We start from the raw sequence: 144,179 nt of genomic DNA, 5'->3' as shown, positions 1-144,179 counted from the left end.
GCCACATTTGTAACTGTATGTACAAAAGCAAAAAAAAATTATAGAGATTTTAATGTGAAATTATTAGTAAGACTGAACATTTAAAGAAACATTGAAGAAATATTTAGTTTCTTGAATATGATTTTTAAATACAATGGGTTTGATGCCTTAGACATTAAACATATAAACAAATGTCAAAGTTAAGTAAAACTGCTTAGGGCAATATAAAAATCAAGGAGTCCATAAGCAAATATAAAAATGTTAGCAATAATTTCATAAGTAAAAATAATACAGTACCTCAATTCCAAAATAATTATTTTCCTTATATCAGTAAGTAACTTACAACTTTATTGCACTTTCTACCAATCTTAGGCATGTTATTTAATAAACGTAAAGTCTTCTTGATTTTCTCTGGAATACACTATTGCAAGGAAATTCAGATGTCTTCTATTCCAGTGTTTATTTAACATATGAATCCTCTCTACAACCTCAAAAGTGGTTATGAAATCTCTACCTGGACATTTTCAATTTTTTTCTAACTGAGCCTAGAAAAACAGTTATTACTCCTTAACTAAAATTTATATACATCAACCACATACTACATTCTAGATATATCCACAAGATTGACATCACATTCAGAAGCCTTTAAATTATGAAACCCACTTAATCCCTTCATGTTTTCGAACACTGACAAATGATTAGCCTGTCACCAATGTTTGGTATGTATGCTATTCTCCACAGTTCTTACAAAGTCATCAGCAACAGTCTAGTGACCTCACTTGAAAGATCTCCATATCCTAGGCTGTGAACTAGATGGCAGTCTCTAATTACTTTACCAAACCTTAGCTTCTACTTCACTTAACCAATACTTTGTTCTTTCTTGCTGATCTCAGCAGAAAAGAGAGAAAGAAAACGAATGCTTTGCTTTATCTCCACCATCCATTTATATTTTTTGTCAGTCCTAAAGCCTTTGTACCTCTTGCTCTGAATACAGATTTATAATTTTATGAGTTTGTCCTAAGTATTTTTGATGGATGTGTTTTTATTTTGGACTTTAGCCTTCCTAACATTATGCTTACAGGTCTGTAAAATCCTTCTACATACATCCTTGATTATAGTCTCTCATTCTCTCTCTCCCTTTCCCTCTCTTTTTCTTTTTGTCTTTTCTTGATGTCCTTTGTAAACATAAGCACTTTGGCCAGCTATATGTACAAGTCCTGTCAGACTTACTTTCAGCTAATTTCAGAAGCTATGTATAATAATTTAATCAGAAATTTAGTCAATTACCACAATGATATGAACAAGAAATCAACAACAAGAGGAAATCTGGAAAATCTACAAGTACGTGAAAACTAAATAACACACTTCTGAACAACCAATGAGTCAAAGAAGAAATCAAAAGGAAAATAAAAAATTACCTCAAAACAAATGGAAATACAACTTTAACTTATGGGATGCAAAAAAGTAGTTCTGAGAGGAAAATTTATACCAATAAGTGTATACATTAAGATATTAAGATCTCAGATAAACAACATAATTTACACCTCCAGACACTACAGGAGTAAATTAGAAACTAAAAAGAGAAGAACAAGTTAAGTCCAGAGTTAGCCAAAAAATAATAATAATAAAGATCAGAAATAAATGAAGAAATAATAAAAAGCAGATATAAATGAAATACAGACCAGTAAGACAACAGAATCAATAAAACTAAAATTTTTGTTTTAAAAAGATAAACAAAATTGATAAACTTCTAGCTAGACTAAATAAGAAAAAAAGATGCAAATAAATAAAATTAGCAACAAAAGAGGAGACATTACAATCGATACTACAGAAACACATAGGATCATAAAGGACTACTATGAACAATTATATGCCAACAAATTAGGTAATTGAGAGAAATTAATACATTTTAAAAACCACACAACCAACCAAGACTGAATCAGGAAGAAACAGAAAATCTGAACAGAGTAATAAAGAGTAAAGTGATTTAATCATTAATCAAAACCTCTCAAAACAGAAAACCCCAGGACCAGATAGCTTCTTTGGAGAATTCTACCAAGCATTTAATGAAGAATTCTAACAATCCTTCTCAACTCTTCCAAAAACGTGAAGAGGAGGGAACACTCCCAAACTCATTCTGCAGGGCCAGTATTACCCTGATACCTAAGCCAGATAAAGACAGTCCAAGAAAAGAAAACTATAGGCCAATATCCCTGATGAATATAGACGTAAAAATTCCCAGAAAAATATTAGCAAACTTAAAAGCTTCTGCACAGCAAAAGAAACGATTAACAAAGTGAAAAGACAACCTACAGAATGGGAGAAAATTTCTGCAAACCATGTATTAGATAAGGGCTTAATATCTAAAATATATAAAGAACTCATACAACTCAATAACAAAAAAAAATCTGATTAAAAAATGGGCAAAGGACCTGAACAGACATTTTTCCAAAGATGATATATGAAAGAGCAACAGGTATATGAAAAGATGCTTGACATCACTATTCATTAGAGAAATGCAAATCAAAACCACAATGAGATATCATCTCACACCTGTTAGAATGACTATCATCAAGAAGACAAGAGATAAGTGTTGGTGAAGATGTGGAGAAAAGGGAACCCTTGTACACTATTGGAGATAATGTAAATTGGTTCAACAGCTATGGAAAACTATATGAAGTTTCCTCAAAAAACTAAAGATAGAAATACCAGATGATCCAACAATTCCACTTCTGGGTATATACCCAAAGGAAATAAGAACACTCTCATGTTTATTGAAGCATTATTCACAATAGTCAAGATATAGGAACAACCTCAGTGTCCATTTATGGATGGATGAATGGATAAAGAAGTTTCACTCACACACACACACACACACACACACACACACATAAAATTCAGCCATGAAAAAGAAGGACATTTTGCCATTTGCCACAGCATGGATGGACTTTCAGCACAGTATGCTGACTGAGATAAGCCAGACAGAGAATGACAAGTACTGTATGATCTTACCCACATGTAGAATCTAAAAAAGCCAAACTCGTAAAAAACAGAAAGTAAAATGGTGGTTACCAGGGGATGGGAAATGGGTATAGGATAGATGGTGTAAAGAGTACAAACTTGCAATGGGTAGTAAATAAGTCCTAGATATCTATGCACAGTACAGTGAACAAACAAAACAATATTGTATTATAATCATCAAACTTGCTAAAAGACTAGAACTTAATTATTCCAACCACTAAAGTGAAAAGATAACTATGTAACAGTGATAGAGATGCTAATTATTGCTACAATGGCAATAATAGATTACATAAATGTATCAAAATAACATGCTGTATACCTTACATTTACACGATATTACATGTCAAATGTATTTCAATAAAAATAAATTGATGGGAAAATATTAGTCAATCCAGCTGAAACAAACTGCTTTATGTATTGTATTAAATAAATCCCAAGTGAAGAAATAAATAAAAAGCCACAAGAATGGGGTATGGGTTAACAATTATGAAACTGTTTTACATACACATTGGCTACAAAAAATTAAATAAATGGATACTAGATCTACTGTCAAAGAAGGAAGTTATAGAAAAGCATGAATAGAAGGAAGAATGAACTCTTTAGTACTGGATTAGATTTGGAGGTATCACTACGAATTTTCATTTAGCTTAATATATAGATAGATAGATGGATAGATAGATAGACAATAGATGGATAGATCAGAAACAAGCACAGATATGTTTTTATACACAGGTTTGTTGACATACACATACTACAAATCTCTATCCGCTGAGAGAGCCTAGAAGCAATGACACTTGATAGTAATGAGCATACACAGAACCCAGATTTAGTTTCTAAATAGCATGTTTCAGTAAAAGTGTTCAAAGTTTCTCGGATAAATGGTTGATTCTAGAACAAGGGTAGGGAAATACAAAATAAACTTGAAGCATCCTGTAGTACTAGAAAGCAAAGAGCACAAAAAAAATAAAAGGATGGGGGCTTGTGAAAGAGGAACAAAAGTGACCCTAAAAGAGTTCCCAATGGCCAAATCTGCTATAAGTTTATCAATAAAATAAATAATAGTAGTATTGAATTATAGATAGATAGATAGATAGGCATCTTCCTTATGGAAGAGTTCCAAAAAATATGCAGATATTTTCCCCCTGTAGGAGTTGGAGATTAATTCTCCTGCACCCTGAGTGTGGGCTAAACTGAATGACTTGTTTTCCAAGTGTGAAAAATGGAGGGGTTATGAAAAGGGAGAATTAGTAACTTTATGCTACTGGTGAAACCTGGGAAATACTACCTTACCCAAGTGATCAAGATTAAATAATCTCATGTGGCTATCATGTACCCCTCATGTCAGGTAATATGAAAGTCACTTCACCTCTAATAATTCATAACCCCAGTTAATGATGAGAAAAATATGAGACAAACTCAAATTGGGAAACATTCTACAAAATGCCTTGCCAGTATTCCTCAAACTGTCAAGCTCATAACAAACAAGCAAAGACAGAAAAACCATCACAGACCATAGAAGACTAAGAAGACATGACAATTAAATGCAGTGTGGTATCCTGCATTGCATGCTAAAACAGAAAAATGGTGTTAATTGGAAAACTGGTGAAATCTGAATTGTCTACAGTTTAGTTAATAGTAATTTAACAGTGTTTATTTCCTAATTTTGACAAATGTACCACAGTAATGTAAGATAACATCAAGAGAAGCTAAATCTAGGTATCTAGGTGAGGGGGTACACTTGCAACTTTTCTAAAAAACCTAAAATCTTTCCAAAGTAAATTTTATATATATATATATATATATATATATATATATGCTACAAGTATTTGACTATAATGTGTATTTTACCCTGAAACCACTTTTTGGAGTACTTTATATACAGTTTCAATGTTTAGGGGCAATTAGAGACATAATGGGAATACAATTTACCTGTACAGTATAGATTAGCACTGTGCAGTAAGACACTGTGATGCTGAAAATGTTCTATGTCTGTGCTGTCCAGTATAGAAACCAACAAACTACACCTGACTATTGAGCACTTGTATTGTAACTAATGAGACTGAGAAACTGAAGTTAACTTAATTAATATTTAATATTCACATGTGACTTGTGGCTACTATATTGGACAACACAGTTCTAGATAATCCACCAGAGAGCATGTTCCCTCAAAACCAGGGAACCACCATCATAATTAATTTTATGTTTTTAATAGAGCTGCCTAAATACATTATATTAAGCAAATAAATACTTTAAGAAATAGAAATAGAATCACTTTACTACACACAAATGGAAAGATAATTATAGTTGTTAGCCAATAGTCATTTAAAATTTAAGTGGTATTAACACAGAGAAGTGTATTTGATCTATAGATACATTATAATTTTCTTTCTTGAATCCTAAGTGGTTGATATTTCCTTTTTTTGTGTTTCTAGATGAAGGATGTTGTTTTGAACTGGCTTATCTTACGTTCTCTGTTTTCTTGAGACACAACCTGATGTAACCTGATGGAATGTGACATGCTTGTCACTTTTTGTTAAAAGTGACTATAAATGGGGAAGTATCAGGTAACTAGAATATTTTCCCATTAGTGGTTCTTGGCAGGTTATAGTCTAACAGCACAGCCCTACATGAAAAAAAATATATTAGCATTAAAAAGCAGCTGATGCCTAAGCAAAAAATAGTTAAAACATTAAATTCTATGTTCTCAAGAGTCTATCTTGTTTCTCCATGTTTGGTTTGAAAGGTTCAATAAATTATTTCTAAAGCAAATGGTCAGAATATATACATGGTATGAGATGAGGAATAGGTAGGGGGAACAGATGAACTAAACACCAGTATTCCTTTTTTGTGGAAAGCTTATTTAGTGAAATGGGAGAGAAATTGTGCAGATAGTGCATGGTATATGACGAGAATTGTTTCTTATTAGAATGCTCTTCTGACTTGTCCAGGAGGCATTATACTTTAAGCCATGTTCCTAGTGATGCAGAAAATTTCTACTTATAATGCCATATGAATTCCACCTTCCACTATTATGAAAATGAGGAGTAACGGAAAGATACTCCATTTCTTTCTGTCACTCTCAAAAATATTAAGTTAATAATATGAAAAAGTATTTATCTAAATGCCTGTCTTTTTTTAATGTCAACGCAAGGAAAGAAATAGCCCAATACAATTTGATTTAATTTATACATGGTGGAAAAAAGATAACATATGGCTGAAAGAATATATTTTAGCTAGTAAGAGTAAAACTAGAAATCATTTCTAGGAGGCCAAATATTCTAGATTTACCTTTAACTGTCACAGATAAAAAGGATTAATTAATGAAGACTGCACTCAGTAGATAAAGGGCTTCATTGGTACTCTGTTAATTTTCTTGAAAGAAAAAGACAGCCCAGCTTGAATTTTCTCTTTAGCTTGAAATGTATTCCAGCTCTTTCTTCTTAATATGAGGAGAAAAAGAAAAAGCAGAATATAAAAGCTAAAATTTAATAATAAATATTACATCAGTAGCATCCTTCAAAATGTTGCTTTTAAAGGGGGGGGGAGGGAGGGAGGGAGGGAAAGGAAGAAAGAAAAAGAAACTGTGACATACAATGACCCTAACCGTATGCAAGTTTCAAGCATCTTAGAGAAGTGAAAGCTGAATCACTAAGCAATAGAAGATAGCTTGTTTCACTAGCAACCTGATATGCAGAATTAGGAAGAAGAGACAACTTTCTTCCTTTCACTGATGCTCTAGCTTGCTATATAACTGATGAATGGAGCTCAGTTAAGCAATTTTTAAAACTTTGCTAACTAGCTTAATCAATGGAGGAATGTCATAGGTAAGATACCATTTTAAAAAAAAAAGGAATAATTGAAGAAAGGTAATTTTGTTAGGAAAATGAAAAAAATACAATAACTGCTATTTAAGTGCCAACTACATTCTGGGTGCTATACTAAGCAATGTACCCCATAATAGAGCTGAATGAAATAAATTCAGAAATGTGAATTAACTTCTAAAGTCACATAGGTGGTATCCTCCTCCAAGACTATTTGAAATCAAGACTCAAGCACTTTTTTCTCTACTACCATGGCTCTTTTTCCATCAACTTGACTGATGTTCCATTTCACGGTGGATATAATCTAAACAATTTCTCATTAAAAAACTGACTGTATTCTCCTAGAGGCAATTCCAAACATATGTGGAATACTAATCCATGGATTAGTCTTAAGTATCACAATTCAAATTTTTCAATCATGAGAGTTGGCTGTACTTGCTTTTTCCAATTTCTTCACTCTCATTCTCTGGTCCCACTCCAATCAGTACTCATCTTTCCCCACTCTACTAAAACTTTGCTAAATTCTGAGGTTAATTTTCAATCATATCTTAATTTACCTGTTAATAGTAACTGAGAGTTAATTCTCTCTTTCATGAAAGAGTGCCATTGTGGCTCTTTCTCGGTCTTTGCTTGTTTTTTCTCATCTCACTTTAAATGTTAGCTTAACTCAGAGCTCATTCTTTGGTCTTTTTTCTTCTCCATTCACACCATTTGTAATCACATCTCATTTATATCATATATTTGAGAATTACATCCAAATTTATAACTCCAGTCAGGGTCTCTCTTCTGACCATCAGAGTCATAGATGCAAATCATCATGTAGATGTCTAATAAGTACCTCACATAGGTACCTTACTGTATCCAAAAATAAACTCCTGATCTACCCCCCAAAACTTGCTCTTCTCAAAGTCCTGCATCCACACAGTCTCCACTATCTCAGGAAATGGCAACCGTCTTGAGTCGCTCCACAAACCTCAGGGTTCTCCTTGACTTCTTTCTTATTTTCAGGTAAGACATCTAGTCTTATCTAAGACAGCAGATTCTCCTTCAAATAATATCTAGAATACAACCACATCTCCCCACCTCCACTACTACTATCATCAATTCTCTATTGAGTAATATTGCAATAATAACTGGTCTCTCTGCTTCAGCCTTTGCTCCACACCTCATGTATATTCCATTCTCATGGCAGAGTAATCCTTCTAATATGTAAGTCAGATTCTTGTCACATCTCTGCTCAAAATTTTCCAGTGGCTTTCCAATTCCAAAACTGAAAATCCTTATGATGGCTTACAAGCACTTACACATTTGAGCACCCCAGTCCTCTTTGGTCTCATCTAATATTTTTTCCTTTATCCATCCACTTCAGACAGAACTCCTTTCTGTTCCTTGAGCACAGCAAGAATCCTCCTTGTCCCATGCTATTCCCTTTGCCTGGAATGACCTTCCCCCAGATATGGCTTTTTTCATCACTACCTTAAAACTCCTCACAAATGTCACTTTACCCATAAAATCTTTCTTAATAACAATTTTAAAACAGTATCCAACATTCTCTATCCCCCTACTCTGCTGTATTTTTCTTTATAGCATTATTATCATAGCACTTATATATATATATCATATATATGTATGTATATTTACTGCCTGTTTCCTCTAATAAAATATAAGTTCCTTAAGGGCAGAAACTTATGGATCTTTTATTAGCCACTCTACTCCCAGTTCCTCCATAAAATCTTCATCATAGTGGGAGCTCAATAATATAATTGCTATGTGAGTAACATACAGCCACTTGATTGGATTTTGTTTATCTAAGATATTACACATCTCCTGCAGTCTCTTCAGCCAAGTTTCATATTTAAATTTCTAATTCAGAATCTACAATGCAATGATCATGTTTGTCTGTGGTACTTAAGTTTCAAGGAAGACAGCAAACATTTGTTTTCTTCCACTATACAAAATTCACTGTGCTAGATATTCTGGAGTAAAAATGTAATAAAAACATATCCTTGCTCTCAAAGAGCTTGTTTTTTAATTAAAATACAGTCCTAGCATCACATACCTTATAGATAAATGTAAGGAAAGACATGTAGGAATTCTATTACTAGCATCTCTCCAGAGCATGGGTGGAGAAGCTAGTCATCTATAGCACATGCTAGCCTTAATATTGACATTATATAGGTGTGTATCCAGGAATACATGTCTACAATGTAATGACTGAAAGCTGTAATCACAACTTCAAAGACTATTAAGTACATGACACAAAATATGTATGAGGTATAAAACAGTAAATGTTAAATTGCATGAGGTGCAATTTAGCATAATAATTACAAAATTATATTTCTTTTAAAGTGCACTGAAAACCAAATCAAATATAAGAAGAAAACCACACAAAGGCAAAATATACAGCATGGCCCAGGGACAAAAAATTTGTGACTTCTGATCTAAAGGAACTGTTGAATACTTAAGGTTTTCTTCTTTGTTGTTAACCATCATTTGTATTGAAGGAGTGATAGTTGACTAATGGTTTATAAGTGATCCAGGGAAAAAATGTGGGCAAGGACCAAAAGCATGTTAATGTTTATCTACTTCTACCATGGGGAAGAAGCAGCTGTGATTCTAGACAAGCAAGTCTAGTTTTTAAGGAAGAAATATTGCTATTGTGGAGCAGTATAATTTATACAGTTGCTTTACTTTAAGATTTTTTTAAAAAGGAGAAGAAAGAGGAGAAAGAGGATGGACCAGAGGGCAAGGGGAGATAAAGACAAAGAAGAGAAAAAAGATGAAGACAAAGAAGAAGAAAATGAGGAGGAAGAAGAGGAAAAAGGAGAAGGAAAAGAAGGAGAAGAAGAAGAGTGGAAGAGGAAGAAGAAAGGGAAGACCTCAATAAATTTTCAATCTCTTTGTTCTCAAACTCTAATCAACACATATGGCAATAAATTGGCTTGTCACTTGCAAGCATTAATGGCATTAATTAGTGTTCCTTTTAATCATTTTTATTCATTAATTCATTCAACAAATATTTTTGAGCACTTGCTGCATGCAAGACATTTTGCCCAACTCTGGGACATCTGGAGAAAACTACATACTCAGTTCCTGCCTTAATGTAGCAACAGTGGAGTAAACATTCTCCTTAGGAAGGTATGCCTAATCCTCAATGCTAAATGATAACCAGCTTTTTTGAACCAAGAATCTCTTTTCCAATGAAAATAAACTGACACCTGATTTTTCAAGCACCAGCTGCCTGTAAAGTTATTTGGTGTTAATCAGTTATGTGCAGATTACTTCTAGATAAAAAGATTTTTTTTTAAGTTGTATTTCTAGAACAACAGCTAAACAAATCTGTTGAGAAAATCTGGATTGTGATAGTTTTACCCACACATTGTCATCCTTTGGGGCTTGACCAGAGCAGTCTTAATTTCCCTTTGTTCTATCTTCCTCTCAAATGCTATGTATGATATATATTTTTTTAAAAAGTACTATGAACACAAATAGAAGAGTGCATCTGAACCGGACTATCATTTGACAGGAAGAGGGTCAACATCCTTCCCGGCTAGAAAATAGCATGAAAAAATACACTGCCAGACATGGACAAGATGCTGGTAAGGGTCTGAAGTGACATAATATAGACAGTGTATGGAAGCTTATGATTGGATGGTAGGCTTGAGTCTATAACCTGCAGGACTTTGAATGCCATTTAAGAGAATTAGATAGATAGTAGTCAGCTGATTAAAGGTTTTTTCAATGGAGAGTGGCAATACTGAGCAGAGTGCATTGGATAAGCAAGAGATTAAACACAGGACAGCTGATAAAAACAGCAGGCTAATTCTCTGAAAGTCATTTTGTTAAAGACAATTTTCTGGCAGAAAGGAATATAGTTTGCCAAACAACTGATTCACTGAAAGACCAATTCGTAAGATGACCAAGTCACCAAATTGTTTTCCCACGTTTCCCCCCAAAACTGGATTTTATTGATTACTTATAAAATGTACAATAATTTTTTTGTTTTTGTTTGTTTGTTTTTCTTTTTTTGCGGTATGCGGGCCTCTTGCTGCTGTGGCCTCTCCCGTTGTGGAGCACAGGCTCCGGACACGCGGGCTCAGCGGCCATGGCTCACGGGGCCCAGCCGCTCTGCGTCATGTGGAATCTTCCCGGACCGGGGCACGAACCCGTGTCCCCTGCATCGGCAGGCGGACTTCTCAACCACTGCGCCACCAGGGAAGCCCTGTACAATAATTTTTGTTGCACTGGAAGGTTTCAACAGGCTTTACAAACATTTTTCCCTCAGAGATTTGGTTTTGCTATAGTCATTTTGCCCTCTGTGTTGTCCCAGCTATGGTATCAGGAATAGCAGACATTAAGTTAATTCGTTTTTCCATAGTTACTATTATTTTATTTTATTTTTTAGTTACTATTATTTTAAACAATAAAATGGGTCGATCTCTCCAGACATTTTTAATTCATATACTATCTTTCCCCTTTTTCTTAATATACCAATTTTTAGATGGATCAATCAAATGAATTATTCATATTTTTCATATTTCAGGAATCCTGTACATTATACCATCAGTATTATACACATAAACTAATAGAATTGTTCTTTAAATGAAATTTAATAGCTGTTTCACTTCCTCTATGTTTATAGACTTATAGAGGGCATGTATTTATGTATATATGTTTATTTTTGCATATCCCTGTTAACTTTCTCATTTGTCAAAATTCTTTACCCTTGGGGCTTATATACTCCAAGGTAGAAACATATTTCATATAAGGACTCACTTTCGTCCTAAAGACATACATAGGCTGAGAATGAAGGTATAGAAAAAGATATTTCAAGCAAATGTTCTCAAAAAAAAAAAATTAGAGTTAGCTATACTTAAATCAGACAAAATGGTTTTTAAACTAAAAATGGTAACAAGAGACAAAGAAGTCATTATATAATGATAAAGGGATCAATCTATCAAGAAGACATAAAAATAATGTACCCAATGTACCCACTGGAGCAAAAAGTAAAGAGCTACAAGGAAAAATAAACAGCAATATAGTAACAGTTGGGGACATTAATACTCTATCAAAACAACAGATAGCTGATGCAGAGAATCAAAAAGGAAAGAGTGGATTTGACAAAACTATAGACCAAATGGACCTAACAGATATGGAATACTCTGACAACAGCAGAATACACATTTTTCTCAAGCATGCATGGAATGTTTTCTAGGATAGACAATATTTTATTGTCTATCCCAGTCACAAAAAAAAGTCTTAAAATATTCAGAGTTTGAAATCATACCAAGTATCTTATTTGACCACAGTGATATAAAACTAGATACCAATAACAGGAGGAAAATCAGAAATTCACAAATACATGGAAATTAAACAACATTCTCCTGAACAGCCAATGAATCAAAGAAGAAATTAAGGGGACTATAGAATAGTATTTTGAGAAAAACAAAAATGGAAACACAACATTACCCAAACTTATGGAATGCAGCAAAAGCAGTTCAAAGAGAAAATTTCTTAACAATAAATGCCTATATTAGTAACAAGAAAGATCTCAAAGAAAAAACCTCACTACATGACATAGGGAGCTAGAAGAAGAAGAATAAAATGAGGCCAAAGTTAGCAGGAGGAAGGAAATAATAAAGATTAGAAAAGAAACAAATGACATAGAGAACCAGAAAACAATAGAAAAGATTAACTAAGCCAACAATTGATTCTTTGAAATATAAACAAAATAGACAAGCATTTAGCTAGCCTAACAAAGGTAAAAGGAGAGAGAAACCAAATCTACAAAATTATGAATGAAAAAAAGATATTACAACTAAAGCCACTGAAATACAAAGGATCATGAGAGCTACTATGAACAATGATATGCCAACAAACTGGACAACCGAGAAGAAACAGAAAAATTCTTAGAAACATACGACCTACCAAGACTGAATCAGGAAAAAATAAAAATCTGAAAAGACCAATTACTAGTAAGGAGACTGAAGCAGTAATCAAGTATCTCCCAGGACTAGACAGCCTCACTGCTGAATTTTATCAAACATTTAAAGAAGAATTAACACCAGTTCTTCTCAAACACTTCTAAAAAAATTGAAGAGGAAAGAACACTACACATGCATTTTACAAGGCCAGAATTACCCTAATATTAAAGCCAGCAAAGAACACTACAAGGAAATAAAACTACAGGCAAATATCCCTGATAAATATAGAGGCAAAAATGCTAAATAAAATACTAGCAAACTGAATTCAGCACCACATTAAAATGATCATCCCATGATCAAGTGAGATTTATCCCCGGAATGCAAGGATGGTTCAACATATACAAATTAATCAACATGATATATCATGTGAATAGATGTGGGATTCATTCCAGGGATGCAAGGATGGTATAACATCTGTAAATCAATCAATCTGATACACCACATTAACAAACTGAAGGATAAAAAGCATATGATTATCTCAATAGATGCACAAAAAGCATTTGACAAAATTCAACATCCATTCATGAAAAAAACTTTCAACAAAGTGAGTATAGAAGAAACATATTTCTATAAAATAATTGCCATATATGACAAGCTTACAACTAACATCATATTCAAAAAGCTGTAAGCTTTCCTCTAAGATCAGAAAAAAGACAGGGAAGCCCAATCTCACCACTCTTATTCTACATCACATTGGAAGTCCTAGCCAGAACATTTAGGCAATGAAAAGAAATAAAATGTATCCAGATCAGAAATGAAGAAGGAAAACTATATTTTCAGATGACATGATCTTATATATAGAAAACCCTAACCCAAAAGACTCCACCAAAAAACAGTTAGAAATAATAAATGAATTCAGTAAAGTTGCAGGATATAAAATCAATATGCAAAAATCTATTGCATTTCTATACACTAATAACACATTATCAGAAGGAAAAACTAATAGAACAATACCATTTCCAAATACATCAAAAAGAACAAAATATCTTGGAATAAATTTAAGCAAGGATGTGAAAGACCTGCCCACTGAACAATATAAGATGTTGATGAAAGAAATTGAAGAAAAAACAAATATATGGAAAGACATTCCACACTCATTAACTGGGAGATTGAATATCGTTAAAATGCCCATACTACTCAAAGCTATCTACAGATTCAGTGCAATCCCTATCAAAATTCCAACGGCATTTTTCACAGAAATGGAAGAAAAATCCTAAAATTTGTATGAACCACAAAAGACCATGAATAACCAAAACAATCTTGATAAAGAAAACAAAGCTGAGGCATCATGTTCCCTGATTTCAAACTAATTCAAAACAGTACAACATTAGCATAAAAACAGAACATAGATCAACAGAAAATAATAGAGAGCCCAGATATAAACCCATGCATATATGAGTAATTAATTTATAACACAGGAGCCAAGAATATACAGTGAGGAAAGAACAGTCTCTTCAATAAATGACATTGGGAAAACTGGACAGCACCATGCAAAAGAATGAAACTGGACCACTATCCTACACCATATGGAGAAATTAATTCAGAATAAGATTTGAATGATAGACCTTAAACCATAAAACTCATAAAACATAGGCAGTAAGCTCCTTGACATCAGTCTTTGTAAAGATTTTTTAGATCTGACACCAAAAGCAAAGACAATAAAAGAAAACTTTAAAAAGCAGACTACATCAAATTAAAAAGCTTCTGCATAGCAAAGGAAACCATCAACAAAATAAAAGGCAACCTACTGAATGGAAGAAAATATTTTCAAATCATATATCTGATAAGGGGATAATATATCCAGAATTTATAAAAAACTCATATAACTCAATAGCAATAAAACCAAATGTTCAATTAAAAACCAGCACAGGATTGAATAGATATTTTTCCAAAGAAGATATACAAATAGCTAACAGGTACATGAAAGGCACTCAATATCACTAATTATCAAGAAAATGCAAATCATAACCACATGAGATATCAACTCACACATGTTACAATGGCTTTCATCAGGAAGACAGAAAACAAGTGTTGGCGAGGATGTGAAGAAAAGGGAACACTTGTGCATGGTTGATGGGAATGTAAATTGGTATAGCCACTATTAAAAACAATATGGAGGTTCCTCAAAAAACTGAAAATAGAACTACCACATGATCCAGCAATTCCACCTTTGAGTATTTATCCAAAGGAAACAAAAACACTAATTCAAAAAGACATATGCACACCACATTCATTGCAGCGTATTTCTCAATAGCCAAGATATGAAAACAACCTAAGTGTTCATCAATGGATGAATGGATAAAGAAACATGGTATATTTATACAACAAAATATTATTAAGCCATAAAAAATAATGAAATCTTGCCATTTGTGACAACATGAATGGACCCTTAGGGCATTATTCCAAGTGAAATGAGGCAGAGAAAGACAAATACTGTGTGATCACAATTATATGTGGAATTGGAAAGGAAAGGAAACAAAAAATCAACTCACAGAAAAAGAGACCAGTTTTGTCTTTATCTGAGGCATGTGGTAGGGGGAGGAGGAATTGGATGAAGGTGGTCAAAAGGTACAAAATTCCAGTTATAAGGTAAATAAGTACTAGGGATGTAATGTACAACATAATGGCTATTGTTAACACTGCTGTATGATATATATGAAAGTTTTTGAGAGTAGATCCTAAGAATTCTCATCAAAAAGGAAAAAAATCTCTTTTTTTTCCTTAAAAAAGAAGTGATCAGTGTTTGAATTTAAGAATATTCTTAAAGTTGACTTTCATTTAATTGAAATCACATAAATTAAAAAGAAACTCCAACATAAGGGCACTGGATTGAAAATATGATGGAAGTGAAAAAACCCACTCCATTATTTATCAATTATTTATTATTCAAGATACATGTTGCATCTGAAATTTAAAATACTAATATTTCTTGTTCCAAAACTAAATGCTCATAATTGCTGAAGCAGCCCATGAAACAAAAAGTAATATAAACTTTTTTATAGATTAATATAAAAAATTTGGTTAATTATAAATTGTAGAATTGGTCATTATGTAAGTTCTCAACTTAAAAGGCTTTTTAAATATTACATAGAAAACACAATGGGCTCTTGAATTATGTTCAAAGCAATCAGAATGGGTACTAGACAGCCTATTAACAGGACCTGGCGTATTGGCTGGAGACAATGGAAGAATAGTTAGTTTTTGCTCCTAGGTGACTAAGAAGTCAAAGTTACTTTTATCAGAGGTTGAAACAAGAAAAAAAAAAGTATGTTTTGTCAGGGAAGATAATGAGGAATTAAGGGCCTGTGGATTATGATATATTGGAATGGTATGGTGAAAATAAAACATCAAACAATGAAAAATCTGGGTCCTAGAGCTCAAGATAAAAATCATTAGAATAATTGGAAAAAAAGAATGTACTTAACCAATATTTATTAAACACTTACAAGGCATCAAGTTCTAAGGCAGGCATTTTAAACATGTATACTGATTTACTCTCAATGACAACTTTGTGGAATGATTATTGCTATCTTCAATTTATCAATTAGTAAACTGAGACCAAAAAAATACAAGCAAGTTGCTACTGTTATAAAAGTAATTTTTATAGGTTGTATATTGTTCCCGACTCCTTTCCAGTAGAAGGATTATATATACCTGCCCCTTGCCAAAGGATTATATATACCTGCCCCTTGCCATAAGATTTGCTGTGCCTCCCTGAGGAAGGAATATGCTTCTGCAGATCATGAACATTATGCTTGTTTATATGACTTGCTCTAGACATATACATAAGCTATATTCAATTAGAAACTTCAAGACCAATCACATGAATTTATTGTTGTCCTTTTCCTTTTTCCAGGAGATAGGGTTTTCTCCTTCAGACTGGATCCAGTATAAATAAAGCATGTGAACAGAGTAGAATACATATGATATAAAATATAAGAAAGGAAATAAAATTTTTGTGTTGTAAACAACTACTAAGTCTCAGGGGTTGTTTTTTATGCAGCATAACCTAGTGAAAGACAACTAATATAGTGGTAAAACATGGAGTTCACATTCAAACTAAGTTCTAACTGGCTTTAAATCCCATATACAATCTATTACATTACTCTGTCTCTCAAGATGTGATACGTAAAGCCATTAGTGGATGATGTAATTCAGAATTGAGTGTAAACGTTCAAGGAAAATCTTAGGAAAAATATTCTAGGATAAGACACTGGTTTACATTTTAACAAGCCCTCTAGGCAATTCTTTCGCAAAGTAAAACTTAAAAACAGCTTATCTATGGAGTCTATATTGAGCTTCATTACATCGAATACCTGAAATTTTATGAAAAAGCTGCTCATTGTGTACATTTTTCCAGGATTAGTTTACCTAATTTTTAAAGGCTAGAAGTATTCTGTGACTCAGAATACTTAACAAATTTAAGGAATGAGTGAATATGAAAAGGATTCAGCAGAGAAACCTACCCTTGACAACTTTGGCAGCAAAGTAGTAAAGGAAATGGGTAGTATGATAGTTTCAGAAAGAAGCCTGTTTGAGGGAATATTTTTTAGGATAGATGAGAATTGATCATTTGGGAAGGGAAAGAATTAATGGATGGGAACATTCAAAAGCAGAATGGAGAAAACTGAAGTAGCAAACTACCTGCAGCTATGAGATGAAGAGGACAGTTGGAAGTTTTAATTTTGTATAATATAATAGAATAGAGGAATATTTTTCTCTAAAAGGAGAGAACAAGTAAAGATGGAGAGAAACCCTGAGATAGAATGGTTTCCACCTCCTTAATTAAGCAGAGTAATATCAACTACTCTTTTAGGAATGAGAGGGCTTGAGCACTGTGGGATGAGTTTAGGAAAGAAGCAAAGTGTTGGGGGGAAAAGTTGGGATCAGCAAAAGGTGAAAATAAAATAAATGGACCTTCAATGCTGTGAATTTAGAATAAATAATATGAATTTGAACAAAAATTATTTTCAATAATAAAAGTTTAATTTTTATTTCAGTGTTTCTCTGCTGTAGTCACATAATTCAAATGACTAGAGTATTAAAAAATTACATATACGGATGCAATTCCTGAAGTAACAATTTAGAGCATATTTAATAGGATACTAACTATGCTGAGATACAAAAGACCTGTATTTAAATCTCAAATTTATTATCAAGTTTGTTAGGTAAATTTAGGCAAATCAGTTTATCTTAATTTGCCTCAGTTTTCTCATTGGCCAGATGAAGATAATACTATTTGTCTCAAGTAACCTATAGGGTAACTTTGTGAAAAAATAAAATAAGAGGAATGTATCTTCTGAAATTAAAAGATAAATGAATTCAATACAAATTCATTGGTAGCTGTGAGAAGTAACAGAAAACAGGGTATTAATATAACACAGCAAATCTTCCTCCACTACCAACCGAACAGAAGCTTTTTTGAATCTAGACACGACTCTTTAAGTTAAAACAAATCTGTAGTTTAACTTCCATTTCCAGCAATATGGTAGACAGCATAATTTTAAATGCCCTTACTTCATTTACCAAAATACTATATAAAATATGAAAAAACTCATCATTTCTGGTAAAATAGTTTCCAACTGGCTGCACTCAAAGAATCATTTAAAGTTTTTAAAGTATATTTTATATACTTATATAATTTGCCTCATTAAAGAGGAAAAGAATATCATTTAAGTGCAAAAATAAGAAAAACCTACAAAACTGACAGAAAAACAAACAAGACTTTGCATTCACTATCATTAGGTTTATCCATCCAACCAAGAAAATAACCATTCCAGAATCTTAGAAACAATAAAAAGAAAAGTTAGCTATATAATTGTATTATTCTAAAATGAGAGAAAGTATGTCTATAGTAATTATTTTTTTAAATATTTGGCCAAAATTGCCCACAAAAACATTACAATTTATATCCTTTGTATTCACTCTCAATGTACTGAAAATTATAGACTTCCACTTGATTTAACTCTTGAAAATGTTTTGTGTTCCTTTGGCTTTCTAAAAATTCTATAATTCACATAATACCCAATTTTTTGTTATTCACAGAAGTCTAAATGAAAAATAATATAGTATTCAAAGATAACTGAATATATGTATATGATGAAAAACTACAAATATTTAGTAAAAATGTTATTACTTTTACATAGTGAAGTGCCTTATTCTGATACAGTGGTCAGAGACAACCTCCTTAAACATCTGCCCCTCCTCAATTAAAAACTATACCTAGGCAATATCTGCTCATAAACTTTGTTGCCTGTATGTCTCCAATCTTCCATGCTCCATATCCATGTAGCACTCTTCAAGGGACAAGCCCCATAGACTGTAGCACATCATGGAGCAGGCAATTGTGCTACACTAGGTACTTCCTAGAGCCCAGAGAAGAACTGGGATGTAAATATGGGACTCCAGTAATTACCAAACCCAGGAAAATATTTTTAGCAAAAGAAGATGACGGAGCTCAATTTTAAATTGAAGAGAATATTTTTGATGAATTTTAAGACAAAATTAACATTTTTTAAATGTGGTAAACACAGACATTGCCATTTCATATTTAGTCTTCCCTGTAATAATTATTGATTAATGATAGTACTGAAAATCAATATCTTTTTTCAAAATTTGAATGTAAGGTCAGGAAATAGTAGTTGACATGAGTTCTCACCACCATTGTTTCCTGGTTGAGTGACTTTGAGTTGTAAAATATTTCTCAGATCTAAAAATCAGCTGGCCAAGGTAGATAAAATTTATATTCCTTACAATTTTAAAATTCTATCAATTTAAATTTAAGCTATTAAATGACTATATTTTATAAACTAAAACTAATATCTATGATATTATCCTACTTTTGCCTTTTGTTATTGAAATTAATTCAATACAGTCCTATGCATACAATGACTATCCATTTATATACCCTAAAGCAAATCTCTGAATATCTATATTGCACCCAGACTGACAATCCATTCCATTTGATCATTTATTCTATGAAATATAGAAGGCAAATCTACTACCACGGCAATGAGTGATTTTACCTAGTTTTTGCCAATACTTTACAAAATGCTGAATTATTTTGCTAATCATCCAGAATATAATATGGTGTTCTACACATGCTAGATAAGGATAATTTCATTCATTTGTGGGCTTTCCATTTAGGAATAATCTAAAATTTAAAGTGCAACAGGAAATTGACAAATACTCTCCAAACCCCATCACAAATGAATTGATACTAGATTTAAATTTTATGATCAGAAGCTGCTCTGGCCAATAAGTTCATCAAAATGAATAGGGAATGACTAAAATGTCACCATTTTGTTTTCTTCTTTCCGATGGATAGTCAAATTCTTTCACCGCAACATCATTTTTTTTCTCACTGTCATTTATGGTCTACTTACATGAAAATTTCTACTTGAAGTCCTTGCTAATTAACTTCTGTGTCTTTTCTTTACTTCCCTAACACATCATTTGAAACCTTGTTTGTGCACCCACTTCACTATGTTTTGCAATATAGTGTGTTTTTACACATAGATGTCTTCTAATATACTGCAAGTTTCATAAGAGCATGATATACTTGAATATCCTAATGCAGAGGTCAGAAAACCAAGTCCCACAAAGTCAAGTTCATCCAGCTGCCTATTTCTGTAAATAATGTTTTACTACACAGCTATGTCCATCTTTTTAATATATTATCTATGACTGCTTTCACAGTCATGTGAAAATTTCACGTAGAGATGAGTAATTGCTGTAGATATAAGTCCTACTAAGTCAAAAATATTTATAGTATGGACCTCTACCAAAAAAGTTACCCACTCCTGCCTTAAAGATCCTACCACAGTGCCTTGTATGGAATAGGAGTCCAATCGATAGTTACTGAAAGGAAAGAAACAACGACAGCAGAAGAATGCTCAAGGAGGAAATAAAGATTGATAAGAAAAGGAATATGAAGACATAGATTAGAGAAGGTATTTTCAAGGAAAAGTAAGACAATGTAAGTGCAAGTTTCTATAACAGTATTAGTTATATGATACAGATCAAAGAAATGTTTACTTTTAAGAATAACAACAGAAAAAGACTTTGTGAGTCTGATAGCACCCAGATCCAGATGAGCAGTTCCCATTACATGGTCAGTTTATATTGGTGCATAGTCATGTGCTCCATCTTTACCAAGTCTCAGTAGCATGATATGACCTAGATTTCAAGTGTAGATTTCTGTGCTGCAGATGGCAAGGACTTAGGTAAATCTGCAGATTTCCTGAGTTCTCTCACTGTCACCTCTTTCTTCTCCATGTACTTCCTTCCTTTCCTGTATCATACCCTGAAAATTCTAACCAATAGAACTCCTCAAATTCATAAATCTGTTTTCTCATCTCAGGGGCACCACTGGATTCTGTTTGAATTCCTCTGTGTGGCTTGATAGCTTGTTTTTTTATTGCTGAATAATATTCCAATGTATGGCCACAGTTGGTCGAATCACCTACTGAAAGATATCTTGGTAACTTTGAAGTTTTGGCAATTATGAATAACACTGTGAAAAAATATTCATGTGCAGGTTTTCAGGTGGACATAAATTTTCAATTCATTAGGGTAAAAACCAAGATATTCAATTGTTCAACCATGTAGTAAGTGTATAACTTTGTAAGAAACTGCAAAACTGTCTTCTAAAGAGGCTGTGTACCATTTTGCATTCCTACTGGCAATAAATGAGAATTCCTGTTGTTCCACATCCTCTTCAGCATTTAGCATTATCAGGATTTTGGATTTTAGCCATTCTAATGGGTATGTAGTGATATCTCATTTTAGTTTAATTTACAATTGCCTAACGACATATGATGGTGAGCATTTTTTAAAGTTCTATTTACCATCTGTATATCTTCTCTGGTGAGGTTTCTGTTTAGATCTTTGTGTGTTTTTTAATTGAGTTGCTTGTTTCCTTATTGTTGAGTTTTAAGAGTTCTTTGTGTATTTTTATACTGGTCCTTTATCAGATGTATCAGATGAATATATCATCTCCCAGTCTGTAATTTATTTTCTCATTCCTTTATCAGATGTGTTGTACAAGGATTTTCTACCAACCTGTGGCTTGTCTTCTCATTCCCTTAGCTACGTCTTTCAAAGAGCAGAAATTTTTCATTTGAATGAGGTCCAACTAATCAATTTTTTCTTTCATGGATTGTGCTTTTGGTGTTGTATCTAAAATGTCATCGCCAATCTCCAGGTCATCTACATTTACTCCTATGTTATCTTCTATAATTTTTTTTCAATTTTGTGCTTTGCATTTAGATCTATGTTCTGTTTTGAGTTAATTTTTGTGAAAGGTATAAGGTCTGTACCTAGATTAATTCCTTTATATATGGATGTCCAGTTGTACCTGCATCATTTATTTAAAAATTATCCCTTCTCCATTAAATTTCCTTTCCTCCTTCATCAAAAGTGAGTTGAATATATTTATATGGTTACATTTCTGGGCTCTATTCTGTTCCATTGATCTCTTTTTCTATTCTTTTGCCAATACCACCCTATCTTGATTACTGTAGATTTATAGGCCATGTTGAAGTGAGGTAGTATTAGTCCTCTGACTTTCTCTTTGTTCCTCTCTTCCAATATTGTGTTAGCTATTCCGGGCCTTTCACTTTTTCACATAGACCTTAGAATCAGTACGTTCATATCCACAAAATGACTTGCTGGGATTTTTTTTGGATTGCCTTGAACTACAGATCAAGTTGGAAGAACTGACATCTTAACAATATTGAATTTTCTTATCTATGAACACAGAATATCTCTTCATTTATTTATATCCTATTTGTAGTTTTTTCATATAGACTTTGTACATATTTTGTTAAATTTGTACCTAAGTCTGTCTTTCTTTCTTTTTTTTTTTTTTTTTTTTTTGGTGCTAATGTGAATGGCATTGTGTTTTTAATTTCAAACGCCAACTATTTGTTGCTGGTATACAAGAAAGCATTAATTTTTGTATACTAACCTTGTATTCTGCAACCTTGATATAATTACTTACTAATCCTAGGAGGTTTTTTTATTGATTCTTTGGGATTTCCTACATAGACAACCAAGCCATCCATAAACAAAGTCAGTTTTATTTCTTATTTTCTAATCTGTATACCTTTTATTTCTTTTCCCTGTCTTATTGTATTAGCGAGGACTTCTGATACAATATTAAGTAGGAGTGATAAGAAGGAATACCCTTGCCTTGTTCCTGATCTTTGAAGGGAAACATCTCATTTATCACCATTAAGTATGATTTATAAATGCAATTTTTAACTTGGTATCTGTAAAAGTCATGCTTTCTCAATTCTCAACTTGTTTATGTGACAAACATAATGTTTGCTCCTTTTTTCATTAAATAATTAGAAATTTATCACATTACTTTTAAAGAATCATTTATTTCATTTTTTATTTGTATTTTGCAATTTAATTAATTCTTCTTTGTTACCACCAATTGGATAACTTACAGTACTAATGGACCTCCAGTGTATTTATTTGTTTATTATTTTTGCAGGGGCAGAGGAAATATGGGGAAGATATTAAACATTGGAACAGAAGAGAAAGACCACATATACACCCACACATATACAGAAAATGGACTTTTAAAAATATAGATATTTTATTAAGATACTTTTTGAGCACTTTAAGGTTCTGAGTAAAATTAAGAAGAAGGTACAGGGTCTTTCTCTTCTGTTCCAATGATCCAACTGTTTGTTGCTATGCCAATACAACACTGTTTTGATTATTTCAACATTATAATTTGTTGAAATCTGGTAGAGTTAGTGCTCAATTTTTCTTTTCATCTTCAGAGTTGATTGAATATTTCAGGTCTTTGTATTTCCATATGAATTTTAGAAACAACTTGTCAATTTTTATAAAAAGAACCCTGGGATTTTTATTGTGATTCCATTGAATCTATAGATCAAATTGGGGAGAACAGACTTCTTAACTACATTGTTTCTTATGAATAATGTATATATCTTCATTTATTTAGCTCTTCTTTCAGCATTATTTTCTACTTTTCATTGTAAAGATCTTTACATCTTTTGTCAGAATTATCCCTAAGTATTTTATATTTTTGAAATAACATTGTTTTCTTTCTTTTTTATTGATGTATAATTGACATAGAACATTATATTAGTTTCATGTGTAAAATATGATTCAATATTTGTATACACTGCAAAATGATCACCAAAATAAGTCTTGGTAACATCCATCACCATACATAGTTACATCATATATAAATTTTTTTCTTGTGATGAAGACGTTTAACATCTACTCTCTTAGCAACTTTCAAATGTGTAATACTGTAAATATTATTAACTACAGCCACTGCTGTACATTACATCCCCATATTTATTTTATAAATGAAATTTTGTACATTTTGGTCCCTTTCACCCTTTCACGCATCCAGCAGCTCCTGCTGGCAACCACCAATCTCTTCTCTGTATCTATAACTTTGGGGTTTGTTTATTGTCTTTCGTTTTTTTAGATTCCACATATAAGTGAGTTCGTATGGTATTTGTATTTCTCTGACTTATTTCACTTAACACAATGCCTTCAAGGTCCACCCATGTTGTCACAAATGGCAAAATTTCCTTCTTTTTTAATGGCTGTATAGTATTCTATTATATATATATTTACATCGTCTTTATCCATTCATCCATTGTTGGACACTTAGGTTATTGCTAAGGGCTATTATAAGTGCTGTAATGAACACTTTCTATTATTAATTTTGGGAGGAAACTCCATACTGTTTTCCATAATGGCTCTGCCATTTCACATTCCTACCAACAGTATACTAAGGTCTCCTTATCTCCACATTCTCACCAATACTTGTTATTTCTTGTCTTTTTGATAATAGCCATTCTAACAGTATGAGTTAATATCTCATTATGGTTTTGTTTTGGATTTCCCTGATGATTACTGATGTTGGACATCTTTTCATGTAACTGTTGGCCATCTGTATGCCTCCTTTGGAAAAATGTATATTCAAAAATCTTATGTCCATTTTTAAATTGGATTGCTTCTTTATTTGCTATTGAGACATATGAGTCCTTTACATATTTTGTATATTAACCCCTTATCAGATATAGTATTTGCAAATATTTTCTCTCATTTAGTAGTTTGCCTTTTAATTTTTGATGGATTTGTTTGCTGAGCAGAAGCTTTTAATTTTGATATAGTCTCATTTATTCTTTGCTTTTGAAGTCAGATGCCAAAAAATCATCATGAAGACTGATGTCAAGGAGCTTACCAGGTATGTTTTCTTCTAGGTGTTTTATGGTTTTGGATCTTCCATTCAAGTCTTTAATCCATTTTCAGTTAATTTTTGTGTATGATGTAAGATAGTAGTCTAGTTTCATCCTTTTACATGTGGCTGTCCAGTTTCCCCAACACCATTTATTGAAGAAAGTATCCTTTCCCTGTTATATATTCTTGACTCCTTTATCATAAATTAATTAACCATATATGAGCAATGTTATTTCTGGGCTCTCTATTCTGTTCCATTGATCTATGTGTCTGTTTTTACGTCAATACCATACTGTTATGAATACTGTAGTTTTCTAACATATTTATTTTTAAATAAAGGCAAGCCAAATATTATATTCATCATCAATGTCATGGTCCAACATTTTTACAGGGTTCAAGCATATGTGTTTCCCCTGAACCTACCTGCACTGCTTTTGGTTTAGAGCAGATTTGCAAATTGACTCTTTGTATGTTCCTTATATTTTAGATATACAGTTATGCTTGATGTTTCCTGCATATACGTTGCAACCTAGATTCAAGGGTGAGTACAGATTTTCCCCATGTTGTCTTTTGGTGATTTCATTGGCCACCTGGAAGGGATAGAATTAAATTTCAAGAACTAAGCTGCCCCCTCTCTTGCAAGGTTTTGCTTGCACTTAAGACATGAGTGTCATGTGGAAGTACAGTAGCAAACATGATATGCAGAGAGATAATTATACTTCCTTTCCAGACACAGATTCTGTTCATTCTTCTAGATACATATAATAATAATAATAATGAAAATAATAATAATACTTATTAGCTTTTGGAATAAGTTACATATAAGATTCATATCTAGGAATAGGCAAGGTATTATATATTAATCAAAATTTATTTGCTAAGAAAAAAAGACAAATAGACTATCTTCACTTTGCAAATCATCTGTCCTTTTCATATGAATGTTAAGGCAGCAGTCTATAAAATGTTAATAATTCTATAGAAATCACTATATCTGAATACCTCCTAATCCTCCATAAGGCAACATTAGAAAACCTGTTTTTCAGAGATATGACCAAAATCTATGTATTTGGGGCTTATGAAAAAGAGGACATAGTCACAAAAATTACTTAAAGAGCGAAATCAAATTTAGTTAAGAAGGGAAATGCATCCTAGTAGAAGAAAAAGTATTTATAAGTTAAGAGCTTTGGGATATTTTAATGGCCAAAATAAACTCCAACACATTCACTATGTTATAGATTCTGTGAAGTCCCAGACATATACAGAAGAATCCAAAATTAAGTTAAAATGAGCAATAATTAATATGACACAAAATAAATTCTCAATGGCCATTAAAACTTCAAATATGATATCCAAACTATTTTTACTTGTATAAAGCAAATTTTAAATGTCCCAGACTTTACAGATTAAATTGTGAAAATTAGTGCTCTCTCCATATGTTTTGCCACATGATGACTGGATACTATGAAACTATGGTTTAAATTACAGCTTTAAAGCCTTTTTTTACAATCTTGTTTATAAAGCAATTTTATGGCAACATATTTGTTTCTTTTCAACACATTTTTTGGCACCTCCAGTGAAACTATAAGGTAAAATTTTCCCAGAATGAAAATAGTTTATCTTTCAAAGGCATACCTGGACCTTTTGAAAATGTAATTATAGTCCAGCTAAATGCTTCAGGCAAGTTGCTTAATCTTTTCATTTTCAAGAAAATATATGTGTGTGTGTGTGTGTGTGTGTGTGTAAAATTCCTCTGTGAGAATCAAACTGTATGTAGGTATGACAACTATCTAATCAGACTCCATGTGTTCAGGATGATTGCATTTGTTGTATATTATAGATTGATGCAGTACTGAAGAGAAGTACACCAGGGAAAAGGAACAGCACAATAGATTGGATTCATGGTTTCTGGCAGGAGAAATATAAATGGGCTTGAGTATATTCTGAATGAACACTAAACCCTGTTTTATAATGAAAATGAAAATATTGCAAAGTCTTTTTCTAGCACAAGATATGAAAGGCTATTTGGGATTTTAAGCAAACCTGTGATGTTGTTGCTAAAGTAAGTAGTAAGTTCTTAAGGACTGGCAATCGATAGCTGCAAAGCAGTTGAAAACTTACATATGGCAAACATGTATTACAAGATCGATTTTTATAGCAAAAATCTATATATCAAGCAGGTTTGTTGGAAGCAAATGATAAAATGAATATAGCTGGAGAAAGGTAGTACTCAAGATGGTGCTATAAGCTGAGGTGACATAAATTATAAAAGACAACTGAGGTGCAAGGCAGTGGAAGGATAATCAATTTTTCTGATGGTGTACAGTGACACACCTGTTGTCTCTTTAATACACTGTCAAATAAGCAATGGATATTTGTTAGTGAATTTTTTGAACCAGTAGCAGTATTGCAAGAATCATCAGTAATTGCCTTTGCAAAATATTTCAAGTATGGAAACCTAAAAAGCAGGACAATTATTTCTTCTATTATAATTAATCATTAATACAAATGCACAAGTACAAGATTTTTTCTGAGTCTTTTGCACAAGTACAAGATTTTTTCTGAGTCTCTTATGATGTCTTTAATTCCCAGATAAGGGTGAATGAATAATTTTCCAACTTAATTCTATAAACAGAATGCTCTTCATTTTATAATTGGAACAAACCCAAAATTGATATTTATAAGGTATCAATGTTTATTTAGCATCTTTAAAAATTATCATCTTGCTCTTGAATAGGAAACCTCCAGTAATAATATTTAAGTTTATAATAATATATTCTAGAAAGTCATAAAATTGTGGGCTCTTTCCTATCTTTAAATAAATAATGACAAATATATCATTCATAGTCAAAGAAACAAGCATACCAATTTCAGAGCAAAGTGGGGTTTTTTGGATTTAACTTTTTTTTTTACATCTTTATTGGAGTATAATTGCTTTACAATAGTGTGTTAGTTTCTGCTTTATAACAAAGTGAATCAGTTATACATATACATATGTTCCCATATCTCTTCCCTCTTGCGTCTCCCTCTCTCCCACCCTCCCTATCCCACCCCTCTAGGTGGTCACAAAGCACCGAGCTGATCTCCCTGAGCTATGCGGCTGCTTCCCACTAGCTATCTATTTTACGTTTGGTAGTGTATATATGTCCATGCCACTCTCTCACTTTGTCACAGCTTACCCTTCCCCCTCCCTATATCCTCAAGTCCATTCTCTAGTAGGTCTGTGTCTTTACTCCTGTCTTACCCCTAGGTTCCTCATGACATTTTTTTTTCTTAAATTCCATATATATGTGTTAGCATATGGTATTTGTCTTTCTCTTTCTGACTTACTTCACTCTGTATGACAGACTCTAGGTCCATCCACCTCATTACAAATAGCTCAATTTCGTTTCTTTTTATGGCTGAGTAACATTCCATTGTGCATATGTGCCACATCTTCTTTATCCATTCATCCGATGATGGACACTCAGGTTGTTTCAATCTCTGGGCTATTGTAAATAGAGCTGCAATGAACATTTTGGTACATGACTCTTTTTGAATTAGGGTTTTCTCAGGGTATATGCCCAGTAGTGGGATTGTTGGGTCATATGGTAGTTCTATTTGTAGTTTTTTAAGGAACCTCCATACTGTTCTCTATAGTGGCTGTATCAATTCACATTCCCACCAGCAGTGCAACAGTGTTCCCTTTTCTCCACACCCTCTCCAGCATTTATTGTTTCTAGATTTTTTGATGATGGCCATTCTGACTGGTGTGGGATGATATCTCACTGTAGTTTTGATTTGCATTTCTCTAATGATTAATAGTGTTGAGCATTCTTTCATGTGTTTGTTGGCAGTCTGTATATCTTCTTTGGAGAAATGTCTATTTAGGTCTTCTGCCCATTTTTGGACTGGGTTGTTTGTTTTTTTGTTATTGAGCTGCATGAGCTGCTTATAAATTTTGGAGTTTAATTCTTTGTCAGTTGCTTCATTTGCAAATATTTTCTCCCATTCTGAGGGTTGTCTTTTGGTCTTGTTTATGGTTTCCTTTGCTGTACCAAAGCTTTGAAGTTTCATTAGGTCCCACTTCTTTATTTTTGTTTTTATTTCCATTTCTCTAGGAGGTGGGTCAAAAAGGATCTTGCTGTGATTTATATCATAGAGTGTTCTGCCTATGTTTTCCTCTAAGAGTTTGATAGTTTCTGGCCTTACATTTAGGTCTTTAATCCATTTTGAGCTTATTTTTGTGTATGGTGTTAGGGAGTGATCTAATCTCATACTTTTACATGTACCTGTCCAGTTTTCCCAGCACCACTTATTGAAGAGGCTGTCCTTTCTCCACTGTACATTCCTGCCTCCTTTATCAAAGGTAAGGTGACCATATGTGCATGGGTTTATCTCTGGGCTTTCTATCCTGTTCCACTGATCTATCTTTCTGTTTTTGTGACAGTACCACACTGTCTTGATTACTGTAGCTTTGTAGTATAGTCTGAAGTCAGGAAGCCTGATTCCTCCAGCTCTATTTTTCGTTCTCAAGATTCCTTTGGCTATTTGGGGTCTTTTGTGTTTCCATACAAATTGTGAAATTTTTTGTTCTAGTTCTGTGAAAAATGCCAGTGGTAGTCTGATAGGGATTGCAATGAATCTGTAGATTGCTTTGGGTAGTAGAGTCATTTTCACAATGTTGATTCTTCCAATCCAAGAACATGGTATATCTCTCCCTCTATTTGTATCATCTTTAATTTCTTTCATCAGTGTCTTATAATTTTCTGCATACAGGTCTTTTGTCTCCTTAGGTAGGTTAATTCCTAGATATTTTATTCTTTTTGTTGCAGTGGTAAATGGGAGTGTTTTCTTGATTTCACTTTCAGATTTTTCATCATTAGTGTATAGGAATGCCAGAAATTTCTGTGCATTAATTTTGTACCCTCCACTTTACCAAATTCATTGATTAGCTCTAGTACTTTTCTGGTAGCATCTTTAGGATTCTCTATGTATAGTATCATGTCATCTGCAAACAGTGACAGCTTTACGTCTTCTTGTCCGATTTGGAATTAACATTTTAAAAGTGGAAATTAAAGTATTCAACAATTGAGAAATGTAAATGCAATTGCACCATTAAATCCCCATTGTCTTTCAAGCTAGCAATCTACATTCTATATGGAATGACTATTTTTTATTACAAAGTTCCCAAGCTCTCCAACTTGTCAGTAAGTCAATATTATAAGAATGTTCTTTACCATCTTCTGTCTAAAACTGTTAAATCATTAAGACTTTTTTCAACATGTTTATGTCTTGCAATTTACAGGTAGAATTTTATGGTAAGCTTTTGCTACCACTGTCACTCCCCAGCACTCAAAAGCATACACTGGATTTTGGGTAAGTTACTCAAGTCAGTAAAAATATATATTTAAATTATGAGGTATTTGTAGAAATTTAAATTTATTTACAAAAGGCAACTATTCTTAGATGGTAATTCTCACTATAGGAATTATATAAAATTATTTCTCCAAAGTTAATTAATTTTATTAATTATATAAAATTAATTCTCCAGTGGAAAATTAACCAAGACAACTATTTCCATAGTTAATGGAAATGAACTATTTCCATAAATAATACATGAATTTTGAGGAGAATAATCCTGTTGTAATTTATTTTTTTATTTATTTTTGTGGTGCGCGGGCCTCTCACTGTTGTGGCCTCTCCCGTTGAGGAGCACAGGCTCCGGATGCCCAGGCTCAGTGGCCATGGCTCACGGGCCCAGCCGCTCCGCAGCATGTGGGATCTTCCCGGACCAGGGCACGAACCCGTGTCCCCTGCATTGGAAGGTGGACTCTCAACCACTGCGCCACCAGGGAAGCTCCTGTTATAATTTTTTTTAAGTCTCCAATTCAATTGATACTTATTTTTCACTTGTTGAAGGATAATATTGTTTCTTGAGAAATCTTTTGGAGGTATTCAAGTTCACATATTCTGACAAATCGCTATGAGCTACAGTTCATGATGAACTGAAATATGATAAGTTTTCCAAGTACAGAAACCAGGATTTTTTGTTTTAATCAAACATAGCTTATTAGACTTCATAAATGTGAATAACGCTAGAAAAAAATAATCAATACTTTGTCTTAGTTCAAAATATTTGAAATTAATTTAAATATGCCACAGAATTAAAGAAAATGCAAAATGGATTGTTTGAGTTAATATATTTAAAAATTGCTGAATTCTTTCATATTTATTACACGTGCTGTCATTAGTCCTAGCACTCAAGCATCACAGAAGGAAGTAAATTGAAGATGTTATTATTACATTGAAAGTGTGTTGACTTCTGTCAGTTCATTACTTCTTTGCTAAGTACTGTTACTAGGTTCCATCTGGTGTATTCACCATTCCAACTTAAAATCTGCAGAAAGATTCCAGCTAAGGATGAGAAATAAAGTGAACTGGTATTCGCTTTACTTCACTTTAAGCATGATGGTCATTAGAAGAAATTCCTAATTATCAGTTTTCTTAGGCTGCAAAATAGATTGCATATTGCAGAAGTCCTAATTTTTTCTTGAGTTAAAAAAAAAAGTATACATTTTTAAGCTAAAATTCATGGTAACATAATGAGCACACTGTTATAGCATATTTTCAAACAATGGTTTTATGGCCATCTGCACTGGGTTGAATGTTTTTCACTATCTAAAAATTTAAAGAAACTTCAAGACAGACTCAAGAATTGTAATGAAAGAGTCATCCCTGACTCTTAACAATGCTGGGAGAAAACACATGAAAGGAATTGCCTAAAATACAAAGGATTATGAAAATACAAAATTTTCAAATGAATGAATTTTTAGTTGGTATTCATAACAAACACTAATTTTTACATGTTATGTATCAATTGCCTAAATGCATAAATAGCATATTGCTACATATTTAAGATTTTGTACTACTAAAGCAAAGCAAGCATATGAATTTTAGTTACTTGATGCTGTACTCAGTGAACCCTATGTCCTGAATAAGCAGCTGGTGTACAATAAATTGTATACAAAAAAAAGAAATAAGAGAAAAGTCAACCATAGATGGTTAAATTCGAGACACACAATTCTCTATTCCCCTAGGTAGAATGAAGCACCATCTTCCACTAGGTGATATAGTGCAACAAACATCTTACCTACAAGACATCTGTTTTCCAGCTGACAATGGGCCAAAACAACACTTCAGACTTGGGGAAAAAAATGTTTTCCTCTCAGAGCAGCACTGACATAAATCCTAATGACCTGATGCTTTTAACTACCCCTTTTTAACAACATCTTGTACAATTCTCCAGCAGGGTCTTGAAATGAGGTGAGAGTAAAATGCCACCCACAGCACTTAAATCAGACTTGGGGCCTAATAACGGTTTTTTCTCAACGACTCTTTTTCTACTTTGTCTTCCTAATTATTGTCATCAGTATGCACTTTTTTTCCTTGAGAGAAAATATTGACCTTTTTGGAGTGAAATATTGAAATGGTGAATTTGTTTTATTGATGATTCTGCAGTGGCTAACATTCACAGAACTAAAGGTTGCAGAACTTTGTTGATGGGACCAAAAAATTAGGAGCAAATTAAACAGAGAAGTAAAACAGGACTTCCTAATTAATTTGTAGATTTTTGTTTAATCTTCCCTGCATGATAAGCTAGGTGTGTAAAATAAATCTTTATATCTGGCACTGATTAAAGTTCCAAGTTAGCAATTGAAGGTAATAACAACTCTTTACTCATACACATTAAATGGGTTTTTAGAAACTTCTGAACCTAAAAGAGAGTTGTTAATTTTTGCAAGCATGAGCAAACTTTTAACAGTGCAGCTTCCACCTCAGCTTCTACCTGAGCCTGATTAATGAGCAAGCATTAGGAATGAAATGTGATAAGGTACATATTAAAGGAGATTTAGAAGCCCTATTAACCTTCTAGTCTTGCAGCCTATATATGTCAATTTATTTATGTAATTTTCTTTAACACTAGCATTGTTATGAGGGTCTTGCATTTACAAAATTATTCTGACATAATTCACATAATAAATGCTGATCCTAACCTCTTTCTTATAAAAGAGCTCTCTCAAAACCCTCATCTTGCCCCAGCTTCTGGGTATTGTGAAGAGTTCTCAGATTTTAACTGAAGCAGAATTGTGGTAGTAACTTAAGATTCTTGATCTTAACTACCTCAAGGTTTACTCAGGCTTGGTTTAACCAATTTTCTTCAGACTCCAGAATCAAATTCATTGTATATTTAGATCTTAAAAGTTAGAACCATAAGATGCAAAGATTCTCTTTATTGCATAGCTCACTAGCTCAATCTACCAAGGGAGGAAGATGTGAAGTGGGAAATATTAAATGTCCCACATGATGCAGAATGGAACTGATACAAAAGGGAAGCAAGTAGATAATTCCATGTAAAAGTAAACATTTATCCTAGCAAAGTCATAGGGAAGACAGAAGGTTAGCACCCAGTACCTCTATCTATAAAGATATGAAGGCACACCTTTGTGTTCCTTCAGTAGCAAAATAATCCTTGCAAATGGCCTAGAAGTTTTGTATACCTGTTTTGTACAGCTCACCCCCTACAGGTTTTTTTGCAACATTTTTTGTTTTTGTTTGTTTGGGTTTTTTTTTTTATAAAAGTACCTAGGGGATCCTCTCTAATTACAGGAAGGTACTTTTTTCCTTCAACACTGTAATCTGACCTGTGACAAATGTGTACTATACACTATGTAAATGGCTAACAAATCAATTGCAAACCAACTGAATGGACAAATCTCAGTGCTGTTGCTGAAATCTCTTCAGAATAGTCATTGTGACCTCAAAGTTAGTTTCAAAATTTGAAAGCATCAATCAAAACTGAAGATGAAACACTAATGAATGTTGAATTCTCATGCTTTAGGTGTACTTCCTTTTCAGATTTTTTGATTCTCTGCTATTTTTCCTGTACTGTTTTATTTAAATTTCCTACACACTAACTTTGTGCGATTGAAATAAAGTTGCAGTGTATATTTTTAAAAAGTACGTGGAGCATCTTGGTTCTTTCCAATGGAGAAAGGGCACCTTTCTCAAGAGAATCGGAATACCATCCCACCACCACTGTCTCTCTGCCTCTATACATCTAGAGATGGTCATCCTCTCTTAATGTCAGTTTTCTTATCTAGAGAGACTAGTACTTAAATTTCTACAGGACCATGAAAAGGATGGTATGTTTTTAAAAACTGCTTGCTAGAGAAATTCCTAAAACTTACCATAACCTAAGATCTGCTGTATCAGAATCTCTGGGAGATTAGGCTAAAAATCCCTAGTAGCATTATTAAGAATCCATACAACATCAGAGATCAAACTTAGAAGGAATACCAGGCAAGCGTTTAAGAATAAATCCCAAAGATGGTGGCATAGGAAGTCCTGGAGCTCATTTCCTCGCATGGACACAATGAATCTACACCTACATATAAAGCAATTCCTCTTGAAGATGACCCAATGGCTGACAGAACAATAGAAGGACCACGTAGAACTGGGTATAAAAGATTGAGATGGTATCCATGGGAAACCCCTGATATGGTGAACTTCAGTAAGGAGGAATACTGCTGAGGAGCCCAAATGGAGGTTTGCCCACCCTGGGACACAGTGAAAAAAACAGCAGTGTAAAGAGTATCTAAAATATACAGAAAGAAAATTTATTTACTAGCCTTAGAGCTTCCACCAAATGTGCAGGGCACTGTTGGAGCCCTCTCCAGGTTCTAAGGTGCTGCTGAGCACAATTGTTTGAGTCCCCACCAGCACTCCCCCAAGCTTGCACCTATTCCAGCTCCAGCCACCCACCAAGGAATTTTCAGACCAGTAACTGGCCAGGGCCTACTCCAACCCCATCCACCCTGCCAAGGTGGCCTCAGGCACAATGCCCCCTAGGGTCAGCCCCTGGCCCACAACTTCTTCAGCTCCAGCTGGCCTGCCTAAGTAATCTACACAGGGGATGCTCCCACACAAGACCACTCCTTCAAGACCAGGAGATGTAACTGTTTTACCTAATCCATAGAAATAATGTGTGTACTCCTATGTCCACTGCAGCACTATTTACCATAGCCAAGATATGGAAAAAACCTAAGTGCCAATCAGTAGATGAATAGATAAAGAAGATGTGATATATATGTAATGGAATATTATTCAGCCATTAGAAAGAAAGAACTCTTGCTGTTTGTAGCAACATGGATGGAACTGGATAGGATTATGATAAGTGATATAAGTCAGAAGAGAAAAACAAATACCATATAATTTCACTTATATGTGGAATCTAAAAAACAAAACAAACAAGTGAAACAAAACAGAAACATACTCATAGATACAGAGAACAAACCAGTGGTTGCTAGAGGGAAGAGGGCTGGGGGATGGACAAAATAGGTAAAGGAGATTAAGAGGTACAAAATTACAACAACAAAATAGATAAATCATGAGGATGTAATGTACACAGAGGGAATATAGTCAATAATATTGTACAACTTTGTATGATAACAGATGGTAATTGGTCCTATTGTGGTGGTCATTTCATAATGTGTAAAAATATTGAATCACTGTGTTATACACCTGAAACTAATATAATATTGTATGTTAATTATAACCCAATAAAAAATAAATAAATACCACTGATCAGTCAAAAATGAGGGGACTAGATAATATAAGTTATGATTAAAATGTAAAACTTTATAGTATATCCTCTCAAGTTAATCATAAAATCACAAAATGTGATCACAACCCCGCCTACTGCATTCTTTACTTTTATTATCCTTCACCAACTTAGATTTCATGTTATTTCATTTCAAAAAGTTTTGCCATTAGTATCTACTGCCTCAGTTCCTTTGTCTCTTTATCACATTCATCTGAAAAACTCACCCTAAATGCGTCTAGTTGACCACCTTCTCTAAATCGACATTGAAGTAGCTAATCATTGCTAAAAAATGTCACATAACAAACATTGCTAAATTCTTCATCAGCAAACCCAAATGGACTACCAGAATGGCCCAACAATCACCTAATGACACAAGGATCCCTGCTACCTCTCCTACACCTGCTCAATCTTCTATATTTAACATATCAACAGCAATGTATTTACTTCTATCATATCTCTTAAAAGCTAACTTTTCATCTTCTCCACCATCACCACTCTAGGCCAACTGCAATCATCACTCATCAGCAACTACCTACTGTCTATCTATATGCCCTTTTGTACATCTAATCCATTTTCCACACTGGAGCCAAAGTTATCTACGTGAAATGCAAGTTTAATTCTCCCCCCTCCACTCTTCCTCTCTCTCACCATGACCACCACTACCACCACCGTTTAAATTTTTTCCTTAGCTTCCCATACTCTTACGATTAAGGTGAGACTCAATTTTGTGATTTACAAGGACCTGTATATTTTGGTTCTTACCCATTTCTCTATATGAAATTTGCCTCCATAAGACATTTACATATAGGTGTTCCTTCTACATGAAATGTTCTTTCCTCTCTTTTCTTAGTCAACTCCAGTTCATTCATCAGAAACCAACTCAATTATATCATGACCGAAATTTTATATTTTATTGTGTAATTCTTTGATGAAAATCTATCCCACTGCAAAGATCGTAAGTTATATCGTTAAATAATAATATACATATAAAAAAAGAAAAATATCCTAAAAGAAGATTTAGTTGTCTGTACAATAAAAGGAATGAGGGATATATTCTTAACCAAAACAGAAAACAGAAGTTATTTTTCTATGTAGATCTCTTACAATAGATAAAATTCAAGTTGGGACAGCAAAAGACAGTGTAAGCAAAGCAAAAGATAGGCAGCTGTTTTTGGAGACAAATGTTTATAATACAGAGAGCTCATTGAAAAGATTAAGGTCTATAATATAAAAAATGTTCATACAAATTACCAAAATAGGACCAAAGAAATAAATAAAACACCCACAATAGATAAGTGGGTAAACGATACAATGAGGCAAAACAGAAGAGCAAATTCAAGTGGCCAAAAACCAAAGAAAAAGACGAGATGTCTGAATATCTCATTAATCAGAAAAAAATAAATTAAGTAGCAACAAGAAACATCTGCACATATTAGCCTGACTAAAATGTTAAAAAGTGTTAGGATATATTGTGTGGAATATGGAGAGTGCATACTCCCATACTATTGAAGAAAATATGAATTGTTATTATTTCTATCAAAAGCAGTCTGACAAAATCTAGTAAAATTAAAAATTGCAAGACCCTTTGACCCAGCAAATTCATTCTTGTGAATGTATTCCATACTAATAAATTATTTAAAATTAGGGTAAGTAAGAACAATAATGCAGCTTTTTCAAGTGGGAAAAACAACTGGGTATAAAGTAAATGTTAACCATTTAGAAGTGGTTGAATAAATTACTTTATATCCAGACCATGAAATATTTTGTAGCCATTGAAAGAATGAATTATAACTAGACTAATTGATTTAGAGAACACTCCATGAGATACTACTGAGAAAAAAGAACATAATTCAGAAACTGTCTGAAATATCCCATTTTTGTAGAACAATGACACAAATCTTCTACATGCATATAGATGCATGGGGAAAAATAATTATATGCACATAATATGTTTTTAACATGAGTTTCTAGGATTGGGGATGTGGATGGAGAATACGGTGACATCAAACTAAAAAGAAAACTAAAATATAAAATTACATTAAAGTAATTACATTAAAATTACATTAAAAATAAGTCAATAAATATACCTTTATAAGAACAGTATATATTTTCATTACATATGTGGTTAAAAACTAATAACATCAAACAAAAAAGATGGAATGCATAATTGAAAATATGATCTTTACTGTCCTGTCAAGTTGTACCTTACCTCTGAATGCAAAGGCCATACTGCCTGTGGTTTATCTCCCTATCTGGAAGATCAGAGACCATTTTTTAGTCATTTTTCCTCAAAGCACTTTAAGTAGTCTTTTATACATAAATCTCTTTTCCTGAATCTATTTTAATCAGATTCACTCAGTAATATTTATTGAATGAAAAATCAATAGGCACAGTTTTAGGCTTTGAAAAAATAAAAATAAATAGAGATATATTAGAGTAAAATAATAAATACAAATGAATATTGAATAATAGGCAATGGAAAATCCAGAGAAAATCAAATAAAACCAAATGTAAGAAAAAATTAAAACAATGATCTTAGAAAAGATGATAGGTATGGAAAACATGATTGAAGAAGTTATTAGTATACAGAAGAAACAAAACAAATAGAAGAGATAAAGTATTCTAAAATAAAAGGGAAGAAAACTTTCCTGAAACAAAGACTCAAATCTGTCAATTGAAAGTTTTTCCCAACAACTGCCATGTTGTTGGGGAAAATATTGCTCAAAATAATCAGTACCAAGCTCTAGCCCAGTGAAGATCCAGAAGAAGTATTTAAGGCCAGAAGACAGGAATCAATGTCTACATATTCTGAGGATGAGCATATAATTTAAAAATGTAATACAAATCCAAGTAATGTTGCAATTATAAAACCAGCAGAAAGATAGCCTCAAACACATAAGAATGCATGAATATGACCCTTCATAAAACAAAAATAAACAATAACAACAAAAACATTTGCTTGGGGGGAGCTTCGAGATGGCAGAAGAGTAAGATGCGGAGATCACCTTCCTCCCCACAGATACATCAGAAATACATCTACATGTGGAACTGCTCCTATAGAACACCTACTGAACGCTGGCAGAAGACCTCAGACCTCCCAAAAGGCAAGAAACTCCCCCACACACCTGGGTAGGGGAAAAGAAAACCAGAGACAAAGAATAGGGACCGGACCTGCACCAGTGGGAGGGAGCTGTGAAAGAGGAAAGGTTTCCACACACTAGAAGCCCCTTTGCGGGCGGAGACTGCGGTGGCAGAGGGGGGAGCTTCGGAGCCATGGAGGAGAGCACAGCCACAGGGGTGCGGAGGGCAAAGCGGAGAGATTCCCGCACAGAGGATCGGTGCCGACCGGCACTCACCAGCCCGAGAGGCTTGTCTGCTCACCCGCCGGGTTGGGCGGGGCTGGGAGCTGAGGCTCATGCTTCGGAGGTTGGATCCCAGGGAGAGGACTGGGGTTGGCTGCGTGAACACAGCCCGAAGGGGGCTAGTGTGCCACGGCTAGCCGGGAGGGAGTCCGGGAAAAAGTCTGGAGCTGGCGAAGAGGCAAAAGACTTTTCCTTGCCTCTTTCTTTCCTGGTGCACGAGGAGAGGGGATTAAGAGCGCTGCTTAAAGGAGCTCCAGAGACAGGCGGGAGCCGCGGCTATCAGCGCAGACCCCAGAGACGGGCATGAGACTAAGCAGCTAAAGCTGCTGCTGCCGCCACCAAGAAGCCTATGAGCAAACACAGGTCACTATCCACACTGCCCCTCGCGGGAACCTGTGCAGCCCGCCAATGCCAGGGTCCCGTGAGCCAGGGACAACTTCTCCGGGAGAATGCACGGCACAACTCAGGCTGGTGAAACATCACACCAGCTTCTGCAGCCGCAGGCTCGCCTCCGTACCCCTCCCTCCCCCCCAGCCTGAGTGAGCCAGAGCCCCCGAATCAGCTGCTCCTTTAACCACATCCTGGCTGAGCAAAGAACAGATGCCCTCAGGCGACCAACATGCAGAGACAGGGCCAAATCCAAAGCTGAACCCCAGGAGCTGTGCGAACAAAGAAGAGAAAGGAAAATCTCTCCTAGCAGCCTCAGGAGCAGCGGATTAAATCGCCACAATCAACTTGATGTACCCTGCATCTGTGGAATACCTGAATAGACAATGAATCATCCCAAGAAGGAGGTGGACTTTGGGAGCAAAGATATATTTTTTCCACCTTTTTCTCTTTTTGTGAATGTGTATGTGTATGCTTCTGTGTGTGATTTTGTCTGTATAGCTTTGCTTTCACCATTAGTCCTAGGCTTCTATCCATTCGTTTTTGTTAGTTTTTTTTTTTTACTTTTTAAAATTTTTTTCTTAATAAATATTTTTTATCTTAATAACTTTATTTTATTTTACTTTATTTTATTTTATTTTATCCTCTCTCCCTCTCGCTCTCTCTCTCTCTTGCTCTCTCTCTCTCTCTCTCTCTCTCGCTCTCTCTCTCTCCTTCATTCTTTTTTTCTTTCTTATTTTTTCTCCCTTTTATCTGAGCCGTGTGGATGAAAGGCTCTTGGTGCTCCAGCCAGGAGTCAGTGCTGTGCCTCTGACATGGGAGAGCCAACTTCAGGACACTGGTCCACAAGAGACCTCCCAGCTCCATGTAATATCAAACAGCGAAAATCTCCCAGATCTCCATTTCAATGCCAAGACCCAGCTTCACTCAACGACCAGCAAGCTACAGTGCTGGACACCCTATGCCAAACAACTAGCAAGACAGGAACGCAGCCCCATCCATTAGCAGAGAGGCTACCTAATATCATAATAAGGCCACAGACACCCCAAAACACACCACCAGACATGGACCTGCCCACCAGAAAGACAAGATCCAGCCTCATCCACCAGAACACAGGCACTAGTCCCCTCCACCAGGAAGCCTACACAACCCACTGAACCAACTTTAGCCAATGGGGACAGACACCAAAAACAATGGGAACTATGAACCTGCAGCCTGCAAAAAGGAGACCCCAAACACAGTAAGATAAGCAAAATGAGAAGACAGAAAAACACACAGCAGATGAAGGAGCAAGGTAAAAACCCACCAGACCTAATAAATGAAGAGGAAATAGGCAGTCTATCTGAAAAAGAATTCAGAATAATGATAGTAAAGATGATACAAAATCTTGGAAATAGAATAGAGAAACTACAAGAAACGTTTAACAAGGACCTAGAAGAACTAAAGGGCAAACAAACAATGATGAACAACACAATAAATGAAATTAAAAATTCTCTAGAAGGGATCAATAGCAGAATAACTGAGGCAGAAGAACGGATAAGTGACCTGGAAGATAAAATAATGGAAACAACTACTGCAGAGCAGAATAAAGAAAAAAGAATGAAAAGAACTGAGGACAGTCTCAGAGACCTCCGGGACAACATTAAATGCACCAACATTCGAATTATAGGGGTCCCAGAAGAAGAAGAGAAAAAGAAAGGGACTGAGAAAATATTTGAAGAGATTACAGTTGGAAACTTCCCTAATATGCGAATGGAAATAGTCAATCAAGTCCAGGAAGCACAGAGAGTCCCATACAGGAAAACTCCAAGGAGAAACACACCAAGACACATATTAATCACACTATCAAAAATTAAATACAAAGAAAACATATTAAAAGCAGCAAGGGAAAAACAACAAATAACACACAAGGGAATCCCCATAAGGTTAACAGCTGATCTCTCAGCAGAAACTCTACAAGCCAGAAGGGAGTGGCCGGACATATTTAAAGTGATAAAGGAGAAACGCCTACAACCAAGATTACTCTACCCAGCAAGGATCTCATTCAGATTTGATGGAGAAATTAAAAGCTTTACAGAAAAGCAAAAGCTGAGAGTTCAGCACCACCTAACCAGCTTTACAACAAATGCTAAAGGAACTTCTCTAGGCAGGAAACATAAAAGAAGGAAAAGACCTACAATAACAAATCCAAAACAATTTAGAAAATGGGAATAGGAACATACATATCGATAATTACCTTAAATGTAAAAGGATTAAGTGCTCCCAACCAAAGACACAGACTCACTGAATGGATACAAAAACAAGACCAGTATATATGCTGTCTACAAGAGACGCACTTCAGACCTAGGGACACATACAGACTGAAAATGAGGGGATAGAAAAAGATATTCCATGCAAATGGAAACCAAAAGAAAGCTGGAGTACCAATTCTCATATCAGACAAAATAGACTTTAAAATAAAGACTATTACAAGAGACAAAGAAGGAAACCACATAATGACCAAGTGATCAATCCAAGAAGAAGATATAACAATTGTAAATATTTATGCACCCAACACAGGAGCACCTCAATACATAAGGCAAATACTAACAGCCATAAAAGAGGAAATCGACAGTAACACAATCATAGTAGGGGACTTTAACACTCCACTTTCACCAACGGACAGATCATCCAAAATGAAAATAAATAAGGAAACACAAGCTTTAAATGATACATTAAACAAGATGGACTTCATTGATATTTATAGGACATTCCATCCAAAAACAATGAAATACACATTCTTCTCAAGTACTCATGGAACATTCTCCAGGATATATCATATCTTGGGTCACAATTCAAGCCTTGGTAAATTTAAGAAAATTGAAATTGTATCAAGTATCTTTTCTGACCACAATGCTATGAGACTAGATATCAATTACAGGAAAAGATCTGTTAAAAATACAAACACATAGAGGCTAAACAATACACTACTTAATAACCAAGTGATCACTGAAGAAATCAAAGAGGAAATCAAAAAATACCTAGAAATAAATGACAATGGAGACACGACGACCCAAAACCTATGGGATGCAGCAAAAGCAGTTCTAAGAGGGAAGTTTATAGCAATACAATCCTACCTTAAGAAACAGGAAACATCTCGAATAAACAAGCTAACCTTGCACCTAAAGCAATTAGATAAAGAAGAACAAAAAACCCCCAAAGTTAGCAGAAGGAAAGAAATCATAAAGATCAAATCAGAAATAAAGGAAAAAGAAATGAAGGAAATGATAGCAAAGATCAATAAAACTAAAAGCTGGTTCTTTGAGAAGATAAACAAAATTGATAAACCATTAGCCAGACTCATCAAGAAAAAAAAGGAGAAGACCCAAATCAATAGAATTAGAAATGAAAACGGAGAAGTAACAACTGAGACTGCAGAAATACAAAGGATCATGAGAGATTACTACAAGCAACTCTATGCCAATAAAATGGACAACCTGGAAGAAATGGACAAATTCTTAGAAATGCACAACCTGCAAAGACTGGACCAGGAAGAAATAGAAAATATGAACAGACTAATCACAAGCACTGAAATGGAAACTGTGATTAAAAATCTTCCAACAAACAAAAGCCCAGGACCAGATGGCTTCCCAGGCGAAATCTATCAAACATTTAGAGAAGAGCTAACAGCTATCCTTCTCAAACTCTTCCAAAATATAGCAGAGGGAGGAACACTCCCAAACTCATTCTACGAGGCCACCATCACCCTGACACCAAAACCAGACAAAGATGTCACAAAGAAAACTACAGGCCAATATCACTGATGAACATAGATGCAAAAATCCTCAACAAAATACTAGCAAACAGTATCCAACAGCACATTAAAAGCATCATACACCATGATCAAGTGGGGTTTATTCCAGGAATGCAAGGATTCTTCAATATATGCAAATCAATCAATGTGATATACTATATTAACAAACTGAAAGAGAAAAACCATATGATCATCTCAATCAATGCAGAGAAAGCTTTCGAAAAAATTCAACACCCATTTATGATAAAAACTCTGCAGAAAGTAGGCATAGAGGGAACTTTCCTCAACATAATAAAGGCCATATATGACAAACCCACAGCCAACATCATCCTCAATGGTGAAAAACTGAAAACATTTCCACTAAGATCAGGAACAAGACAAGGTTGCCCACTCTCACCACTCTTATTCAACATAGTTTTGGAAGTTTTAGCTATAGCAATCAGAGAAGAAAAGGAAATAAAAGGAATCCAAATCGGAAAAGAAGAAGTAAAGTTGTCACTGTTTGCAGATTACATGATGCTATACATAGAGAATCCTAAAGATGCTACCAGAAAACTACTAGAGGTAATCAATGAATTTGGTAAAGTAGCAGGATACAAAACCTCTGGCATTCCTATACACTAATGATGAAAAATCCAAAAGTGAAATTAAGAAAACACTCCCATTTACCACTGCAACAAAAAGAATAAAATAGCTAGGAATAAACGTACCTAAGGAGAAAAAAGACCTGTATGCAGAAAATTATAAGACACTGATGAAAGAAATTAAAGATGATACAAATAGAGGGAGAGATATACCATGTTCTTGGATTGGAAGAATCAACATTGTGAAAATGACTCTACTACCCAAAGCAATCTACAGATTCAATGCAATCCCTATCAAACTGCCACTGGCATTTTTCACAGAACTAGAACAAAAATTTTCACAACTTGTATGGAAACACAAAACACCCTGAATAGCCAAAACAATATTGAGAAGAAAAACGGAGCTGGAGGAATCAGGCTCCTTGACTTCAGACTATACTACAAAGTTACAGTAATCAAGACAGTGTGGTACTGGCACAAAAACAGAAAGATAGATCAATGGAACAGGATAGAAAGACCGGAGATAAACCCTTGCAAATATGGTCACCTTATCTTTGATAAAGGAGGCAGGAATGTACAGTGGAGAAAGGACAGCCTCTTCAATAAGTGGTGCTGGGAAAACTGGACAGGTACATGTAAAAGTACGAGATTAGATCACTCCCTAACACCATACACAAAAATAAGCTCAAAATGGATTAAAGACCTAAATGTAAGGCCAGAAACTATCAAACTCTTAGAGGAAAACATAGGCAGGACACTCTATGACATAAATCACAGCAAGATCCTTTTTGACCCACCTCCTAGAGAAATGGAAATAAAAACAAAAATAAACAAACGGGACCTAATGAAACTTCAAAGCTTTTGCACAGCAAAGGAAACCATAAACAAGACCAAAAGACAACCCTCAGAATGGGAGAAAATATTTGCAAAAGAAGCAACTGATAATGGATTAATTTCCAAAATTTACAAGCAGCTCATGCAGCTCAATAACAAAAATACAAACAACCCAATCCAAAAATGGGCAGAAGACCTATATAGACATTTCTCCAAAAAAGATATACAGATTGCCAACAAACACATGAAAGAATGCTCAACATCATTAATCATTAGAGAAATGCAAATCAAAACTACAATGAGATATCATCTCACACCAGTCAGAATGGCCATCGTCAAAAAATCTACAAACAATAAATGCTGGAGAGGGTGTGGAGAAAAGGGAACACTCTTGCACTGCTGGTGGGAATGTGAATTGGTATAGCCACCATGGAGAACAGTATGGAGGTTCCTTAGAAAACTACAAATAGAACTACCATATGACCCATGAATCCCACTACTGGGCATAAACCCTGAGAAAACCATAATTCAAAAAGAGTCATGTACCACAATGTTCATTCCAGCTCTGTTTACAGTAGCCAGGACATGGAAGCAACCTAAGTGTCCATTGACAGTTGAATGGATAAAGAAGATGTGGCACATATATACAATGGAATATTACTCAGCCATAAAAGGAAACGAAATTGAGTTATTTGTGGTGAGGTGGATGGACCTAGCGTCTGTCATACAGAGTGAAGTAAGTCAGAAAGAGAAAAACAAATACCATATGCTAACACATATATATGGAATCTAAGAAAAAAGAAAGTCATGAAGAACCTAGGGGCAAGACGTGAATAAAGACACAGGCCTACTAGAGAATGGACTTGAGGATATAGGGAGGGGGAAGGGTAAGCTGTGACAAAGTGAGAGAGTGGCATGGACATATATATATATACATATATATAGATATATATGTATGTATGTATATGGGATATGGGAACATATGTATAACTGATTCACTTTGTTATAAAGCAGAAACTAACACACCATTGTAAAGCAATTATACTCTAATAAAGATGTTTAGAAAAAAAAATTTGCTTGAAATCTAGTTGAGCAAAAAAAAAAAAAATCAATATACAGAAGCAGGAATGGAGAAACTATGGCTAAAGGATTGGAGACACCAATTAAATCAGTTTAAAAATGATTTATGTCTATGGTCAAATGAGGTGAAATCAACTGTGATAAATATGGTTTCACAGCCAAGGACAAGAAGTAGAGAAACTTTTAAAGGAGACTCTTGCAGAAGTTACAAAAATTTCAGGGAAACTTCTTGTTTGTACCTGCTCTTGGTTATCAAACTCATGGAAAGAGCTAAATGTTACTCCAGTGGAAATAATACTAATGAACCACTCTGAATTGAATGAATTAAGTAGTTTTAACGTCCAAGCTCTAGAAGCTAATTATAAGAGTGCAGTGATAAAGTAGGAAGCAGTGATAGCATCTTATTTTTCCTCTTCTCCCTACCTTGTTCCCAAGGTAAGACACAATAATGTTTGAATGTCTGCTGCTCTCATGGTTGGCTCTGGCCAAAAATAAATGTGAGGGTATTTACTATTCTTTGGACAGTTCCAAGTTCTCAATATTCCTATTTTGCTGGGTAATGCCAAAAAGTAGAGTCAAATGACACAAAATAAAAGAGTAGAACTGTATTTAGAGATGGCTATCAATTTTTGAAGAGGAATAAAGGAGCATGCATACTGTATATCCAGAAAATATCTTTTTAAAAATGTATAATAAACTGGCAGCAAAAATTATTTCAGAAAAAGAAACTTATGGATTAAAGAGATGAGAGAAGATTGTTTTCACTGTATATAGTTTTATGTTTTTAATAGTTTACTATGTACATATATTAACTATTTAAATAAATTAATAACTTTTAAATAATCTGAAAAAGCAACAGACACCCCAACATACTCCTTTATGTAAAACTTGTGAAAAATTGTCACAGATCATAAGAGACTAAGACATAACATCTAAATGTAATTTGGTATCCTGAATTAGATCCTGAAACAAACAAAAGACACTAATGGATAAACTAGTGAAATTCAAATAAAGTCTGGAGTTTAGTTTGGAAAAAAAAAAAGGAATTACAATGTACTATTTCTCTCTGACTGCAAAGTTGATTTACACATGATTGGTGGTATCACTGATTTTGTTTGGAAGAATACACAGCTTAAAGTAAAAGATAAAAGTTTAAGAAGAAATGATCTCAAAGATACTGCTAAAGATCTGAGCTCATTCACCTTCAGCTCCAATAGGTGGGGCTCGAAACTCATTACCCCCATCCTTCCAACATGAAAAATGCTGAACAAACTGAAAATCAATAACTTTTCTTAGAACCGTCAGAGAATCAAGGTCACGGGGTAAACTGCCACCCTGAAATCTAGAGAGACAGGTGAATACAGAAAATCAGCCAAGACATCCTGAACTACAGCAGAAGCTACTAGAGCCATAAACTTGTAGGAACACTTAAACAGTAATTTTGACAAATTTCTGGAGGCTGAGTGTGGATTACCTTGAAAGTAAGAAATTCCTGTGACCCAGCCTAGGAGAACCCTTACATTTTCATGGATTTTATCTCCAGGAACCCCACTAGATTTTCATAGTAAAGAACCAAGAAAAATCCTTCTGTTTCTAGTAAGAGAAGAGGAAATATAACCATTTATGCCCAGAGTATCCTCCATAACAAAGAGCTACACTGCGGGGGGAAAGGACTTTACAAGAGTTTTATCTTCCTGGAAGAAAAGCAGTTAGCAAAATATAGCCTTCTTGTCTCACTTAGAAGGAGAAAAAAAAGGTTAAGAAACACTTTTGACAGTCAGAGCCCAGGCAGAAATAGAGGAGGAGATTAAAAATAAAGAACAAGTGTAACAAGTATAAAACAGTTACAGACATGGTAAATATTAATACTGTATTAGTATTCAGTTTAAATGTGAATTGTTTAAATACACCAATTGAAAGACAGGAACTTTCAGATTGGATTAAAAAACAAGACCCAACTATATGTTGTTTATAAGAAACCCACTTTTAATATAAATCCATAGATGCATTAAAAATAAAGTGATGGAGAAAAATATACCATGCTAACACTAATTAAAAGGAAAGTGAAGTAGCAATATCAATTATAGACAAAGGAGACTACAGAAAAAGAAAATTATCAGGATAAAGAGGGCCATTATGTAATGATAAAGGGGTCAATTCCCCAAAATTACATTACAATCTTTAACATATATGCACCTAACAAGAGAATATCAAAATACGTGAGGCAAAACTGATAGAAGTCAAGGAGAAATAGACAAATCCACTATTAGAGTTTTCAGCATCCCTCTTTCCATAATTGATAGATCCAGCAGGCAGAAAACCAGTAATTATGTAGTTAAACTGAACAACACCATTAATCAACTGGATCTAGTTGATGTTTCTGGAATACTTCATCCAACAATAGCAGAATGCACATTCTTCTCAAGCTCACTTGGAACATTCACAAGATAGACCATATTAACGTCCCTAAAACATACTTTAACAATTTAAAAGAATATAAATCATACGTATCTTATTACACCACAGTGGAATTAAACTAGAAATCAATAACTGAGAGATAGCTAGAAAACACCAAAATATTTGGAAAATAAACAATACACTTCTAAATAATACAGGGTCAATGAATTCTTGAGAGAACTATTTAAATATTTCAAGATAAATGAAAATATAGTTTATCAAAATTTGTGGGATGCAGGAAAAAGAGTATTTAGAAGGAAATTGATAGCAATGAATGCATATAATAGAAAAGTAAACAATCCAAAATCAATAACTAAGCTTCCACCTTAGGAAACTAGAGATAGAAGAGCAATTTAAGCAAGGAAAAGAAAAGAAATAATAAAAATTAGAGCAGAAATAAATAAAATTGAAAATAGGACATCAAAAGAGAAATCAATGAAACCAAAAGCTGGTGCTTTGAAAGGATCAATAAAATTGATAAATCTATAGCCAGGCTAAAAAAATTTCTTTTGAAAAGTAAGAAAAAAAAAAAGAGAAAAGGCACAAATTACTAATATCAGACATGAAAGAGAGGCCATCACTACTGATCACATGGACTCTTGTTAAGAGGATAATAAAGGAATATTATGAACAACTCTATGCCAATAAATTTGATAACAGATGAAACTGACTAATTCTATGAAAGACAAAAACTACCAAAATTCACACAAAAAGAAATAGATAACCTGAAGAGGCATATAACTATTATGGAAATTAATTCAACAATAAATAAGCTTTCAAAAAAGAAAGCAACTGAAACATACAATTCACTACTGAATTCTACATTTATGGAAGAAATAGTGTCAATTCTCTACAATCTCTTCTAGAAAAAAGAAGAAAAGGAACACTTCCTGACTCATTCTGAAGCCAATATTACCCTAATACCTAATCCAGATAAAGACATTACAAGGAAGGAAAAATATAGATCAGTATTTCTTATAAACATAGATGCAAAAATCCTCAACAAAATACTAGCAAACTGAATCCAATAATGTATAAAAATAATTAAACACCACAACTAGGTGGAATTTTTTCCAGGTAAGCAAGGCTGATTAGACATTTGAAAATCAATGTAATTCATCACATCAAAAGGTTAAAGAATAAGAATCATATTATCATATTAATTGATACAGAAAAGAATTTGACAAAAATCCAATACCCATTGATGACAAAAACTATCAGGAAACTTGGAAGAGAAGGAGATTCTTCAACTTTGTAAAGAATATCTACAAAAAACTTATGGCTAACATCATATTTAATTGTGAGAAACTAGATGCTACCCTCCTAAAATCAAGAACAAAGCACATGTTTCCTCTCACCACTCCTATTAAACTTTGTGCTAGAAATCCTAGCTAATGCAATAATAAAAGACAAGAAAAGGTAAGTGGATTGGGAAGAAAACTAAAGCTGTCTTTGTTCACAGATAACATGACTGTCTACATAGAAAATCTCAAAGAATCAAAAAAAAATTACAGAATTAATAAATGAGTATGGCAAGTTCACAAGATACAGGTTAATACAGAAACGTCATTTGCTTTTCCATATGCCAGCAATAAACAACTGGAATTTGAAATTAAAAAGAGAATACCACATTAGCATCAAAAAAAGAGAAAACTTAAGTATAAACCTAATGAAATATGTACAAGATCTATGTATGGCTCTGAAGAAAAAATCAAAGATCTAAATAAATAAAGAGAAATTCTGTGTTCATGGATTAAAAGACTCAATGTTTTTGATGTCGACAAGCTGATTGTAAAGTTTCTATGGAAATGAAACCATGAAAAGCTTCTGCACAGCAAAGGAAACCATCAACAATATTAAGAGGCAACATACTGAATGGGAGAAAATATTTGCAAATCATGTATCTGATATGGGGTTAATAGCCAAAATATATAAAGAATTCATACAACTCAGTTGCAAAAAACAAGAAACAAATGTTCAATTTAAAAACGGGCACAAGATCTGAAAAGACATTTTTCCAAAGAAGCCATACAGATGGTCAACAGATACATGAAAAGATGCTTGATGTCATTAATCATTAGGAAAATGCAAATCAAAACTGCAATGATATATCAACTCATACCAGTTAGAATAGCTATCATCAAAAAGACAAGAAACAAGAAGTGCTGGTGAGTATGTGGAGAAAAGGAAACCCTTATGCACTTTGGTGGGAATGTAAATTGGTGCAGCCACTATGGAAAACAGTATGGAGGTTCCTTAAAATATTAGAAATAGATACATATAGAATAGCTAAACAACAAGGTCCTCCTGTATAGCACAGGGAACTATATTCAATATCCTGAGATTAAAACATAATGGAGAAGAATATTAAAAATATATATATATACACACATATATGTATACAGATATATATAACTGAATCACTTTGCTGTACAGCAGAAATTAACACAACATTGTAAATCAACTATACTTCAATAAAAACATTAAAAATAAATTAATTAATAAAAATTAAAAGTAGAACTACCATATGAAACAGGAATTCCACTTCTGGGTATTTACCCAAAAGTACAAAAACACTAACTCAAAAAGATATATGTACCCCCATGTCCATTGCAGCATTATTTACAATAGCCAAGATATGGAAACAACATAACTGTCCACTGATAGATAAATAGATAAAGAAATTATGGTATATATTCACAACAAAATATTATTCATCCATAAAAAAGAATGAAACCTTGCCATTTGTGACGACATGGCTGAACCTCAAAAGCATTATGCTAAGTCAAGTAAGTCAGACAGAGAAAGATAAATACCATAGGATTTCTCTTATATCTGGAATCTAAATATGCACGCACACACACACACACATACACATATTAATACACAGACCTTAAACTTTTCAAAAAATACTAACTTAAAGGGAGCATAAGCAAAAATGTAAAATGCAAAAGCATAAACTTCTAGTAGATAACACGTGAGAAAATCTACTGACTTTGTTTGGCAATGACTTTTAAAATATAAAACCAAAAGCACATTTCATGAAAAAAATTGGTACGTTGACGTTCTAAAATTGAAAACTGTTCTAAGAAAGACATTGTTGAGGGAATGAAAAGACAAGGCACAAACCAAGAGAAAATGTGGCAAAACACATTTGATAAAAGACTAGCAACCAAAATATGCAAAGACCTTCTAAAATAACAAGAAAATGGACATCCCAATTAGAAAATGGACAAAAAATCTGAGCAGACACCTCAGCAAAGAATATACACAGCTGTTAAATAAGCATATGAAAAGATGCTCAACACTTTTTGTCATTTGGTAATCACAAATTAAAACAATGAGATACCACTGAACACCTATTAAAATGGCTGAAATTTAAAAATCTGGCAATGCCAAATGCTGGAGAGGATGCAGAGAAACAGAAACTTATTCATTACTGGAGGAAATGCAGAATAGTCCACTCTGGAGAACCATTTGGCAGTTACTCACAAAGCTAAATATAGTCTTACCATATAATTCATCAGTCACACTCCTAGGTAATTACCTAATTGAGCTGCAAATTTATGTCAACAACAACAACAAAACACTTGAACAAGAATGTTTACAGCAGCTTTATTCATAATTGCCAAAAACTGGAAACAACCAAGATGTCCTTGAATAGGTCAATGTATCCACAAATTGTGTATATCTATGTAAGTGAATTATTCAGTGATATAAAGAATGAACTATCAACCCACAAAAAGACATGGAGAAAAATGCATACTGTTTACACTGCTAAGTGAAAGAAGCCAGTGTGAAAAAGCTACATACTTTATGATTCCAATTACATGGGATTTTGGCAAAACTACAGATATAGAGAAAAGATAAGGGGTACCAGGAATTTTGGGGTTGGGGGAGGGATGAACAGGTGAGGTACAAGGCATTTTTTACAGCAATGAAAATATTGTGTATGATACTGTAATGCTAGGTATATGACATTATGCATTTATCAAAAACTATAAAATTTTACAACACAATGTGTGAACCTTGATGTACACAAATTGAAAAATATATCATTTAGACGGTCACGGGATCCCAAGAAAGAATGTGCACTGTGATAAGTGAATCTAACTATAACAAATGTATAAAACAACCGTACTGAAGAGTGTGGCGGGAAAGGGGCTGACCTAATCAACTTGAGATACAAATGGAGTCTATAAGACTAAAGGCAAAAGGAACTGCACATAAGTCCTATACTTTAATCAATAAAATTGTTTCCTACATGGGTATAAGTTAATAATTCTTATACTGCTATACATGTATACTAGAACTGAACAGTTAAGTATGTAAACGTATGGCAGATGGTGGGATCTATGCATCTCACAGTGGAGTAGAAATTTATAGATGAGCAAGGGGTGAGGACTAGAATGATCCATGTGGTAATGGATTAGAACTGGAGATAGCAGTAGATCTTATGTTTGGATTAGAACTGGAGATAGCAGTAGATCTTATGTTTGGATTAGAACTGGAGATAGCAGTAGATCTTATGTTTGGATTAGAACTGGAGATAGCAGTAGATCTTATGTTTACCTTAATATAAATGCAGATGGTTACATACAGAAATACCTATAGACTTTTGTATATACATGGGTCAATATACACACATATATTTCTCTGCTCTGTTACCCAAAAGGGCCTGAAAGAAACAACACCCTACTAGCAAAAAGCACACCTAGCACACAGATCTTGGTTTCCAATACCATTCTCCATAAAAGAATTCAGGGTTTTTGGAGAAATGGCTGATTTTAAGGCTTTGCAGGGAATGCATAAGATGAGCCTGGAGCATCTTTCAATGCCAGAAGTTAAGGAAGTGCTTTAATAAATGCAAACACACACTGATGGGAGTATGTCAAAGGGGCACAGGAACTAATTGAAAGAACTTCCAATGGCCTAAAGTGGAACAATTTGAGCAAAATAATGAAAGTAGTATTGGGTTAAAATCTAAAGTATAAGACAGATATCCATTAACCTATACTAATATAAATAACTGATAGGATGAATTAATAAATGGGGGAATACAGACAAATCTCCCAGGCAAAGGAATTCCAAATAAATTATGCAGATACTCCACCCTACTGGAAGGGAAGTATGAGTTCCCACTCTAAAAGTGTGCTGTGCATAGTGACTCTCAAAGAAAATTCCGAAGAGTACAGTATAGGAGTGACTTTATACTGGAGAAACCTAACAAACTCTCTTCAGCCAAGTGATCAAGGTCAACATCAACAGTCATAGATCATGTTGATAGTAGGCACTCTTGATACGATGTGACGAAAATGGCACTTTATTTCTGTGATCTTCCTTCTAAAAGCCCATAACCCCAGTCTAGTAATGAGAGAAACATCAGAAAAACTCCAATAGAACAACATCCTACAATATATCTGACTAGTACTAGTGGGAAGCAGCAGCACAGCACAGGGCGATCAGCTCAGTGCTTTGCGACGACCTACAGGGGTGGGATAGGGAGGGTGGGAGGGAGGCTCAAGAGGGAGAGGATATGGGAATATATGTATGCATATGGCTGATTCACTTTGATGTACAACAGAAACTAACACAGTATTGTGAAGCTATTATACTCCAATAAAGATGTATTAAAAAATAATAAAATAATAAATTATCAAGGTCATCAGAAACAAAAAACCAGAAAGGTCTGAGAAACTTATGGCCAAGAAGAGCCGAAAGAGCCATGACAATCAAATGTAATGCGATATCCTAGAGAAGCATTAGGTAAAAATGAAAGAAAGCTGAATAAAGCATGGACTTTAGTTAATATCAGCACTGGTTTAGAATTTTAACAAATGTACCATACTAATGTAAAATATTTAATAATTGGAGAAACTGTGTATTGGGTGGAAGTTATAACATGGGAGTGCTCTACTATATGCTCAATTTTTCTGTGAAAAAGAACTCTTTAAAATAAAGTCTATTAATAAAACTAAAAGACAAAAATCTCAAAAAAAAATGATTGCTGGCTGGGAAAATAATCTGTTTACTTAGAATTCTATGGAAGACTGAAAGGTCCTGGGCTCAAAGAGCTGTTATTTGGCATAGCCGGAGAATGGGGGCTTCTGGGTGGTCACATGGTCATTGTAATTTATAACCTATACACGAGGTATACATTTGTACTTTTATTAAAGTCTCTAAGTTTAATAAAAATTCAATGAATTATAAAATATCAATGAGAGGTAACAATTTCCACCATTAGGTATAGTTTCTGTTACTCACTGCCAAACTCTGATTACAGGCACTGACACTTTCCTGGAATGTCCGACACTGTGGACCATGGAAACTGCACATGTCATCTGCCAGTTTTCCCAGAATGGACTCTGTGCAGAACCTGCCTCTTTGGGTCACCAGCTTCTGAAACAGGTACTTCTGATTGGACAAACCTAGGTCACATGACCATGTTCTAGCTATAGGGGAGGCTGACAAATTTTTTTCTAGCTTTCATAGAGAGAAGCTGGAACTGTAATAGTGGGGGAATTTTCTAAACACAGGAAGAAAATTGAGGGATGGAAGAAAGCTATAAAAAGTGTCCATTACAGTGGTTACTATGAGGAAAATTCCCCATTGAACAAGAATAATGAATGTCTTGTATTTAAGATACTTTTTAATATTATTTTGTAAAGCTCAGAACTGATCATTTAAGATGCTATTTTTCTAGTATATACAGTGATGAGAAGCACATTATCTTCTGCCAAAGAGGCAGCCTTAATATTTGTTTGCTCTGCGATATTAATTGTTGTGAGATGAATCATTATAACATGATAAATTGATAATCATATTTTTGCCTCACTAACACTAAAAGTGTTTAGCACTCTGATTGAAAGGTCTTCCTTTGCATAGGATCCATTTCCTTTACCCTAGACACCTAGCACTACTATAATCTAACAACCCACTATAGCACAAATCTACCCAAGCAGTTCTATAAGAGAAAATAATTGTTAGAAAAGCATCAAAGTAAGAAAATCAAGATGAAGAACATATAGCTTATTGCTCTCTAGAGTATACAGGTAATAATTAGAACAAAGGTGACATAAATAAAAGGGAATGCTCCCCTCATCTCTTATTCTCTCTCCCTCTTACACACACACACACACACACACACACACACACTGCTTGACACTTTTAAGGGTCTGAAAGAGTTTGAGAAATGATACTGTATCTTCTTGCAGTCTAATTGGGGGGCCAGCTCCTTGAAGTCATGCCTGAGTGCTAGAGAGAAAAGGCTCACTAGATTCTCTTGGGCTCTTCCAGAAAGAGAAAGTGATCATTTCTGTACAAGCTTCCTCCATTACTTCAATTTCAACTAAAACTGGGAACCCTATGTGGCCGTGACCGAAACTATTACCATAAAAGCCAAAGAAGGATGTCAGAAAATCGGTTAAGTCCATCTTGTCTCTATTCCTATAGGACTTTAGTACACAAACCTCCCTGGGTCTTTGTTTTCTATTAGTAAAATTAGAAAGTAATCTTTCCTTCATAGAAATATTGTGTGAATTAAGTGAGGTAACACATGTAAAGAGCATGGATGAATCCAGTATAGTTGACCCTTGAACAACTGAAGGCGTTAGGGGCACCCATCCACAGTTGGCCCTCTGTATCCTCAGGTCCCCATCCACAGATTCAACCAACCCTGGATCAGTTAGTGTTGTAGTTTGTATGTATTGAAAAAATCTGGCATACAAGTGGAACAACGTAGTTTAAAACTATGTTGTTCGAGGGTCAACTGTACTTTACTTCCTGCTTCTTTCACTCAGAGACTCATACTGCTGCAATCTTTAGTCTAGTTGTACAAATAAACTTTGGGGGGATTTTTTTTTTGTCCTTTGTTTCCACCTTGCTCTTGCCCTCTTTAAATCTCTTTTCCCCTAATCAAAACTAAGTTACTGTTTCTATTTAAGTTTCTGTTTCTTTGCGCTTAATCAATGAATAATATCTGTTGAAGGCTCACTGCATTGAGTGTTTCCGGAGGACTTTTAAATGCATGAAGAACTAAAGAACCTTTTGGTTTTTTTCCTTTAGTATGTTTGTTAACTCTCAGACTAACAATTTTTCAAATGAATGCAAAACGAGGTATATTTCTTTACAATATGAAAATAATAGAATAGCCAATTAGTTGCGCCGGCACTGAGAGTCCATGATCTGACTCTGTATTTTAAGCTACCATTTACTGTGAAATATATGCCAAGTGCTTTACTAATTATTTTAGGAAGTTATATTAACATATCCTAATCCTCAGTGATATAAGTATTTATTATCATCATCATTATCATTTTCTTAGTTATGAAATTGAAATTTTTAATGTAATGCAACCTCTCCAAGAACACACAATAATTAGTAGAACTGCTTTTCAAACCTATATATATCTAAAATCAAAGCCAACCACCACACTATACAGCCTCAGTAATGAAGTCACAAAAGCTAAGTCTAAAACTTAGGCAGCTCTTTCCATGAAAGTTTTCTCAAGAATGTAGAACAATAGCCCTGAGAATTCCAAAATCAATCTAAAAAGTAATGTCTCCCATCTTCCTGAGTGGCTGCTTTCACAACATATAGCTAATGGTCCCCATTACAGCAGCAGGGACAGAGACAGCCAATAGTAAATCTTTCTCTTTTACAGTTGGCTCTAGTTTAGGAAGATTTACTTTTATAACAGCTGTAGAGACTTCTATCTTATCAACCTCTACTTCTTTAATATCTTTCTCCCAAACCTTTTTTACAGCCTCTCATAGTAATGACAGGTCCTAAGGGTCAGAACTAGAAGTACTTTCTTTGTAACTCTCAAAGTGTTTGATTTTGAGAAATTACTTTTATTGTCAGCTCAGTTTTGGCATATCCTTGATTTTACTTTGAAAAGTTTTCACAAAGTGGATTCTGGTATGTGAAATCAATGTGATTCTTTTCTAGAAATCTCTAATTCCCTTACTGGTTCCTTTGTTTGCATCAATGCAAATATATTTGCTTATAGAGTCTAAATTGATGGATCATATGTTATCCAAATCTCTTGATCTGATAAAAGACTAATTCTGATTCCAGAACTTGAGCTGGATCAGATTCTTTTCCCTTAGGTAAGTGTTGCTTCATTGAGAGATATAAGCCTATATATAAAAAAAAAAAAAAAAACAAAAACGCCCTGCAGGAAAAAAAAAAAAAAAAGAGGTTCTCACCCGCCCCCGCCAAGTGGTGAAAAGAGTTAAGGGTTTCAATTTCTCACCCTCCAAGTCGAGTTTGCTGCAGTAAAAAAGGGGGATGAAGAGGTGAAAGCCAACCAGAAAAGAGGTAGCACTTTTTACTGAGAATCAATGTATGTATGTTATGGGTTTGAGACATGCCCTATAGGTCTTGTGCCCTGGAGAGATCACTGAACTGTCCTTCTCAATGGACCAGCTGGATACAGACCTTATTTTTATTGAGAGTAGCCAGGATAGAAGAGACAGAGTAGCTTAATCATGTTCAGAGTAAGCAAGGGTTTAGCACACCAACCATGACCACATATTCAGGGACTGCAGCTCCACAGTGAAAATAAACCATCAAGTTTTTCTTAAAATGTAGCTTGAAACCCATCACCCACATACATTTAACCCATTGTACCCATAATAAATGCAAAAGGCTATATTATAATCAAATGGTTTTATATCTATGGCCTAAATACATTATTGTACTTTAAATATATTACTGTACTTTAAGCACTATTCTAATACTTTCAGTACTTCAAATATTTTAGTAATAAAGAATGAATTTTCTTGAGAAAGAATAGTCCGAAGGAAGAAAATTGTCCCAAAGATACCTTAGCAAGACTTCAATCAATAAAAACATGTGGTTGATTGTTCATTACTTTTAATTTATTTTCTATTCTCTTAAGAGGAAAAAATTTTCCTTTGATTATTAAATTTTTATTGATGGTACTGAAGATAGAAATAACCCTGTAGAAAGTATGAAGGGATTCTAATGGCAGCATTATGTGTTATGGTTTTATTATGACCAGAATGAAATAACATTGTAACTTCAAAACTTTTAAAATTGAAATAAACAATATAGATTAAAATGAAATAAATATAATATTTAAACAATATTATTTCCTCAGCTTCATTTAATGAAATACTCAATTTAGGAATATGTTGTGTTTGCTAAATACAAATTTGAAATGTATTGACTTTTTCAATTTAAAGGACTATATGTTATTCTTTTTTCAAAGTTCCCAATTATAAAAGTAAATAGGATTGCTTAACTACTTAGCCTGACACTTAATATAGTGGATTAGTTCATGTTTATAAATCATTTTGAAGACCTAATTTTTTTAGCACTTCCATTTATAATTGTACATATGATCCTGGTGGTCAGTGTCCAGTGGGAAAACTCTCCGTCTCTTAAATCTAAGAATTATGGAGCAGAGGGAAAACTGAAAGACATCATATTCCAGGCAAAATTATATTGGAGATAACATTTACTGTCAACAGCCTTTCTCAAAAGATATTCAGGTTGCCCAGAGTTCACTTGGAATCAAAGCACACACATGCACCTCTGAAGGTACTATCAATTTTACCAAATATCTTTATACTACATCTGTGCCACTTACACACTGTTCCCATTGCCCAGGCTTCTCCTCACATCACTCACTTTCTTTCTTTGCTTAGCAAATTCTGGTACATCTATCACAGTCCCATCCATACTTTGCCTCTTCCATGTGTCCTTCTCAGCTTCCTTGACAGAATTGAACACCCCCTTCTCCACACTACCTTAACTTTCTACATAACTGAAGATATTGAAGATACTTCAATAATACTTATTGATTCAGTCTACCTTATTATAACATCTGTTGTATTATATAACATGAATTTGATTGTTCTGACAGGTCTGTGGTCTGTGATGAAAAAAAATTATTCTATGAACCAAACCACGCTAAGCATTTTACAGTTATTTCCTCATTTAATCCTCATAACAAACACGTGATGTTAATGATGATATGAATTGCACTTTACAGATAAGGAAAAAGTCTAAGAAAGGTTAAGTAAATTGTCTAAGTTTACATAGGATGAAACAGGGCTGATCAGGTATATCTGATCACAGAAACTATACCCTTTACCTAATGGTATCCTAGAAAACATTTAACAACTGACTCCTGCCACATCTGAGAAGAATTTTAAAAAAGAGAGATAGAGAGAGAAAGAAGGAAAAAATCCTCTTCTTCAACATTTGCTCACTTTCACCATGATCATACTTCCACTGCTGCCAATTTCACGATACCAAGAGGATGTCACTGCACATAGCCTTCAGAAGAGATGCTCACAGTGGACATTGTGAGTCACTATGAGCTGGAATCAACAGACCATCACTTCTGCCACTGTGTTCTTTGCTTCCTATTCATATTTGTATTCTGCCTCCACCTCAAAAGTTGTACTATGCATGGAATCAAATGGGTGCTCAAAAACTCCTTGTGAAGAAATGAATAAATGATTTATGCTTATAAATTGACTACAATGTGGTTAATATACACACATCTTGGTAAAATAATTTCCTCATTTTTGACATTTTTAATCTCCAAAAAGGGGTTGCTGATAGTTAATCATTTAGTGGTATAAACAAACAGCATTTTAAAATGAAATAGAGCAATATATATTCTAAGAAGTGATTATTTGTAAAAATTAAAGACTTTTTCCTCTAGGTTCTGTGCATTCTGGCAAAATTAAGTGGAGACTTTCAAAATTAATCAGATAGTTTAATAAATGCTGATGAAAATATCCACATATTACTTTAAATTCCATGTTCTCCTTCATGTTTCTTCATATTATGGAAATTCAGCCAATATATCCAAATGTAGTAAATCGATCAAATCTCCAGATTACTTTCACATCATAATTAAAAGGTTTTCCATAATGCCTATATCATTTAAGTAAATCTAAATGTCTATGCTGAGGGCTTCCCTGGTGGCGCAGTGGTTGAGAGTCCGCCTGCCGATGCAGGGGACACAGGTTCGTGCCCCGGTCTGGGAAGATCCCACATGCCGCGGAGCGGCTGGGCCCGTGAGCCATGGCCGCTGAGCCTGCGCGTCCAGAGCCTGTGCTCTGCAACAGGAGAGGCCACAACAGTGAGAGGCCCGCGTACCGCAAAATAAATAAATAAATAAATAAATAAATAAATAAATAAATAAATAAATAAATGTCTATGCTGACCCACCTCCTAGAGTAATGAAAATAAAAACAAAAATAAACAAATGGGACCTAATTAAATTTAAAACCTTTGGCAAAGCAAGGAAACCATAAGCAAAACGAAAAGACAGACTACAGAATGGGGGAGAAAATATTTGCAAATGAAGCAAGATATTAATCTCCAAAATATACAAACAGCTCATGGAGCTCAGTACCAAAAGAACAAAAAACCCAATTAAAAAATGGGCGGAAGACCTAAAAAGACATTTCATCAAAGGAGACATACAGATGGCCAAGAGACATATGAAAAGATGCTCAACATCACTATTATTAGAGAAATGCAAATCAAAACTACAATGAGGTATCACCTCACACCAGTCAGAATGGCCATCATCAAAAAGTCTATAAGCAGTAAAGGCTAGAGAGGATGTGGAGAAAAGGGAACCCTCCTACACTGTTGGTGGGAATCTAAATTGATACAGCCACTATGGAGAACAGTATGGAGGTTCCTGAAAAAAACTAAAAACAGAACTACCATATGACCCAGCAATCCCACTACCAGGCATATACCCTGAGAAAACCATAATTCAAAAGGACACATGGACCCCAATGTTCACTGCAGCATTGTTTACAATAGCCAAGACATGGTAACAACCTAAATGTCCAATGAAAGATGAATAGAAAAAGAAGATGTGGTACATATATACAATGGAATATTACTCAGCCATAAAAACTAACAGAACTGGGTAATTTGTAGAGATGTGGATGGACCTAGAGTCTGTCATATAGAGTGAAGTAAGCCAGAAAGAGAAAAACAAATGTTGTATATTAACGCATATATGTGGGATCTAGAAAAATGGTACAGATGAACCTATTTGTAGGGCAGGAATAGAGACGTAGATGTAGAGAACAGACATGTGGACACAGGGAGGAAGGGGAGGGTGGGACAAATTGGGGGATTAGGTTTGATATAAATACACTACCATGTATAAAACAGATAGCTAGTGGGAACCTGCTGTACAGCACAGTGAGCTCAGCTTGGTGCTCTGTGATGACCTAGATGGGTGGGATGGGGGGGTGGGAGGGAGGTCCAAGACAGAGGGGATATATGTATACATATAGCTGATTCACTTCATTGTACAGCAGAAACTAACACAACTTTGTAAAGCAATTATACTCCAATAAAAAGAAAAAAAGAGTGAGTGGGTCATATAGACCAAGCCCCCACTCCTAGGAACTAAGAAATTTTTAACATCAATGTCATTTCTCGAAAGAAAAGCATCTGAAAATTACATGAAATTCTATTTAAACTTGTGATACTTTTTCCAAAAAATTTTCCATTCAGGGATTTCAACATTTAGCTTACGCAAAACTAAGCCAAAAAATAGATTTTCATTAAACTAAAAATGTCAACACATTTTTCTGCTTCTCCACTCTCTTATAGGAAACTCATTCTCGCTTGTGAAGAACTATGCATTTCCTTTGTATTTCCATTTGAAAAACTGAGTGATGTTTTGAGACATATTTTAAATGGAAAATGTTCTAGAAAAGCACTTTAAATTTGGAAGAGTTTTCAGTGTCAAATATAAATCTTTTCTAACGTTAAAATTATTACCCTTTTTAATGGCTTTGTCTTTATTTTCTGTTTATGTTAATTCATTGGTTTAAAACTTCTATTTGATTCTTTGAAGACGATCCTCAACACTCATTATTGCGTGCCCCTGAAATGTTAATGAGTAATAAAAGCAAACCCAAATATATAGCTTAGTCTTAATCCAAAGGAATAATCTAGTAGCAAAAGAAAATTAGCTGCCTTTATTGAATGTTATGGCTTTGAACTGACTGCAGTATTAAGTGGAGTCACAATGTATGGTGTGTCCAGAACACTGACATAAGGAAACAACCACAAGTGGAGTAATAGACAAGATTGCCTAGTAAATCTCTTCTTTGACTCAGCTGCAGGATCCAATGGAATGACACTGTAATTACACAGAAAGTAATTGTCATATATTTGCCAAGAAATTACATGGTTGACAGTAATCTCTGAAAATTGTTCTTCATTTCTAGTGCCAACAGCTATGTTAGCAGAAAATGAAATTAGAAACAACCACAGGAGGTGTTTCTTCTCATTTAGAAAACTATTTCATTTAAGAAGTAAAATTTAATTTACGAGTAAATATTATAAAACTAAAAATAAAATGGAATGACTTAGAAACATTTGTAACATTTATTGTTATTTGGTATAATGTTGGCTTTATGGAAAAAAACAAAGTCATTTCATCTCAAGCTAATTATATATCCTATTTTGCAAGTGCTGGTACTGTAAAGCCATCTTCCCCAGGTTATTCCTTCCAAACAAATGAATGAGTCAGATTCCAAGAGCCGAAGATAGGAATAACTATATTTTTTTTACAGCTTACAACTCTTTCCCCAAAATAATATAAAAGCCTTCTTTTATGAATTGTAAGAGTTAATATTATAAGATAAGAATAGTTTTCTATTCAGAACTATGTTCAAGTTAGGAAATAAGTAGCTTTATGTTCTCATATTGTTGTGGCATAAATGAGGAACTCTTAGAAACCAAAATCACCAACTGAAACTAAGAAAGCTTACCAATGAACAGTATGCTAAAAACTGCTGAAACTCTTAGTTGGTAAAAAAAACTTCAAGTTATTAGTCATAAAAACTCTGTGTAAATATATCTATTTTCCTAATAAAGTTTAGCAAAGTCTTGTCTACATGAAAAAACACATTTAAACGTGTTTTCAAGAATTTATTTTAAGTTATATAATGAATTATCTTCTTTATCCTGTGCATTTGGTTAATATAATAGGTTGTCATATTACCTATATATATAAATATTTCCTTTTTTGGTTAAGCCAAAACGTGGCAACCAGGGAAGATAGTCAGTATTAAAATAACAAGTTTTCTTGTCATTTTTTTACTATACATTTTGCTCAGGAAGTTAATTTTGTTGCAGGAAGGTTAAAATGCTCTGTACTGTGGGAGAAAAAAGTAGTGTGCAAAGTATTATTTATAGTACCTAACATTTGTTAAAGAAAACAGATATAGAGAAGATTGTTCATGGAAAAATGTACCTCCACGTACATAAAATATCTGAAAGGTTACTTAAGAAATTAGTAATGCTGATTACCTCTAGGAAGGATAACTGAGTAGTTAGGAAATAAGGGTGAGGGAGACACAAATTCCATGACACATTTCTTGCAACTTTAAAATTTTATCCTGTGTCCATGAATTATCTACTGAAAAATAAATGTAAAGTAGGAAACAAATAAATATGCCCTTCCCTTTGAAGAACCAGGATCAAAGGTTCAAATTAGAAGACTACAGGACTATAGAATAGAAGGAAATAATTCTTTGGATTATAAGGAAAGCTGGCACTTCTCATTTTGCAGAGTACAATGAAAAAAGTATATCTTCTAAGGGTGCATAAGAAGTTTGAACATGAGGGCCTTGAAAAGGCGAAGCGTCCTGTAAGTCCAGACTACATGGAACAAAGATGAATATGGGACATAAATAAACAGGACGAGTAGCAAATGTATAACTTAATAAGAGGAAGAAACAAGACCAGCCCTCCAGCAAACACGCACACACACACACACAGGTTCTATTCTCTTCTGTGACCTTCTGGGACACTGGCTCATAAAGCCATTACCAATTGTTCCTCTCACAGAAGTGAGCCCCCAATAGCCAGTTTTTGCTGCATGACACCAATTCTTCGAAGAAAAAAAAAAGACCTGATAAAAACTTGATCAACATGATTCTTTTGCCAGGAAATGTCAGACTGCAAAAGCCTGGCTGTAGTTTTGCCCTTGGTTTCTGTGAAATTATTCTATATAAAGCCTGTGATTCACTCTAGACCATTCTCAACCGGGATTTCATGTAAGAATTAAGCCCCAATCAATGCACTAAGGCCTTCATGTTTATAAATGAATTAGGATGTAATTTGTTATGTATTATCCTTGGGAAGACTGGGAAAATAGTCATTCAGATCATTCTCTTGTTTGTAATTCAAAGGGGAAGAATCTCTTCGAGACTGTGTTACACTAAAGAAGCACAGTTTTAATGTCAAAGAGGAAATTCAAAATAACTCAATTCTCTATTTCAAGTTCTCATACTCTTTGCAAGGGGATATGGAGAACACAACAACACTCTTTGAAATCATGCCATCTTCCCCCTTTACTTTCTGTTTCACTCCATAGTTGCTTCACTATTTTTTTTTTAAATCTCAAAACTATTCTGAAAAAATTGCCTTCCTCTCCACACAATTTCATCCTGTCTCCCAAGCCAGAAGTAGCTAGCGGGACACTTTTCCATGGCAGTGCTATACTTTAAGACTGCCAAAGAGCCAGGCAATGAGTATTGCCAAGTGCACAGTCTGCAGGAATTTTGGTAATTCTATTACTCTAAATTATTGATGAGAACCTGCTGGTATATTTTGTTCTTTCCACATCTATTTCTCCCTCTTAATTTTGGTCCTATAACTTCTGAAACAATTTTTTTTTTTGCTTAACTTCACTTAATTCAACTTCATTTTTATTACTGAAGACAGAAGGTTTCTAACGAATACACTTTATACACCTACTAAAAGGTTTGCCTTGAAAACAGAATATTCCAATATTTGCAAAGCTTATCTTTAAGGTCTTTGTACAAGTGAAAAAAAAGAGAAATGAACGTTCAATGTTAACTTAATAAAGTTTAAGTAAAGAAATAGCAAAACATTTTTATGGTATAGTGTGGTTTAGTTACTCTCAACTAATACTTCACGTATATTCATAAAGTCCTGAGTTTAATTTATTCTTGTTAGATAATATCTTGATTATTGCTTTTTTCTGACCTTTATCACTCAGCAAAATCATTTTGAGATTCATCTATGTTGTTTTATGATAGTTCATTTCTCTTTATTATTGAGTAGCATTGTATCCATAAATCACAATTTGTTTATCAATTCATCTGTTGAAGGACAATTGAGTTTTTCCCATTTTAGCTATTTAAAAATAAGCTTCTATAAAAATATCATGTGTTGACATAAAAATTTTTACATGGACATAGGCTTTCATTAAATGAAATGCCTCCAGTTAAATGCCTAGAATATATGTCAGGTGGATGCTTAACATTTTATGACATCGCCAAACTTTTCCAGAATGGTTCTACCATGTTTTATTCTATCCAAGCAATGTAAGAGACATCCAGTTCCTCCATATTTTTTGCCACCATTTGGCATATGATGTCTTTATAATTTTATCAAGTCTAATAGGTGTGTCATGGTATCTCATTGCAGTTTGAAATTGCATTTTTCTAATCATTAATGATGTTGAGCATCCTTTTTGCTTATTGCCATCTGTACATTGTCTTGGTCAAGTGTGTGCTCAAATATTTTGCCCATTTTTAATCAGTTCTTTGTTGTTACTGAGTTTTGAGAGATCTTTGCACATTCTGTATAAAAGCCATATATCAGATACATACTTTGCAAATATTCCTCTCAGTTGGTAGCTTGTCTTTTCAATCTCCTCATAGTGTCTTTCAAATAAAAGTGTAAATTTTGATGAAGTTTTTATTGATTGTGCTTTCGATTGTGGCGTCTCAGAAATCTTTACCTTATACAAGGTCATGAAGATTTTTCTCGTATGATTTCTTCTAGAAGTTTTATAACATTTGGTTTTATATTTAGGTCTATAATTCATTTTGAGCTACTTTTAACATATGATATAAGGCATCAATCAAAGTGGGTTATTTTGGGCTTCCCTGGTGGCGCAGTGGTAGAGAGTCCGCCTGCCGATGCAGCAGACACGGGTTCATGCCCTGGTCTGGGAAGATCCCACATGCCGCGGAGCGGCTGGGCCCGTGAGCCATGGCCGCTGAGCCTGCACGTCCGGAGCCTGTGCTCCGCAATGGGAGAGGCCACAACAGTGAGAGGCCCGCCTACCCCCGCAAAAAAAAGTGGGTTATTTTGCATATTTATATCCAATTATCCCATACCACTCTTTTTTAAACTGTTGTCTCCCCACAAAATTGTTTTTCACTTTTGTCAAAATTAAGTTGCACATGTTTGTGTAGGTCTATTTCTGAACTCTCTAATCTTTTCCACTGATGTATTTCTCTATATTAATGCCAAACTACACTGTTTCAATTACTGAGCTTCATAGTAAGTCTTGAAATCAAGTAATACATCTTGCTATTTGTTATTTCTTTGTACCTTCTGTTCTTTGTTTCATTTGGTCTATTTTCCTGACAACTTTTGGACTATCTAAGTATTCTTTATGATTCTAACTTTTTGTCATTTGTTGGCTAATAGTACAAAAACTTTGCAATACTATATTTCTTCCTAGTCTTTTTTGCTATTGTTTTATACCAAAATTGTTTTATTTTATGCATTTTTTACTAATACATTATTTTGTTTGTATAAAACCATGATCGTTTTAACAGCTTTATTGATATATAATTCACATTCCATACCATTAACCCCTTTAAAGTGTCCAATTGGATATTTTTAGTGTACCAGCAGCATTGTATCACCATCACCACAATTTTACAACACTTTAGTCCCTCCTAAAAAAATTCAGACCCATTAGCCATCACCTCCCATCAATCTCCTGAGCCTTAAGCAAGTCATATTCTGTTTCTATAGATTCAACCTATTATAGACATTTCATATAAATGAAATAATACGATAACTGGTGTTTTGTGACTGGCTTCCTTCACTTAGTAAGATTTTTCAAAGTTCATCCATGTTGCAGCATGTATCAGCACTTCATTTATTTTTATTGCCAAATAGTATGCAATTGTATGAATATACTACGCTATTTTTGGACATTCAGTTGTTTCCACCTTTCAACTATTATGAATAATGCTTCAAGGAACATTTGTATATAAGCTTTCATGTGGATGTATGTTTTCATTCCTTTTGGGGAGAAATGGAATTGCTGGGTAATTATGTAACTCCATGTTTAATTTTTTAAGTGGTCACCAAACTGTTTTCCAAAGTGGTTATACCATTTTACATTCCCACCAGCAATGTATAAGGCTCTCAATTTCTCCATATACTTGTCAACATTTATTACATGTCTTTTTGATTATTGCCATTCTAGTGCATGTGAAGTGGGATCTCTTTATAGTTTTGATTGTATTTTCTCTACTGACTAATGATTTTTAGCATCTTCTCATATACTTAGCAGCCATTTGTACATCTTCTTTAGAGGAGTATCTATTCAAATCCATTGCTCTTTTTAAATTGGGTTATTTGTCTTTTTATTGTTGACTTACAGTAGTATTTAATGTGTTCTGGATACAAGTCCCGTAACAGATTTGAAAAATCAATTTCTGTTTTTTAAAAAAAAGCCAGCTGGCATTTTGATAGGGAGAGCATTGAATCTGTAGTTCAATTTGGGGAATATTGCCATTGTAAGAGTACTAAGTTTTCCACTTCAAACACATGAGATGTCTTTTGACTTATTTAGATCTTTAATTTCTGGTAATGATGTTTTATAATTTTCAAGGTACATGTTTTTTACTTCTTTTGTTAAATTTATACTTAAGTATTTTATTCTTTCTGATGCTGTTATAAATGGAATTGTTTTAATTTTATTTTCAGAACATTGATTCCTATTTTATAGAAATACAATTGATTTTGTGTATTGATCTATATACTACAGTCTCACTAAACTTGTTTATTAGTTACAATAGTGTGTGTGTGTGTGTGTGTGTGTGTGTGTGTGTGTATTCTTCAGGATAGTCTATATACAAGACCCTGCCATCTGCAACAAAGATAGTTTTACTTCTTCCTTTACAATATGCATGCTCTTTGTTTATCTTTCCTAATTACCCTAGCTAAGATATTCAGTAGAATGTTAAACAGAAGTGGCAAGAGCAGACTTCCTGTCTTGTTCCTGATCTTACCAGTAAAGCATTCAGTGTTCTACCATTCAGTATAATGTTAGCTGTGGACTTCTGTAGATGGCCTATTTTTATAGATTGCTGAGGAAAGTCTCTTCTGTTCCTAAGTTGTTGGGCAGTTTTATCAGGAAACTGTGCTGAATGGTTTCAGATATTTTCTGCCTATATAGGTGACATTTGAACAACTCAGGGGTGAGGGGTGCTAAACCTCTATGCAATCAAAAATCCGCATGTAACTTCACAGTTGTCGCTCCATATGCATCAGTGGATTCAACTGTCTGCAGATCATGTAGCACTCCAGTATATATTTATTGAAAAAAATCTGCGTATTAGTGGACTTGAGTAATCAAACCTGAATTTAGATGAGGATATGGATTCTATCCTTTATTAGAATGCTGTATTACACTAATGGATTTTCAGATGTTAAACAAACCTTGCATTCCTAAGATAAATTTTACTTGGTCATAGGGCATAACTCTTTTTACATTTTGCTGGATTCAGTTTGATAGTATTTTTGAGGAGTTCTGAATATATCTTAATATTCACAAGGGATATTGGCCTACAGTTTCCTTTTCTTATGATGTCCTTGGTTTTAGTATATTGGTAAAAATGGCATTATATGATGAGTTAGAAAATGTTCCCTCTTTTTTACATTTTGCAAGAGTATGTGAAGGATTGATATTAATTCTTCTTTGAATGTTCGTTAGAATTCACCAGTGAAGTATCTGAGTCTGGCCCTTTCTTGTGGGACGTCTTTAAATTAGTATTTTGATCTCTCTATTTGTTTTAGGTCTCTTCATATTTTTTTTTTAATTTTTATTTTATATTGAAGTATAATTGATTAACAATGTTGTGTTAGTTTCAGTGTACAGCAAAGTGATTCAGTTACACATATACAGGTATCTATTCTTTTTCAAATTCTATTCCCATTTAGGTTGTTATATAATACTGAGCAGAGTTCCCTGTGCTATACAGTAGGTCCTTGTTGGTTATCTATTTTAAATACAGTAGTGTGTACTTGTCAGTCCCAAACTCCCAATCTATCCCTGCTTCCAACTCTTCCCTCCAGTAACAGTAAGTTCGTTCTCTAAGTCTGTGAGTCTGTTTCTGTTCTGTAAATAAGTCCATTTGTATCATTTTTTTAGATTTCACATGTAAAGGGAAGAATAGAGAAGTATGCAATTATATTGCCTTTTAAATTACCTACACAATTACCTTTTAAACAAAATAATTGTTTTGAATTATGACAGCCATTATTTCTTTGAATATTTCTTTTCTGTCCCTTTCTCTCTCTTCTAATATTCCACACATATGTTGATGTAGTTAATGGTGTACCACACTTCTCTGAATCTATGTTAATAACTTTCATTCTTTCTTTTCTCTGTTACTCACATTGCAAAATCTGTAATGACATATCTTCAAGTTCACTGATTCTTTCTTATGCTAGCTTAAAGCAACTCTTGAACCAATCCAGTAATTTTTTCATCACTGTTTTGCTTTTAAACTCAAAATTTCCATTTGGTTTATTTAAATAAGTTTAATAATCTGTCTCTTTACTGATCTTCTCTAGTTGACGATATATGGTTATCATAACCCATTTTATTTATTTGAACATGATTTCTTTTAGTTCTTTGAACATGTTTATATTAGCTGTTTTGAAGTCTTTGCTAAGTCCATCATTCTGACCCCCTTCAAAAGCAGTTTCTATTGCCTGCTGTTTCCTATGGATAGATCACACCTTTCTGTTTCTTTGCATGTCTCATAATTTTTTCGTTGATAAGTAGACAATTTAGATATCTCCAAATACTGATTCCCTCCCCCAAGTAGGTAGTTTTTCTTTGTTTGGTAATTTATTTACTTGTTAATGACTTGGCTGAACTAATTATGGAAAGTCTATTTCTGCCATAGTAGGAATTTCTGGTGTGTCTATTCAGATTTTTCCTCCTGGCTACCTAGTGATTACCCATGGGTCTACATAAGCCACTTATTGGTCAATTGCCATCTTAGCCAGTTATATTTTTACTCTTTACCACTGGGAACATGTGTGGCTTGGAGATTGCTATCACAGTACAGAGAGCTTACATTTTTTTGTCTCAAGTTCAAGCAGGAACTAGTACCTTAGAGGTACCCTCTCTGATCACTCTTGAAAGGGCACAGTCTTGGGCATACAGTCTTCCTGATTGCTAGAAATGACTGATATTATTTTTAAGCCTGGATTACTAAGAATTTCTCATGGTTCAGAGTAGCTTGTTGTGCAATAAGTGTTTGGTCAGAGGTCGTGCCAGTGAGGCTTCTACCCTGTGTTGATGGATCTGTTTGCAGCTTGGAGAATGCTTTTAAATCTACCCTAAATCTTCCTCTGGTTTCTCCTGAGTGGGCACAGTCTAGTACATGCAGACAACATCCCCAATCCCCAGAGTTGACTGGGATCCTAGGAAGACTCTTGTCTATCTCTGGCTCTGGCTCTGGTTCTTTTCATTATCACACACAATACTGGAAGATAGGAGGCTAGGTTTCTTGAATCTTAACTTGCATGTCTGTAATACTGAAATATTCCCATTATTGTTCCTCCTCTAGTGTCCTCCAACTGTGTGATTCCCTGCTTTTAAAAAATTTTAATTGCCGCTCATTACTCTCAGGATACATTTTATTATTTTTTTAAATTGAAGAATAGTTGATATACAACGTTGTGTTGGTTTCAAGTATACAGCAAAGTGATTCAGTTATATATACATATATATTTTTTTTTCATATTCAGAAGAAAAAAAATTCTCCCTTATAGGTTATTATAAAATATTCAGTATAGTTCCCCATGCTATACAGTAGATCCTTACTGGTTATATATTTTATATATAGAAGTGTGTATATGTTAATCCCCAAATCCTAATTTATCCCCTCCCCACTTTCCACTTTGGTAACCATAAGTTTGTTTTCTATGTCTGTGGGTCTATTTCTGTTTTGTATATAAGTTCACTTGTATCATTTTTTTAGATTGACTGGATACTATAAAACTCCTAGAGGAAAACAAAGGTAGAATGCTATTTGACATGAATCACAGCAATATCTTTTTGGATCCATCTCCCAGAGTAATGGAAATAAAAACCAAAATAAACAAATGGGACCTAATTAAACTTAAAAGTTTTTGCATGGCAAAGGAAACCATAAACAAAACAAATAGATAACATACAGAATGGGAGAAAATATCTACAAATGATGCAACTGACAAGGGATTAATCAAAATATACAAAGAGCTCATGCAGCTCAATATCAAAAACAAAAACCAAACAACCCAATGAAAAAATGGACAGAAGATCTAAATAGACATTTCTTCAAAGAAGACAAACAGATGGCCAAAAGGCACATGAAAAGATGCTCAACTGCTAATTATTAGAGATTTGCAAATCGAAACTACAATAAGGTATCACTTCACACTGGTCAGAACACCTATGATCAAAAAGTCTCCAAATAACAAATGCTGGAGAAGGTGTGGTGAAAAAGGAACCCTCCTACACTGTTGGTGGGAATGTAAATTGGTATAGCTACTATGGAGAACAGCACGGAGATTCCTCAAAAAACTAAAAATATAGCTACCATATGATCCAGCAATCCCACTCCTGGGCATTTATCTGGAGAAAACCAGAATTTGAAAAGATACATGCACCTCAATGTTCATTACAGCACTATTTACAGTAGCCAAGACATGGAAGCAACCTAAATGTCCACTGACAGATGAATGGATAAAGAAAATGTGGTATATTTATACAATGGAATATTACTCGGCCATAAAAAAGAATGAAATAATGCCCTTTGCAGCAACATGGATGGGTGCAGAGATTATCAAACCAACTGAAGTAAGCCAGACAGAGAAAGACAAATATCATATGATATTGCTTATATGTAGAATCTAAGGATACATTTTAAACTCCTCAAAAAAGGCTTACTGATTTCAGAAGAACTGAAAGCAGGGTCTCAAAAAATATATTTGTACAACCATGTTCATAGCAGCATTTTTCACATTAGCCAAGAGGTGGAAGCAACTCAAGTATCCATCATATGAATGAATGGATAAATAAAACATGTTATATATATACTATGGTATATTATTCAGCCTTAAAAAAAGAGCCTTGAGAACATTATGCTTAGTGTAATAAGCCAGTCACAAAAAGATAAATGCTGCATGATTCAGTTAGATTTAACTAGAGTAGTCAAACTCACAGAAATAGGAAGTAGAATGGTGGTCGCCAGGGGATAGGGATAAGTGGGAAATGGGGAGTTGTTATTTAATAAATACAGAGTTTCAGTTTTGCAAGATGAAAAGGTTCTGGAAGTTGGTTGTACCACAATGTGAATATATTTAACACTGGTGAACTATATACTTAAAATGGCTGTGATGGTAAATTTATGTTATGTGCATTTTACCACAATTGAAATGAAGAAAAATTTAAAGGTTTACTACATCCTTCATGATCTTACCCAGTTTATCTCTCCAGCTTCATTTCTAAACACTTCTGAGACCCCTTCCTGAACCCTATATGCCAACCATCATCAGCTACTTGCCATTCAGCAAACTCTCCAGGCTGTCTGCCATATCTCCCTCTTACCCACCTGAACTGGCAAGCCTTCTTATTTAAAAAATAGAAAAAAGCTTTGAGATATATTTCACATGCCATACAATTCACCCATTTAAACTGTATACTTCACTGCATTTTAGTACATTCATAGATAAGTGCAACCATCACATTAAAGTTTAGAATATTTTCATCACCACAAAGTGAAATCCTGTACCCTTTAGTTATCACTCTCCAATCTCCTCATACTTCCCCTACCCCAGTCCTAGGAAATTACTAATCTAATTTCTGACTCTATAGATTTGCCTATTCTGGATATTTCATATAAGTGGAATCATGTAATATGTAGTCTTTGGTTACTGTCTTCTTGTGGTATATCCTCACCATGGAATATTGTTTGGCCAATAAAAGGAATGAAGTTCTGGTACATGCTACAACATAAAAGAAGATTGAAAAAAAGCCTACTTGTGTTTCATTCCAAAGATTTAAAATCTCTTTCCCTAAAATGCATTTCTTGGCACCCCCCCCAAATTCGCTTCAATGATCTTCTCCAAATCTTATTTACCTCTATTTTAATCTTTAATTAGTCAGTATGTCCCCACTAGGTTTTAAACCCTTTTTTACAGCTGTAAAATGTTGCACAAGTATAATGTGAAGGTATTTTATTTTCTATTTTTCTCACAAGAACTCACTGATTTAAAAACAGATAAATCAAGATTAGTGTTTCTCAACACTGACTCACAATAAAATGACCTGGAGAGATCTTAAAAATTCTATTCCTGGTCCCCACCTCAGGTCAATTATATCACAATCTCAGGAGGGAGAGCTGGGGACTGACACATCAGTATTGTTTTAAATTTCCCAGCTGATGCACTGCCAGAATTGAAAACTACTGATTTAGCCACAAAAAGTCTTAGTCATCTTCTAATACAATATATTGTATGCATAATTTAATAGTAATTTAATCCTTTAGGTCATGACATAGCATTTATTTCTATATAATTTTACTTATTAAATATTGTAAAATAAGGCAGTAACACTTTTTATAAGATAATAAAACGTACTATGTGCAGAATCATATAAAACACATCATTTTTCTGAACCCTTTTAACTTTTTGAGCTTAAAGCAGGAATCTCTAGCAAATACTCAGTTACTCCCAAATCAGCCATTCTGTTGCCCCTTGTAATGGAACACTTGCATATGTCTCATCTATTTATATGTTTTATCTTCTTTTTGTATACATATTAGATTTTATACACCTCCTTGAGTGTGAGAAGTCAAACCATTTTTTAGAAGCCCATAATGGCATTTACCCAGTGAGATATTTAGATTGTTCAAGTTTCTGTCAAGTATGGTAGTGAATACAGACTGAAAAGATCTTTCCCTAGATTTTCCACATATAAAAAAGGGCAGGAAGGGAAGGTAAAACTGAAAAAGTTTCTTGAGTGTTTCTGACAGGTTTTACTCAATTGATAGCTTTTTGCCAAGAATATCTCTTTAGTTTACTAAACTGACTTGTATCTTTCACATTATGAAACTTGAATACCTCATTCCAAGTAAAATAATGTTACTGGAAGTAAAATAAATTTATTTGAATTTCTTAATATAAAACACCTCCTACAAACACAGTTGAAGATTATAAATGAGTTGGAAGACTGCTTTCTATATACTAAAAATTTTTAATGTTTTTGTTATCCTTATAGTGATAGAGAAACTATAGGTTAAGGATTGGTTAAATGCCCAGAGGCTGATAGAGAAAGGAAAGGAAAGGAGAATAGCACACATGTACTTGGTTTTGTTAATAAATTTAAATAAGAAAGATTAAGGAGCAGAGACAGGAAGGATATTTTAATAGTAAGGTCTATAATATTCAGTCTTTAAAATGAATGATGTTTATTACCACATATTGAAACGTTCTTATGATAAAAAGACATTTATTATCATACTAGAAATATTTCCTTCTATCTTAAGAAAAAATAAAATTACCCCCAATGACATACAGTATAAACTTTAGACCTGGGGCATATTCCGTCAAAAAAATCTTCTCCCTATGATTTCAAATGATAACTATTCGCAAAAGCCTAATCTTACTTGGTGTTAGATATGTGGAGCGCCCCTAGGCACGAACGTTGAAATGTGGATACTTCTTTCCATCTTTCTTCATTCACTTTAGCATTTAAAAAAAAAATCAGATTGAGTTAATTTACACAAAATTTATCAATTTTAGGAAAATGAAAACAGAATCTATTCCATCCTTCTGTCCTTGAAATGCCCTTTATGAAGCTTTCTAAATTGTCTCCAATGAAAGGCATGTAATGAGGTTTACATCTCCTCTGGACCTTCTCTTTTATTTTTGTCCTTCGTGTACTCTCTTGTCTTTTTGACCTCAATAGTTACATAGGAGAACAAAAGAATGATTCAGAATTTGACATTTCTCCTTTTTCCTAACCTGTATACCTTTCTAAATAGCTAATGTTACGGACCTCAGTCATATTATGCATCCCAAGTGACGCAGAGCTGGGCTCTAAACAGGTGGACACATCTGTTCCAGTCCATCAGACTTGACTTACACTGACTGCGTTCTGTAATCATTATGGTTTTTATCCCAAATTACAGTGTCAATCTGTTCAGAATTAATATGTATTACTCCACCACTTGTTACAAAATTTTCAGTCTATTTATTGGACCAAATCCTGCCCTAATCACTTAGGCACAATTCCCACTGAAAACCTAAAAGAGAGAATGTGTATCCAGAGGTTATGTTTTCATCGCATGTCAAAGGTATTTTTTCATAAATGGATGTTATTGCTGTTCCCAATGAATGCTTTTTCTGTGTCTATAGTGAAAAGTTGTTTAAAATTTTAGTGCACTGGTTTAGATCATTTTTAATCACTTCTTCCAACACATGTTATATCCCAGTGTGGTTGTTCCCATAATGAAGAGGGGGATGACAAGTTATTTACTTCACTCAGAATGTAGGTGATATTTTTAATACTTGGGAAATTATAGTTTTATATTACAGTTTCCTCTTCCCTTTTGTGTTGGGTAGCTTTTAAAGGCTATGAGTCCATGACCGTTTTATTATAACATGGTGAATCATTTCACTATGGGTTTTTTGCCCTATTTATTTTAATTTGGGGAGTCTGTTTTCTGATTGTGGAGATTTACTAGTTCTTTAAATATTTCACATACAAATCTTTCTTTAAATATGTGTCTTCAAAATATATTCTCCTAGTCAGTGGCTTGTCTTTCCATTCTTTGAATACCATCTTTCACAGAGTGGACATTTTAAATTTAATAAAGTCTACAGTATCAGTCATGGATTGTATTTTTTGTAATCATCAGACTCTAACTAATGTAGATTTTATCCTAGGAATACCACTGTATTTTTTTTATAGTTTTTCATTTTATACTTAAGGCAATGAATGGCTTTGAGTGAATTTATGTCTAAGGTACAAAGTTTGTGTCTCCATTCATTTATTTCCTTGTGGTAATCTATTGGTACCCTCATTATTTGTTGACTAAAGACTATCTTTTCTGTGTTAATGTGCATTTATTCCTTTGACCAAGGTCAAGTTGTCTGTATTTGCATAGGTCTATTCATGGACTCTCTATTCTGCTTCATTTATCTATATGTCTATTCATTTTTAAATATTATGCATCCTTGATTATTGTAGCTTTATGATAAATCTTGAAATTGGGAAGTGTGAGTTTGTTTACTTGCTTTTCATTAGCATTTTCTAGACTACTAAATGTTTAAAACAAGTTTGCTGATAGCTACAAAATAGCTTGCTGAGATTTTTATTGGTATTGCACTGAATCTTTAAATCAATTTATAAAGAATTGACATCTTAATAATATTGTGCCTTTTGATTATGAACAAGAAATATATCTCAAGTGATTTATTTTTCTTTCATTGCTTTCAAGAGTGTTTCATTTTTTTCATTTTTAAAATTTATTATTCAATTTACTTAAACTAAAAAAAAAAATCTTAAAAATGAAAAGCTCATAGATACAGAGAATTGAATGATGATTGTAAGAGGTCGGGGTAAGGGGTAGGAAAAATGGGTCACCGTGAATTTATTTCTCTTTCCTCTTCTTTTTTCCCTGAAACTAACTAAATACATGGATTTTACTGAGGAGGAAAAATGTTATTAATTCATAATTATTATGTAAAAGTTAATCTGGCTAACATCCTTCAAATGATTTTTTCACCAGCTGGTGATTTTATTCTTTTTTTTCTGGTTGATGATGGAGAAAGGTGAGGCTTAGAAGCTGATAAAAATTAAAAGGAAAATCTTAAAAAGTAATTGGGTCCAGAAATCTGATGGAAGAAAAGGACTAAATGTCATACTAAAATATGAATGTATATGTTAAGTTTTCAAACCCATGGAAAATAAAAAGAACAAACAACAGCAACAACTAGTGGCCCCAGTAATAAAACCACAAATGCACTGCCCTTTCACTCCAAGTTTGGGTTTAGCAGGTAGGGGTAGTTGCATTACCATGTTTCTAATCAGCATTTCCACTTGCCCGCCACAGCCTACGAAATGGCAACAGTGCCTGTGGCAATACAAATCCCATTAACTTGATGCATCATACATGAGGAAGTTATAACCCAAGCTGAAACAAGATCAGTGAAGACTGATCAGAATTCAGCTAAAAAAAAAAAAAAATCCCTCATCTCTGTATCTCCTTTGACTTCTCCTTGGTTATACAGGCAACACAAAAGGAAAGTTATCCCCAGGTGTTACCGATGGAATGCCAGACACTGTCCAATAACTCCCCTCAGAGTCTATCGTGGTAATTATTCAAGGCCTGCCTAAATTATTTGAACAAACTGCTTTGCAATTATTAGACATGTTATGAGAAAGTGTGAACAGCTTGACCAGCAAATTTTCAATATATTTTCCCCCTCAGGCAAGACTAAAACTTAAAAATAAAACTCCAGAGACTCTGACATTCTTCTCATCACATAACACATACCAGTAGAGAATAAAAAGGAAAAAAAAAAAAGGACATGAATATTTGAAAAGGCCTTTTGAATCTTGCAGGCATAAAGTAGAAGTATATATCATTCTCTCAGACCCAGAGTCCATGCAGATACACAGTGAAAGACACGCTTTGTACCATCATCCTCTGCTGATATGTCAGAGGAAAAGCATTCATTCTCACCTCTTCAGGGTGTCTGTCATTAGGTACATTAATATGGATGAACCACCATAGAAATCAAAAGGCAGTAAGAGAAAGTGGGCTTAAAGGGATAAAGGTTTTGAACTACATTTAAGTTGGGCTTCAATTTGAAGACTAAACTTCAGGTTTCTGTAATTACCTTACCTTCTCCACACAGTCCAGGAAGAAAAAAAAATACTAATTAGATATGCTCTGAAGTCCATTTGTCAGCATTTCACTAAACATTCCTCAAGTTCTCCAATAAATGAAAGAATTGACTGATGCTGACAGGGGCTGAACAAGATTTCTTTTTTCTGTCAAAACATCTCTTATTTTGATGTATCACATTTGAAAGTGGAACACAAAAGTATTTGCTTTTCCAATTCATTCTCTAACTAAAAATAATGCTAACTGAAAATCAGTTAAGTAGCAACTCAAGTACATTTTCTTGACTTAAAAATGATTATTAAGTAGTCAATGATAAGCACAGATGTTTTTATAATATTGACTATTCAAAAATAAGTTTCAATGTGTTCATATCACACTCTTGCACACAGCTCAATATTTAAGTCATAATTGTACAAGATTATTCCATATATGATATCATCACTTGGGAGAAAATTTTGTTATTAATACATTAATGTGATTTTTAATATCTAGGCAATGAATTTGATACAAACTTTTAAAGGCAAAGGAAAAATGGAAGAAAAATTTAATGTTATTGAGAGGGCAACAGAGCATAACTTGAGATTTCATCCTAAGTTTTCCTTATAGGTGGACCAAATTATTTTTGGAATTTGTAAGGCCAAATTGTTTTATCAAATCACAACAAAGGAACTTAAATTTTGCTGACTTTAAATTTACAAAGAAGGAGGAAAGGGGGGAGGGGGAGGGGGAAGGGAAGGAGAAATTTATGCTTGTTTTCTTTTTGCTAATTTCTAAATCTATGGAATAGCTGTCAAATTTGTATTTCATGACTAATTCCCCAGTATTTATTTTAAGGTTTCAGTCAAAAAGAAATGAGGTTGTTTTAATGTCTGATCCCAACAGCTAATTTTAGTAGGAATTACGGCATTACCCAGAAATGCCTAGTAAATTATATTATTTATATACTTGTATCTGACACACTGCAAATTGAACAGATGTAAGAAATTAAATCCTCTCTCTCCCTCTTTTTCTCTCTCCCTCCCTCTCTCCCCTAGATTAGAGGTTTTAGAATATCTTGTCTGGATCAAATGTAAAATTTTAGACAATTTTAAACCATCACTCTTAACTTTTAGTTTTTTTATAAAAATGGTTTGTTAATTGACTCAGTGGGGGGAATTCTTTCACAATGTATACTTATACCAAAACATCACATTGTACACCTTAAATATCTTACAATTTTATTTGTCAATTATAACTCAATAAACTGGGGGGGGGGAAGATTTGTTGATGATGACCTCTGCTTTAAACCAAAAATAATTTTATTTTCTCAGACCCCTAAAAAAAAGTGGCAATAATGCAATAAATAAACAAATAATAAATGCATTTAGCCTTATTTAAAAAAAAAAGTTAAGCTTGAGGTTGGCAGAATAGAACATTCAAAAAATGACTATAAGGAAAGTAAAAAACTGGTATATCTTACAAGCATTGTCCTCTGCTTTGTCTTTTTACTTGCTAGTTTTTGACTTCATCTACCTCTCCCCACCACAAAGTAAGCACCAGGGGAGAACAGATCCTTCTCACTGCTATATCCCCAGCCTGACACATAGTAGATGCTCAATAAATACATCTTGAACAAAAAACTGGTATGTCTTGCCACCACCCTCTCTCACCCACTATCTACCCTCAACAGAGCAGGCACATTAATCCCTTTCAGACCATAGTCAGATCACAACATACCCCTGCTCAGAACCCTCAAATGGTTCTTCAGCTCACTCAGAGTAAAAGCCAAAGTTCTCACAGCCAGTGTGCCCTGCATTGTCCCTCTCACCCCTGTTCATCTAAAGCACTCTTCTCTCCTTACTGGCCACAGACTCTGGCCAATTGCTTTTCTTTAAACATGTGCCTGGGATGTCTCCACTCTTGGACTTTCACACTGTCAGTTCTCTTCACATAGAATTCTCTTCTCCCAGATACTGGTGTGGTTAATTGCCTCACATTCTTTAAGATTTTGCTTAAATATCACCTTTCAATGAGAATGACCTTTAGAACGTTGAATTCTGCCCTGCTTACTGCAAAGCCCTCCTTTCCCTGCTTAATCATTTTTGATAGAATTTGTCACCTCCTAACATACAATAAAATTTATGTATTTGCTCCTTTTGTTGTTTTATCATATGCCTCTCTCCACTGAGCTATAAGCACCGTGAAGCTGGTAATTTTTGTCTTTTTTGCACTCTTGTGCCCCAGGCCTACAGTAGTCACTAGGTTAATATATATTTTTGAATTATTAGAATTTAAATAGTTCTACTGTAGTGAATCTAAAGCAGTTTATTCTGAGTAACATAATCCTTTAATTTTTTTAAATAAATTTTTAATTGAGAATTTTAGGATATTATTTTAGATAGTATAAAGAGTTCCCTCATACACTGTATCCAGCTTTCTTTTAATGTTAACATTTTACCTAACCATGATATATTTGTCAAAATTAACATTGGTTCACTGCCACTAAACTATATAGACTAACTCAGATTTCACAAGTTTTTCCATTAATGTCTCTTTTCTCTTCCAGGATCCGACCCAGGATACCACATTGCATTTAACCATCAATGTCATCATGTCTGTAACAGTTTCTCAGTCTTATCTTTCATGACCTTAATAATCTAGAAGAGTACCGACGAGATATTTTATGGAATGACGCTCAATTTGAGTTTGATGTTTTCTTATGATTTGACTGGGCTTATTGGTTTTGGGAAAAGAATACCGCAGAAGTGAGGTCCTCTTCTCATTGCATTATAGCAAGGGATACATGATATCAACATGATTTATCACCATTGATGTTACCTTTGATCACCTGGTTAAGATTATGTCTACCAGGTTTCTATACTGTAGAGTTACTGTTTTTCCCTTTCCTTACTCTATGCTGTGTAAGCAATTCATTAGGTCTAGCCCAAACTCAAAGGGAGGGAAATTAAGCTCTCCTCCTGGATATGAGTATCTATACATAATATTTGGAATGCTTCTTTAAAGAAGACGGGTTCCTTCTCTTTTATTTATTTGTTTATTTATTCATTCTTGTATTAACTAATTATGTGAACTCATGTATATCTTTTATATTCTTTGGGTTATAATTGAATATAAGCAATATTTATTTTGTTGTTAAATTGTTCCAGTTTTGAACTTTGGAGGGGTCTTCAGCTTTGTTTCTGTCCTTTAAAATATTAATAAATTTTTTTCACATCCTCCACAATGTTTCTGAAAATTTCGGTGGACTTGAATTATGATAGTTACATTTTACTCTAAATTCCCCACAAGATTCAGACAAAGCATTATGTTTAGTAATTTTTCCTTCAGCTTTAGTGATAGAATAAATCTCTGCATGGCACAGAGTATAACTTAAGATGGAATGTTACTCACTCTTGGTCTTGAAACAAAGTCCCCGCAGCCATAGCCAGTGTAGACCTTTTCTTACAAATCGACTTCTCTCCTGATGTTCTCAATCTCCTTTGGCCTCTTGATCCCTCAAGAGTTTGCTCCCATTTGTCCTCTTCTTGTAAACCTCGCAATTCTGAAATACCCAATTTGTTTTTTTAGGTAGTCAATTTAGCCTTGCCTTTGTTTGCAGTGACCTTACAGATAATTCCATGAACCTTATTTTTTTGCAACAAACAAAAACCATCAAAGTACTTTGCTACAGAATTCAATCTTCTTCCCTTGGGGGCAGAAGATATTGTGGTTAGTTGTAGATTGAAATGATTTTTTTCTATTATTTATATTTTGAAATATTCAGAGAGAAAAAAATTTAAGAAGTCTCCAGCAAGAAGCTATAGACTTGGAACTTCCTAAAATGATTTTTTTAAAATAATAATAAAAAAAATACCATCTTTGGGTACCATACTCAAGAGTTGAGTTAGCAGAAGAAAGTAGTAGAACGTCTTGGAAATTAGTTGTCAGAGTAATTTTTTTGAACATAAAAAGAAATTGTCATTGGATTTTAATACATCTATGACCTTTCACTAATTTTCTATTCTAAGCACTGTAGCAAAATAGCCTGGATAAGGAAGCCTGTATATACCTCAGAGAGGCCTAAATCCTTGCAAATGACATTTCCTATTTAATTCAATAGTTTTTTTTTCCCATCAAATGAACTGAAATCACAGTCTGGTGGGAATATGCAATGGAACAGGCTTGGGAAAAAGTGCAGACTGAGCAACTTTCAAAAATTGATGGGATAGTTCTTGGAGTTGATTATAAAAGTTAAGATCTATGGCAAGCCAAACTGGCAAAAGGAAAATAGGTCTGGGAGAGATGCCAAAACAGAGTATTAAGGTGAAGATAGGGTCAACTCACAAATAAGGAAAATGCAATCTGAAACTTCAAGATTTTATGTTTTTAAAGTATTTGGCAAGGATGCAGGAGGTGAATTTGGAGTTAGATTTCTTCTATGAACTATTTTGGATAGATTATAGGGAGTAGCATTTATAATCAAATAAAACTATCTAGCAGAACATCCAACCCATAACAGCATCTGGCTAGCAGTACCTAAAACAGCCTATCCAAGTTCCCACCAAAATGCCTATAAAAATGCAGGAAAATACAAAAACTCACATCCAAATTAAAAAGTAAGATTGAGAAACAGCCTAAGGACAGAGTATGAAAGAAATCTTAACTAAGCCTAAAGTAGTTTGTTTGGGTTAAAAAATTCACCCAGCTTTTATTTAATGAAACAATAGTGACAACCTGAAAAAAGGAAGCCAGTTCACACCCTTTCAACTATCTACCCTTAAGACAGAAAGCAAGGGGCTATACCCAAAAAGTCTTCCAGAAACGAACTGAACTGCAGTTGGAAATGACTCTCAGCAATGCCTTACATCCTAAGATGCATGGCTCATACTAAAATGGCTTTTTGGGGGAGATTTTAGGGGAGTCTACATTCCATATCAAAGAGCCTAACAAGAGAAAGGCAATAAAACTCCCCTAAATACATACTAAAAATCTCAAAGGTTGTGTGTACTTCTAAACACTTAAGAGCTATGGCAAGAAAAGGATTATGGTACTTGGGAGAGTACTAGTACCAGTAGTGTAGTAGGTTTTTTTTCGTTATGGAATCAATTGCAGACCTCCTAGAATTATCTAGAATGATATGAGTTTACACATTTCAATGCATATTTATCAGTGTTGAGTATTAATCTTTGGTTATTTGAATACAAATAATTATATTTGTGTTTTTGTATTCACATTTATTAAATTCCTAGTAGTGTTAAATATATTTTTATGGCTTTGGGCTGATTATATTTATTCTTTTATGAATTGTCTAATCATATTCTTCACACAGTTTTCTAACAGAATCTTCGTATCAATTTTAGGAACATTTCATAAATTAAGCAACTTAATTGTTCCTTATCTCACACATTCTTGTTTGTTCTACTAGTTTTCCCTTTGCATTATCATTTTGTTTATTACCTTATTTGACTTTTTTTAAATGTCTACCTAATCAAATTTGTCTATCTTTTCCTTTATAGGATCTTTATATATCAATGTAGAATAGAAGGTCTTTGGGCAAATTCAATAGTAAAATTTGCCATGAATTGGCTGAAATCCAGCCCTGGAAAAAAATCACTTAATGCATCTAGTATTTCAGAGTGCCTTACGGACATGCTAAATATCCATTTATACCCTATGATATTATCTGTAATACTATAATCATATATTAGCAAATCTGAATCATAACCTAGGACTGCTCAAGTTTCTTGAGATCAGAATTACTTTTATGCTTTAAGGTTTATTTTTTAATCATCTCTTTATTTTAGAATAGTTTTAAATTTAAGAAAATATTACAAAGATAGTACAGAGAGTTCCCACGCACCCCACATTCAGTATTCCCTAATATTAACATCTTACGTTAGTATGCTGCATTGTCATAATTAATGAATCAATATTGATACTAGTCATTAAGATAATTAGCCATCATGACTCCTTAGGCTCTCGTCTGTGACAGTACCTCAGACTTTCCTTGTTTTGGATGTCTTTGGCAGTTTTTAGAAATGCTGGTCAGGTATTTTGTAGAATAATCCTCAGTTGGGATTTGCCTGATGTTTTTCTCATGGTTAGACTGAGGTTATGGGTACCGAGGAGAAAAACCACAGAGGTAAGTTGCCATTCTTAACACATCATATTAAGGATACTATCAACATGGCATCACCGTTGATGTTCTGACCTTGATCACCTGCCTGAGGTAGTATTTCTGCTCAGGTTTCTCCACTATCATTACTCTTCCACCACCCCCCACCAGCTTTTCCATATAGAATTCTTAGAAAGGAAATCACTTCCATATGTAAGAAGCATAAAGTTCCACCTCATTAAGAGCAGAGTATCTAATAAATTATTTGGGATTTTTCTGCAAGAGGATATTTGTCTATTATCTTCCATTAATTTATATATTTAATGATGTATTTATATCAGGGTAAACTCATAGATACTTGTTTTATACTCTGGAATATGATCCAATAACACTTTACTTTGTTGTTCAAACTGTTCCAGCTTTGGCCGTTGGGAGATCTTTCAGAGGCTCCTGTGTCCTTTTGGCATGTTCCCACCACTGCGTGAGTACACAGGTGTATGCATGTATGTATTGGCACTTTCTTAACTTCCAGCACTGCAAGATGATCCAGGCTCATCTTATATATTCCCTGCCCCAGAATCAGCCATTTCTCCAAGAAGTTCTGGTTCGTTCTATTGGAGGATGGTATTAGAAACCAATATTTTTGTCCTAATATGCTTGTTGTTCATATATATATTTCTTTATGTACCCATCTGTATTTATATTAAGCTAAACATGAGTTCATATTGATGCCTCAACTCTAGTCCATTACCTCATAGTTCATTCTATCCTTAGCCATTTGTCTGTCTATAATGTCCCACTGCAACAGTGAGAAACCTGGATCCTACCTTCAGTCATCCATTCCTTAACTTTTCAATTCCAGAATACATGTATAGAGGTTTCAGAATTGTTAGACCACACTGTCACAGGAAACAAGTTTATCAACTAGAGTAGAGAGCTTATGTGCTTGTAAGGTGCTTATCTTAGAATGCTTTTGCCAACAGTCTTACAGTCTTCACTCATCTCCAGGTTTACTTAAGTCAACACCCTTTTCAAACCAACCCTTTCAGTGAGGATATTCCACATATTTGTAGTTGCCATCAAGTTTTCTAGAGGACCAACAGAGGAAATTTTTTGAACACTTGCATCTTTTGCCAGACCACAGTTGAAAATTATATTATCTTTCTGTTACCCATTTTTCCTTTATGAAGATGTAAAATAAATACCTTCCTGAATTCAGTAACAAATTAAAAAGTACAATACCCAGAAAAACATGTATGCTTTATTTTATGAGATAAAGTATCTTTAAAGTTACTTTATCAGGGGGCTTCCCTGGTGGTGCAGTGGTTGAGAATCTGCCTGCTAATGCAGGGGACACAGCTTCAAGCCCTGGTCTGGGAGGATCCCACATGCCGCGGAGCAACTAGGCTCGTGAGCCACAAGTACTGAGCCTGCGCATCTGGAGCCTGTGCTCCGCCAACAGGAGAGGCTGCGATAGTGAGAGGCCCGCGCACCGCGATGAAGAGTGGCCCCCGCTTGCCACAACTGGAGAAAGCCCTCGCACAGAAACGAAGACCCAACACAGCAAAAATAAATAAATAAACTCCTACCCCCAATATCTTTAAAAAAAAAATTATCAGAATAAAATAACTACATGCCCTCTAGTTTTCTCCTTTTACCTTAATTCATGAATCAAAATTAAATTCAAATTTCAATAATTAATTCATCCTACAGTGTTTAAGAGTAGCTTTCCCCTGCTTCTTTTATTTGATTATGATTTCTTCAATTTTTTAAATCATTGTTTATATCTTATTTACTTTCGAGGGTGCCTCAATAATTTTTCATGAAGTAGCAGCATTAAAACAAATAAATCTGTGTCTCCAAAATTCTGGACATATTAAAGTCTTCATGTGCCTATATACCTAAAATATGTAATACATGAAATGAGTCATATCATGAAAAAATAATTTTTCCAAAATAATTTTTGTGAGCCTACTCTGCAAAGCACACACTATGGAGCATATAAAACAATCAGTTCTCAAGTTCCTATAATTTAGTGAAGAAAATTATATTTATATGAAAATAGAACTGATTCTATATGGTTATATATGTTAAAAGCTACATGGGTCATGTAATAGGAAAATATGATGATGTTTGGGATGCGGAAAAACAGCACTAATTGGCAGTATTCTGGGTGGTTTTCTTATGAAGGTCTATTTGTTAATTTTTTAACGAATATTCATTAAGCACTTTTGACATGCCAGAGACTACACTAAATGCTAGAGACCCAAAGATAAATAACGCACAGTCCCGGACATCAAGTAACTTAAGTCTAGACCAGAGCGCTTCACTTATGACCTTAATTTTTTTTTTTTAATTTTGGTAGACTGGAGGAACTTTAAAGGCAGGAAAGAGAAGAGCTTGGGAGACTTTACAGAGACTTACTTACACAAGAATAGTTGGAGAACAGCAGATAAACCGACCTGCCTAATGTGAAAAGTATCAAAATACAGAAAATGCAAAACTCTCCGTTGAACATAGAAAACTCAAGGAGTCAGAAAATGAGCTGAACTTTTTAAACTCATTTGTCTTAATAGAACCAGAGAAGGGTGTCAGGATAATTACACAGAAGGGATGATGCACATAAAGACAGAGATATGGAGGCAAAATGTACCTATTAAGTAAACAAGCTGCTCTGTCAGGAATAAACAACTTTTTTTTTTTTTTTTTGGCTGCATTGGGTCTTCGTTGCTGCGCATGGGCTTTCTCTAGTTGTGGCGAGTGGGGGCTACTCTTCGTTGCGGTGCGCGGGCTTCTCATTGCGGTGACTTCTCTTGTTGCGGAGTACAGTCTCTAGGCGCGTGGGCTTCAGTAGTTGTGGCTTGTGGGCTCAGTAGTTGTGACACGCAGGCTCAGTAGTTGTGGCGCACGGGCTTAGTTGCTCCGCGGCATGTAGGATCTTCCCGGACCAGGGATCGAACCCGTGTCCCCTGCATTGGCAGGCGGATTCTTAACCACTGCGCCACCAGGGAAGCCCCAGGAGTGAAGAACTTAAAATATATTTTAAGACTAGAAAAATAAGTTGGAGTCAAAGTGAAAATGACTTTCAATATCCTGATGAAAGTTTTAGGAAATCTAATTGTCTATGACATAAAGAATGATAGTTGAAAGAGGTAAGGATTCAAATTAAGATTGTTTTTACAACCCAGGCACGAAGTAGAGAATAAGAGGATAAAAGAAATAGTAGATGTCAAAAGAATTGTGTCAAAAAGGAATCTGAGGTTTGAGTCTAAGTAGATAAAATGATGAAATTAGAAAAATCAGAAAGCAGAGATTTGGTTACAAAAATGAATTCCATTTATAAATGTTTAATTTTACGTTCTTACAAAGTCAATCTGTAAATACAGAACAAGAGCTTTTCAAAATAGACTGGGAGGTAGAAAGAATGAATCTGAGATGCAGACTTGGAAATAACTGTAAAGAGGTGAAAACTGATGATGTGAGAAGTGAAAGTACAAAGAGCTGTGAGAGCAGAAGAGAGCTTCATCTAAGGTTCAGAGAATACCAACATTCTGCAGCAAGAGCAGAAAGAGTGAATCAAGTCAAAAGGGAAGGAATCCTAAATTCTCATTGTGCTGGTTTGCACTGTCCCATGTTTCCAAGACTGGGAAAAATAGAAATGAGCAGATGAAAATCAGAAACTGAATGAAAATAAAATTGCTTATTTTCTGTAAAATGTCTAGTTCACCGTTGTCCGTCTTTCTTGGCCTGACATTAACAGAGATTCTCAGTGAGTTTTAGCAGTCAAGATCCATGTTTTCTTTTGTTTTTTAAGTCTAAGGACATGACATTTGGACAAAAGTAAGCCAAGGACTTTCCAAGTCATGTTTACTCATCACAAATTAAAATTAAAAATTACTGAATGCCTTTCATTAATTAAGGAAGGTTCTCCTTCCGTAAGCACCCACTAAAAATACCCTGAACGCATTCTGAAAACTTCAAACACCCAGCTCACCATTTTAGCCTGATCACTGGTCCCCAGCTGAACAAACTGAATTTTCACCTATTCCTGAAGGACATGTCCAACTCCTCCCAGTTGGCCTGCGTACCTGCCCTTACCTGCTTACCTCCCTCTCTCTTTCTCTGTTCTTTTGTCTTCTCTTTCTCATTCCCCCTCCCCATCCCTGTATCATTTCAAGTCTCTCCTATGATGAGAGTAAGGGTTAGTAATATTTACCATCACTTTCAATGTGTTCCTTTGACTATTTGAATTTGAGTGGAATAATTTTAATTAACTAGGATAAAATCATTCAAAGAACATGTGTTCAGAACCCACTACTTATGACACAGAGGCACTAAACTAAGTTTCAGAAATACAAAGCTACTGTAAGGAGCTTAGTCTATTAAAAGATATTCCATTTTTCTTGGACACTGCTTAAATTATCAGAAAGATACCATTGTGAAAATAGCACAATCAACAGATAAAGAAGGCTAGATAAATCATGATACCATCCGAAGGACCACAGTTTGATGAAGTTCATAATCAGTGCAAAAATGTATGGCTAAATTTTCTTTCCCAAATGTCATGGGCATGGAAACATTTCATTACAGATCCAGTCATTTCAAACCATATGTCAGTTGTTTATAGCTCCTCAGACAAAAATATTTGTTTCAAATTGCTTTAATCTAAAATAATTTATAGCCTTGTTAATTATTTAATTTCTTATTTTCTGTTAAGTTCAAATGGAGGATAATATGGTATTAGCATATTAAATTCTTATAAAAAAACAAAATACAACATCTTCTTTGGCTACCAGTGGGTCATTTCAATACTTGCAAGTAAGTCACATAAATGTTAATATGTCCTGCCAGTATCTCAAAGAGGTTATTTTTAGTATTTCCCATTGTTTAAGAAAATCTGAGAAATTAAGTTGCTACAGAAGATTTGCTCTTTATCAATACTGAATTATATAATATATTGAATATATAAATAATACTTTCCTGTAAAATAAAAATTGTAAAAATTTGCAAAGTATAATCATTGTTTTATATAAACTAGGGGTATAATCATTTTATCTGAATATTTAAATCTTATTTTTACTACTAAATGTTTACCCAGTTGATAATGCGTGTATGGTGGCTGTAATTGGTGTGGTTTATAATTATGCATATCCAGACTAAGTAAGACAAATGGCAGGGCTGGTAATGGCATCATATTTAAGAATATAAATATATTTAAAAATCTATTTAAAAGTATAATTACAAAAAGTGAATGAGAGCTATTTTAAAATCTTTTCCAGGTGTAAATAATCACACTTACCAAAGGGTATTACAGAAATCACATAAGCAAAAGATATTACAAAGTATTATTTAGAGATACAATTGGAACTCAGACTTCTTAATAACTACTTGCTACTGCTGGCCAAATACAAAATGAGTGTAATCTACCATGATTAATTGCTTATGTTTTTTTCCAGGCTGTATAATTGAGAAACAGTGTAATCAATGATATAAATGTAACTCTAATATATCTTTCATACACAGCCTTAATGACTTTTATTCTCTCCAACTTTTCTTATCCACAAGAGCGAACTATATTTGCAAAAGATTGGTTTCTATTATTTCTCTGATACCAGGGTGACTTGTAAGTGAATTTTTTATCACGTCAAGCATAGAAATATATTTTAGGATGAAAATGTATTTTATTTTGATATTCTTAGTGGATTAATGTGGCAAATGGGCTTTAAAACAATGCACTAAAGAAATGTAAGACCTAAAGCAGAAACTAACACACAACTGTAAAGCAATTATACTCCAATAAAGATGTTTAAAAAAATTATATCTTAATAAAAAAACACAAGTCAAATAAACAGTCTGGCTTCCCCTACTTTGTACAGTTTCTGAACTGCTGCAGGAAAAGGTTGGCTAGGGAGCTGACTTCTGTCCTGCTGACTGATGCACATTCCCCGCCATCCTTCAACACAATCCGAGTGGCCCACCAAGAGTACTGCTCAGGAGGCAGTGACATCAGGTGAATGACCCTTCGTCACCTCCAGTCCTCCTGTAAAACTTCCATTAAAAGAGGTCAAACGCTGCCTCAGAGCCTGTTAGCAGCTCCCACCTGAAAGGCACCCAATTTCATTTACAGTTTATTAGTCATTTGTGATGTATTTTTCATCAGTCCTCTTCCTTCAGCTTCCAATTCTTTCAGTGTCTTTTCTCCACCTGCTTAGAGAACTTTCGCTGATCAAAAAACGTTAAGTTGATATTGAGAAAAGTTTAATTTACTTCTACTTTTAACCTTTAAGATTTCTTCTCTTTCTGGCTGGTAGGTGATGAAACAACATTCCCAACAACAATAAAACTTCCCTTCCGGTGATTGATAAATTCACTGTCATACCAGAATACTTGCTTAACATTAAGAAGTTGGTAGAAATTTGTGTTATCAGGGAAGACCTCTCAAATAAATATCATCCTTTTTTCCCAAAATAAACCTGCATGGTTTTATCTCCTGTAATCCTCCACAAATATAGAAGACACATAAAGAATTATGGCAAAATATTAGTGTTTTCTTATTCCAGGGCAGGTAGAGAAAGCTACAAGAGCACTGGTATATACACACATATATATGTTACTGTTGTCACCAACTTTTCTACTGGTCTAAGATTCATTACTGAAGCACCTAGCTTAAGGTGTTTACAAAATGAAAAAGCCACCCCTTTGTATAAAAATAATCTCTGCTCCTATGCCAGCAAAGATAAAATTTATGATGACTCTCAATTGTAAGGCTCTGAAGCCTGCACTCACAGTCAATTGCACTTTTCAACCAATGATCTCCAAGTGCTTTACCAATAAAGTTTATTGAAAGTATTTCACACAAGGGCAAATACAATTGACTTATCAAAATCATGGAGCAAATTTCATACCAGCTTATGAACTGAACTCTATCTACCTCTCTCTTTCTGTGTCTGTCTGTCTTTCTCTGTCTCCCTCTGTATATTTAAATATATATAAAATATATTTTTAAATTTAAATTTATATATCTAGTTGAATGTTCACATTATGATGGCTACTTCATTTTTTTAATTAAGATCTATTTTTATTAATAACTGTCATAAAATTATAGCACATGGTTACTTATCCATTGTAAAGACCACAGATATATACATTACTCAATTTTCTTATGTTAACATTTCATTAAAATGCGTATGATTCTGTTTCAGGATATGGGTAGTGAAAATCAGTTGTGAGATATAGCAAATTCTCAAATAACTTTCCAAATGGAAAAAAGAAGATGCATGGGCTCTCTAAACCGGCAAATGTGGTTTTTTTTTGTTTTGTTTTGTTTTTTGCGGTACGCGGGCCTCTCACTGTTGTGGCCTCTCCCGTTGCGGAGCACAGGCTCTGGACGCGCAGGCTCAGCGACCATGGCTCACGGGCCCAGCCGCTACGCAACTTGTGGGATCTTCCCGGACCGGGGCACGAACCCGCGTCCCCTGCATCGGCAGGCGGACTCTCAACCACTGCGCCACCAGGGAAGCCCCCTTGAAACCTTTAAATACACAGGTGTTTGGATATGAAAATGTTTGCATTCTGGAAAGACATAATTAGCCAAACTGAATTTTTAAACCGCACTATAAAGGCAGGATGTGAGAACAGCAGCACATTGGTCAGCTTCTGTTCACTGGCCTGTCACCCTTCCTTCCTCATCCCTGTGCTGGTCAGAAGAGGAATCATCTCGTGGACAAAAGAAAGAAACTCCTCCTCTTTCTTTCTAAGCTTGCACTTTTCCTGGCTTATACTTTCCCTGTAAGGGAAATGACGTTTACGTGTTTTGGGTAGTAGGTTTATCTTTAAGTCAAATCCTCAGGGCTAATAACTATAATTCAATCAAGGACAATTGTTCCAGTTCTTTGACAGTACATACCATATTGCACCATTACTAGTACTATTCACATCTGCCTCTTTGTGACAAGAAACCTCTTTTATTCCCTGTTGATATTCTCGGTACCCTTTATTGTGCCTAGTGTAAGGTGGCACCTGGTGCGGGTTTGAAAATGGATAAAAAAGCAAGTAGAATAAAGTATAATCATGATTTACATTTGCCCGTCATGTCCACTTTGGGTCTATTTTCCCCAATAACACCTCCTAGGATTGCAAAGACTTAGAAAAGCACTCTTTCAGGCCATCTCTTATGTTTAATCAACACATGTTGGAAGAAGCAGCTTAATATACCACAAAGATGTACACTCTTTCTATAACAAGATACAAACCAAATGCAAATATTAAAGCTGCAATCAGTGTAGATATTTTATATAGCACAGTGCTAGAGAGTAAAAACCTATACCTATACAGAAATCTAGTATATATTTGGTTCATGACTTCATTTCATTGTAGTACAAGCAAATGCATGTCTTGCTTTTTCTTGTTCTTTTAATCCCGAAGTTGAGGAAACTCTTCCTTCTAACCTTCTACAGGGCAACCAGTCAGCAGACAACTCCAGAATCACATTTCATAACACAACTCCGGGAACCCAGTGGCCACAAAAAAAAAAAACAACAAAAGCCTTCATTGTTATTAGTTTCAGGACCTCTGGGGTATTAATTCATCACTGCACTCTCTCATCACTCCATCCATTATGCCTGTCTATATAGCTCACGTGGAGCGAAGAATGACGCGGACCCCCACTAAAGCAATAGCATGAGATTACCAACACAATCACTTTCCGTGTGGATAGGGAATTTTCTATACCCACAGAAATGACTACAATCTGCTTTAGAAATATCCTTGTGGCCGTGGCCTTTTAAAGCTGCTACTTAAGTGAGATTAGTAATATTCATCTATTCTTTGGTGAGGAGAGATATTGTGTGTAGAAAATTAAATAGAACCATCCATTTTAGAATTGAAATGCTAAGCTAAAACCTTCTTTTGCAGCCTCATCATTTTCCTAGAGTGTGGTACACATGTCAACGTTATAGGAAAGCACCCTGGCTCTCTTCCTTTGTTTGGATCCGGTTTTACAAACAAGCATAGTATCCATTTCCTCTGCTTACAAAGTCTGCAAACAAGCAAGGCAGAGAGAACCAGCCATTTTATTCTTTCTTCAAAATGCATGAAAATATCAGCTGCCTTTTCCATGCTCCCATATAAAACATCAGTGGGCTGATAGAAAGCAAATGACTGTACCTAGTTAACCAATTAATGGAGGGTTTAGGGGTTTTTTTAATGTTCTTGTGAGTTAACTTGCAAAATTCAGAGATGACCAGCTAGTCTCTGAATGAAATCGAAATGTAATTTTGTCTCTCACAAATACAGAGGCTTTGTGCTAACAAAGATTTTTCTCTGCACACAGATTTTCATCCCTTAAAATGAATGGTTATAAGTAGAGGCTCAAGAACAAGCTACTCGTATCTTTTTTGAGATAGAAGCCGAGCGCCATCTGCTGGTTTGAGGCCTCCATGACAGTCTGAGCATCATGGAATTCAGAGAGGAATTACGGGTCTGTAATGCTGTCTTGCATTGTTCTTTTCAGGTGCAAAAACCAGTCTTGACTCATTTAAGGAAAACTTTCTGAACACTAACTTCATATATGAGGAAATAACACACTAAGTGCAATGATCCCAAGAAACAGCACATTTCTAGATCACTGAATTTGTTCTACTCCTGCTCAGCTATTTGGAAGTTGCATTGAACTGCAATTCTCTGCACTTCCTTTGAAAAGTAGGCAGTCCGGGTACAGGAGAAAGGAAAAAAACATTTACTGAACCTTCTCCCTATGTAAGTGGATATTAATAACCTTCACATTAGGAGCCTATTCCTCACAAATTCTTATATCTCTTTAATTACTTAAGTAATCAAAATATTAGAATGTCACCACTTTATACGGAAAAAATAAATACTCAGAATGCAGTCTTACTGGTACTATTACATCACTTTTCTAATTTTGGTATTTTATCCTACTGCCTATATAGATTTTGCACTGAGAGTCCTGCTGTAATTTTGTGCACTGAATTTTCATTTTCAATATTTCTTTGTACAGTAAAATTCTGTTCTTCGTCTCAAGCAAAACAGCTATACAACAGCCTTGCTTATCCCACATTCATCACATAGGAGCATGGCTAAATAAAAAAAAAAAAACTGTGTAAACTGAAATTTATGTGTTGGCTCATTCCTCATGTTAGCAAAATGAAAAGAAGTCCTAGACATGCAATATATTAAGGAACGGAAACTGAGCAGAAGAGTATCTTTTAAATGAGTTAAAAAAATATATAATTTGCTTTTCAGTTGCTTTTCCAAAGAAAATTTCTATGGATGGAGGGAAAAAAAAAAAGTTTCAGATCTCAACAAGAAAATCCATTCTTTTTTTTTTTCCTCAATGGGGGATGGGGCTGGGAGCACATGTTTTTTGGGGTATTTTTTAACATCTTTATTGGAGTATAATTGTTTTACAATGGTGTGTTAGTTTCTGTGGTATAACAAAGTGAATCAGCTATACGTATACATATATCCCCATATCTCCTCCCTCTTGCATCTCCCTCCCACCCTCCCTATCCCACCCCTCTAGCTGGTCACAAAGCACCGAGCTGATCTCCCTGTGCTATGCGGCTGCTTCCCCCTAGCTATCTATTTTACATTTGGTAGTGTATATATGTCCATGCCACTCTCTCACTTTGTCCCAGCTTACCCTTCCCTCTCCCTGTGGCCTCAAGTCCATTAGCTATGTCTGTGTCTTTATTCCTATCCTGCCCCTAGGTTCTTCATAACCCTTTTTTTTTTTTTTTTTTAGATTCCATATATATGTGTTAGCATACAGTATTTGTTTTTCTCTTTCTGGCTTACTTCACTCTGTATGACAGATTCTAGGTCCATCCACCTTAACTACGAATAACTCAATTTTGTTACTTTTTATGGCTGAGTAATATTCCATTGTATACATGTGCCACATCTTCTTTATCCATTCATCAGTCGATGGGCACTTAGGTTCATTCCATGTCCTGGCTATTGTAAATAGGGCTGCAATGAACATTGTGGTACATGACTCTTTTTGAATTATGGTTTTCTCAGGGTACATGCCCAGTAGTGGGATTGATGGGTCATATGGTAGTTCTATTTTTAGTTTTTTAAGGCACCTCCATACTGTTCTCCATAGTGGCTGTATCAATTTACATTCCCACCAACAGTGCAAGAGGGTTCTCTTTTCTCCACACCCTCTCCAGCATTTATTGTTAGTAGATTTTTTGATGATGGCCATTCTGACCAGCATGAGATGATATCTCATTGTAGTTTTGATTTGCATTTCTCTAATGATCAGTGATGTTGATCATTCTTTCATGTGTTTGTTGGCAGTCTGTATATCTTCTTTGGAGAAATGTCTATTTAGGTCTTCTGCCCAGTTTTGGATTGGGTTGTTTGTGCTTTTGATATTGAGCTGCGTGAGCTGCTTGTAAATTTTAGAGATTAATCCTTTGTCAGTTGCTTCATTTGCAAATAAAGAAAATCCATCCTTGCAGTGGCTTTCAACTGCTAGCATTCCAGAATCCAAACCTTTCATAATAAATGCAACCATAAATCCATGGCCAGTGACTCTGAACCTATCAGCCTCACAAGGAAGCATTTTCAAACCATAAATATAGGCTGATTGAAAACCAAGGTCAGGTCTTCATGACGATTTATAGAGCTGTTTAAGAAAACTGTCTAGGAGTTTATCCCAATGAACAAGAACAATTTCCACAAATGTGAATGCATCTTACATGGAAATATTTGAATAGATACATAATAGAGTTTTTAGGCTATGTTCTCTCTATTTCACAGACAAAAGGCAATGGAGAGAAAGATAAACAACTAATTTAAAATGCCACCAGAGGTAAAGATTGAAGAAATGGGACAATAGCACTGTTCAAGGAGAGAGTGAGAGTACATTTCTGTGAAGACTCTCTGTACTATGAGCGTCCACTCACCCCTGTGCTCCTCAGCTCACGAATTCCTCCTCCTATCGGCTCAATCATTACTTCCTCATGGAAGTCTCAACTGACCTCCCCAACTAGGTCAAATTGCCCTATTATATGCTTCATAGCACCTGTATCTCAACTTCATAGCTTTTATCACAAATGCAGTTTTATGTGGTTATTTGATTAATTTTTGCCTCATATTGTACAGCAGGCTTCATTAAGATACCATTCTAGCCTGACTGGCAACATCGTGTCTAGAATTTTTAAAAAATGGTCTCAATGGATAGGTGTTCAATAGGTGAGTGAATTGAAAAAGAAATGAAAAAAAAGTAAAGAATTTGCTTGACAGTGATTCAAGTGTGCATCTTATTTGGAGTCCTGTCTTTACGCATTATATGTTAAGCTCTTGCTCCCAATCTACAAGTGAAAAATTGAACATATGAATAACAAATGGAATTGAGCCAAATTCTCAGGAATGTAAGACACCCATTTGAAATTAATTAAGTTCTTGAGGCAGCCTAGAAAACAATCTTAGGTCATTAAGTTAGTAGATCCCAATGTTCCCACAGGTTGCATGTCGTCCTTTTCAATCTTTTCCCCTACAATAGTATGTCGGAGGGCTGACTTAATTTTTTTTTTTCTTTTTCCTGCTGATATTAGCAAAGGTAATACAATTTCTGTTTTATGTTAAATGTATTGCTAAACTAAACTCAAAACTCTTAAAACAGATGAGTGACACTGATATTTACAGAAAATATTATTTTCACAGTCCTGAGTATGAGGGTAGGATAGTGTGAGCAGTAAAAATTGAAACATCATTTTTCAAAAAATGAAAGAGAATAGAATTAAATGGGGGAGGAAGTATAGCAAGTAAAAGTTACTACATGAAATATTTTCCAAGATATGCTGTGTGTGCTCATAGACGTTGGTAGGGATGTAAAATATAGTTATTCCCTTAGGACACACGATCTTAGCCAAAAGGCCGAGAAGCAATTTCCCTTAGGACACAATCCAAGAAAGTATAGAAGGCATGGGGCTTGAGCAAGGGTCAGCAAACTCTGTCTGTAAAAATCCAGATAGTAAAAATGTTACCTTTTGTCAGCCGAACGATCTCTATTGCAACAACTCAACTCTGCTTTTCTCAGTGTGAAAGCAGCCATAGACAATACATAAACAAACAGGTGTAGCTGTGTTCCAATAAAACATTTTTTTTACAAAAATAGACAGTCAGTTGATTTAGCCCTGAGGCTACATTATCAAAAGAAATGAGGCTCTTTCCACTTAGATTCTCTACAAATGAGAAAAAATAGATATTAACTTGACACCAAAAAACTGCTCGTTCAGTCATAAAGTGAGTCTCATTTGAACAAATGGGGACAGGATGTGACATTTTTAAGTGTCCTAATATGCTCTCCACCTCTCATCTTCCATTTTACCTTTCTTGACACAATGTTTCAAGCCAGCCTCCAAGAGATTCCTGAAATAATTTCTACTTTTCCCTACTGAAAGCTCTTTGGATTACTGATTTCCAATTCATTTCTAAAATCTACTTCATATGCTTTTGTGAAAGTCTAATATGCCTGGATTTTTTGTCTTTCAACTGATCCTCAACGGCATTTCACAACTAATGATGTTACCTCACCTGGGCCATCAGTGCTTTCCAACTTTAAATTCGGTTATCAGATTTGGTATATGGTATATGATTTTGGGGCTTCTCAATATACTGTGAAAATAAATAATACTAAAATAAATCCACCGACGTGCACCCTTGGCTTTTCTGTATCTATTTCCCAATGGAGATCTTTTTTTTTTTTTTTTTTTTCCAACGGAGATCTTGATGGTTGAGAGATCCATATCTGAAGAAACTCAACTGGCTCAAGAGAATTATTTATAAGCCCAATAACCTGGCAAGATTTTCTAGAAAGGTATAATCACACATCAAAGATAGTGACACTATTCCATGGATCTTTGAAGGGTCACATGAAAATGTGCCAATGTCTGTTGTGGGGTATCGGTAATCAGGCCTTAGAAAGGATCCTAGAAAGACTAGAAAGTTAAGAAAGTCTTTTCAGAAAAAAACTTAATTTCTATCAAATGTATTTCTACCAATTTCTACTTAATTTCTAATATTAAAAGATTTAATTTCTAATGGTTTATTTCTACTAACTTAAATTTTACTCAGAATGGTAATATGTCACCAAAAACAAACTTGAAATTATTTTGATACTTAACTAAACATTCCCAGCTTTTCCAACACATAGAACAAAAACTTTATAAAACTATGATCAAACACTTCTTCAGAGCTTTTAACCCAAATCTCAATAGCTAGGAAGAAAGCAAACTTCAGAGTTATGATTGGGTTTATTATTATAGACTTGGTTTCCAGCATGGCTATATATTAGTCAGCTATTTCTATGATTATGATGCATAACCACCTTAAAATCTCAGTAGCTTGCAAAGAGCAAACATATACATCTTGCTCATGTATCCCAGATTTCCTGGAGCAGCTCTGCTTCTGGAGGTTCAATTCAGATCTGGATCCAAATGTCTCTCACTCCAGGAGTCTGGCCAAAGAAACATAATTACCTAGGATACTGCTCTTCTCATGGTTCAGAACAGGAGCACAGGATAATGAGCAGATACACATAATGCCTAAAGTCCACTCAGCATCAGCACACTGAACTTTTCCCAGTATTTCATTGGACAAAGTGGGTCACATGGCCAAGATTAAAGTCAGTAGAGTGAGGACATATGCTCCACCCACAGAGAAACCTCAGCAAGGGCACGGAACAATTTTAGACAAAAAAATACCATCTACCCTAGAATCTATTAAGATAGATTTTCTACAAGCACTTGATGTGAAGATCCAATTTTTATGAAAGACTTTTGTGGCAAGAAAATATAAAAACCAGTGCAAGGAAGGCACCGACATGACAAATTGCCATGAAAGCCTAAGAATTCTGTATTTGAGAATGACAACTCCAAGCCGGAGAGCTGTTGCAGCATGTAATTCCTTCAGCCTGAACTTGTGTACAGAGAGAGGAGAAGAAATGTAATTTCCATTTCACTGGTAAACTTCATGACAGATATGTTTTTTTTTTAAAGAGAAGAAAGAAACAAAAATGGTTTCAAGATGTTTAAACTGATGACAAATTAAGACAGCCTTTTGGGCATACAAAGAGATGTCAAGTTCAATTCAGAACACATGAAATTTGAGGTGATGTCAGATCATTTACTTGGATTCTTCTGAAAATATTTGGAAAAATGAGATTAAAGTATGGCTCAGGGCTGAATATATAAAGGTAGGAATCAGGAGTGTGATAGTTATAGCAGTGGGCATAGATGACGTCACGGAAGGAATAAGTAAAATGCAGGAAGATAAAAATCTATAGATACAGGTCTCAGTGATATCCAGCCTTAGAAGTGGAAACAAAGCTGACCAAAATGAGAAAAGGAAGACACTACCTGTTATGGACTGAATGTTTGTATCTCCCCCAAATTCATATGTTGAGACCCTACCCATCCGTGTGATGGTATTAGGAGATGGCGCCTTTGGGAGGCAATTGGGATGAAGGTGGAGCCTTCAAGAATGGGATTAGTGCCCATACAGGAGTTATGAGAGAGCTTGCTTCCCTTCCCTTTATCCCCATGTGAAGATCCAACAAGAGGCTGACGGTCTGCAACCCAGAAGAGATCCCCCAACAGAACTTGACCATGCTGGCACCCTGATTTTAAACTTCTACCTTCTGTAACTGTGAGAAATAAATTTCTGTTGTTTATAAGCCACCCAGTCTATGGTATGTTGTTATAGCAGCTGGAACTAAGACATGGTTCAATTAAGTGTGTCCTAAAACAAGGTACTTGAGAGGCAGCCTAGGAAATGGGATCAAGCACAGTGTGTGGCATCAGACAGACCTGGGTGTTGAATTCGAATACCACCTAGTCCTGAGACACTGGAAAAGGAACCTCACTGAGCTTCACTCTCTACATAAAATGGACCTAATAACATCTATTTAACAGTGAAGTTTAGACATATACTTCTTTTCTTCAAATATTTCTCTCCTTCTCATCCCCCCCCCAATTCCTGCTATTCTTTAGGTATCTGTTGAATTGAAAGCCTTCCGCAACTCTTGATCTGAATTATGCGACCTGTTATTCTCTTTCAAAGTACCCCATTCTTTTTCTTCATAGCACCTATCTTTATTTATTTACCTGCATGTTTCTATCGTGTCTATCTTCCCTATTAGCCAGGAGAGAGTGAAATTCATACCATTTTTTGATACCACCTCCTTCTCAAGATATGATCATGTTTATTACTCTAGAGATCAGTGTGATCAGATGCAAATCCTATCAAATATTCACCTTCTTCCCTCCTAAAGAAAGGTTTATTTCTTTTAATCAAGATTAATGTCTCACATTCCTCACATATGCCCTTTATGTTCCCTAAGAGACACTCACTCTCTTGCTCTCTCTCATTTGCAGCCTGTCTTACTCTCTTCTGGGTACTTCAACACAGAGTGAAAATATGCCAAGTCTTTTTTCATCTTCATACAATTTCTACTCCCAGCTTCCTTCCATCCAGCTACATGTATCTCCTTTTTTTATTTCCATAGCACTGCTCCTCTCTAGAACACTCCAGGATTACTGTACCCACCTCCTGATTACTCACTGCTCTTCAACCCACTGCAGTGAGGTTCCATCCACAACAGCTTAATGAACTGCTCTGGCAAAAAATCACCAGTCATTTCTTTTTTTTTTTTTTTTTTTTTTGCGGTTCGTGGGCCTCTCACTGTTGTGGCCTCTCCCGTTGTGGAGCACAGGCTCCGGTCGCGCAGGCTCAGCGGCCATGGCTCACGGGCGCAGCCGCTCCGCGGCATGTGGGATCTTCCCGGACCGGGGTACGAACCCGCAACCCCTGCATCGGCAGACGGACTCTCAACCACTGCGCCACCAGGGAAGCCCACCAGTCATTTCTTGATTGAAACAAATACACATCTTTCATTTAGCTTTCTCGACCTTACAGTAACATTTGACAGTTAAGGTTTGAAACTCTGTTTCACTTGGCTTCCACAATGCCACCCTCTCCCAGTTCTCCTCCATCTTTGACAGTTCCCTTTGCTGATCTTTTTCTACTTATTCTTTAGTATTGGTAATGACCAGAGTTCTGCTTCTTCTTACCTTAAAAGATTCTTTCTGAGTGACACTGTGGTGTCCAAGACACAAGATGTGTCACGGAAGAGTTCCCAAGAAAGGAATGAAGTTAGCGCTGCTGTCCAGAAGTTGCATATAAATCTACAATCTGTCCTATCTATGTTCTTAACACTTACCAACCATGTGGTTTACAATAATCATTCAAAAATAAAAAAAGAAACCCACATTCATAATTCTAAACTTTACTACTATAACCTAGATCTGATCTATAGACCCATATTTACAATGTCTATTGGATATATTTACCATAGTTGACTCAAAAACAATATCTACAAATTGAACTCAGCAAACTTTCTACCAAATGTATTGCACCTCCTGTATGCTCTATCTTGATAAATGGGCCACTACCTCTCTAGGAAGCAAAATTAAAACTTTGGGAGTCAATCTAGACTTCTACTTCTCTCTTCCTCTATACTTCTAACCAGTCACAAATCTAGTTGATTGGACTTCCTTAATATGTCTTATATTTGACTATGCTGGACATGGGCTATTTTTGCTGGCCCACCCAAAATGCAAGAACCACCAACTAGAAAGCCACGGGTTAAAAGTATTAAACACTGTGTGACAAGAAGCCATTGGATTTGGTAGAAAAAGGGTCACCAAAAGAAAATGTTCAATTGATTTCTGGAATGGGATTCCAGATTATAGTGAATGCAAAGGGCATAAATCATTCTTCTATGGAATAGCGTATCTCTGTAAGCAAAGGAATTTGGTAGCCCGCAAAGTATATACAATGATTGTATTTAATTTTGTATATAAGAACTAAACAACAATAATGTCTAATCTCAGTTTTACACTTTTAAAGACCTTATTCCAGATACGTTTTTCCAATTAGACTTGTATATGCATAAAAATCTATAAATGCTAACTTATTCAGATTGAGACTACATGATAATTGTGGCCAAACGTAAACTGTAAAGTTTAAACTTATGTATTCTCTCTGAGATTTCTTGAGAGCTGCTAATAAGTGAATGCAGTTGCTGCTGTTATTGTTCCAGTACTTATTATGGGTCAGGCACTTCGCTATACATGGATTATTATCCTTAATCCCTACAAAACCTTATCATATAGCTCTTGTTTTATTACTATTACTCTCTTATAAAGATAAGGAAATTTAGGCTTAGAGAGAAAGCCAGAGATTCCCTCAATATATATTCAATGTGAAATTGTGCATCTACAATATTGCTCACATCTATTTTTATATTTTCATTTATCTAACATTTTATACTGGCATTTCCGTCTTAGCATAATAAAACAGCATTGATTTTTAAACTATTTATAGTTCTTATTTTGATTAAAACAGACTAGCTTTTATCTTTTAACAGTCTCCCTTATCTCCTCCTCATTGTTAAAATTAGTCAAATTTTGCTATATACATTACTGTGCTACTCATTTTTTAGTATCCACTATTCAAATTTCAAAAAATATGGACTCCAAATAAGCAGAGACATTATGGGGCTACAGAAAACTAAAAAAATTCTGCATGGCAAAGGAAATTATCAACAAAATGAAAGACAACCTACTGACTGGGAGAAGATATTTACAAATGATATACCTCATAAGGAGTTAATATCCAAAATATAAAAAGAACTCATACAACTCAACATCAAAAAAAACCCCAAACAACCCAATTAAAAAATGGGCAGAGGATCTGAATGGACAGTTTTCCAAGGAAGACATACAGATGGCCAACAGGCACATGAAAAGATGCTCAGCATTACTAATCATCAGGGAAATTCAAATCAAACCAAAATGAGATATCACCTCACACCTGTCACACCTGTCAGAAAGGCCATTATCAAAATGACAACAAATAACAAGGGTTGGCGAGGATGTGGAGAAAAGGGAACCCTTGTGCACTGTTGGTGGGAATGGAAATTGATGCAGCCACTATGGAAAACAGTATGGAGGTTCCTCAAAAAATTAAAAATAGAACTACTATATGGGGCTTCCCTGATGGCCCAGTGGTTGAGAGTCCGCCTGCCGATGCAGGGGACACGGGTTCGTGCCCCAGTCCGGGAAGATCCCACATGCCACGGAGCGGCTGCGCCCGTGAGCCATGGCCGCTGAGCCTGCGCATCCGGAGCCTGTGCTCCGCAACGGGAGAGGCCACAACAGTGAGAGGCCCACATACCGCAAAAAAAAAAAGAAAAAAAGAACTACCATATGATCCAGAAATGCCACTCCTGGGTATTTATCCAAAGAAAACAAAAACACTAATTAGAAAAGATATATGCACGTTTATGTTCACTGCAACATTATTTACAGTAGCCAAGATATGGAAGCAACCTAAATGCCCATCAATAGATGAAAAGATAAAGATGATGTGGTAGATACATACAATGGAATATTACTCAGTCATAAAAATGAATGAAATCTTGCCATTTGGGACAACATGGATGGACCTAGAGGGTATTATACTAAGTGAAATAAGTCAGAGAAAGAGACAAAGAAAGACAAATATTGTACGATTTCACTTATATGTAGAATCTAAAAAAACAAATGAACAAACGTAACAAAACAGAAATAGAGTTATAGATACAGAGAATAAACATGTGCTTGCCAGAGGGGAAGGAACTCGGGGCAGGAAAGAAATAGGTGAGGAAGATTAAGAGGTACAAATCCAGTTGCAAAATAAATGAGTCGCGGGTATGAAATGTACAGTGTGGGGAATATACTCAATAACTATGTAATATCTTTGTATGGTGACATACTGTAACTAGACTTATCTTGGTGATCAGTTTGAAAGGTATAGAAGTATCCGATCACTATGTTGTGTAACAGGAACTAACATAGTGTTATAGATCAATTATGCTACTTCAAAACCAAACAAACTCATAGAAAAAGAGATCAGATTTATGGTCACCAGAGGTAGAGAGGAGGGAACTGGAGGCAGGCAGTCAAAAGGTACAAACTTCCAGTTATAACATAAATAAGTACTAGGGATATAATATGCAATGTAAATGTACAGTATAATGTACAGTAAGTATAATGAACACTGCTGTATGTTATATATCTAGGTTGTTAAGCAAGTAAATCCTGTGAGTTATCATCACAGGAAAAAAAATGTTTCTATTTTTTAATTTTGTACCCATATGAGGTGATGGATGTTCAGTAATCTTGTGATAATCACTTCATGATGTATATAAATCAAATAATTAAGCTGTATACCTTAAACTTATATGGTGCTATACTATATGTCAATTATATCTCAATAAGCCTGGAAGAAAAAAAATAAGCAGAGACATCTTTTTCAATATACTGTAGTTAACATCCAGGCTTGACTCCAGAAGGTACTAATATTTGTATTCTTTAAAATTATCATTAAGTTTTAGCTCTGACTGATAATATAAAATGAATAGACTGAGATCAATTAGATAGACAAAAATATTCTAAAACTTGGTGATACTAATTTATCTGAATTAAGATAATTTTATTATCCAAATATTTGACTCATCCTTACAACAGATATCAACAGTGATGGATGGTAGGTTCCCTTCAGACCTTTAAACAATGGAACAAGCAAAAATATTAGCTACAACATTTTCTCATATGCTAAAAAAGGCATGATAATTTCATGTGGACCCTAATTTCAGAGTCAGCTTATTATCCATTTTGAGAATCACCCACATTTCCGAATAGCACCTGCCCCCACCGTCACATCATTCTTCCCTGTTAAGGAAGTAATCAGCTCCTAAACACTTTAACTGGTTTTCTTCTGGAAGGATGGGGAATCTTAGAGGGGCATCAACATAACCCAGGTAGCACAGAGTGAAACCCAATTTCTCTTGCAGGGGTCAGAGATGGAGAGATTTGGGGCACTTGCCTAGCTGGATCTGAGTTGTCTATGACAGCATATAGCTTGACACAGGTGACTACAAAGTGCTGTTTTTTCTCTGTGCATTGTGTGGGCTGGGATTTTTCATTTCATACTTCATTTGCACCTGCTGAGTGATGCCACAGAATGGCAACACTTTCCATCTCCTGGCACGTAGGAAGCAGCACATTAAGTGAAGCAGCGGCACCCACACCACTCATCAAGGCCCCGGCCTAATCCCTGTTTCGAAGTGTGTAACTACCTTCCTTTTGCAGTCCTACATGGGTGATAAAAGAAAAAGTGCTACGATTTGATTAATAAGAGTACAAAACAAAAAGTAGCCTGCAATTCAATCTCTCTTTCTTAATCATATATACTCACCAAAGCTGTAGTTTTCACCAAATGATCTTTTTCAAGAAAAAATAGTGTCGTCTAAATATGGAGAGTAATTAATAGATACTCAGAAAGTGAGGGATGAGAATCACACTTTTAAAAGTTTGAAGATATCCAGGTTCTGACTTGTATGATAAATATTTGAAATTTAAATATTTATCAAACATGCAAACATGATTTGAAAACATGAGCACATTAATGTTCACAACAACCTAACTACATTTAGAAGCCCCACCTTTCACACTTAGGATGTTCTCGCATTAGCTAGAAGAGAAGCATGCCTAGAATACCAAACACTGCACACTGCCTCAACGTAGGCTTGATGGAAGACACATATCACATTCAAGTTAAATAATTTCTGAACGAAAATCAGGAGTGAAAACAGAGAACCCAGATTTACAAACCATGCCTTCAAATAGACCAGAAAACATCTCTGGACTCTTGAATGACTCCAGTTAACCCATCGCACATGTAATGACATTCAGAAAAACAAGACAACACCTAAAAATAATAATAATCCACATAAAGCACAAGTGTTCTGTTCAGAGAATTAAATTTACTTAAAAGTATATTAATACAATCTAGAAACTAGTTGTCTAATCCATCATAGGCTTAATAGCATAAAGAATGCTACTGACAGCATATGAAATATATGATTATATAACAGATGCTGCTTACAGTTATAAAGGAGTAGATCATTTCATAGGTAAAAGACCCTTCATGATGGGGGGAGCAAGGGTATAGAATAGACTTAGAACTTCTGCAAGGAACTCTGAAAAAGAGGCAAGAGAGTTAATAAATGTAATAAACTTCTTTCTTCGTGTAAAGTTGTCCTTTCTTTAGAGATCTGAACAATCTGCAAAATTTAACTATTATGATATTTAGTGATTAAGTAGAAGCCAATTCATTGCTAATCATGAGATTTAAATTAACCTTTAAAAAGAAGTTAACTCTGGGCTTCCCTGGTGGTGCAGTGGTTGGGAGTCCGCCTGCCAATGCACGGGACATGGGTTTGTGCCCCGGTCCGGGAAGATCCCACATGCTGCAGAGCGGCTGGGCCTGTGAGCCATGACCGCTGAGCCTGCGCGTCCGGAGCCTGTGCTCCGCAACGGGAGAGGCCACAACAGTGAGAGGCCCGCGTACCGCATAAAAAAAAAAAAAAAAAAAAAGTTAATACAAAATAGCTACTGAAAATGCAATGTCCCTTCACCATTGCATTTTAGTATTTTCAGTCCTATTGAAAGTGAATCTCAAACATTTGTGGATGCAAGTCCCACTAAAAGAGGATAGTTAGGTCATAGGAGCATCGTAGTTAATGAAATATTAACTGAGTGTTCTGGCAAAATGTCATAAAACTCCACCAAATATTGATTATCAATATTAAGGAATTAGAATTAAAGTGTATATACAATTTACGACAAATGGTTCAAGTTGAAATTGTATCTGATGATTCAGAAGTTGCCTCATCATCTTGAAAGTCCTTAGGAGGATCATTATGTATAGGCTGTGAACTGAGAACTAATATTGGTAGGTTAAACCCATACTTAGCTCCATTGACTCATTCATTCTTTCAACAAAGGTTCATTGAAGGCCTGCTTTGTCTCAAGCACTGAACTGGTGCCTACAACAAATAGCTGTACCGACCCTTCCCTGACCCTACGCCCGAGGACTTTACACTCTAACACAGAAGACAAACAGAAACTTGAATCCATTACTGCAGTTTTATAGGCTTCTAGAGATGTTAATCCATAAACCCTTCTCAAGAAGACTCGCACCAGCACATCACAACCATCACTGCTTTTGAGAAATATCTGGCTCTCTTTCACAAACAAGTTGATTAGGGAATTTCACTGAATATAATTGAACATCCCAGATATACTTATAGCAGATTAGCTTATTAAAATATGAAATCATATTTGTTATTACTATATATTTCTTTTCATCCTTTTCAATGAGGTTGATCTTTTTTGCTTAGGGACTTTTGCTGGGCTGAAAGCAGAAGCTTTTCTGAGAATAAACATTTCTCGCTGCCTTTTGTAAAAGTCTAAATTCCTTGAAGAGATTATCCCAAGTGTGCTAGACAGAGAAGAGAGAAAATTGATTCTTCTGAGAGCCACAAGAGAGAAGAAAAAGATGGCCCTGAAATTAGGAAATGGTAAGAAACGTACAATCCCCTAGAAAGCCTCTGTCAGTCCTTCAGGGAGGTGACAGTTTTTAGGAGAGGTGAAAGCTGTGTGGTGCACGTAACAAGATTCCCCTGTTATCGGAGTGGGAGAGAAGACATAACCCTGGGGGATCTGAAGGGGCCATCCAGACTGCCACCATCGGCATCTCAGAAGTAATCAGGGGGGACCTACAACAAGAGGAGATTCTATCATGTCTAAGTATCTCATAGAAACCAGAGAATTTGTACAGCTTTGCAGAGGAATGGGAATCTCAGTAACAACTGGGGTTAAATTGCCCTCAGAAAAGATTTAAGTTGATTTAAAGAAAGTGATGTCATGTAGCTCTTGCTACCTGAGCTTGTGAGCTAAAATTAATGTTCTCTACAGAACTATAACTCATCCTTCCTAGTTCTATTCCTTAAGAAGAATAATGTATTAAGCATGTGGACTTACTTTTTATAGTTTTATTTATTTTACTTTTTAGTAGTCAATTCAGGCACATGGTACAAAATTAAGACTTGGCAAGAATTTAAAATAATGTTTTCCCAGAATAAACCCAAAGTTAATGAAGAGAAAATTAAATCAGAGGGAAATTAAGTCTCTCTTTCCTGTGATGCCAGTTTTGAAATCACTAGTTGCTGAATACTTGAGTCACAATCTTACCATCCATTGTGTGAGTGTATGGTTTACTTTCTCATTATTTTCTTTGTTTTTTTTTGTTTTTTTTTTTTACATATACCTACATTAGGGTACTCATTCATTTCTTTTTATACAGTCAGGTTTGGCAAGATGATTTCCAGATTGCTTTTTCTTTTGACAACATAGAGTTGCCAAACATAGAAAGCTTGAAGTACCTACAACTCTGTGTTGTGGTCAACAGAACACTCTAATAGGAAGGGATCCTGTTCAAGGTGTATGTTTTAATAGTCACCTATTTTAGACAGCTCTTACAGCCTAGTAAACATGTGAGGAACAAATTTGGAAACATATCTAGACTATCAGTCAACTAACTAACAACTACAAGAGTCAGGAAAAATGGCCATCATCAAAAAGTTGACAAATAATAAATGCTGGAGAAGTTGTGGAGAAAAGAGAACCCTCTTACGCTGTTGGTGAGAATGTAAGTTGGTGCAGCCACTATGGAGAACAGTATGGAGGTTCCTTAAAAAACTAAAAATAGAATTACCATATGATCCAGTGATTCTACTCCTGGGCATATATCTGGAGAAAACTATAATTCAAAAAGACACATGCACCCCAGTGTTCACAGAAGCACTATTTACAATAGCCAAGACAAGGAAGCAACCTAAGTGTCCACTGACAGATGAACGGATAAAGATATGATATATACACACAATGGAATATTACTCAGCCATAAAAAATAATGAAATAATACCATTTGCAGCAACATGGATGGACCTAGAGATTATTATACTAAGTGAAGTCAGATAGAGAAAGACAAATATCACATGATATCACTTATATGTGGAATCTAAAGAATTGATACAAATGAACTTATTTACAAAACAGAAATAAACTCACAGACATAGAAAACAAACTTATGGTTACCAAAGGGAAAGGGGTGGGGGAGGGATAAATTAGGAGTTTGGGATTAAAATATACACATTACTATAAACAAAATATATAAACAGCAAGGACCTACTGTATAGCACAGGGAACTATATTCAATATCCTGTGATAAACCATAATGGAAAAGAATCTAATATATATATATAATCTAATATATCTAATATATATATATATATATATATATATATATATATCTGAATTACTGTGCTGTACACCTGAAACTAACACAACATTGTAAGTCAACTATATTTCAATAAACTTTTTAAAAAGAGTCAGGAAATAAGGGACTCATTGGTTACCTACAGAGAGGATAGGCAAACTTAATTCCCAGCTATATATGTTATGACTAACGATTGTTTGCAGTGAAACTATAAATAATTCCAAGAAGGCTGTGAAGGAGTTGTCCTTCTGGGGCTGTAATTCAAAGACAGCTTTGACTGGGGTCGCCCAAGAGTTGAACTGATCTTACCGAAGAGGAGAGTAAGGGTGTCCAGTGTTCCCCAAAAGAGGTTAAATGGAAAGGGATGTGGAATAATGGCAGCTCCAAATCATGACAGCCTGAAGTCCCACATGAGGAGAAATGACTATGGGAACCTTATATATACAGTTCACATTCCCAGACCAAATCAGGAATTCTAATTGCTACCCCCATTAAAGCCCAAAGTTAGAAGTAAAACAGAGATTAGGGAATGAATGGAGTTTATTTGTAATTCAAAAGTGACCTGGTCATCAGAAATGATTCTTAAGCCCACAACCTTGTGTTGTGAAGGAGAAAGGTTGTTATGTCACCATTCCTTCAATAGCCTTAGGATCTGAGAAAAAGCAAATACAGGAATAGGGACCCTTCTCTCAGAAACGGGGTTTGGAAAATGACTTTGGACCAAAATGATAGGTGCTTCAGCAAAGTTCCCTATCACGGCTTCCTTCAAATGATAACTTTTGTGAGATACTTATGACACTGACTTTCCGCACATAGACTTGAGAAGAAAGGGAGATGTTTCCCTGTTTGTTTTAGGACCCTCAGAAGGAAGGACCCATGCAGTCCATGAACAAGCCGATTTTGATAGGCATAATGAGTTTTAAACATTGCACCAGTGGGTGAACTGGGAAATTCTGCAAAGAAACGTCCTGCGGTGTTGAACGTTTAGGCCCTGATCGTTAGTATGTAAATCAGAAAAACTGAGTGCCTTAGAACTTATATATAATCTCCAAATCTTTAAACAGGCAAACTCTAAAAATCATACATAAAAGATATTTGTCATAAACACACACACACAAACTTTAATCACCTTGAGGGAACATGATCCAATAATATACTTAATAGGTAAGTTTGCCTCCTCAGTGAGCTTTGTGTTTGTCTGCAGCTGGGTGATTAATAATAAGCCTATAAAGGATTATTTGGTCATAATATCATCATTAGTGTATAAATTACAAAAGAATCCTTATACTTAAATGATATAGTGAAATTATCACTTGGTAAATAGATTCTAATAAATCACAAAAATATCAATACAGGATTGGAATCAGTTCAGCTTTCTAACCTTCACTAAGATGAAAAATGTTTACATAGAATACCTAATTTAATATATGGGAAGTCTCATATAAAATAAAAGCATCAAGCGTTTCTTTAAAGGCTTTGAATATAGATAAAATAACTGATAATAAAAGCTTTTGTTAAGCCCTTGGTACACATATAAGAAAAGAAATATCACATTTATAACAGAAGTTAGATAAATTATTCTTAAGAATAAGAAAGCATTTGCTGCGAAAATTGTAGCTTCAGGAATAGAGCTAATCTTCACAAAGGTTCCTAGCTGAATTACAATCAGCTCTATCCTTAAAAAAATAATAAAGATATATTTGGGCTGTATGGCTTTTTTGTTCAATAAATGGATTTTTTAAATCTACATTAGAGGATGCACTGAGGAAAAAAATAATGGATTTGGCAATAAAGAGAAATTTGTAAATTGCAGAGTAGTCATTTGTGTTCTTAGTCATATGTCATTTTATGCTTATATTTATATAATATGTAATTTAAAGAGTTAATGAAAGAAGGATTTGCAGCATTTTCCTTGAGGATTGCCAGCTCTAGCATTAAGTTTTGACATGCAAAACATTGGATAGATATTTGAAAATTATTACTTGAGCCAAGCAGGGACAGAGGAGGAAGACTAAGAGAGAGAAAGAAACAGGTAGAAATGCAATCTAAATGTGATATTTGTGGATGATTTTGAGTCTTTTAAAAATAAAAGCTGTGAGCGTAATCATGGTGTTCATCATTTCACAGCTTATTCCATCTCTGTCTCTGTCTCTGTCTCTCTCTCTCTCTCTGAGCACACAAACACAAGGTGCTCAACATCTGTAGTCTCTGCTTTGCTTCAAGTAGACTTATTAGTATTAAATTTCCCATTACAAAGGAAGTTGGCATTCATGATTCTGGGGCACTTGTCTTTCCCTAGAAACATAATTTTATCTTAATTTGGTATATAATATATACTCATCAAAAATAAGCACCTTTCAGAAGGGCTGGGTATACTTAACAGGCATATTGTAACGAGCCAATTTTAGTTGTTTTTGTTTTGAAGACTTTCTTCAATTAAATAATTCAGACATATCTGAAAATACAAAAATAGCAAAAAGCAATAAATACCTATGAACCCAAAATACAGCTAAAGAAATGAAATATAAATACAGTTGAAATGCCCTGTGCCCCTCTTCCAAATTATATTCCCCTCCCTCCACCTCAGAAGTAAATATCACTCTGAATTAAAAATGTATCATTTCCATGTGTACCTTTATGTTGTTACTACTTACATATATTCTTAAAATTAAACAATTGGTATAATATTGGGTATATTCTTTTCCAAGAAGCTTCTATCACTCAGCATTATGTTTGGAAGACTTACCCATAATGATACAAATGGTTCTAGCCTAGTTCATTTGTTTTCATTGCTTTAATGCATTCCATCATGTGACTCTTCCACGACATATTTATGCTGCTGAGAATAGTTATCTACATTATCTCAAACTTTTCCTGTTTTAAACAATGACCTCTGAACATTCCTGTACATATTTCTTGTGCACATACACAATACTGTCTCTTGGATACATATCTGGAAATTACTACCTCTAGGAATTTATGGGTTGAACGTACCAGCATTGTCAGGTTTATTAGGTAATAACCAACTGCTCTCTCTCTAAAATGATTTTACCAATTTACAATCATAGCAGTACTAAGTGCAAGTCTCCCTTACTGCATACCTTTGTCAATACATTAGACTTTTAACTTCAGGGTAAACCATAACATGGTACCTTATTGGGTTAATAATCAGCATTTTATATGTACATCTCATATATGTAATAAACCTGGATCTTATACGTAATAAACCTTCATAAATGATATTTATGAAGTTGCATATCATTTCATGTATTTTCTGCCTGTGAGATGTCATCCTCTTGTTTCTCATATTCTTTTCCCATTTCCCACTGGAATGTTTGACTCTTTCACTATAGAAAACATTGACAGTTCTTGGCAGCAATCCTTGTCAGCTCTATGCACTACAGATATCTTCATCTAGTCTATTCATTTGCCTTTTCTCTTTTTCACACAACCTTAATACACAGAAGTGTTTAATTTTGCCATAGTCCATTTTACCAACTGTGTCCTATATGTTCTAAGCTTTGTTCCTTGTTTAATAAATTCTTCATTACTCCAAAATAGAGATCTTTCTTTGTTTTCCTCACAAAGCCTTTAAGTTTTGTTTTCATTTAGGTTTTTATTCAACAGAGAATTGTTGTTGTTATTGCTTATAACGAAAGGTAATGATCCCATTTTTTTCCATAAGGGTAATTTATAAAAAGTCCTTTCTTCTCCACTGATTTGCAGAGCCTCATTTCTCATCTATCAGCTTCAGACATGTAAACACACATACAATTCTATATCTGGACTTTCTATTTGTCTCCATTGGTCTATTAATCTATGCCCTTATCAATACTGCCTTTCCCTAATTATTATTACTTTAAAATGTCTCTATATGTTGGTAGGGCGTCTCCCCAAGTTCTTCTTCATAGCTGTCTCAGTTTCTTTTCTCATTGTAAATGAATGTTAGAACCATTCTCAGGTTCCAAGAAAATATTGGTAAGATTTTTATTGGAATATTGCATTGAATTTATATACAAACTTGGAGATGACTTACATCTTTAGTGTTTTGACTCTATTGCACACAGTATCTTTTTCTGTTTAGTTCTTTAATGACTTTCAATAGTTTTATAATTTCTCCATAAAAGCCTTCTATATCTTTTGTTAGATTTATTCCTACTGCTTTACATTTTAGTTGCTACTGTAAATGCTATCCTTTTAAAATTACATTTTCAAAAGTATTTTCTGGATCTTATATGTAATAAACCTGTTTAAATCGCTGATTATTTTTAATAAGTTAGTTGTAAATTCTCTTGGGTTGTCTATTACTCATATATAGAGAGTATTGTTTCTTCCTTTTCAAGCCATATATTTACTTACTTCGATCTCTGAGCTTCCTGGACTGGCCAGTAAAATGCAAAATAGGACATGTTTTCCTCATAACTGGTTTCAAAAGGAATGTTTCTAATGTTTCACCACTATGAGTGAGATTTGACAGATTAAGGAAGTTTTCCTCTCTTCCAAATTTTCTAAAAAGTTTTATCATAAAAGAACATTAAATTTTGTTGACTTCTCTTTGTTTTTATTGAGATAACCCTGTGATTTTTTTCTTCATTAATCTGTTAAGGTGATGAATTTCATTAATGTTTTTCCCAACAGTATATCATTTTTGCATTCTTGAGATAAAACCCATATAAGCATGATGAAATTTTTTAGACTTTATTTTGGTTGTTAATTCATTGGTTTAGGATTTTTTTTTTTTTTTTGCTTCTAAATTGATCCAATAGCCTGGCTTATAATTTTTCACTTACCATCTTATCAGATTTGGTTAAACTGTTCTATTAAAAAAGTTGGGCAATCTTCTCGCTTCTTCCAGGCTCTGAAACGGTATGCATATGGCAATACTGCAGCTATCTGTTACTTGAATATTTGATTTGTCTGTAAAACTAGCCTGCTTGGTAGATGGGGAGAAAGGTCAAGGAGATAGGTAAAGTTAATTAGTGGTAGATGTTTTAAATACTGTTTCAGTTTATTGAGTAGTCAGAGATCTTTTCATGCCTTCTACTTCTTAAGTCAGATTTTGAGAAGTTATATTTTCCTAATAAATTGTTTCTTTCACCCAAGTTTTTAAAGTTATCGGCAATAAGATGACTATATTTTTAATGTCTGCTTTGTGAGTGATTATGTCACCTTGGTTATTTATTTGTTTATTTGTGCCTTCTCTTTTTGTCAGTCTTGTTTCTTTATATTTACTTTGGATTTATTCTGTTGTTCTCTTTCTAACTTCTTAAGTTGGACACTGAGCTCATATTTTTCAACCTTTTTTTGCAATAAATTTCTTTCTAAGCATTGTTTTAGCCATGTCCCATAATGTTTGATATATTGTGTTTTCTTTATTTTTCAGTTATATTATCTAATTTCCATTATGATTTCTTCTCTGAGTTATGAAGAAGTGTGCTGTTTCCAAACATATAAAGATTTCGTTTCCCATAAGGTTCTTTTTCTTATCAGTTCTTTCATGGAGAATTTAGTACTCTAAGGGCACTGGCTGTATTTCAGGAAGCTTGGTCCAAGTGTCACCTCATTCAATCCTAAGTCCTTGACTCCTCTTTTTTTTTTTTTTTTTTTTTTTTTTTGCGTTACGTGGGCCTCTCACTGTTGTGGCCTCTCCCGTTGCGGAGCACAGGCTCCAGACGTGCAGGCTCAGCAGCCATGGCTCACGGGCCTAGCCGCTCTGCGGCATGTGAGATCTTCCCGGACCAGGGCACGAACCTGTGTCCCCTGCATCGGCAGGCGGACTCTCAACCACTGCACCACCAGGGAAGTCCACCTTGACTCCTCTTTAAGTGCAGCAACCAAAACCCAATCATCTTTGGACTGGCAATACTCACAAGACAATCTCTGTACTAGGGACAGCTTATTATTTTCGTTTTCAGCTCTTTCTTTGGGCCCCTGTGGTCCTTTACTTTTCCATGAGCTAAATTACATATATGTATATTTTAAATGTTTTGTAGCAGGAAGCTTTCAGACTATCTACTCAACCACGTTGCCAGAAACAAAAGTCTGAGGTTGGGTGTGCATTACATGTTGTAGTTTGGGGAAAGTGTAAGGTCAGGAAATTTTTTCAATACCATTTCTTTTTGCTTAGTAAATGCAATTCTTAGGGAAATACTAATTTATCAGTGGGGTCCTTATGCAGGGGACTACAACTATTTTATTTTATTTTAGTGTAGATTATGGCTGATCCTGATTCTCCTGGCTCTTCAGTATATGTATAGATGTGTTACATCTATAAAGCACTTTAGAGTCTGGGACCTGCACATTCCTCCCTAGTGCCATAGAACACCATGTTTATGTGTCAAAAAGTTATTTATTTATGGCTATTTCATTATATAAAAGAGTTAAAATTACTTACAAAATATACATATGAAGAAAAAGTAAAAATAACTGAGAAAGATTAGGAAAAGGAATACAGAAGGAATCGGATAGCAAAATTAAAAATCTAAGGATAAAATTTACCTGCCAATACAGTGCTATATCTTGCTACACAGTTATTAGAAGTGAACCAGACCACCAGACCCTCCCATCAGGAAACTTGCACAAGCCTCTTAGATAGCCTCATCCACCACAGGGCAGACAGCAGAAGCAAGAACTACAATCCTGCAGCCTGTGGAACAAAAACCATATTCACAGAAAGAGAGACAAGATGAAAAGGCAGAGGGCTATGTACCAGATAAAGGAATAAGATAAAACCCCAGAAAAACAACTAACTGAAGTAGAGATAGGCAACCTTCCAGAAAAAGAATTCAGAATAATGATAATGAAGATGATCCAGGAACTCGGAAAAAGAATGGAGGCAAAGATCGAGAAGATGCAAGCAATGTTGAAGAAAGACCTAGAAGAATTAAACAACAAACAGAGATGAAAAATACAATAACTGAAATTAAAACTACACTAGAAGGAATCAATAGCAGAATAACTGAGGCAGAAGAACAGATAAGTGACCTGGAAGACAGAATGGTGGAATTCACTGCTGCAGAACAGAATAAAGAAAAAAGAATGAAAAGAAATGAAGACAGCCTAAGAGACCTCTGAGACAACATTAAACACAACAACATTCACATTATAGGGGTCCTAGAAGGAGAAGAGAGAGAGAAAGGACCTGAGAAAATCTTTGAAGAGATTATAGTCGAAAATTTCTCTAACATGGGAAAGGAAATAGCCACCCAAGTCCAGGAAGTGCAGAGAGTCCCATACAGGATAAACCCAAGGAGAAACATGCCAAGAAACATAGTAATCAAATTGGCAAAAATTAAAGACAAAGAAAATGTATTGAAAGCAGCAAGGGAAAAATGACAAATAACATACAAGGGAACTCCCATAAGGTTAACAGCTGATTTCTCAGCAGAAACTCAACAAGCCAGAAGGGAGTGGCATGATATACTTAAAGTGATGAAAGGGAAGAACCTACAACCAAGATTACTCTACCCAGCAAGGACCTGATTCAGATTCGATGGAGAAATCAAAAGCTTTACAGACAAGCAAAAGGTAAGAGAATTCAGCACCACCAAACCAGCTCTACAACAAATGCTAAAGGAACTTCTGTAAGTGGGAAACACAAGAGAAGAAAAGAACTTACAAAAACAAGCCCAAAGCAATTAAGAAAATGGTCATAGGAACATACATATCAATAATTACCTTAAACGTGAATGGATTAAATGCTCCAACCAAAAGACACAGGCGTGCTGAATGGATACGAAAACAAGACCCATATATATGCAGTCAACAAGGGACCCACTTCAGACCTAGGGACACATACAGACTGAAAGTGAGGGGATGGAAAAAGATACTCCATGCAAATGGAAATCAAAAGCAAGCTGGAGTAGCAATACTCATATCAGAAAAAATAGATTGAAAATAAAGACTGTTACAAGAGACAACAAAGGAAACTACATAATGATCAAGGGATCAATCCAAGAAGAAGATATAACAATTATAAATATATATGCACCCAACATAGGAGCACCTCAATACATAAGGAAACGGCTAACAGCTATAAAAGAGGAAATCGACAGTAACACAATAATAATGGGGGACTTCAACACCTCACTTACACCAAGGGACAGATCATCCAAAATGAAAATAAATAAGGAAACAGAAGCTTTAAATGACACAATAGACCAGATAGATTTAATTGATATTTATAGGACATTCCATCAAAAAACAGCAGATTACACTTTCTTCTCAAGTGTGCACAGAATATTTCCAGGATAGGTCACATCTTGGGTCACAAATCAAGCCTCAGTAAATTTAAGAAAATTGAAATCATACCAAGCATCTTTTCTGACCACAATGCTATGAGATTAGAAATCAACTACAGGGAAAAAAACACAAACACATGGAGGCTAAACAATACGTTACTAAATAACCAAGAGATCACTGAAGAAATCAAAGAGGAAATCAAAAAATACCTACAGACAAATGACAATGAAAACACGACGATCCTAAACCTATGGGATGCAGCAAAAGCAATTCTAAGAGGGAAGTCTATAGCTATACAAGCCTACCTCAAGAAACAAGAAAAACCTCAAATAAACAATCTAACCTTACACCTAAAGGAACTAGAAAAAGAAGAACAAACAAAACCCAAAGTTAGCAGAGGAAAGAAATCATAAAGGTCAGAGCAGAAATAAATGAAATAGAAACAAAGAAAACAATAGCAAAGATCAATAAAACTAAAAGCTGGTCCTTTGAGAAGATAAACAAAATTGATAAACCATTAGCCAGACTCATCAAGTAAAAGAGGGAGAGGACTCAAATCAATAAAATTAGCAATGAAAAAGAAGAAGTTACAACAGACACCGCAGAAATACAAAGCATCCTAAGAGACTACTACAAGCAACTCTATGCCAATAAAATGGACAACCTGGAAGAAATGGACAAATTCTTAGAAAGGTATAACCTTCCAAGACTGAACCAGGAAGAAATAGAAAATATGAACAGACCAATCACAAGTTATGAAATTGAAACTGTGATTAAAAATCTTCCAACAAACAAAAGTCCAGGACCAGACGGCTTCACAGGTGAATTCTATCAAACATTTAGAGAAGAGCTAAAAACCATCCTTCGCACTCTTCCAAAAAATTGCAGAAGAAGGAATACTCCCAAACACATTCTACGAGGCCACCATCACCCTGATACCAAAAACAGACAAAGATACTACAAAAAAAGAAAATTACAGACCAATATCACTGATGAATATAGATGCAAAAATCCTCAACAAAATACTAGCAAACAGAATCCAACAACACATTAAAAGGATCATACACCATGATCAAGTGGGATTTACCCCAGGGACGCAAGGACTCTTCAATATACACAAATCAATCAATGTGATAAACCATATTAACAAACTGAAGAAGAAAAACCATATGATCATCTTAATAGATGCAGAAAAAGCTTTTGACAAAATTCAACACCCATTTATGACAAAAACTCTCCAGAAAGTGAGCATAGAGGGAACATACCTCAACATAATAAAGGCCATATACGACAAACCCATAGCAAACATCATTCTCAATGGTGAAAAACTGAAAGCATTTCCTCTAAGATCAGGAACAAGACAAAGATGTCCACTCTCACCACTATTATTCAACATAGTTTTGGAAGTCCTAGCCATGGCAATCAGAGAAGAAAAAGAAGTGAAAGGAATACAAATTGGAAAAGAAGAAATAAAACTCTCACTCTTTGCAGATGACATGATACTATACATAGAGAATCCTAAAAATGTCACCAGAAAACTACTAGAGCTAATCAATGAATTTGTTAAAGTGGCAATATACAAAATTAATGCACAGAAATCTCTTGCATTCCTATACACTAATGATGAAAAATCTGAAAGGGAAATTAAGGAAACACTCCCATTTACCATTGCAACAAAAAGAATAAAATACCTAGGAATAAACCTACCTAGGGAGACAAAACACCTGTATGCAGAAAATTATAAGACACTGATGAAAGAAATTAAAGATGATACCAACAGATGGAGAGAGATATCATGTTCTTGGACTGGAAGAATTAATATTGTGAAAATAACTATACTAACCAAAGCAAACTATGGATTCAATGCAATCCCTATCAAATTACCAATGGCATCTTTTACGGAACTAGAACAAAAAATCTTAAAATTTGTATGTAGACACAAAAGACCCCAAATAGCCAAGGCAGTCTTGAGGGAAAAAAACCAAGCTGGAGGAATCAGACTCCCTGACTTCAGACTATACTACAAAGCTACAGTAATCAAGACAATATAGTACTGGCACAAAAACAGAAACATAGATCAATGGAACAAGATAGAAAGCCCAGAGATAAACCCATGCACCTATGGTCAACTAATCTATGACAAAGGAGGCAAGGATATACAATGGAGAAAAGACAGTCTCTTCAATAAGTGGTGCTGGGAAAACTGGAGAGCTACATGTAAAAGAATGAAATTAGAACACTCCCTAACACCATACAGAGAAATAAGCTCAAAATGGATTAGAGACCTAAATGTAAAACCAGACACTATAAAACTCTTAGAGGAAAACACAGGAAGAACATTCTTTGACGTAAATCACAGCAAGATCTTTTTTGATCCACCTCCTAGAGTAATGGAAATAAAAACAAAAATAAACAAATGGGACCTAATGAAACTTTAAAGCTCTTGCACATCAAAGAAAACCATAAACAAGATGAAAAGATAACCCTCAGAATGGGAAAAAATATTTGCAAACGAATCAACAGACAAAGGATGAATCTCCAAAATATATAAACAGCTCAATATTAAAAAAACAAACAACCCAGTCCAAAAATGGGCAGAAGACCTAAATAGACATTTCTCCAAAGAAGACATACAGATGGCCAAGAAGCACACGAAAAGCTGCTCAACATCACTAATTATTAGAGAAATGAAAATCAAAACTACAATGAGGTATCACCTCACACCAGTTAGAATGGGCATCATCAGAAAATCTACAAGCAACAAATGCTGGAGAGGCTGTGGAGAAAAGGGAACACTCTTGCACTGTTGGTGGGAATGTAAATTGATAGAGCCATTAGGGAGAACAGAACGGAGGTTCCTTAAAAAACTAAAAATAGAATTACCATGTGATCCAGCAATCCCACTACTGGGCATATACCCAGAGAAAACCTTAATTCAAAAAGACACATGCACCCCAATGTGCATTGCAGCACTATTTACAATAGCCACGTCATGGAAGCAACCTAAATGTCCATCAACAGATGAATGGATAAAGAAGATGTGGTACATATATACAATGGAATATTACTCAGCCATAAAAAGGAACGAAATTGGGTCATTTGTTGAGACGTGGATGGACACAGAGATTGTCATACAGAGTGAAGTAAGTCAGAAAGAGAAAAACAAATATCATATATTAACACATGTATGTGGAACCTAGAAAAATGGTACAGATGAACCAGTTTGCAGGGCGGAAGTTGAGACACAGATGTAGAGAACAAATGTATGGACACCAAGCGGGGAAAGCCGCGGGGGGGGGGTGGGGATGGTGGTGTGCTGAATTGGGCAATTGGGATTGACATGTATACAGTGATGTGTATAAAACTGATGACTAATAAGAACCTGCTGTATCAAAAAAAAAATTCAATAAATATATAAATAAATGTCTGTTGGCCATAAAACCACACAAAAAAAGTGAAACAAATTTGCTACTGCAAAAGGAAAAAAAGCAAAGATAGAAACATTATCCATCACAAGAATCAAAGTGTCCCTAGGATTAAAACAGACTGGTTGTCAAGGTATTGGATCAAATACGATATTATAATAAGGCAAAGCCACATCTAGCCCTGGGTAAATTCTAACACATTATTATATAAACTGAAACACCTGCCTTGAGCAAAAACAAAGAACATTTAGCCAGCAAGTGTCAAGGGATGTAACAGAAATAATAACTGACAGATACTGTAGAATTTTCTCTATGTTTTCCATTGAGACTAGACGAAGGCATATCTTCTGTGGAAAGTTTGAATGTGATTTTCCATAGTAGACTCATCAGGTAATCTCTCAAAGCCCTATGTCTCTGTATGATATTAATGTACTAATTCATATAAAATATCTATACGTCATACTGTAAAAGTATAATTAGTTTGGTTTTATGGCAAAAGTTGTTATTCAGGTTTTCATACATAGAAAATAAAAGTTATATAATAAAAACTCTTGAATCTTTAATCATTAAGATTTTAGGATGTTCTGTAAAGCTTAGTGTTATATTTTGATACATATAAATGCATGAAAATAAGTACTAAGTAACTTACAATGTACACAGATGTATAGATGACATTGAGGAACAAATTAAGTGGAAATCAACATATTAAATTTTATTCTCTAATGGTCTGATACGTCTGAATAATGTAAATCACACCAAATAAATTAAAAATATAAAAGATTAAAAATTTTTTCAAAAAATCATAAAATATTATGTAAATCTATATGTAAATAGAGATATATATTACAAGCAAACTAGTTCTAGGGAGGCTAGAACAAGACAATAAGGTTATATTTTTCTACTCTGGGGTAAGGTATACTTTCAAAAAGAGGCAATTTTTCAAAAAACTTGTAAGAAAGAGATGAAATAGCAAAGAGGTAGTAGAAATGCATGGTATACTAAAAATTATACGTGTGAAGATGGTAATGAGAATAAATAAGCTGCATGTTGGTAACAATACTAAAACTTACCTTAATTGAGTTGTGAATAAAATGCTTAGAAAAAAAGTTAGGGGGAAGAAAGGATTGAAGGCCTTAATTTTAGAGATAGTAAGGGTTGAATCAAGGCAGTGATATAATTATAGTAGTTCTTAATATTTTACTTCTAAGTAATAATGTTTTCTTAGAATACTTTGAATGCATTTTGAAGTCTAGAAGCCAGGTAGTTTCTATAATAACCACATACAAAGCTTAATTAAAAGCAATTTCTATGAAAGGGACAGAGGAGAGAAGGAGGTTAATCTGTTTAACATGAAACACAAAAAACAAAGAATTTGCTTCATGGCAAGGATTAGAGATACATCCCCAGAAAATGAAGGAGAAAAATAAATAATGCTGCCAATGTTTTCACTATAGGAAACTGTTAGGGTGTTGGTACAAATGATAATGAAGGGGAGAATTCTGGCTGGAGAAGGGATGTTAAATCTGTATTTGCAATCTCCTATTAGCTCATTATCTATTGCAGCAATGTTCAGGAAACACAAACGGGTTTAATTTTTCAACCAGGGGAAAGGATAGCAGTTTAAAAAACTAAACAAATGAATTTGCTGCCATCTCGTGGCAAACTTGGAAAATACAGTATGTTTTAGTATTTTTAAGAGTCTCCAAAAGATTTTTAAACATATTCCTCTAAACTATTCCTTTAAAGGATTCTCACAAAGCCACCCTACTTGGTTCACAAGTAAATTATATGTTTTCTATATCTATTAAATTTAAATTTCAACTCCATTAGTAGTGAAGTAGAGAAAATATTTAGGGAACACATATTCCAGTGTATTAATTTTTTAAATATTTACACTAAAATTCATAAACCAAGTAAAAATGCATTTCAATGACACACTCCTTTGTAATCACCTTCATGATCTGGAGCAGAAAAAAATAACAGGAACAGGAACCTTTGTGGGTATAAGATAATGAGACATTATGCTTTGTAAAGTAACATAATGGTACTGAAAACGCTGATCTCTAGCTTTTCCTTTATATTCAATAGCTCTATCACTTAATGAAAATTATTTAGTGGTTGATACCTTTCCTTATGTGTGAATCTGTCTCGTTGAGGTGAGGGTCACATGAGATGACATATATGAAAATTTGAAAACTGTAAAGCTCTACTTAAAAATTAAAAGATAATTAAACTAAACATAGATAAGGCAGAAGACAGTGTTGGATGTGTGCCTAAGTTGGGAAGGGAAAGTGAATAGAAGTGAGATATGTTTTTCCATGTGGAGCTGAATTAGCGCAGCTCAGGATACAGATTATTTATTTCTAATAAATATCAAACACCTGTTATGTGAGAAAGCTATTAAGAAAAGTTAAATGCACCCCCAAACACCTTATAGTCTAATGGGAGATACAGTCAATTTTTTAAAAAATTGTAACAAAAAGATGTGAAAAAAAATGCTTAAGTAAAATGTTTGCAAAGTTCAGTGAGAGGTTTGTACATAAGTATGGATCCATTATTTATTTAAAATTATAATAACTTTAGATTGTGGAATAAGGCATAGAAATTAATTTCATGAAATAAACAGTGGCTGTGGCTACCTGATGCTAATGGGGAAAAGCTTAAGTTATGCAAAAATTCCAAAACATCTATGTATTTCATACAATCGGTGTCGATTTTTTCTTCAGGGAAAATCATGAATTTCAGTATTTAATACAGATTAAAAGAAAGCATCCACTAGATTAGGTGCATTCTACAACCCTGAGACCCACAGATACTGCCTCATCCTTACCAAAGGCCCCTGGAGCAGGTCCACTGAGCAGTATGAGCCCACTGACTCACTCATAACATGAATTAGAACTAACCCTAATCTGACTGACAATTTTTATTTAACATCTTGGGGGCGGAATAGGCTAAGATGTAAAAGAGATACAAAGAAGTATATTGATCCCGTAAGAAGATAATTTCTTTGAGAAAATAAATCATGCCTATACAATGTCTAATAAAACTGGTCTTTTTGTAACCTGCCATATACATGGTAACTCTTCTAAAAGAAATATAAATGCAATGCTAGTAACTTGAAGAAAAAAGTTAATCTATATGTAACAAAATGTTAAAATGGGCATTTTGACCAGCAAGATAAGACGATAGATATCAGACACCAAAATGAGGTGTTCAATCAGGATGCAAAGACTCAAAGAAAAAACGTTGCTTCTGTTGAGCTGCAGAGCCTCTTTTCTGAAATATTTCAGGAAGGATGTTGTATCAGTCAGGGTTCTCCAGAGGAAACAGAACCAACAGGATAGGATAGACTCTGTGTGTGTGTGTGTGTGTGTGTGTGTGTGTGTGTGTGTGTGTGTGTGTATATGATAGATATATATATGATAGATAGATAGATATGAGATAGAGAGAAGAAGGAAGGGAAGGAAGAAGAAAAGAATTTATTATACAGAATAGGCTCATGTGATTATGGGGGCTGAGAAATCCCATCATTTGCTGTCTGCAAGCTGGAGGCCCAGGGAAGCCAGTGGTACAGTTTCAGTTCAAGCCTGAAGGCCTGAGAACCCCGGTAGCCGCAGTACAAGGCCTGGTCCAAGTGCAGGAGAATACTGATGTTCAGCTCAAGTAGTCAGGCAAAGTGAACAAATTCTCTCTTCCTCCACATTTTTTTTCTATTCAAGCCCTCAAAGGATTGGATGATGCCCACCCAAATCGGGGCGGGCAATCTGCTTTACTCAGTCTACCAATTCAAATGCTAATTTCACCCAGAAACTCCCTCACAGACACACCCAGAAATAATGTTTAGCCAAATATGTGGACACCCCATGATCCAGTCAAGTTGACACATAAAATTAACTATTACAAATATATATTTCATAATTTAACTTTTTAGTTTTAGAGAGATAGTACACTGTATATTATATAACACCCTCCATGGATACTACATATCAGTATTTCTGCAGCAAAATGTATGCATATTCCCACCAAGTGGGATAAGATTATAAATAGCGTCATGTTAGTTTAAGAGAGGTATTACTTTCAAATAAATACACAAGATAGACATCTATATCTATATATATTTGTATATACAGATATATATAGTAGATATATAAAGAGATGTTTGTTCATTCTCTATTTTTTTTTTACAACTTCTTATATTTCAGAATTATAGATAAGGATTATAAGCCAGTAGTCAAAAGCCACATATACAATACTGTATCTTTTATCTCCATGGGGAAAAAAAACAATTTGAAAATGATTTCTTTGGAGAAGCGGGAGAAATAGGATAATATGTCCTAAACCAAAGCCTAATGAGAGAAGTTTCCACAGCAACTCTGAGGAGAGATATGCCCCTTTTCTTAGGAGGATATGATAGACTGGCACCCAGCTCTTGTCTGGAAAATCTAGAAGGGAAGAGACAGATCATCTGGAAGAAGAGATAGTTGCATGGAATTCAGCCTGCATTCCCAAAATTTGTCACGACAAAGTATGCACATGGACATGTGATTCTTCTAGGTCCTAAACAGCAAAATCACCTAGAGGTGTGTATCAGTTATCTATTGTTGTGTAACCACCCCAAATTGTTGCTTAAAATAATAAAGTCTTATTTCCTCCCTGCTTCCCTTTCCCACCCTTTCTTCCCCTGCCTCAACAGGGTTGGGAAAGTCAGTAAAATAGGAAAGGAAGGGTGAAAACAAAGGCTTACAAAGAGAGAAAAAGGAGCAAGTCCCCTTCTTAAACTTTGTATCTGCAAAAGACCCCAACTGGGGAGAAAATTTAACTTTAAATCAGATTCGAAGTTTGATTATAACATGGTACTAGGTACTTTTAATTACAGGATAATAGCTATATTTGAAATTTAAAATGACCATAATTTTTTCCAAAAAGAGATCTGAAAATCATGGACCTGCCTGAACTTCCATTCCTGCGAGGGAATAACGGCCTCTACTGAATATTCAAGAGAAGATGAATGACAAAAATAAAGATACTTTCTGGGTGGCTGCTTTTGTTACTGATCTTGAGACTGGAGTTTCAACACGTATTTTTGGTAGTGAGAAGTGTAATCCATAACCCGTGAAATGTTGGTTCAACACATTAATTTTTCTTAAAGAAACAGTGAAGAATGAGAGCCCTACATTGCATAATACCACAAAATATCTTGAAAATTAGCTTTATCCTTGCCCTTCCCCAGAGTTTCACATCTCATGATTCTTGCTCAAATCTCCCCTGCCTTAACTCTATAAACACTGTGGCTCATTTGTCTCTCTTCCTGATTCTCCTGTTCCTAAAACTAGTATCTCCTTTTTCGTCCAGGGATGGCTACTTGCCAAGCACCCATCCACATCCACACACATCTGATTTATAAAATGATTCTACAAGTGTTTATTTGGAAGGAAAATTTATCCTGCATTAAATTTTGAAACCAAGCTTTGTAGGTACTGAAAGAAATTCATTGAATATATTAAGAAGATTATTCTGATGGCCATGTGCAGGATGGCTTCAATAAGAAGGTTTTAAAAGATAACAGCAGAATTCAAACTGACCTAGAGAGAATAAGGATGATATTCAGTTATACAGAAATTATAGGAAATGATAATTAACTTAGCATGGAGAACCATGCTCTGCAGATGAAAAATGATAAATGACTAGTCACAGCTAAGGAGAAAAGAGTCTACTTTTAGAACATTATAATACTCATGAGTAAATATAATTTGAAGGAGATGTATTTGTATTAATCAAAGTTTCAGAAATTCAGGCTTTCTCAGATCTCATTATATTGTTACGGGTTCAGAAAAGATGGTAAGACTGCAATTTGAAGATGTTAGCTTTATTAACACATTATTTTAAATAATTGTCAAAATACTCTTGATGGGCAAAAGCAAGATCCCAATGGGTCAAAGTATCAAGATTAGCCATTTACATTGGTAAAACTGTCAAGCTCTTCATTTAACTTAAATTATTTATAATACACATTCAGAATTATGTTTATAGAATAACACCGTACAAATCATTCACCATTCATTCCCACTAGACAGTATTAACAGAGCATCTACTATATAATAGGATCTCTATCGGGCACTAAGAGATATTGGTTACAAAACAGAAATGGAGCATGACTTGACATATTGTAGTCTGGGATTATGGAGCTCCAGTACATGTACCATAATAGGGGAAGTACGAGATGAACTGGGGGCACATAGGAGGGAATCTAATCCATATTTGAGAGAAGAGTGGGAGGCAGGGAAACTTCCAGCAGGAAGTTATATTTAAATAAAAACTATAAGACTCAACGTTTAAAAATAATAATGATATAAATGAAAAGCAAATAATAATTCACATCAGATGGGACACATATGCAAATATCTAAAGACTAAGAAATGTGATGCATCTTAAGAATTGAATCAGTGTGAAGAGAACAGGGAAACGTGACAAGAGGCAATGCTAGAGAAGACACAGCTGCATCAGGAAGTCGGGCTAATCAGTCATTGGGGGTGTTAAGCAGAGGCTGACGTCATTTGATTGGCAGTTTTGAAAGATCACTCTGATTTCAACGTTGAGGATAGAATGCAGAGAGCCAAGAGAGGAAACAGAGGTCACGGGAGGAGGTTGTTACAAAAATCAAGGTGAGACCTGAATTTAGTGTGGAATCATAAAGTGACTAATTCTTACCTTATATTCATCTTTTTTACCCTACAAATGTGTCCCTCTTTTTCAGCGACCACTCTCTTAATGGCATCACCAAGTCTGCAAGTATCTAAGCCAGAAACATGAGATTATCTCCTTCATTTCTCAAATGCATCCATGGTCTCTACTTTGTTCGAGGTCACCTTTAGCCCAACCTGGATTCCTGTGACAACCTCCTGGCTGACACTGCCTTTGGCCTTGCGCTCCACTGCCACGTCATAAGGTGACCCTGCGCTGCCAGCACGCAAGGCTGCCAAAGACTACCACGGCCATTCCACAAGTGATCGTTGTTGCTAAAGGGGGTAATGAGGGCTGTGTCAGAGAAGCTTTGAGTCCACTTTCTCCCTTTAACCCTTCCAACCCTCACCACCTCTCTTACCCATCAGCTATCCATTTTGTGGTCTGCCTAAGAACAGGAGTGACTGAAGTAGACAGGGCAAGGAAAGCTGGACCTAGCCCCCTTACTGAGTGCGAGAGAAGGAAATTCTTGCTCATTCTTGCTGTCTTACTGGGGCTTTGGACAGAAGTGACTGGAGGAAGTGTTCACTATGCTGAAGAGTGAGTCCACTGAGAAGCCAGGACACCACCACTCAGTGGTGACTCAGAGCAGAGGAGAGCACCAGCCTTAGCTTTCGAAGGATGATGTGAAGGTGCAGAGTGATGCTTGTTTACTGGAACCCAATTCCATCACAGCTCAGTCTCTGGTAACGCACGGTGAATATGTATTAATTTATCTCCTCGGATGCTTTCTATGTGTCAACTTACTTTGCTGATACTCACAATAGGTGACATGGCAGCTTTGTTCTTTTTCTGTCATTTGCTTGTGCTTGGAGTAATAGTTTTCTCTTCAGTCTTGGGGGTTATTTTTTTCAGGACAATTTTTATGACCTTTGCCCATTTTGTGAGGATTGGTTTATTTAGAATGAGAGAGTACAGCCATAAATCCACTTAACTGGGCATGGTTAAACTGTAAAACATTTTGTACCACACACTGTATGAACAAGAGTCAGGGCTTTGCCATGCTCTCCCCTCACTGCGGAACGTCCTCTCCTTCTAAACATCCTCAAGGGCACCGAGAACACCAGTGTCAAGTCAGAGTACACATTTAAAAAGTTTTACTTATTTCTACTTTGTAGACAGAAATTGAAGTGGTAATATTTTCTTCCCACATTTCAATGAATCATTCCATTCAAACCCTGGGATACACATGTCAGCCCGTTTGGAGACCACTATAGTAGGGGTTAGCCAGGCTGTGGGAAAAGAAAGCAGTATGTGCAAAGGTTCTGAGGCAAGGGAGAGCATTTTAGTGCTTCTTCTTTGGAAAAACACTCTGTTATGAACTTTGAAGCCAGAGTTCCTGGGCTTAGTTCTGGCTGTGACCATGAGCAAGATACTTGCATTGTCAGTGTATTAGGGTTTGTTTGTTTGCTTACAAACTAGGGGTAACTGTGTTTAATTGATAGTGTTGTTTTGAAAAAAAATAATGTCTTGGAATATCATTTCATATTAATTTCTTTCTCCCACTTCCATAAGGGGAAGTGATGACTTTTCCCCAGTAGGAAGAAGGCTTCAACATTGCTTTAGGGAGAAGTATGATTTCTAAAGTGAAAGAAAAAAATGGATCAAGATATAATCAATGTTCGTTTTTGTTTTTATTTTAACTTCCAGAACAGGCTTTTTAGAATAAAGAAGGAAGAGGAGAAGGAGGAAATGGAGGAGGAAAAAGAGCTTTTTACAGCCAAAGGAAGTAAATCTGGAGAGACCAGACGAAGACCTAGATCATTCTTACCCATACCTCCTTGGAGAATAGATGAGTCACCTGAGCTTATGAGGGGGGATAGAGGAAGCTGGCAGACAGGGTAAGACTTTAGTGGAAGTCAAAAGTGGAAGTGGAGGGAATGAATGCGAGAGGCATGGGTGGAGAGGAATGGGGTCAGCATACAGAGACTCAGAAACACTTTCAAGGGCCTAATCTTTGAAGCCAGCACCAGGGAACACTAATGTTTGCCCAGAGAAGTCATCCAGCTGTTCATCTCCTCACTGAACAGTGTGGGCCTCTGGTCAAGAGGTGCCTACCTGAGTCTTTGCTAGCTCTATGCAGACTGCCACTGTCTTCATGTGCACTCTCTTTTGAAAGTCCAGAATATTCCAAGATTCCCAAAAGATAAAGAAGAGGTTCTTAACACCCAGAAGAGTGGGACTGTTATAGAAGAGAACAGCCCAGCACTGAGCCGTAATTGAGTAAACTGAACAATGGGAAATTCCATTTGCTATAGTGATCATCATCGTCATCATGGTGACTTACATTTTATAGAGGACTATATTATCAGGTGCTGTACTACTAAACACATTCTACACAGTGCATCATTTAACCAGGATCTTAATCTCTATGCTACACTGCTCTTAACATCTACACTCTACTCACTCCCAGACAAAATAAGATTGTAGATGTAAAGTACTAACACTGTTCCTGGTGTATATATTGCTTGCTGATAGTTATGACTTCAATGTCATGGGAGGGGATGGCAGAAAACAGGGAACAGGTTGTTATCTGCTGTGATACTGAAAAAGTGAAGATTGTATCTGAAACTTTTAAGGTTCAAATATCAAAGTTCAGAGAAGTTTATTTCATTCTTCCAGTTGATGTATGTTATTTTATAATTCACAGATAGCTCAGTCTTCTAACTTAAAGCCTGAACATTATCCATTGATCAAAGATAATTTTTCGTCCACTTTGTTCCCAAGTAGGAACCTGACTGTGACTGGTGAGGTTGAAATGAGCAAAGATGAGGAATTAGTAACACAATCATGCCTCACATTTAAGCCATGTCCTCCAATCCATGTCTGAATTTTGGATGCATCTCTCAAATGATTCCACAGTAGGGAGGGAAAGAGGCTGTTATTTACTGGTCTGCCAAAACCATACAATATACACCACCAAAATGCTGGAAGAGTAGTGTATGCTTTAAGAATATTTCAAAATTATAATTAAACATTTAAAAATTATATAAATAATATCAAGTAGGTGCTTTATAAAATGCATTTGTTCAACAATCATTTACTGAGTCCCCATCACATGCAAAGTACCAAGGATAAAAGGATGAGAAAAACAGACACAATCCCTATCATTACAGAGCTTGGAGTTTAGTGGGAGAGACAGATATTAATCAAATAAGCAAAAAATAAATGTGAAACTGCAACGGTGACACTCATGAAAAAGAAGTGTTACATGGTACTTTGAAAGCACATAAGAGGGGGACTTGAGCTAGTCAGAAAGGTCAGGTCAAGCTTCCCTAAGGAAATGGAAATTTAGTTCAAATCTGAAGGAAAATCTTTCCACTTGAGGGGACTAGCATAGTCAGTGCTCACAGTGTAGGTCTCATTTATATTATTTCAAAGCTCTGCTCTCTCCCCTTCTGAGTGAATTTATTTAAAATGAAAACAAAAGCACAGATATACATATCTAAGATATACATATCTAATCTAAGACCATTAGATTACAATGGTCTTAAGAAGCTCCTTTCCAAAGTAGCTAGCAGGGCAGAACGTCTAATCCTGAAGCTAGCTAAAATAAGCTCGGTGCTTTGTGATCGCCTGGAGCGGTGGGATAGGGAGGGTGGGAGGGAGGGAGATGCAAGAGGGAAGAGATATGGGAACATATGTATATATATAACTGATTCATTTTGTTGTAAAGCAGAAACTAACACATCATTGTAAAGCAATTATACTCCAATAAAGATGTTAAAAAAAAAATCTTGCTCAAAATATCACCATCAATGGACCAAAAATCAAATGTCAGTATGGGTCATCAGCCTGGATATATAGGGGTTAGAGTATGAGTATTAGGAAAATACAGTAAACTGTAGCTAGCAACAGGAATAAATAAAACATTGGAAAGATAAATTGACTAATTTCGACGTTTCTGAGATATATGTGTTTTTCAGAATTCCAACTTTTCCTCGTGTTTGGGCATAGCCTTATAGAATGTGTTCATTAACTTCTACAGACTTACCTTGACACATTAATACTAAACTCTGCTTATATCCTAGGATGAAACAGTGTCTGCATCTGCACATGCAGCTGTATCCAGCAAATCACTGAACCCTAAAGCAAACTGAAAGAAAAGCCATGACCTCTGCAGAACAGAACCAGAATCTTTTCCCAACAAACTCATGCTTATAAAAACAACTTCTAAAATAAGTGTTATATATGCCAGGGAAGCACCATGGTTCAATTATGGTATTTATTTGTTCCTTTAAGACAGTGTTAATTTCCCTATTTTTGAAGTCCCTATGTAGTTGTCGACTGCAAGGTTATTTTGATTAGGTAATAATTTGTAAATGCAATAAAATGCTATTTTGAAAGTATTGTGCCCCCTGCCTGTTACTGCTCCCAAAGCACCTAAATAAACTTTATCAGTGAGCATTTCTTCCAATTGCTATTTACCAAATGAGATACTTGAGCTAAAAAAGAAACTTTAATAAAGCCAAATTTAAAATTGCCATGCTTCATTCTGTGCAAGCATGACATTTAAATTGATAGCATCCATCTCCATCCCTTAGGACATATAATTTTTTAAGCTACAGATGGTATATATTTATTTTTGCCTTTCTTTTTCTAATTCAGACACATTGTTATTGGCAATTGTGAAAAAGTGTCCTTGTAGTTGTTCTACTTCATCACCGCCATGTTGATTGAAGTGAAAAATTAACATGGATTTAGGAAAGTCCATTATATCATTTAGGAACTATCAAGAAAATAAATAGGTGATATATTATCTTTACTCCATGAGCAAATAATGTCCTTGACACTTTTCTAAACCAGTTCTGATCATGAAAAGGGAAACATATAAAATGTGTTTCACCTGTGTCAAAAAGTATCTCAGCTTCTAGGCCACTTGGTAAGCTTTACAGCGAGAGAAATATTGCATAAAAATGATATCACACCCTATGTTTTAGCTAGTTATACCTAAATCCTTTGTTGACTATAGGCCATATAACTTCAGGCAGACAAAAGAAAAATAATCCCTATCATGTTGAATGCCAGTCTGTGGTGTTTATGAGTACTTCCTGCTGTTTTAAATGACTCAAACATCTGTCAGGTGTGCTACATTAGAGCCACAGGAAAATCTCGGTACAGGTTGTGTGCCAGGCAAAATGCTTTGTCTAAGACCTTGTCAATCAGGCTGATGGATGAGTTCAGTATTCTAATGAGTAAGATTCTAAATATGTTTCTCCTTTGCCAAATCTCCGGATCACATCAGGAGGCACAAAGCTCAGGCAACTGGAACGAATAAGATCATTTTTAAAGGACCGTACTTCTCCTGACTCATACAAATGTGTGGGTTTTAACTATCCTGGTGAGATAGTCTCCTACCCCTTTGTAATCCTTTTTCGTATGCTTCATTTAACAGACTAATTTCCGTTTACTCAAAACAAATTAATTCCAAACAATTTGCAAAGGCTACCATACTTCTGAAGAGCATTAGTTACTTTTAGCTTTACATTTTGCATAGTACAATGTGTACAATCAGTGGGTTTGCAGACATATCACTTAGTAAATTGTATTTTAAGCTATTCTAATGGTAACTAAGTCAGATGAAATTGTTTTGGTGGGATGGTATATATGTGTTCCATTTAGATAATTCATAAGTAACGAATCCAGCCACTTTTCTCATGGCCTTTCATATTCTAATATAAAAACTGAGTGTTTTTTTTAATTGACTTTGGGGAGAACATTACAGTAAATATCCCCTATGATATATCAACATGTTGCTTAAAAATTGCATAATATTTGTATTAGGCTTATAAAGGTACGTCCTATCCTTCATAACAATGTTGTAAAGGAGTTTCACATTCTGTAAAATTGACATTCAAAGTTTGCTATTTTTAAACTCTACATAATATTTAACATGAATCCTAGTAAATTATATTCCAAACAAGGCAAAAACATATCTTTAATAGGAATATAGTGAGGTGAACAAAGATAATAAAAACAATCAGCCATCAGAAATTAAAAATCAATCTCTTCTCTATTCAAAATGTTACACTATTTAATATAACATTTGGAAAGACTCACTGAGAATATAATTTCTTTCCAAGAAGACAACTAACATTTCGGTTAATGCCCTCAAAAATTACATAACCCATATATTTAGCCTTTAAAAGTAAGCTAACATAGTTTTTTCTTTTTTTTTTCCTAACATAGTTTTGAAGCCAATGATTTAGCAGTACATTAAAAATAAAAATTGTAATAGTACTTATGAGTAGTAAATATCGAGATTATTAATCACAAAAGGGGATTTCTTGGATCCGGGCTGCTTGGCACAGGCCGCCTCCAGCGCCATGGGATGTAGCACGGGGTCTGCAGCCCCCAGCAGAGCTCGCCCCCCCACCCCCCCACCGCCTGTCTTCCATTACAGGGAACTCTCTGCCCCCTGGGGCCGAGAGACCCCACCCTTTCCCCAAGCTGAAGCCGCAGGGCATTGAGGTACCAGCCAGATGTCTTCTCACAAGGACCTGTGGTGGCCCAGGGCAGTGGGGCTCCTGCCAGGAATAGGGAGGCTGACACAGTGGAGCTGGCTGAGCCGGGCCCCCTGCTAGAGGAGCAAGGCCGGCGGGGCGTCACCAGCCCAAGCAAAGCTGAAGAAAAGCAGGCACACCCAGTGCCTCAGGAAGAGGAGGAGGGCTGGGTGCTGACACTTCCCCTGCAAGCCCACCGTGGCATGGAGAAGATGGAGGAGTTTGTGCATAAGGTCTAGGAGGGGCGCTGGAGGGTCATCCCGCATGAAGTGCTCCCCGACTGGCTGAAGGACAACGACTACCTGCTGCACGGCCACAGGCCGCCCATGCCCTCCTTCTGGGCCTGCTTCAAGAGCATCTTCCGCATCCACACGGAGACGGGCAACTTCTGGACCCACCTGCTTGGTTTTGTGCCGTTTCACTTTCTGGGAATCCTGACCATGCTCAGACCAAACATGTACTTCATGGCCCCCCTTCAGGAGAAGGTGGTGTTCGCGATGTTCTTCCTGGGCGCGGGGCTCTGCCTCAGCTTCTCCTGGCTCTTTCACACCGTCTGTTGTCACTCAGAGCAGTGACAAACTGGATTATTTTCCAGCCCTTTTCCCAACTGGCTTATTCAGGGATTGCCCTGCTGATTACAGGGAGCTTTGTCCCCCGGCTCTGTTACTCCTTCTACTGCTCCCACAGCCACGGCTCAGCTACCTCTCCAGCGTCTGTGTCCTGGGCATCTCTGCCATCACTGTGGCCCAGTGGGACAAGTTTGCCTCTCCTCAGCACCAGCAGACAAGAGCAGGGATGTTCCTGGGGCTTGGCTTGAGCGGCGCCGTGCCCACCGTGCACTTTACAATCGCGGAGGGCTTCGTCAAGGCCACCACGGCGGGCCAGATGGGCTGGTTCTTCCTCATGGCTGTGACGTACATCACCGGAGCTGGCCTTTATGCCACATGGGTTCCTGAGCGCTTCTTGCCTGGAAAATTCGACATATGGTTCCAGCCTCATCAGATCTTCCACGTCCTGGAGGTGGCAGCCGCCTTCATCCATTTCTACGGGGTCTCCAACCTTCAGGAGTTCCGATATTGCCTGGAAAGGGGCTTTACTGACGACTCCCTCCCTCCTCTGAGCCGCCCTGCGGGGGCACAGGAGGAGCTTGCCAAGTGGTTTTAAAAGAATTTCTTTGCTGAAGTGAGAGGAAGAGTCTAAGTTGTCTGTTTCTAGAAGAAACCTCTTAGAGAATTCAGTACCAACCGAGCTTCAGCCCACTTCACACTCACTGGGCAATAAACTCTCCATTCCCTCGCTGAGAACATTGGGGATGGGCAGCCGCGCCCCCCTCAGTAAGGCAACTACTGTTCCCCCACAGAGACATAGCTTTGAAGCTCATGATGAGATTTTACCCCTCCTCCAACCATCCTGGGGAAAACGATGGACTGGGACGCTTCAGAAATTCTGTTTCTGGAAGAAACTGTCCCTCCCTCACCCCGGTCTTGACTTTATAACCTGGCTTATAACAGGTTTATAACATCTGTTTTTGTAGCACACTTTCGAAAAACAATTATAGCCTCGTCCCATCTTTCTAGGGCCTGGACCTGCTCACACAGCACGAAGAACAAAGCCACCAACTTTTACACAGCCCGGCTAATCATGGAAGTATGTCCAGGCTTCAAATAACTCGAGTTTTAATTTTTTTCTTGGCAGAGTAATGTAAAATTAAAGTGGGGAAAGATATTTGATACTAAGCTTTCAAAAGAAACCTGCTATCATTGCTATGTATCTTGATGCAAAGACTATGATGATAATAAAAGAGTACAGAAGACACTTGGCATTCAAAGAAAAAAAAACACAAAAGGGATTTCTCTAGGTCATTATTTACCCATTCATTCATGTATTCATGCTATCACAAACACTGTAGAAAGAATACTGAATAAAAGATATGTAATTCCTCCTCTTGTCATTTAAAAAATTCCAAGCCTCTAGCCAGATTTTAACATGTTGCTGACTGAGTCAATTCATGGATCAAAATTAGTGTCCATATCAATATATATCAACAAAAAATGTTTACATCATGACAAGACTTAATTTTTAGTTTTCAAAGCTTTTTGCTGATTAAAGTTATATATGTTCATTGTAGAACATTTAGAAACAAATAAAAAGATAAAAGAATTAAAATAAAGTCATCCATAATCCTACCACTCACATTTATTGAAAAGATACCCCATCTACTACACTGTAGAATCCTAAGTCAGTTGACGTACATATATAGTCCACATCTGATCTTTGTATTCTGTACCAGTCATAGAAATACAAACAAAATACCAGTTGTGGAAATATGAATAAAACAATTGATTAGGCAATTCAGAAAAGAGGCTAACCAAATAGCCAACATGTGAAAAGTTGGCCAATTTCATGAGTTATGAGGAAAGTTAAAACAATTTAATATTCTCCAGAATGGCTAAATGAAAAGGAGAGAAAATTCCAAGGTGGAAAAGATTTGGAGAAACTGAAACTTGCTTACATTGCAAGTAGGAGTGTATATCAGCATAAGGACTCTGAAAATTGTTAGGCAGGGCCTCCTAAAGCCTCCAGTTATATGCATAGCATTTGATTCAGCAATGTACCTCACAGATATAAATATACTCAACAGAAATATGATATATATGTTCACCAAAACTCATGTACAAGAATATATAGCAGGTTTATTCATAATAGACCCAAACTGGAAACATCTCAAATATCTAACAAAATCTATCCAATAGAATCGCTAAATAAATAGCAGTATAATGATCACTGATAAACTGTATTCTCTTCAGCAATAATAATGAACAAACTATACCCAAAACAATGTGAAAGTATTGCAAACATCCTGCTGAGTGAAAGAGAACAGATACAAAAATTTAAAACATGCCAAAGTACTGCACCGAAGCATGATGCTCTGCCCAGATTCTTCTCCCTTATCTTCCTTATGGAACAAAAGCCTTAAACTGCTGGGTAAAGGGCAGCAGATCCTATTGTCCTATAGGGTTAGTGGAGATGTTCTCTTTATAGTACTGGTGTATCTGAAGGAAGAAAAAGGGACAATCCCTCTACCCCTGAGGGTGAATAAAAATTAATTCTGGGCTGGAAACTACAACTGGGGGAAAGAGGGGAGGATCAGTGAGAAAGCCCTCCTGCCCCCCAACCAGAATTCAGGGACACATTGCCTAAGATTGATGCTGAACCAGAACAATGAAGAATGTCTTTCTCTTCCTGCCTCCACCACCAGACTAGCAAGCATTGAGAAGCAGCAGTCTTCTGCCTGGAAAGGGGCAAAAGGGTAAAGAAAGTCTCTATCTGATGTACAAGTTCGAAGGGAAGACCTAAAGCTGAGAAAAAAGCAAATATTGAGAAAAACATTGTGGCAAATCAGCCCCCATCCTAAATACAAGGAACTGAGAGAGGAATTTGAAATCTGTGTTGTACAGAGGCTAATCATAGCAACAAAATAAGCCAAACACACTACAATTCCTGACTGACTCCACCCTTTGCACTGGGGCCTAGCCAAAAAAAAAAGTGCACTCATTTTTAGGCATAAAAATCTATTCCCCTCCATCTCTGTTTTCCTATACAAGATGTCAGCTTTCAACAAAAAATTAAATGCATAAGAGGAAGCAAAAACATCACTTTCAAGAGACAAAACAATCAACAAAACAAGACTTCCTAAATATGAGAACTATAACACAGAAAAATTTAAATAACTATGATAAGTACGTAAAAGGCTTCAGTGCAAAAGGTAGAGAATGTTCATGATCTGGTAAGAAATTTCAGCAGAAAAAGGAAACTAAAAGAAAGATTTAAATGCACATGATTGAAATGAAAAACATGGAAACAAATGAAGAATGCTTTTCACAAATTCATCAGCAGACTTGATACAGCAAAGAAAACAATCAGTGAACTTGAAAACAGATCAAGAGAAATAACAAAGACTGAGCCACAAACAGGAAAGACCAGGAAAGGAAAAAAACAAAACAAACAACAAAAACAGAGGAGTGCATACAGAGCTATGAGACAATATCAATAGCCTAGCATCTATGTCATTAAAATCTTAAAAGCAGATGGAAAGGAAACTAGGAAAAGTAAATATTCGAAGAGATAATGGCTGGAGATTTTCCAAAACACAGATGCAAGAGTCTCAGTGAACACTAGGCAGGATAAATATAAAACACATGCACACTTAGACTTTTCATATTCAAACTACTCAAAAGGGAAGAAAAAGAAAATACCTTGAAAAAAGCCAAAGACTAAAGGCACATACACAGACAAATATTATATGATATTGCTTATATGCAGAATCTACAAAAAATGATACAAATGAACTTATTTACAAAACAGAAACAGACTCACAGATTTAGAGAACCAACTTGTGGTTACCAGGGGAAAGACTGGGAGGGAGGGATAGATTGTGAGTTTGGGATTGATATGTACACACTGCTATATTTAAAATAGATGATGAACAAGGACCTACCGCATAGCACAGGGAACTCCTGCTCAATACTCTGTAATAACCTAAATGGGAAAAGAATTTGAAAAAGAATAGATACATGTACATGTATAACTGAATCAGTTTGATGTACACCTGAAACACATATTGTTAATCAACTATACTCCAATATAAAATAAAAAATGTTTTTAAAATAATAAATAAAGGCACATAACTTATAGAGGAACAAAGATGAGAATTACAGTAAACTTCTCGTCATAAACAATGCAAGCCAGAAAACAGTACAGTGATATCTTTAATGTAATGATAGAAAAAAGCCGTTAACTAAGAATTCTATACTCTGAACATATTTTTCAAAAATAAAAGGGAATTAAAGATGTTATCAGGGAAAGAAAGCTTTAGAGAATTCACTGCCAGCTGATTTGTATTGTAACAAAAGCTAAAGGAAATATTCCAGCCAGAAATATGATACCAATGAGAAAACTGTATCTACATTCAAGAAATAAAGAACACAAGTAAAGAAATGTCATAAATGAAGGTAAACATAAAATTCATGTTTTTCTTATTTTCAATTGTTCTAAAAGATAAATTACTAACCCCCCCCAAAAAAAATAGGGGCCTTGTATTGTACATCTGTAGCATATGTACAAGCATAAGTTTCTGCAATAATAGCATTGTGGAGGAAATGAAGAAATGTAAAGTATCCCCTTTTGTGATCCGTATATTACATATGAAGTGGTTTAATATTACTTGAAGATAGATTCAGATAAATTAAAGACATATATTGTAAATTCTAAAGCAACCTCTGGGAAAAATGTAAAAGACATATGAATAACAAGCAAATAACAGAGTAAAAATGGAATCATAAAAAATACTTAATCCAAAAGAAGTCAGAAGAGGGAAAAAGAATCAAATATCCAATGAAACCAATAGAAAATATTAAAAGGATGATGGATTTTAATCCAACCACATCAAAGTACATTAAAGTAAAAGTATGGATAAAGATATATCATGCAAACACTAATCAAAATAAAAGAGTGGTCATATTTATATATCATAAAGTCATATCCAAAATGAAGTAATAATCCTAAGTATTTATGGACCTAACCACAGAGCTTCACAATATGAGGCACAACTGATAAAATTGAAAGGAGAAATAGAAGAATCCAAAGTTACAGTTGGAGACTTCAATACCCGTCTCTCAGTAATTAATGGAACAAGTAGACAGAAATTCAGTAACTACATAGAAGATATGAATAATGTTTTTAATCCACACAACTTATTTGCCATTTATAAACACTCCACTAAATAAAAGCAGAATATAAACTCTTTTCAAATACATAAATACTTTCAGAGACAGACCATATTCTAGGTCAAAAATCAAACCTTAACAAAATTTAACATTGATTTATATAAAGTGTGATCTCTAATAATGATGGATTAAAATTAGAAATGAATAATAAAAAGTTATCTGGAAAATACCCCAAATATTTGGAAATTAATATATTTCTAATGGGTCATGAGAACCAAAGAGGATATAACAGGGAAGTTAAAAATATTTTTAATTGAATGAAAATGAAAGCATAACATTAAACTTTGGGAGATTCAGGAAGCAAAAGCAGTGCTTGCAATGAAATTTATACATTAAATGCCTGTATTATATAAGAGAAAATATCTTCAGTCAATATTCTAAAATTTCTACTTTAAGAAACCCAAGAATAAAACAAAACTAAATCCCAAGCAAGTAAAAGGAAGAAAATAAAAATAAAAGCAGAAATCAATGAAATTGAGAATAGAAAAAAAAAGAGAGGGAAAATAAATAAAACCAAATGTGTGTTCCTTGGGAAAAAAGTCAATAAAATTGATAAGCTTCTCATCAGACAAACCAAGAAAAAGGAGAAAATAAGCAAATTACAAATGTCAGAAAGCAAAGAGACAATATCATGACAGGTTAATAAGAAAGTAGTATAAACAACTCTACATCCATAAATTCACCTACTTAGATGAAATAGTAAAATTCGTTGAAAGACTCAAACTCCCAGTGCTCACTGAAGAGGAAATAGACAAACTGTTTCTACATTTACTAAAGAGATTGAATTTATACCTAAAAACTCTCCAGTAAAGCAATCTGCAGGCCCAAATGGTTTCATTGGTGAATTTTCATCAATAGATCAATATATAAACTTGTTTTATGTGCATTTCTGTTTCAAGACACCTTATTTAGTATATTGTTGATCCATTAACACCGACTTCACAGCCAACAGCACTGTAACTCATGCTTGAATAAAGCTTATCTCACACATGTATTTTCTTTCTGTACGTCATAACACTTAGGAACACTGGATAGCACTTCAGCAGTATGCTTGGGGGGCATTTTAAACAGTAAAATTATCAATAAAGAGCACAAAAAAGTGAAGAAGGTGGTGATAAATAGACCATGAAAATGATGCTTGTTTACAGTATGAGAGCTGAAACAAGAAGGTAAAGCATCACCTTGTTTGACCTTTGCTGGGACCATGCACACTAGGTTGTTCAAATTTTTTGCTGCTCTGTGCATGTCTGCAAATGCTGCAAAAGCACCACAAATGTTGATTTGGAGGTTAGAGATAAATTTTAACAAGCAGGCAAATTCACAAATACAGAATCTACAAATAATGAGGATTGACTGTAATTCACCATATCAACAGAAAGAAGAAAAACCCTATAATTACCTCAATAGACACAGACAAGGCCTTTGACAAATTCAACACCCCTTCATGATAAAACTCTCAGCAGACTAGTAATAGAAGGGAACATCATCAAGTTGATAAAGGACACCTACAAAAAAAACTACAGCTAAAAATATACTTAATGGTAAAAGACTGCTTCTTTTTTTTATGATTGGGAACAAGGCAGGGATTTCTGCTTTCACCACTCCCAGCCAACATCTCATTGGTTGTCCTACTCAGTGCAATAAAGTAAGACAAAAAGAAAAAACACAGATTAGAAAGAAAGCAAGAAAACTGTCCCTAGTCTCAGAAAACAAGACCATCTACCCGGGAAATTCCAAAAGAATCTTAAAAGCAACTAGCACTAAAAAGCAAGTTTATCAAGATTGCAAAACACAAGGACAATCTGAAAATACCAATATTCTTCTATATAGCAGCAATGAACAATTGGAAATTGAAATAAAAATTATAATTTATGAAGCTCCAGTGCTGGACACCTCAAGCCAAACAACTAGCAAGACAGGAACACAACCCCACCCATTAGCAGACAGGCTGCCTAAAGTCATATTAAGCTCACAGACACTCCAAACCATACCACTGGACGTGGCCCTGCCCATCAGAGGGACAAGATCCAGCCTCAGACACCAGTACCCCCTACCAGGAAGCATACACAGGCCACTGGACCAACCTCACCCACTGGGGGCAGACACCAGAATTAAGAGAAACTATGACCCTGCAGCCTGAGGAAAGGAGTTCACAAACACAGTAAGTTCAACAAAATGAGAAGACAGAGAAATATGCTGCAGATGAAGGAGCAAGGTAAAAACCCACAAGACCAAACAAATAAAGAGGAAATAGGCAGTCTACCTGAAAAAGAATTCAGAGTAAAGATAGTAAAGATAATCCAAAATCTTGGAAATAGAATGGAGAAAATACAGGAAATGTTTAACAAGGACCTAGAAGAACTAAAGAACAAAAAAAAAATGGTAAACAACACAATAAATGAAATTAAAAATTCTCTAGAAGGAATCAATAGCAGAATAACTGAGGCAGAAGAATGGATAAGTGACCTGTAAGATAAAATAGTGGAAATAACTGCCACAGAGCAGGATAAAGCAAAACAATGAAAAGAACTGAGGACAGTCTCAGAGACCTCTGGGACAACATTAAATGCACCAACATTCGAATTATAGGGGTCCCAGAAGAAGAAGAGAAAAAGAAAGGGACTGAGAAAATATTTGAAGAGATTATAGTTGAAAAATTCCCTAATATAGTAAAGGAAATAGTCAATCAAGTCCAGGAAGCACAGAGAGTCCCATACAGGATAAATCCAAGGAGAAACACACCAAGACACATATTAATCAAACTATCAAAAATTAAATACAAAGAAAAAATATTAAAAGCAGCAAGGGAAAAACAACAAATAAAATATAAGGGAATCCCCATAAGGTTAACAGCTGATCTTTCAGCAGAAACTCTGCAAGCCAGAAGGGAGTGGCAGAATATATTTAAAGTGATGGAAGGGAAAAACTTAACAACCAAGATTACTCTACCCAGCAAGGATCTCATTCAGATTCGATGGAGAAATTAAAACCTTTACAGACAAGCAAAAGCTAAGAGAATTCAGTACCACCAAACCAGCTTTACAACAAATGCTAAAGGAACTTCTCTAGGCAGGAAACACAAGAGAAGGAAAAGACTTACAATAACAAACCGTGGAAAAACAAAGGATCATAAAAGAGTACTACAAGCAACTATATACCAATAAAATGGACAACATGGAAGAAATGGACAAATCCTTAGAAAAGTATAACATTCCAAGACTGAACCAGGAAGAAATAGAAAATATGAACAGACCAATCACAAGTAATGAAATTGAAACTGTGATTAAAACTTTTCCAACAAACAAAAGTCCAGGACCAGAGGGCTTCACAGGTGAATTCTATCAAACATTTAGAGAAGAGCTAACATTGATCCTTCTCAAACTCTTCCAAAAAATTGCAGAGGGAAAAACACTCCCAAATTCAGTCTACAAAGCCAGCATCACCCTGATAACAAAAGCAGAAAAAGCTATCACAAAGAAAGAAAATTATAGACCAATATCACTGATGAACATAGATATAAAAATCCTGAACAAAATACTAGCAAACAGAATCCAACAACACATTAAAAGGATCATACACCTTGATCAAGTGGGATTTATCCCAGGGATGCAAGGATTCTTCAATATAAGCAAATCAAACAATGTGATACATCACATTAACAAATTAAGGAATAAAAACCATACGATCATCTCAATAGATGCAAAAAAGTTTTGACAAAATTCAACACCAATTTAGGATTAAATACTCTCTAGAAAGTAGGCATAGAGGGAACCTACCTCAACATAATAAAGGCCATATATGACAAACCTACAGCAAACATCATTCTCAATGGTGAAAAACTGAAAGCATTTCCTCTAAGATCAGGAAGAAGACAAGGATGTCCACTCTTGGCACTATTATTTAACATAGTTTTGGAAGGCTTAACCAT

General features: G+C 35.0%; 1 pseudogene; it reads left to right on the top strand.

Moving 5' to 3' along the window:
- The first annotated feature begins 50,942 nt into the window (after positions 1-50,942).
- On the top strand, positions 50,943-135,629 carry LOC132418039 (adiponectin receptor protein 1-like; annotated as a pseudogene).
- The last annotated feature ends 8,550 nt before the right edge of the window (positions 135,630-144,179 follow it).

The sequence above is a fragment of the Delphinus delphis genome, chromosome 2, assembly GCF_949987515.2.
Source record: "Delphinus delphis chromosome 2, mDelDel1.2, whole genome shotgun sequence".
Lineage (NCBI taxonomy): Eukaryota > Metazoa > Chordata > Mammalia > Artiodactyla > Delphinidae > Delphinus > Delphinus delphis.
The sequence above is the reverse complement of the archived record's forward strand: the minus strand, read 5'-3'. Positions and strand labels throughout refer to the sequence as shown.